Source organism: Bufo bufo, chromosome 2 (genome assembly GCF_905171765.1).
Source record: "Bufo bufo chromosome 2, aBufBuf1.1, whole genome shotgun sequence".
Classification (NCBI taxonomy): domain Eukaryota; kingdom Metazoa; phylum Chordata; class Amphibia; order Anura; family Bufonidae; genus Bufo; species Bufo bufo.
Window position 1 is genome coordinate 13,245,436 of NC_053390.1, and position 144,179 is coordinate 13,389,614.

The window sequence follows — 144,179 nt, forward strand, 5'->3', positions numbered from 1 at the left end:
GTATACAAACTTATAACTTTCACATTAGGCTGGGAGTTGATCCTGCAGGAAGACATACATTTTGAATCCAGTTCTGGCTTTTGCAAAAAAATAAAAAATGCACCAAAAAACTGCATGTGTGATTCCAGCCTTAGGCCTCTTTCACACGACCGTTTTTTTTTTTCCGTTTTGCGGGCCGTTTTTTGCGTTCCGTATACGGTCCGTATACGGAACCATTAATTTCAATGGTTCCGCAAAAAAACGGAATGTACTCCGTATGCATTCCGTTTCTGTATTTTCGTTTTTTCAGTTCCGTAGAAAGAGAGAACATGTCCTATATTTGACCGCAAATCACGTTCCGTGGCTCCATTAAAGTCTATGGGTCCGCAAAAAAAACGGAATGCATACGGAAATGCATCCGTATGTCTTCCGTATCCGTTCCGTTTTTTGCAGAACCATCTATTGAAAATGTTATGCCCAGCCCAATTTTTTCTATGATATTACTGTATACTGTATATGCCATACGGAAAAACGGAACGGAAAAACGGAACGGAAACAAAAAACGGAACAACGGATCCGTTTAAAACGGACCGCAAAACACTGAAAAAGACATACTGTCGTGTGAAAGAGGCCTTAGAAAGCTTTTTACAACTTCATAACAAAGTTCAACCTTCTGATTTACACCCAACCATGACTTTTATTACATACAGTAAATCACAACTTAACAAAACGTAAAAATTTGAAAAGCCTGACCATGTCTGGCAGCCGGCCCTGCATTCCACCAGCACAATGTGCCATTCAACACCAAATGGACATCATTTTAACTCAAAAGGAGCATCTTGGTTTGGGGTTGGTGGATGGAGCATTGTGGTTTGTAGCTGCACATGATGACTCTTACCTTGTGATATAAGAGGCTGGTGCTCCTCCATTACATGTCACTGCACATGACGGCTCTTACCTTGTGATATAAGAGGCTGGTGCTCCTCCATTACATGTCACTGCACACACGTGTATACACTGCACATGACGGCTCTTACCTTGTGATATAAGAGGCTGGTGGTCCTCCATTACATGTCACTGCACACACGTGTATACACTGCACATGACGGCTCTTACCTTGTGATATAAGAGGCTGGTGCTTCTCCATCATTGCCTCCTTGTACAGGTCCTTGTGTCCTTCTATATACTCCCACTCCTCCATGGAGAAATAGACAGTGACGTCCTGACACCTTATAGGAACCTGACAACACAATGACACCGTCATCACCCAGACCCCTCCAGTGCTGTTACTGGAGAATTTCCCAGCATTCCCAGCAGTGTCACCTCTCCAGTCAGCAGCTCCATCATCTTGTGGGTGAGCTCTAGGATCTTCTGCTCATGTATCAGGGGGTGAGGGGGAGGCTCTGTGATGAGGTGAGGGGTCCTGCTCCGCCCTCCTGACTCCTGGAGATGGATGATGGGAGTCACACAGTCCCCCGATGTCTTCTTCACTATTGTGTACTCCTGTGGATGGAGAGATACACTTAGGGAATAAACCCTTCAGGGGCCATGTGCTCTCCTCTGGCCCTCTCCTCCTGGTACAACGTGCCTACTTACCTTCTCATGTCTCCTACAACATGACTATTGGTCACTGGTCACATGACACATCACTCACCATATCGGGGGCTGATCTTCAGGTTCTCCATCACTTGGACGGTCTGGAGGCCGTTCTCCAGGACCCTGGACTCTTCCTATCACTTCCTATGATGGATTCTCCTTCCCGATGTCTGACTTGTTACAGAATACAATACAGAGGAGAGAAATCTAGAAAAGTTTACCTCTTCGCTCAGCAGGGAGATGATCTCCAAGGTGAGGTCTAATATTCTTCTGCTGATCTCCTTCCTGTCCATCCTTGGTGGTCGTTCAGGAGAAGAGGAGAGAACTGGAGGAGCTGGAGGCTTCTAGTACTGCAGGCGCCTTTATGAGAAGAGGAGAGGAAATCATCCAGGGGACAAGACCAGATGTCACCTCCAGAACGCTCTTCCTGAGCCTGGAGGGGCCCGCTTCTCAGAGCCCCCACCACATGGATTCCAGGGGCCCCAACATGAAGATCTCTGGTGGCTCACAGGAGATAAATGTCTGATAGATGCAAGGTCCCACCTCTGGGCTGTGCTCAGCTGTGTCCAGAACTCTAGAGAAAGAGACTGGAGAGAGCTGAGCTCAGGCCGGGCCCCTGCCTCATCATTCTCCTCCTGGAGGCAGGGGCCCCTCACCAGGACAGTCAGGGGCCAGCGAATGATGACAACCCCCACTATCCCCACTACTCCTCCCCCATCATACTAAGCTGAGGAGAGGAGGATTCCTTGTGTGTAATGGAGGAGAATCTCCAGAGGTGACATGTCTGAGCTCTCCACCACACTGTCTCCTCACAGCTCATCTTACCTGCAGGCTGGAGGAATGGCTGATACCAGAGAGAACAAGAGCCCTGACTACCGACCAGGACCTGCCCAGTATCTGCTGCACTGCCAGAGCTGAAGGACCTGGGGTGACGTCACCGTCATGTGATCAGTGCAGGGGGTGGAGCTTAGCAGTGGGAAGGACATGTGATTAGTGCAGTGGGTGGTTCCCAGCAATGCAGAGAAGAGGTGGTGAAGGACCTGTGATGATGTGAACATCATGTGATCACAGTAGGGCGGCAGTTTTGTAGTGCAAAGGAAAAAGCTAAAGGACCTGTGAATGTCATTATTGTGTGATCAGTGCAGGGGCGGGGCTCTGTAGTGACATGGATGAGAGGACTGTAATGATGATCATGTGACATCAGGGGGCGGAGCTTTGCATGGGGAATCGATGAGTCTAGTGGATTTTCTCTTAGAGCCAAAACAATGCTGGGAGTTGTAGTTCTCTCCTCTGATATCCTATATAACACCCTGGATATGCTGGAGTTGTAGTTCTCCTCCTCTGATATCTATAATAACACCCTGGATATGCTGGGACTTGTAGTTCTCTCCTCTTAATGCTGTAGCTGTGGTGAATTCAGCCGACTTCTGGGACGTGTAGTTCAGTTTCTGGAGGAGAATGTTGTCCTTCCTGGTGCTGACCTCAAACCCGAGACACAAGTCTTCTGCAGACATCTGAGTTCAGGGCGGCAGGATGGTTGGAAGCTTCCATCCCCTGATGACAGAGGTCGCCCGCTCCTCTTATGTAGACGACCTCGCACCCGAGATCAGACCTTGTGCCCTTCAGATGACAATGCTATGTGGGGTTTCTGGCCTTTTCAGTAGAAGACATTGAGGAGACCACGATGGTGTGTAACGTCAGGTCTCATCTAGTCTGCAGCGGCATCAGATGCCCCAAAGAGGCGCTGACTAGGAACGGGCGGAGATTCCCCCAGAAGACTAGGGTCAGTAACGGATAGTGGCGGGAGTTTGGTCCACGCCCCTCTCACACTCCGCCCATTTATAACAAAATAGTGGACAAGACCAAACAACGAGCTACTTGTGCAAATGAGAATTGACTTTACGGCTCCGGAATTCAGGCTCCGGGGCTTCATAAATCACCCAATTGTCTTTAACCCCATAAGGACCAGGCCGTTTTTTGCAACTCTGACCAGTGTCACTTTATGTGGTAATATCTTTAAAACGCTTTTACTTATCCAGGCCGTTCTGAGACCGTTTTCTTGTCACTTGTTGTACTTCATGACACTGGTAAAACTGAGTCAAAAATTTTAATTTATAAAAAAGAATACCAAATTTACCAAAAAAATTAGCAAATTTCAATTTCTCTACTTTTATAATACATAGTAATACCTCCAAATATAGTTATTACTTTACATTCACATTATGTCTACTTCATGTTTGGATCATTTTGTGAATGGGTATCAGATATAAGGCTTAGAAGTCCCCAAAATTCAGAAGATTTCCAAAACACACTTTTTAAGGACCAGTTCAGGTCTGAAGTCACTTTGTGAGGCTTACATAATAGAAACCACCCAAAAATGACCCCATTTAAGAAACTACACCCCTCGAGGTATTCAAAACTGATTTAACAAACTTTGTTAACCCTTTGGGTGTTCCACAAGAATTAATGGAAAATGAACAAAAAATTTCAGAATTTCACCTTTTTGGCAAATTTTACAATTTGCCAATCCATTTTTACAGTAACAAAGCAAGGGTTAACAGCCAAACAAAACTCAATATTTATTGCCCTAATTCTGTAGTTTACAGAAACACCCCATATGTGGGTGTATGGGCACACGGCAGGGCGCAGAAGGAAGGGAACGCCATATGGTTTTTGGAAGGCAGATTTTGCTGGACAGTTTTTTTGACACCATGTCCCATTTGAAGCCCCCTAATGCACCCCTAGAGTAGAAACTCCAAAAAAGTTACTTCATTTTGGAAACTACGGGATAGGGTGGCAGTTTTGTTGGTACTATTGTCAGTGGCGTCTCTAGCTTTCAAATTTTGGGGGGGCACACTGGGGGCCAGGACAAAAGTAGGGGGGGGAGCTATAACAACGATACATTTACACAAGTATGCTTAGAAATGCTGCAATACTTTACCCAATACCTAAAACCGCAACAGGGAAGAAAAGTCCAGCTGTCTGTGGATGACACTTTTATAGAGAGGGGGATCTGTGGATGCCACATACCGTATATAGCATCTTATGCTATATGTGTCATCCACAGATCTACCCCATGACAGTGTCATCCCCATTTCCCCCTCCATAACAGTGTCATCCACAGATCTCCCTCCATAACAGTGTCATCCACAGATCTCCCTCCATAACAGTGTCATCCACAGATCTCCCTCCCTATAACAGTGTCATCCACAGATGTCCCTCCCCGCCTCTCACAGGAGTGTACATATATAAAATAAACATATTTCACATGAACACTTACAGTTACTTGGCTTGGCCCTTGGGATCTCGGACGCCACTTCCACACTTTGGCCGGGGGCTCGGCGGAGCTGATGTTGTGTTTTATCCTAATGAGAAAGATTTCATAATAAGGATTTGGAGAAGGGGCAGAGGGATAGCAGAGCAGGGAGAGGCTGGTGCTGATACTAGGGGGTCATACCATGGGTGAGTAATAAAACCCTCCATAATGCCCCCCAGTAGTAATAATTCTCCTTATAATGTGCAAAACATACCCCCTTATGCCCCCAGTTGAGCTAATGTCCCCCATAATGTGCCAGTATAAAATACCCCTATATAGTGCCCCAGTAAATGCCTCCATAGTGCTCCTCTCCCCCCTTCCTGCTAGTGCCCCACATAATGTACCAGTATAAAATGCCCCATATATCGTGCCCCAGTAGATGCCCTCAGTGTCCCCCATAATTTGCAAGTATAAAATACCCCTTCTTAGTGCCCCCCGTAGATGACTCCATAGTACTCCTGTCTCCCCTTCTCCATAGTACCCACCATAATGTGTCCCAGTATAAAATGCTACTGTACTGAGCCCCCCATATAAAACACCCCTTCTTTGTGGCCTCAGTAGATGCCGCTATAGTGCCCACCAATAATGTGCCAGTAATAAGTGCCCTCAATAACGTGCCACTGCCAGTAACAAGAGCCCCCCAATGTGCCAGTAATAAGCCCCCATCATGTGCCAGTAACAAGAGCCCCCATCACGTGCCAGTAATAAGCCCCCCATCACGTGCCAGTAATAAGCCCCCCATCACGTGCCAGTAATAATCCCCCCATTACGTGCTAGTAATAAGCCCCCCCATTACGTGCCAGTAATAAGCCCCCCCATTACGTGCCAGTATTAAGCCCCCCCATGTTCCAGTATTAAGCCCCCCCATCATGTGCCAGTATTAAGCCCCCCATCGTGCCAGTATTAAGCCCCCCCATCATGTGCCAGTATTAAGCCCCCCATCATGTGCCAGTATTAAGTCCCCCCATCATGTGCCAGTATTAAGTCCCCCCCATCATCATGTGCCAGTATTAAGTCCCCCCCATCATCATGTGCCAGTTTTAAGTCCCCCCCCATCATCATGTGCCAGTATTAACCACCTCAGCCCCCAGTGCTTAAACACCCTGAAAGACCAGGCCACTTTTTACACTTCTGACCTACACTACTTTCACCGTTTATTGCTCGGTCATGCAACTTACCACCCAAATGAATTTTACCTCCTTTTCTTCTCACTAATAGAGCTTTCATTTGGTGGTATTTCATTGCTGCTGACATTTTTACTTTTTTTGTTATTAATCGAAATTTAACGATTTTTTTGCAAAAAAAAGACATTTTTCACTTTCAGTTGTAAAATTTTGCAAAAAAAACGAGATCCATATAGAAATTTAGCTCTAAATTTATAGTTCTACATGTCTTTGATAAAAAAAAAATGTTTGGGTAAAAAAAAAATGGTTTGGGTAAAAGTTATAGCGTTTACAAACTATGGTACAAAAATGTGAATTTCCGCTTTTTGAAGCACCTGTCATGTTTCCTGAGGTTCTACAATGCCCAGACAGTACAAACACCCCACAAATGACCCCATTTCGGAAAGTACACACCCTAAGGTATTCGCTGATGGCCATAGTGAGTTCATAGAACTTTTTATTTTTTGTCACAAGTTAGCGGAAAATGATGATTTTTTTTTTTATTTTTTTTTTTCTTACAAAGTCTCATATTCCACTAACTTGTGACAAAAAATAAAAACTTCTATGAACTCACTATGCCCATCACGAAATACCTTGGGGTCTCTTCTTTCCAAAATGGGGTCACTTGTGGGGTAGTTATACTGCCCTGGCATTCTAGGGGCCCAAATGTGTGGTAAGGAGTTTGAAATCAAATTCTGTAAAAAATGACGAGTGAAATCCGAAAGGTGCTCTTTGGAATATGGGCCCCTTTGCCCACCTAGGCTGCAAAAAAGTGTCACACATCTGGTATCTCCGTATTCAGTAGAAGTTGGGGAATGTGTTTTGGGGTGTCTTTTTACATATACCCATGCTGGGTGAGAGAAATATCTTGGTCAAATGCCAACTTTGTATAAAAAAATGGGAAAAGTTGTCTTTTGCCAAGATATTTCTCTCACCCAGCAGGGGTATATGTAAAATGACACCCCAAAACACATTCCCCACCTTCTCCTGAGTACGGAGATACCAGATGTGTGACACTTTTTTGCAGCCTAGGTGGGCAAAGGGGCCCATATTCCAAAGAGCACCTTTCGGATTTCACAGGTCATTTATTACAGAATTTGATTTCAAACTCCTTACCACACATTTGGGCCACTAGAATGCCAGGGCAGTATAACTACCCCACAAGTGACCCCATTTTGGAAAGAAGACACCCCAAGGTATTCGCTGATGGGCATAGTGAGTTCATGGAAGTTTTTATTTTTTGTCACAAGTTAGTGGAATATGAGACTTTGTATGAAAAAAAAAAAAAAAAAATCAGCATTTTCCACTAACTTGTGACAAAAAATAAAAAATTCTAGGAACTCGCCATGCCCCTCACGGAATACCTTGGGGTGTCTTCTTTCCAAAATGGGGTCACTTGTGGGGTAGTTATACTGCCCTGGCATTTTCCAGGGGCCCTAATGTGTGGTAAGTAGGTAAATGACCTGTGAAATCCTAAAGGTGCTCTTTGGAATATGGGCCCCTTTGCCCACCTAGGCTGCAAAAAAGTGTCACACATGTGGTATCGCCGTATTCAGGAGAAGTTGGGGAATGTGTTTTGGGGTGTCATTTTACATATACCCTTGCTGGGTGAGAGAAATATCTTGGCAAAGACAACTTTTCCCATTTTTTTATACAAAGTTTGGCATTTGACCAAGATATTTCTCTCACCCAGCATGGGTATATGTAAAATGACACCCCAAAACACATTCCCCAACTTCTCCTGAGTACGGCGATACCAGATGTGTGACACTTTTTTGCAGCCTAGATGCGCAAAGGTGCCCAATTCCTTTTAGGAGGGCATTTTAGACATTTGGATACCAGACTTCTTCTCACGCTTTGGGCCCCTAGAATGCCAGGGCAGTATAAATACCCCACATGTGACCCCATTTTGGAAAGAAGACACCCAAGTATTCAATGAGGGGCATGGCGAGTTCATAGAAAAAAAATTTTTTTGGCACAAGTTAGCGGAAATTGATATTTTTAATTTTTTTTCTCACAAAGTCTCCCGTTCCGCTAACTTGGGACAAAAATTTCAATCTTTCATGGACTCAATATGCCCCTCACGGAATACCTGGGGGTGTCTTCTTTCCGAAATGGGGTCACATGTGGGGTATTTATACTGCCCTGGCATTCTAGGGGCCCTAAAGCGTGAGAAGAAGTCTGGAATATAAATGTCTAAAAATTTATAACGCATTTGGATTCCGTGAGGGGTATGGTGAGTTCATGTGAGATTTTAATTTTTTGACACAAGTTAGTGGAATATGAGACTTTGTAAGAAAAAAAAAAAAATAATTCCGCTAACTTGGGCCAAAAAATGTCTGAATGGAGCCTTACAGAGGGTGATCAATGACAGGGGGGGTGATCATTGACAGGGGGGTGATCAATGACAGGGGGGTGATCAATGACAGGGGGGGTGATCAATGACAGGGGGGGGTGATCAATGACAGGGGGGGTGATCAATGACAGGGGGGGGTGATCAATGACAGGGGGGGATTCAATGACAGGGGGGGTGATCAATGACAGGGGGGTGATCAATGACAGGGGGGGTGATCAATGACAGGGGGGTGATCAATGACCGGGGGGGTGATCAATGACAGGGGGGGTGATCAGAGAGTCTATATGGGGTTGATAAACCACAGTCATTGATCACGCCCGTGTAAGGCTTCATTCAGACGTCCGTATGCGTTTTGCGGATCCGATCCATCTATCATTGCATCCGTAAAAATCATGCGGACATCTGAATGGAGCTTTACAGGGGGGTGATCAATGACAGGGGGGGTGATCAGGGAGTCTATATGGGGTGATCACCACAGTCATTGATCATGCCCCTGTAAGCTTCATTCAGAACGTCCGGATGCGTTTTGCGGATCCGATCCATCTATCAGTGCATCGTAAAAATCATGCGGACGTCTGAATGGAGCTTTACAGGGGGTGATCAATGACAGGGGTGTAATCATGACAGGGGGGTGATCAGGGAGTCTATATGGGTGATCACCACAGTCATTGATCATGCCCCTGTAAGGCTTTATTCAGACGTCCGATGCGTTTTGCGGATCCGATCCATCTATCAGTGGATCCGTAAAAATCATGCGGACATCTGAATGGAGCTTTACAGGGGGTTGATCAATGACAGGGGGGTAATCAATGACAGGGGGGGTGATCAGGGATGTCTATATGGGGTGATCAGGGGTGATCAGGGGCTAATAAGGGGTTAATAAGTGACGGGGGGGGGTGTAGTGTAGTGTAAGTGGTGCTTGGTGGGACTTTACTGAGCTACCTGTGTCCTCTGTGGTCGATCCAAACAAAGGGGACCACCAGAGGACCAGGTAGCAGGTATATTAGACGCTGTTACAAAACAGCGTCTAATATACCTGTTAGGGGTTAAAAAAAACACATCTCCAGCCTGCCAGCGAACGATCGCCGCTGCAGGCTGGAGATCCACTCTCTTACCTTCCGTTCCTGTGTGCGCGCGTTCACAGGAAGTCTCGGCTCGCGCGAGATGACGCATATATGCGTGACTCTGCGCAGGGCTGCCACCTCCGGAACGCGAATCTGCGTTAGGCGGTCCGGAGGTGGTTAAGTCCCCCCCCATTGTAATAACTCCCCATAATGTGCCAGTAACACTATTGAAAAAAAAACACTTATACTTACCTCAGTGTCAGCGATGCGATGCAGACTCTTTCTGTGTCCCGCGCTGTAAGGCTCAGGTGGCGCGATTACGTCATCGCGCCGGCCTCTGATAGGCTGCAGGCACTAGGCCGGCAGCCTATCAGAGGAAGGGGAAGGGACACGCCTCTCCCTCCCCCAGTGGCGTAGCGTGGGGTTGCCAGCACTCGGGGCAAGCCAAAAATTGCGCCCCCCCCCCCTACCCCAGGCACGCCCCTTTTAACAGATACTGTAGTAGATCACCTGCAGTCCTATGTAACACCACAGATAACACAGTGATAACTCTCTGAGTACAGATAATGTAGTAGATGTCACCTGCAGTCCTATGTAACACCACAGATAGCACAGTGATAACTCTCTGAGTACAGATAATGTAGTAGATCACCTGCAGTCCTATGTAACACCACAGATAACACAGTGATAACTCTGAGTACAGATAATGTAGTAGATGGGTGTAAGCCCCCAGAATTCAGAACACGCACAGTGTGACCTGAAGTCTGGGGCCGAATGCGGCAGGGTCGGCCATATTCTCAATCTGCTCCCCCAACCCTACTGTGAAACAGATATGTGGATGGACATTATTATTACAGTAGAATACCGCCCCATACCTGTTACATCCAGTGACGTCTCCTGTGATGTAGACTCTCCTCGACGTCTTCATTCCGAGATAAGACCGCCATGACACCTTCTTTCAGCCGCTTCTTGTCTCTGCAGAGTTTCACTGAATTTTTTTTAGGTTCCTCACTTTACTCTCATCCTCTCCTTCCTGGTGTCTCAACACTGTCATCCTGCTGCCCCCCAATACTGGGCTAGAGACAGATAGTCCCCCATTCCCCATAATATTATTTCCCCTGTATATTATAATGTCCCCCTCTTTGTTAATAATACAATAGCCCCCTCTTTGTTATTAAAGAGGGGGTCATTATATTAATAACAAAGAGGGGGCCATTATATTAATAATAAAGAGGGGGACATTACATTAATACTAATGTATTGGCCCCCTATTTATTATTAATATAATGACCCCCTCTTTGTTATTAATATAATGGCCGCCTCTCCCCTAATTACACAGGGTGGGACTCTGCACTCAGGGACTTTCACTCACTCTGGGTCGCTTGAATCACTCTCTGCCTGGAGTCTGGACTTCAGTTCTGCATCTTCTTTCTTGCTCCGGCTACTGGGCTGGCTCTGCACTCACTGCCTTTCCTGCCTGGAAGGCGGGCGGAGCCTATCGGGAACTGCCGTGCATGCCCCGCCCCCTCTCCCCTCCTCACTCTGCTCTGCAGCCGGACTCTGTGTGAAGACGCTGGCGGCTCACTTCACTTAGGGGGGGGGCATTTTAGTTGGGGGGGCACAGCATGATGTAGGGAGGCCGTGGCCCCCTCTAGCCCCCCCCCTGGCGACGCCACTGACTATTGTTACCAGTGGGGTTCCACAGGGATCTGTTCTGGGACCCATATTGTTTAATATCTTTATCAGCGAAATTGCAGAAGGCCTCAATGGTAAGGTGTGTCTTTTTGCTGATGACACAAAGATATGTAACAGGGTTGATGTTCCTGGAGGGATACACCGAATGGAAAAGGATTTAGGAAAACTAGAGGAATGGTCAAAAATCTGGCAACTAAAATTTAATGTTGATAAGTGCAAGATAATGCACCTGGGACGTAAAAACCCAAGGGCAGAATATACAATCAGTGATACAGTCCTGACCTCAGTATCTGAGGAAAGGGATTTAGGGGTCATTATTTCAGAAGACTTAAAGGTAGGCAGACAATGTCATAGAGCAGCAGGAAATGCCAGCAGAATGCTTGGATGCATAGGGAGAGGTATAAGCAGTAGAAAGAGTGAAGTGCTTATGCCGCTGTACAGAACACTGGTGAGACCTCACTTGGAGTATTGTGCGCAGTACTGGAGGCCATATCTCCAGAAGGATATAGATACTCTAGAGAGAGTTCAGAGAAGAGCTACTAAACTGGTCCATGGATTGCAGGATAAAACTTACCAGGAAAGATTAAAGGACCTTAACATGTATAGCTTGGAAGAAAGACGAGACAGAGGGGATATGATAGAAACTTTTAAATACATAAAGGGAATCAACAAGGTAAAAGAGGAGAGAATATTTAAAAGAAGAAAAACTACCACAAGAGGACACAGTTTTAAATTAGAGGGGCAAAGGTTCAAAAGTAATATAAGGAAGTATTACTTTACTGAGAGAGTAGTGGATGCATGGAATAGCCTTGCTGCAGAAGTGGTAGCTGCAAATACAGTGGAGGAGTTTAAGCATGCATGGGATAGGCATAAGGCTATCCTTCATATAAGATAGGGCCGGGGGCTATCCATAGTATTCAGTATATTGGGCAGACTAGATGGGCCAAATGGTTCTTATCTGCCGACACATTCTATGTTTCTATTTCAGGGCACATATGATTTTTGGTTGCTTTATATTACACTTTTTGTGAGGAAAGGTAACAAAAAAAAGCAAAGGAGATAAATGGTTGCTACAGTGGCGCTCAGTAGATGCTGTATGTATGAGCAGCGGTATCGCGGCAAAACCACAAAAATCTGCCGCACAGGGGAGACAATATGAAATATTATGATACTGCGCTTAGGACATATTATGCTATATTATGGTGTACAGGTATTTCAGATATAAATGGCTTGCACACAAAAGTAAATCAATATATAGGTACTAAGTTAGTTTTAAACAGTGTACCTGGACTTTTCCTGATCCTTAGCATGAAGAAAGACCAAGCACAGAAACAACAGTAAAGAAGAAAACCTTTCCACACCGAGTACGGGGACGCCGATAGGAGCACACAAATAGAAGTTTTCATTCCAGGTACACTGTTTTAAAACTAACTTAGTACCTATATATTTGATTTACTTTTGTGTGCAAGCCATTTATATCTGCAATACCTGTACACCATAATATAGCATAATATGTCCTAAGCGCAGTATCATAATATTTCAACAACAAAAAAGCAGTTTTAGCACTGTTTTATTTTTTGTTATTTACAGCTTTCATCTGACAGGTTAGATCATGTGGTATTTGTATAGAGCAGGTTGTTACGGACGTGGCAATACCAAATATGTATAGTTTTTATTTACTTAAGTTTTACACAATAATATCATTTTTGAAACAAAAAATAAGATGTTTTAGTGTCTCCCTATTCTGAGAGCCGAAGTTTTTTTTTATTTTTTGGGGTTGTTGTCCTATGTAGTGGCTCATTTTTTGTGGAATGAGTTGACGGTTAGATTGGTACTATTTCGCGGGGCATATGCCTTTTTGATCGCTCGGTGTTGCACTTTTAGTGATGGAAGGTGGCAAAAATATTTTTTTTTAGCACAGTTTTTATTTTATTTATTTGACAGTGTTCATCTGAGTAGTTAGATCATGTGATATTTTTATAGATCCGGTCGATACGGACGCGGTGATACCTAATGTCTACTTTTCTTTTTTTCCCAATTTTTCCCAATTGTTTTTTACTTTATTTTGGAAAAAGGAAGTTTTTTGTTTGTTTTTTTTACTTGAAACTTTAAAAAAAAAAATTAAAACTTTATTTCTTTAACTTTATTTGTCCTACTCTGGGACTTCAACTTTTGGGGGTCTGATCCCCTTTACAATGCATCACAATACTTCTATATTGTAAAGCATTGGCTCTAACTGTATTACACAGTGTAATGCAGGGGATCTCACAGGCCGTCACGGAAGACAGCTACGATGCCTAAGGAAAGATCGGGCTGCCATCAGATCCCCGTCACAGCACCGTGGGGACCCGATGGCTGCTTCCTCTATGCACGGACATCGCACGTGCCACGGTCAGCGCTGCCCATGGCACATCAAGGGTTAATGCGCCAGCATCTGTGATTGCTATCAGTGACTGCCGGACCCCTGCCGCTGATTGGGCGGGCTCATCTCCTGCACCTGCCCGATCACCGCACCGTACATATACAGCGCTGGTCCTTAAGCCACCGACATCTGCGCCGTACATGTCCGTAAGGGGTTATGGAAGTACTAATGCTGAGAGCTGGAGCACATACCCTACAGAAGAGACGTAAAAAAAACTGTCGATTATTGGCTGCAGCAGACGTCTTAAAGGATTCTCCTCTAAGAAAAGAAACCGCATAATGGTGGTCTCTCTGACAGGGTGGCGAGATATCCTACCCTCAATTTGATTTCGAAGGTTTGCCATAAGTGTCGGGAATTGCTGTCGGTTCGGGGCTTTACTCAGGTCAGTCCTCTATGGAGAAATCCTCAATTGCCTGAACTGTTTCGTCTGGAAGGATTCTCTCCATGGGAACGGAAGGGTGTGAGGTTTCTATACCAGCTGCAAAGAGAGGCTGTGTTTAAATCATTTGAGCAACTCAGGAATGGGTTTGCCCTCCCTCATACGGCCTTTTATCAATTTGTGCAATTAAGACAGGCATTCCAAGCTCAGACAAGGTCTGTGTCGCTTACCTATACAACAGTCCCACTGTTGCATCAAATTCTCACATTGTCTCCTCAAGCGGACTAATATCATCCATATATAGGAACCTGTTTGTGAAATCTGCGAAGCAAGATTCTCTGGGGGTCAAACAAAAATGGGAGGGGGAGGTTGGCTTTATTTCAGAAGATCAATGGAAAGCAGTACTTGCACTGACACCTCAGTTATCACTGTGTGAAGGCCAGTACCTATCATATAGGCAGACCACGCAGCTGCTATGGGGCCCGTGAGAAAGAGGGGCCCGAAGGGGAGGAGAGGCCCCGCCCCCTAATTGCTCCTGTTTATATTTCTAAAGCTAAAAGACCTTTGATGATGTCTTCACAGGTCCTGTAAGGGAACTGCACAGTGTAAAGTGTAGTTTCCAGGTTAGAACAGTGCATCTGCCAGGACCTGTGATGACATCATCTTCAACATCACAGGTCCTGCAGAATCTAGCAAAGGAACTGAACCAAAAATGGTGTAGTTCCTAGGTTTCAAAGGTATATCTGCCAGGACCTGTGATGACATCATCACAGGTCCTTCAACCCCTAACAGCAAGTATTAGAAGTTCACAAGCAGCTCTGCATTGATCCATACAGACTGGAATGGAGAGGTAAGAGGAGGTCCTCCACTTCTCATCATTTACCCCCCCCCCCCCTCCATGCCCTGTTTTTACTCATTGCTCACTCATGTATAATACTTCAGACAGTTACAGTGACCACTACCTCATGTACCTCACACACAGTGACCATAATGTATAACTGACCACATATTTCTGTAAACACTGCATCTACAGTATTATACCTTCTATGTCTCACATCAATACACTGCTATGTGTGTAAACTATATACACTGCTCAAAAAAATAAAGGGAACACAAAAATAACACATCCTAGATCTGAGTTAATTAAATATTCTTCTGAAATACTTTGTTCTTTACATAGTTGAATGTGCTGACAACAAAATCACACAAAAATTTAAAAATGGAAATCAAATTTTTCAACCCATGGAGGTCTGGATTTGGAGTCACACTCAAAATTAAAGTGGAAAAACACACTACAGGCTGATCCAACTTTGATGTAATGTCCTTAAAACAAGTCAAAATGAGGCTCAGTAGTGTGTGTGGCCTCCACGTGCCTGTATGACCTCCCTACAACGCCTGTGCATGCTCCTGATGAGGTGGCGGACGGTCTCCTGAGGGATCTCCTCCCAGACCTGGACTAAAGCATCTGCCAACTACTGGACAGTCTGTGGTGCAACGTAACGTTGGTGGATAGAGCGAGACATGATGTCCCAGATGTGCTCAATTTAGGGGTGCACCGAAATGAAAATTCTGGTCCGAAACCGAAAATTCAGGATGCCCTTGACCGAAAACCGAAACTGAAACTGCCTTTTTGCCCAAATACTTTTAAAATACTTTTTTTTTAATGAGGACTATGCCTCAGCTATAGATTAAAAAAAAAGGAAAGTGAATTAAAATATAAAGTTAAACAGATACATAGATATTATACACACAATGCCACCCAAAGTGGTTATTTTAAAAAAAATACTAAATTGATGGGGTAAAAGACCTTTAAAGGGACACTGACAGGCCTTCTGAGCATAATTAGCTCTTTATATGCCCCCCTAGGTCTTATAATAAGTTCCCAATTCATATAAGTATTATCCCTGTGCGCATTATGAAACGTTAAAAATAATCTTTATAATCACCTGTCCTTTCTGCCAAAGGGGCGTTCTTTGTGCCGCATTTGTGCTCAGCCGCGTCCCAACTGCCGGATCCTTAGACACGCCCATCTCATTAGTATTCACTTGGCGCAATGTGATCCCAGCGAGCAAGGGTGCCGGGCGCATGCGCAGGATCTCCGAATGTCGGGGACTGGAAAATACCGCCCAGCGAAGTGAATACTAATGAGATGGGCGTGTCTAAGGATCCGGCAGTTGGGACGCGGCTGGGCACAAATGCGGCACAAAGAACGCCCCTTGGGCAGAAAGGACAGGTGATTATAAAGATTATTTTTAACGTTTTATAATGCGCACAGGGATAATACTTATATGAATTGGGAACTTATTATAAGACCTAGGGGGGCATATAAAGAGCTAATTATGCTCAGAAGGCCTGTCAGTGTCCCTTTAAAATATGATAAATATAATTACTTACCGCAGGCGATCTTACAGCAGTGTAGCAGTGCCCCACTTCTCTCACGGCACTTCCGGTTTGAAGGCTGTGCGGCGGCAGTGTGCGGTCTTCTCACAGACCATATGCTGAGACCATATATACAGCGGTGTACTGATATGTGAGGTACGAGGTGTCAATACACTGCTGTATTTACTATATACCTGTACACACTGAATCTATTATACCTCTTTTGTGTGCCAGGGCTGTTTTGTAATCCCAATCCGGCCCTGATGGCATAAATTATAAAACGCAGCAGCAAGAATAGTTCATGGAACAAAAGGAGGGGCTATAAAAGGGGAATGGGGGCCCAATTTAGATTCCTGCTAGTATGATCACTGGGGCCCAGTGATTTTTATGTACGCTCCTGCCAGTGTATATCACAATTATTTCTTATCCATCGGGTATATCGGACGCCATCCTTTCTGTTCAGGATCGGGGTTAGGAGCGATGCCTCGTGCCCTAGATGTGGGGAGAGTCCTGCATCCCTAATGCACAAGTTGTGGGAGCGTGGGGAGCTTAGAACTTATTGGACCTGTATTAAAGAAGCATATCAAGTTTCTGTTCCACCTGGTCTGAGGGCATAAATATAATTACTTACCGCAGGCGATCTTACAGCAGTGTAGCAGTGCCCCACTTCTCTCACGGCACTTCCGGCACTTCCGGTTTGAAGGCTGTGCGGCGGCAGTGTGCGGTCTTCTCACAGCGCGGATGGTGAGCTACTTGGTGGGTGACAAATCCCACAAATCCCAAACCCCATATTTTCTGCCGATATATACCAATATCGGCCGAAATGGATTAGGCCCATTTTCGGCCGATATTTTCGGCCGCCGGAATTTCGGTGCACCCCTAGCTCAATTGGATTCAGGTCTGGGGAACGGGCGGGCCAGTCCATAGCATCAATGCCTTCGTCTTGCAGGAACTGCTGACACACTCCAGCCACATGAGGTCTAGCATTGTCCTGCATTAGGAGGAACCCAAGGCCAACCGCACCAGCATATGGTCTCACAAGGGGTCTGAGGATCTCATCTCGGTACCTAATGGCAGTCAGGCTACCTCTGGCGAGCACATGGAGGGCTGTGTGGCCCTCCAAAGAAATGCCACCGCACACCATTACTGACCCAATGCCAAACCGGTCATGCTGGAGGATGTTGCAGGTAGCAGAACGTTCTCCACGGCGTCTCCAGATTCTGTCATGTCTGTCACAAGTGCTCAGTGTGAACCTGCTTTCATCTGTGAAGAGCACAGGGCGCCAGTGGCGAATTTGCCAATCTTGGTGTTCTCTGGCAAATGCCAAACGTCCTGCACGGTGTTGGGCTGTAAGCACAACCCCCACCTGTGGACGTCGGGCCCTCATATCACCCTCATGGAGTCTGTTTCTGACCGTTTGAGCAGACACATGCACATTTGTGGCCTGCTGGAGGTCATTTTGCAGGGCTCTGGCAGTGTTCCTCCTTGGACAAAGGCGGAGGTAGCGGTCCTGCTGCTGGGTTGTTGCCCTCCTATGGCCTCCTCCACGTCTCCTGATGTACTGGCCTATCTCCTGATAGCGCCTCCATGCTCTGGACACTACGCTGACAGACACAGCAAACCTTCTTGCCACAGTTCGCATTGATGTGCCATCCTGGATAAGCTGCACTACCTGAGCCACTTGTGTGGGTTGTAGACTCCGTCTCATGCTACCACTAGAGTGAAAGCGCCGCCAGCATTCAAAAGTGACCAAAACATCAGCCAGAAAGCATAGGAACTGAGAAGTGGATGTGGTCACCACCTGCAGAACCACTCCTTTATTGGGGGTGTCTTGCTAATTGCCTATAATTTCCACCTGTTGTCTATCCCATTTGCACAACAGCATGTAAAATTGATTGTCACTCAGTGTTGCTTCCTAAGTGGACAATTTGATTTCACAGAAGTGTGATTGACTTGGAGTTACATTGTGTTGTTTAAGTGTTCCCTTTATTTTTTTGAGCAGTGTGTGTGTATATATATATACACACACACACACTGCATATATTAAACAGTATTATACATGCAATATGTACAGATATATAGTATATACCGCAGTGCACTGATATGTGAGGTACAAGGTATAATAGATGCAGTCTATACAGATATATAGTATATACAGCGGTGTACTGATATGTGAGGTACGAGGTGTCAATACACTGCTGTATTTACTATATACCTGTACACACTGAATCTATTATACCTCTTTTGTGTGCCAGGGCTGTTTTGTAATCCCAATCCGGCCCTGATGGCATAAATTATAAAACGCAGCAGCAAGAATAGTTCATGGAACAAAAGGAGGGGCTATAAAAGGGGAATGGGGGCCCAATTTAGATTCCTGCTAGTATGATCACTGGGGCCCAGTGATTTTTATGTACGCTCCTGCCAGTGTATATCACAATTATTTCTTATCCATCGGGTATATCGGACGCCATCCTTTCTGTTCAGGATCGGGGTTAGGAGCGATGCCTCGTGCCCTAGATGTGGGGAGAGTCCTGCATCCCTAATGCACAAGTTGTGGGAGCGTGGGGAGCTTAGAACTTATTGGACCTGTATTAAAGAAGCATATCAAGTTTCTGTTCCACCTGGTCTGAGGGCATGTGTGTTGGGAATATTGGACATTAAAAACCGTAATTCACGTCTCGGGGTGCAGCTGCTCTTCCAGGCCAGGCATTGAATTGCTATATGCTGGCTAAGACCTCAACCCCCATCTAGGGCAGAATTTTTTAACAGAATGGATGAGATTATTCACCTGAAGAAGGAGGTATATATTAAAAGGCAATGCTTAGCCAAGTTTTCCAGAATTTGGGACAAGTGGGTATCATATAGGACTACTGTAATGTGATATGGCATATGAGTATCTGGGCTGTGTTGGGAGGAGTGGTTTCAGTGATACATAGAGTTCTGGATCATGCATTTGCAGTACTGGAGATTTCATACTTACCTTCGTCCAGCGCGACGTTCACTTCCTGGATTCGGCTGGGCTTGATTGACGTCTTCTCCCGGCCGGGCCGCGCTTGCGCAGAAGACTGAAGTTTTTCTCCGGGCCGCACAATGTCCTGAACGCGCACGCCACCGCGCATGCGCCATAATGACTTGTTCCTGGCCTGTATAGTACAGTGCCGGCGTGCACAGATTTAACAGTGATCATTGTGATGGGAATACCCCTTTAATGGTAAGAGTTGGGAATGGGCTTGTGCTTAGGGTGTCGGCTGCATCTTCCTCGGTGCCATCATACATTGTACCTGTGTTGGCGGTAGCGTGCCCGTCCTGTCACTGGAAGGGGGGGGGGGTGGTCGAGGGAAGTTTATTCAATACTCTTTTGTACCACAATTGAATGGGTATATCTCTGTATAACATGCCTGTATTATTGAAAGCTGGTTGCCGTTTATGAAAATATCTGTCTGAATGATGAACCGGACTGAATCTACCCAAGTCTATATCTCATGAAGGATTTCTATTTTCTTTTTCATATTTGTAAATTGGAAAAAATGTTAATGAAAATTATCTGGTTTTTAAAAAAGCATACTCTCTGTCTGACTGTCACATATTTATCTTTTTTTTTCAAGGAAAGGAGTGGGAAGATGAGCGCTTGTCCATCCAATCACCTCTATGTGCCAAATTAGGCCGTTTATTGATGCCCTGACCGAGACATTTACCAGTATCTGGATCACAGCGTCAAATAAGTCACAGCAAACACTTGAGCCCCACACCCCCAAACATCAATAAAACTTTTTCATTTTTCACTGTCCCTCCAGTCAATGTCCTGTCTGTACCATACAATACGCAGACAGCTTCTCTAGTGATACCCGTTACACGCTACCGTAATAGTGATAACGATGATAACTAGAGAGGAATCTAATATATTTAACCACAGTGAATGCCGTAAAAGTAAATCAAACAAAATACAATAATGTAAAAATTGCATTTTTTTTTATCTTCCCCCTAAAAATAAAATACTAAAAGTTATTCCATACACTACAGGGAGTGCAGAATTATTAGGCAAGTTGTATTTTTGAGGATTAATTTTATTATTGAACAACAACCATGTTCTCAATGAACTCAAAAAACTCATTAATATCAAAGCTGAATATTTTTGGAAGTAGTTTTTAGTTTGTTTTTAGTTTTAGCTATTTTAGGGGGATATCTGTGTGTGCAGGTGACTATTACTGTGCATAATTATTAGGCAACTTAACAAAAAACAAATATATACCCATTTCAATTATTTATTTTTACCAGTGAAACCAATATAACATCTCAACATTCACAAATATACATTTCTGACATTCAAAAACAAAACAAAAACAAATCAGTGACCAATATAGCCACCTTTCTTTGCAAGGACACTCAAAAGCCTGCCATCCATGGATTCTGTCAGTGTTTTGATCTGTTCACCATCAACATTGCGTGCAGCAGCAACCACAGCCTCCCAGACACTGTTCAGAGAGGTGTACTGTTTTCCCTCCTTGTAAATCTCACATTTGATGATGGACCACAGGTTCTCAATGGGGTTCAGATCAGGTGAACAAGGAGGCCATGTCATTAGATTTTCTTCTTTTATACCCTTTCTTGCCAGCCACGCTGTGGAGTACTTGGACGCGTGTGATGGAGCATTGTCCTGCATGAAAATCATGTTTTTCTTGAAGGATGCAGACTTCTTCCTGTACCACTGCTTGAAGAAGGTGTCTTCCAGAAACTGACAGTAGGACTGGGAGTTGAGCTTGACTCCATCCTCAACCCGAAAAGGCCCCACAAGCTCATCTTTGATGATACAAGCCCAAACCAGTACTCCACCTTGCTGGCGTCTGAGTCGGACTGGAGCTCTCTGCCCTTTACCAATCCAGCCACAGGCCCATCCATCTGGCCCATCAAGACTCACTCTCATTTCATCAGTCCATAAAACCTTAGAAAAATCAGTCTTATAGAAACATAGAATGTGTCGGCAGATAAGAACCATTTGGCCCATCTAGTCTGCCCAATATACTGAATACTATGGATAGCCCCCGGCCCTATCTTATATGAAGGATGGCTTTATGCCTATCCCATGCATGCTTAAACCCCTTCACTGTATTTGCAGCTACCACTTCTGCAGGAAGGCTATTCCATGCATCCACTACTCTCTCAGTAAAGTAATACTTCCTTATATTACTTTTAAACCTTTGCCCCTCTAATTTAAAACTGTGTCCTCTTGTGGTAGTTTTTCTTCTTTTAAATATGCTCTCTTCCTTTACCGAGTTGATTCCCTTTATGTATTTAAAAGTTTCTATCATATCCCCTCTGTCTCTTCTTTCTTCCAAGCTATACATATTAAGGTCCTTTAACCTTTCCTGGTAAGTTTTATCCTGCAATCCATGTACTAGTTTAGTAGCTCTTCTCTGAACTCTCTCTAGAGTATCTATATCCTTCTGGAGATATGGCCTCCAGTACTGCAAAGCTTCTGAAGTGTGAGATATTTCTTGGCCCAGTCTTGACGTTTCAGCTTGTGTGCCTTGTTCAGTGGTGGTCGTCTTTCAGCCTTTCTTACCTTGGCCATGTCTCTGAGTATTGCACACCTTGTGCTTTTGGGTACTCCAGTGATGTTGCAGCTCTGAAATATGGCCAAACTGGTGGCAAGTGGCATCTTGGCAGCTGCACGCTTGACTTTTCTCAGTTCATGGGCAGTTATTTTGCGCCTTGGTTTTTCCACACGCTTCTTGCGACCCTGTTGACTATTTTGAATGAAACGCTTGATTGTTCGATGATCACGCTTCAGAAGCTTTGCAATTTTAAGAGTGCTGCATCCCTCTGCAAGATATCTCACTATTTTTGACTTTTTCTGAGCCTGTCAAGTCCTTCTTTTGACCCATTTTGCCAAAGGAAAGGAAGTTGCCTAATAATTATGCACACCTAATATAGGGTATTGATGTCATTAGACCACACCCCTTCTCATTACAGAGATGCACATCACCTAATATGCTTAATTGGTAGTAGGCTTTTGAGCCTATACAGCTTGGAGTAAGACAACATGCATAAAGAGGATGATGTGGTCAAAATACTCATTTGCCTAATAATTCTGCACGCAGTGTATATGTACCCCTAATGGTTCTTAAAAAAAAAAAAAAACACCACCACGCATCCTGCAAAATTGAAGGTCTCATATAGCTAAATTGAAGAAAACATAAAGTCATGACTGAAGGAACAAAGAGGGGAAAAATGTTACTGGTCCTTAAGGATAAAATTAGTCATGTCACTAAGGGGTTAAAATGCATTTCAGTCACCTGAGTATATTTACTTCAAAACTAATTGCAAAATTAGCAATTTAACCAGTGACATTTTAGGGAGGGTTTTTCCAGTTTTAATATGTTACATGAATATTCTCATCTCAGACATTTCTAGAATATCCTAACAAACGCTGCGGTTTTTGTTAGGCCGCCTCTAGGCAGGTTTGCCGTGCTGCGGCTGGATCTCTGGCCAGTCCCCATTATAATGAATGGGGGCGGACCTCTGGCAGCACACGCGTGAAAACATTAGTACAGATCAGACTGTTCCTCTGCTGGACAAGCCTAACGCGAGTGTGAAAAAAGCCTTAGCTGGAAGTTACAAACAAGTGGTCTCAAGAAAGTTACTATAGCAGACAGCACTTGAGGGAAGCTTTAATAAGCAGAAAATATATTTTTTTAACACTCCACACAAGAGGGTTAGTCTGTAGGAGCAATGAAGGTCACAGCGCTAGGAGAAAGTATATGATCCAAGAAGACAATGTCTGTCAGTGACAATGGTGACGCTGTCGTGGAGCAAATAGAAGAGTTTATTTTATCTGTAAAAACTGTTTGGATGAAGATGAAATATTAATCTGTCCACATACGTTATTAAACTATTACATGGAGCGTCGTTACTTCTCCCCGTGTCACTCTGGACTCTCCCGCAGTGTGGGTGGAGGTGTGAATACAGTGATAAGAAGCAAGGTTCATGGGGACAGTTCATTCTCACTGTTCTGGAGGTAATACTTTTCTTCCACGGATCACAGTTGACCTCACAGTTATATAAATTGGTTTTCTGGGAGGCGGGAAAATGTCATCAAAACCAAACCGTCCTATTGGCTATTTGAGATCCACTAATAACGACATATGCTAAATATGGGAAAATAGTTTCTCTCCTATGTGACTTTTCTCATGTCTAACAAGATTTGACTTCTCTGTAAAACATTTCCCACATTCTGAACATGAATAAGACTTCTCTCCTGTGTGAATTTTATGGTGTGTAACGAGAAGTGATTTTCGTGTAAAACATTTCCCACATTCTGAACATGAATACGGCTTCTCTCCTGTATGAGTTCTCTCATGTGTAACAAAATTTGATTTATATCTAAAACTCTTCTCACATTTTGAACATGAATACGGCTTCTCTCCTGTATGAGTTCTCTCATGTCTAACAAGATTTGACTTCTCTGTAAAACATTTCCCACATTCTGAACATGAATAAGACTTCTCTCCTGTGTGAATTTTATCGTGTGTAACGAGAAGTGATTTTCGTGTAAAACATTTCCCACATTCTGAACATGAATACGGCTTCTCTCCTGTATGAGTTCTCTCATGTGTAACAAAATTTGATTTATATCTAAAACTCTTCTCACATTTTGAACATGAATACGGCTTCTCTCCTGTATGAGTTCTCTCATGTGTAACAAAATTTGATTTATATGTAAAACTCTTCCCACATTCTGAACAAGAATATGGCTTCTCTCCTTTGTGAAATTTCTGATGTGCAACAAGATTTGATTTACTTGTAAAACATTTCCCACATTCTGAACATGAATACGGCTTTTCTCCTGTGTGAATTCTCTCATGTGTAACAAGATCAGACTTTTGTGTAAAACATTTCCCACATTCTGAACATGAATATGGCTGCTCTCCAGTGTGAATTTTCTCATGTGTAACAAGAATTGATTTCCGTGTAAAACATTTCCCACATTCTGAACAAGAATATGGCTTCTCTCCTTTGTGAAATTTCTGATGTGCAAGAAGATTTGATTTCCGTGTAAAACATTTCCCACATTCTGAACATGAATACGGCTTTTCTCCTGTGTGAATTCTCTCATGTGTAATAAGATCAGACTTTTGTGTAAAACATTTCCCACATTCTGAACATGAATATGGTTTCTCTCCTGTGTGACGTCTCTCATGTCTAACAAGACTCGATTTATCTATGAAGCACTTCCCACATTCTGAACATGAATATGGTTTCTCCCCTGTGTGACGTCTCTCATGTATAATAAGATGTGATTTTTCTGTGAAGCACTCCCCACATTCTGAGCAGAAGTATGGATTCTCTTGTGTGTGAATTATTCTGTGTGTAGAAAGACCCGAGATTTCTGTCAACTCTTTACCACAGTGAAATCTTTCACCCCCTTTCTGACTTGTACTTGTGGTAACAATCTGTGATTGATCAGGAGAAGGTTCCTCATAATTAGGAGGATTATATGACAGATCTGTACTGTGAAGTCCTGGATGTACATTAAGGATAATGAGGTTTTCCCCTGAAGAGCGCTGCAGGATATCTTCATTCTCTAGTGGTAACATGACATTTTCAGTATTTTTACTGTGATTTTCTGTTAAGGTAAAAATGTAAATTTGTGTTATTTTTGCAAAATAAAGAGTATACAAACTTATAACTTTCACATTAGGCTGGGAGTTGATCCTGCAGGAAGACATACATTTTGAATCCAGTTCTGGCTTTTGCAAAAAAATAAAAAATGCACCAAAAACTGCATGTGTGATTCCAGCCTTAGGCCTCTTTCACACGACCGTTTTTTTTTTTTCCGTTTTGCGGGCCGTTTTTTGCGTTCCGTATACGGTCCGTATACGGAACCATTAATTTCAATGGTTCCGCAAAAAAACGGAATGTACTCCGTATGCATTCCGTTTCTGTATTTTCGTTTTTCAGTTCCGTAGAAAGATAGAACATGTCCTATATTTGACCGCAAATCACGTTCCGTGGCTCCATTAAAGTCTATGGGTCCGCAAAAAAACGGAATGCATACGGAAATGCATCCTTATGTCTTCCGTATCCGTTCCTTGCAGAACCATCTATTGAAAATGTTATGCCCAGCCCAATTTTTTCTATGAAATTACTGTATACTGTATATGCCATACGGAAAAACGGAACGGAAAAACGGAACGGAAACAAAAAACGGAACAACGGATCCGTTTAAAACGGACCGCAAAACACTGAAAAAGACATACTGTCGTGTGAAAGAGGCCTTAGAAAGCTTTTTACAACTTCATAACAAAGTTCAACCTTCTGATTTACACCCAACCATGACTTTTATTACATACAGTAAATCACAACTTAACAAAACGTAAAAATTTGAAAAGCCTGACCATGTCTGGCAGCCGGCCCTGCATTCCACCAGCACAATGTGCCATTCAACACCAAATGGACATCATTTTAACTCAAAAGGAGCATCTTGGTTTGGGGTTGGTGGATGGAGCATTGTGGTTTGTAGCTGCACATGATGACTCTTACCTTGTGATATAAGAGGCTGGTGCTCCTCCATCATGGCCTCCATGTACAGGTCCTTGTGTCCTTCTATATACTCCCACTCCTCCATGGAGAAATAGACAGTGACATCCTGACACCTTATAGGAACCTGACAACACAATGACACCGTCATCACCCAGACCCCTCCAGTGCTGTTACTGGAGAATTTCCCAGCATTCCCAGCAGTGTCACCTCTCCAGTCAGCAGCTCCATCATCTTGTGGGTGAGCTCTAGGATCTTCTGCTCATGTATCAGGGGGTGAGGGGGAGGCTCTGTGATGGAATGAGAGGTCCTGCTCCGCCCTCCTGATTCCTTGAGATGGATGATGGGAGTCACACAGTCCCCCGATGTCTTCTTCACTATTGTGTACTCCTGTGGATGGAGAGAGACACTTAGGGAATAAACCCTTCAGGGGCCATGTGCTCTGCTCCGGCCCTCTCCTCCTGGTACAACGTGCCTACTTACCTCCTCATGGCTCCTACAACATGACTATTGGTCACTGGTCACATGACACATCACTCACCATACTGGGGGCTGATCTTCAGGTTCTCATCACTTGGAAGGTCTGGAGGCCGTTCTCCAGGACCCTGGACTCTTCCTATCACTTCCTATGATGGATTCTCCTTCCCGATTTCTGACTTGTTACAGAATACAATAAAGAGGAGAGAAATCTAGAAAAGTTTACCTCTCCGCTCAGCAGGGAGATGATCTCCAAGGTGAGGTCTAATATTCTTCTGCTGATCTCCTTCCTGTCCATCCTTGGTGGTCATTCAGGAGAAGGCTCGTATTGCTGGTTTTCTTCATGAAGAAATAAAGGAATAAAGGTTAAATAAATGGAGGAGATGATTTTTTAGATTTTTTTTCACAAGCAGAGAAGGGGGCATTGATATTACTGGGGAGCACTAATGGGGCATTATTAATAATGGGGAGCACTAATGGAGGCATTGATTGATATTATTGGGGGGCACTACTAGTGGGGGCATCATTAATACTGGGCCTCTAATGGGGCATTATTAATTTTGGGGGGCTCTAACTGAGTCATTACTAGTACTGGAGGGCACTAATGAGGGCATACTTAATTCTGGGGGGTACTAATGGGGGCATTAAAATTACCTGGGGCATTAATATTACTGGGGGCCATAATGGGGGCATTATTAATTCTGGGGGGTACTAATGGGGGCATTATTAATACTGGTGGGCACTAATGGGGGCATTAAAATTACCTGGGGCATTAATATTACTGGGGGCCATAATGGGGGCATTATTAATTCTGGAAGGCACTAATGGGGGCATTATTAATACTGGTGGGCACTAATGGAGGCAGTAATATTACTGGGGGAACTAATGGGGGCATTATTAATTCTGGAAGGCACCAATGGGGGCATTATTAATATTGGGGGGCACTAATGGAGGCATTAATATTACTGGGGGCAGTTATAGGGGCATTAATATTACTGGAGCACTAATGAGGACATCATTAATACTAGGGGGCAATAATGGAGTCATTAATATTACTGGGGGCACTAATAGGGGTATTATTATTAATAGGGAGCACTAATGGGGGCATCAGCCCCTTAAGGACCCGTGCCATCCATGTACGGCGCTGGTTTCTGTGACTTAAGGACCAGCGCCGTACATGTATGGAGCACTGATCAGGCGGGTATAGGAGCTGCGCCCACCCGATCAGCGGCAGGGGTCCGGCAGTCACTGATAGCCGGACCCCTGCTGTATGCGCCGTCACCTCATCCCGCAAAAAATGAGCCCCTACCTAAGACAATCACCCAAAAAAAAAAAAAACATGCCTCTCAGACTATGGAGACACTAAAACAGGATTTTTTTTGTTCAAAAATGCTATTATTGTGTAAAACTTAAATAAATAAAAAAAAGTATACATATTAGGTATCGCCGCGTCTGTAACAATCTGCTGTATAAAAATATCACAACATGACCTAACCCGTCAGGTGAACACTGTAAAAATAAATAATAATAATTTAAAAAAAGTGTCAAAAAAGCAATTTTTTGTCACCTTACATCACAAAAAGTGTAATAGCAAGCGATTAAAAAGTCATATGCACCCCAAAATAGTGCCAATAAAACCGTCAACTCATCCCACGACAATGGTACCTACCTAAGACAATCGCCCAGAAAAAAAAACAAAAAACTATGGCTCCCAGAATGTGGAGACACTAAAACATGAATTTTTGTTTGTTTCAAAAATGCTTTTATTGTGTAAAACTGAAATAAATAAAAAAAGTAGACATATTAGGTATCGCAGTGTCCATAAGAACCTTCTCCATAGAAATATCACATGAACTAACCCCTCAGTTAAACACCGTAAAAAAAAAATAGGATCGGACTGTTCGATTATGGGCCGGACGTTCCGTAAAATGCGGAATGCACGCGGCTTTTTCGGTGTTTTATTTTTTTTTGCGTGGTATAGAATGGTATCGAATCAAATGTTGGTCTCATGAGAACCCGAGTTCAGATAATAGTCCACAATAAGGGGGACGGATTCCCCTTGTTGTCAAATAACACCTTGTCTTAAGCCACGCCCCCACAGCCACACCCCCTGCTGCTACTACTACTCCACCATCCCCCCTCACACCGCCGCTGACTGCGTCTATGACTGTCATGTGACATCAGACATTTCCTGACTTAACCCTTTACATCACATTTCACATCGGCCACATAATAGGAATGATGAGGACGTGAGAATATAGATGATGGGAGTTATCCGCTGACAGCGTCCTCCAGGCTCCTCCCCCACTAATGAGCCCTGGGCGGGGCCGGTCTCCATGGTAACTATCGGGCCCGGCCTGTGAGGGGAGGAGGGTTCTGGAGGACACTGGACGTTTCTGTATAAAAGAAAGGATTTCCCCCGAAATCTGAGAATTAGCAGCTGAAAACCTCATTCACACGGAGCAGATTCTCTCATCTAGCAGCGAATGATGACAACCCCCACTATCCCCACTACTCCTCCCCCATCATACTAAGCTGAGGAGCGGAGAAGGATTCCTTGTGTGTAATGGAGGAGAATCTCCAGAGGTGACATGTCTGAGCTCTCCACCACACTGTCTCCTCACAGCTCATCTTACCTGCAGGCTGGAGGAATGGCTGATACCAGAGAGAACAAGAGCCCTGACTACCGACCAGGACCTGCCCAGTATCTGCTGCACTGCCAGAGCTGAAGGACCTGCGGTGACGTCACCGTCATGTGATCAGGGGGCGGGGCTCAGCAGTGGAGAGGAGAAGAGGTGGTGAAGGACCTGGGGTGCGTCACTGTCATGTGATCAGTGCAGGAGGCGGGGCTCAGCAGTGGGGAGGAGAAGAGGTGGAGAAGGACCTGGGGTGCGTCACTGTCATGTGATCAGTGCAGGGGGCGGGGCTCTGTATTGACATGGATGAGAGGACTGTAATGATAATCATGTGACATTAGGGGGCGGAGCTTTACATGGAGAAGCGATGAGTCTAAAGGCTTTTCTCTTTCTATAGAGCCAAAACAATGCTGGGAGTTGTAGTTCTCTCCTCTGATATGCTATAATAACACCCTGGATATGCTAGGACTTGTAGTTCTCTCCTCTAATGCTGTAGCTGTGGTGAATTCAGCTGACTTCTGGGACATGTAGTTCAGTTTCGGGAGGAGAATGTTGTCCTTCCTGGTGCTGACCTCAAACCCGAGACAAAAGTCTTCTGCAGACATCTGAGTTCAGGGCGGCAGGATGGTTGGAAGCTTCCATCCCCTGATGACAGAGGTCGCCCGTCCCTCCTATGTAGACGACCTCCCACCCCGAGATCAGACCTTGTGCCCTCAGATGACAATGCTATGTGGGGGTTTCTGGCCTTTTCAGTAGAAGACATTGAGGAGACCACGATGGTGTGTAACGTCAGGTCTCATCTAGTCTGCAGCGGCATCAGATGCCCCAAAGAGGCGCTCACTAGGAACAGGCGGAGATTCCCCAAGAAGACTAGGGTAAGTAACGGGAATAGTGGCGGGATGTTTGGTCCACGCCCCTCTCACACTCCGCCCATTTATAACAAAATGGTGGACAAGACCAAACAACTCGTTAATTTCTAATGATAATTTGTTTTCCCTTAGTCCTAACAATGGCACAGATGGGGTATTCTGCCCCTGTGGACTGGTTAGGATAGGTGGAAGTTTTAATGAAATTATAAAAAAAACTGACATATACACGCCCTCCCTGCCCCCAATAAAGAGGGGCGTGACCCTCAGGACATTGTGTAATTACAAGTAGACAAAAATAACCACAATTACAAAAAAAAGGGGGGGAAATCTGTGTGCCACTGTTAGAAATGTGCCACTGTTAGAAATTAACGATTCCCTTACGTCCTAACCAGTGGCACAGATGGGGATTTAGCAACTAGAAACCCCCATGGGAGGGTCCTCATGCCTGGCGGAAGATAACACTGTCCGGCCAAATGAGGAATAACTATGTATTCTAGTATCCACTCTATAGTGTGAGATAAAAGTGGAGTGAGAACTCCAAGAAGCTGACTTACAAATCACGTCCAATGGGATCGAGCTTCTCTCTGCAAAAGAAGTGGCCACTGCTCGAGTAAAGTGGGCCCTTACAAATTCAGGGGGCTCCGAGCCCTGAGACATATAAGACTCCCGAATTGCCTCTTTAATCCAACGACTGATGGAGGGCTTAGAGGCTTTCCTCCCCTTATGGGCACCGGAAAAAAGGATAAGGAGGTTTTCATTCTTCCTAAATACCTTGGAGCGTTCCAGGTAAATCCTAAGACATCTCGAAATGTCGAGGGTATGGAGCCCTCTTTCCTCAGAGGAGGGGGGTGGAGCCAACGTTGGCAGGAAGATCACCTGGTTGATATTGTTAAAGGAAGGAACCTTTGGAATGAAAGTAGGCAAAAATTTGAGAAGTACCCGATCCTGCAGGAACTTTGTATAAGGCTCAAAGGCAGAAAAAGCCTGGAGTTCCCCAACTCGCTTTGCAGAGGTAACAGCCAACAAGAAGGTGATCTTCCAGGTCAGGAACTTGAAACCCGCCTCCTCAAGGGGCTCAAAAGGGGGAGATGATAACCCCCTGAGCACGACCGATAGATCTCAAACAGGGATAGGTCTGATTACTGTAGGCTTTAATCTTGAGGCTCCCTTCAGGAATCTCTTGATAAGGGGGTCTTGAGAAACAGCTCTGTTGAGACAAGCAGAGATTGCTGAGATCTACACTTTAAGGGTAGCGGGTGATAGCCCCTTGTCCAGACCGTCTTGTAGAAATTGGAGAATTATCGGCATTGAAGCTTCAGAGGATGTTTGCTGATGCCTAGTACACCAGGATGAAAAAATCTTCCAGATTCTGGAGTAGGCCTAACTGGTAGCTTCTGATCTGGAGTGCTCTAAGGTTCTCAAGACAGACCCTTATAGCCCTTCTATCCTTGGAAGGGACTGATCAACCTAAAGGCCGTCAGGTTGAACACTTAAAGATTTGAGGAGATCTGGGTGTCCCCCGACACCAGTACTCTCTCTGGGGGAAGCCTCAGAAATTGACCCCGACTCATCTGTAAGAGTTGGGTAAACCAAGCTCTTTTCGGCCAGTATGGGATAATGGCGACGACTGATGCTTGGTCCTGCCTGATTTTCATCAAGACCCTTGGTATCAAGGAAATTGGAGGGAAGATGTAGGCCAGCCTGAACCTCCATGGGATTGACAGAGCATCTATAGCCACCGGGTTGTCCTCCCTGTAAAGGGAGCAATATCTCTCCACCTTGGTGTTGAACCTCGTTGCCATGAGATCGATCTCTGGCATGCCCCACCTGAGCGTTATCTCCTTGAAGACCTCTGGATGAAGTGACCATTCTCCGGTTGGAAGACCTCGGCTCTGGCGGTCCGCGATCACATTGTGAACTCCGTGAATGTGAACGGCTGACAAGTGGGTGAGGTTTATTTCTGCCCAATCCAGTATCACCCCTATCTCTCTCAGGAGACTTTGTGACCTCGTGCCTCCCTGCTTGTTGATATATAGTACAGCGGTCATGCTGTCTGATTGTATCTTCACGGCCTTCCCTCGAATGGAGGGAGCAAAAGGAAAAAGAGCTAGTCTGATCGCTCTGATCTCCAGGAGATTCGATGACAATAACCTCTCCTGAGGTGTCCAAGTTCCCTGGACTGTCTTGTCCTGAAGATGCGCACCCCAGCCTACTAGGGATGCGTCTGAAGTAAGTATGATCCAAGAGGGCTGGATCAGGGACTTGCCGTCCTTGAGTTGGGACTACCACCTTAGAGAGGATCGGACTTTGTAAGGCAGGGAGAGCACGGAATTGAGTCCCACTGGACTGTGATTCCACTTGGCTAGTACTTCCGACTGGAGCGGACGTAGATGCCATAATGCCCAAGTTACCGCTTCTGCGGTTGAAGACATTAGTCCCAACATCTTCATCCATGTTCGAATCGTTACCTGTTTTGGTACAGAGAGAGAACGGGCTGTTTGTTGCACGGATTGCCTTCTTTCGGGAGTGAGATGAATCGTCATCCTGACTGAATCCACCATGAACCCCAGGAACCTTACCGAGGTGGCTGGTTGAAGTTGGGATTTGTCCCAATTGATTATCCATCCCAACTGATGCAGGAATGTAACAGCCTGTTGGATGTGTTGGGACAGGATCGCTTGGGAAGGAGCTCTGAGGAGCCAGTCGTCCAGGTATGGAACTATGCTCAGGCCCTGAAGCCTTAGAGCAGCCACCACAGAGACCACCACCTTGGTGAAAGTGTGTGGGGCTGAAGAAATCCCAAACGGGAGGGCCACAAACTGAAAATGTCTTAGGACCCCCCCATGTTTACCGCGATCCTTAAGAATCTTCTGGACCCAGGATGGATGGGAATATGGAGATAAGCATCCTTGAGGTCTAAGGTTGCCAAGCAATCTCCCGGCAAAAGAAGATTGGTCACCGACTGGATAGTTTCTATACGGAACTTCTTTTATTTTATGAAACGGTTGAAGAACCTCAAATCTATAATCATCCTCCAACCTCTGGTATTCTTGGGTACCAGGAAAACTGGGGAGTAGATACCTGTTCCCCTCTCTTGGAGAGGAACCTCTTTTAAGGCCCCCTTCTGAAAGTATTCTAGCACGTAATTCTCTAGAATCTCTTGCTTGTTGCTGGGAAGCAGCCTTGTTTGGACGAACTTGTCCGGGGGCGGACTGCTCAAGTCCACAAGGTAGCCCTGAGAAATTATGCGCAGGACCCAACTGTCCTGGATATGATCCTGCCAACAAGGTAGAAAATGCTGTAGGCGACCGCCTACGGGAATGTGGGGAGAAGGGAGCCTGGGATTTCCAGTCAGACCGGCTAAATACCAAGAGCCTCGAGGAGGCTCGCAATCAGAGCGCTGAGGGCTTCTTGGGGGGTCTAGAGCCCAGAGAGGATTTTCCTCCTCTACGGGAGCCCCAATCCCTTTGGGCTCTGGGTTGAGGTTCCGACCTGGAACCAAACCTCTTGCCCCGACCACGAAAGGACTGCTGGGGAAGGGACTTGCCCTTCTTGTCCGACAGCCCCTCCATTATTTGGTCAAGCTCTGCACCAAAAAGTTTGCCGGGTTCGTATGCCATGGCACAAAGATTGTGCTTTGAAGTCGTATCGGCCTTCCATGGTTTCAACCAAAGCGGACGCCTGCCCGCGGTTGAGAGGGCCATGGATTTAGATGCCAGCTTCAACTGTTGTGGAGCTGCGTCACACAGGAAGTCTATGGCAAGGCTGGCCGTTTTACATGAGGCCAGAATGTCGTCCCTAGAGACCCCCTGGTCTAGGTCAGATTGAATCTGGGTGAATCTTGTTTTTAGGAAATTCGCCACTTCAGAAGAAGAAATCGCGACTGAGGCAGAGGCCGAAGCTGAGGAATAAGCGCCTAAGGGCGCAATCCGCCTTCCGATCCATTGGATCCTGCAAACTTGACCCGTCGTCTGATGGGTTTAGGGTCCTTCTTGAAAGCTTCGCAATCGCCATGTCCACCTTTGGGACAGGCCCCCAAGAAGATACCTGATCCTCTTTGACCGGAAATACTGCCCTAAATCTTTTGGTCAACACTGGACCTTTCTCCGGCTTTCTCCACTCCGTCTTCATCAGAGACAGTAGAGAGCTATCTGTTTTAAAGGCCCTAGGCCCCTTAGAGGCAGAGGATGAGGCTTCCCCCGGATCAACGTCCTGGTCCCCCGACCGGATGGATCTCAGTAGCCGCTGGGCTTTTTCCAGTGGAAAAAAATATGAAAAACCGTCCTCCTCAGAGGAGGAAGAGGCTGAACCGTCTCTTGTATCCTGAATCCCCGAAACCTCCATCGCCCGATGGGGAGAGGGGGGACGACGGCGTTTAGCACCCAGGGCATCTTTCAACTCTTCTATGGAAGTGTTCACTCGGTTTATATTGGTCTCCATATAGCCCTTTACCCAATCGACAACGTTGTGGACCGTCGGCTCCAGCTGGGGGAGTGTCTTGGCCCTACAGGGTGGGCACCGGGAAAAATCGTAGGAGTCCTCCAGCACGATCTGGCAGTCATGGCACTGCAGGTGATGTCTCTTGCCAGCGGACTTCCTGCTGGGCTCTCGATCACCGTCCCCGGTAGAAGACATGGCTAAAAATAGAAGAGATATGAATTAACCATAAATTCAAGAAAAAAAGACCTTTAACAGCAAGCTTCAGGATCTTTACCCAGAAGATCCTAGCAAGGTCAAAGAAAAAAGGCTTATCAGCAATATCAGAGGATTGCAAGTAAACAGTACTAGCAAACCACACACACGGACAATCTCAAGGTTGACAGAAATCTGCGCTCCAGGAGACTGAACCTGGAGCCTCACCACGCTTAAATAGCGTGTTTGGGTGCCAAAACTGAAGCTCCGCCCACTAAAGGGGCGGGGTAAAACTTTAAAGCCTACTCCTTAAATTTATATAAAAACAACCTCTGGACCCCAGAGAGGGACCCTAAATCTGATAAGGGCTCAAAAGAACCCTAAACATAGAAATTATTCCCCGGCCGAAGCAGCTGCAATCGGCCGGAGAAAAAATGGAAGTGACGTCACTTCCGCAAGATGGCGGTGCCCAGCAGAACATTGCGGGACGCCGTTACTGCCGCTTCAGACCTCGGAACGAGGTAAGGCCGAACGCTCAGCATAGATCTCAGGCGGCAAAGAAGGAGCGAAAAAGCGCTCCCAAGAAATATGAAAACACTCTCTCCACCGCTAGGGATGGAGGAGTAGCCACCCGTCCTGTCTTGTCCGCAGGACAGAAAAAAACACGATGTCCTGAGGGTCACGCCCCTCTTTATTGGGGGCAGGGAGGGCGTGTATATGTCAGTTTTTTTATTATTTCATTAAAACTTCCACCTGTCCTAACCAGTCCACAGGGTCAGAATACCCCATCTGTGCCACTGGTTAGGACGTAAGGGAAGAGCTACTTGTGCAAATGAAAAGTGACTTTACGGCTCCGGAATTCAGGCTCCGGGGCTTCATAAATCACCCAATTGTCTTTAACCCCATAAGGACCAGGCCGTTTTTTGCAAATCTGACCAGTGTCACTTTATGTGGTAATATCTTTAAAACGCTTTTACTTATCCATTCTGAGACTGTTTTCTTGTCACATGTTGTACTTCATGACACTGGTAAAATTGAGTCAAAATTTTTAATTTATAAAAAAGAATACTAAATTTACCAAAAAAAATTGTAAATTTCAATTTCTCTACTTTTATAATAGCTAGTAATACCTCCAAATATAGTTATTACTTTACATTACCCATATGTCTACTTCATGTTTGGATCATTTTGTGAATGCCATTTTTTTTTGGGGGGGGGGGGACGTTAGAAGGCTTAGAAGTCCCCAAAATTCAGAAAATTTCCAAAACACACTTTTTAAGGACCAGTTCAGGTCTGAAGTCACTTTGTGAGGCTTACATAATAGAAACCACCCAAAAGTGACCCCATTCTATAAACTACACCGCTCAAGGTATTCAAAACTGAGTTAACAAACTTTGTTAACCCTTTAGGTGTTCCACAAGAATTAATGGAAAATGAAGAAGAAATTTCAGAATTTCACCTTTTTGGCAAAGTTTACAATTTAATCCATTTTTACAGTAACAAAGCAAGGGTTAACAGCCAAACAAAACTCAATATTTATTGCCCTAATTCTGTAGTTTACAGAAACACCCCATATGTGGTTGTAAACCGCTGTACGCGCACACGGCAGAGCGCAGAAGGAAAGGAATGCCATATGGTTTTTTGGAAGGCAGATTTTGCTGGACTGTTTTTTTGACACCATGTCCCATTTGAAGCCCCCCTGATGTCCCCCTAGAGTAGAAACTCCAAAAAAGTGACCCCATTTTGGAAACTACGGGATAGGGTGGAAGTTTTGTTGGTACTATTTCAGGGCACATATGATTTTTGGTTGCTTTATATTACACTTTTTGTGAGGCAAGGTAACACAAAAAAGCTGTTTTGGCACCTTTTTATTTTTTGTTATTTACAGCTTTTATCTGACAGGTTAGATCATGTGGTATTTGTATAGAGCAGGTTGTTACAGACGTGATTATACCAAATATGACTATAGTGTCTCCATATTCTGAGAGCCATAGTTTTTTTTAATGTTTTGAGCGATTGTCTTAGGTAGGGTATGATTTTTGCGGGATTAGATGACAGTTTGATTGGTACTATTTTGGAGTGCATATTGCTTTTTGATCGCTTGCTATTACACTTTTGTGATGTAAGGTGACAAAAAATGGCTTTTGACACCGTTTTTATATTTTATTTTATATTTTAATTTTTTACTGTGTTCACCTGAGGGGTTAGGTCATGTGATATATTTATAGAGCAGGTCGTTATGGACGTGGCAATACCAAATATGTATACTTTTTGTTTACTTAAGTTTTACACAATAATATTTTTGAAACAAAAAAAAAGATGTTTTAGTGTCTCCCTATTCTGAGAGCCCCATTTTTTTTTTTTTTTTTGGGTTGTTGTCTTATGTAGGGGCTCATTTTTTGTGGAATGAGTTGACGGTTAGATTGGTACTATTTTGCAGGGCATATGCCTTTTTGATCGCTCGGTGTTGCACTTTGAGTGATGGGAGGTGACAAAAAACTGTTTTTTTAGCACAGTTTTTATTTAACTTTTTTGACAGTGTTCATCTGAGGGGTTAGGTCATGTGATATTTTTATAGATCCGGTCGATACGGACGCGGTGATACCTAATATGTCTACTTTTCTTTTTTTCCCAATTTTTTACAATTGTTTTTTACTTTATTTTGGAAAAAGGAAGTTTTTTTGTTTGTTTTTTTACTTGAAACTTTAAAAAAAGATTGTAAAACTTTATTTCTTTAACTTTTTTTTTCCACTTAATTTTTTTATCCCACTCTGGGACTTCAACTTTTGGTGGTCTGATCCCCTTTACAATGCATCACAATACTTCTATATTGTAAAGCATTGGCTCTAACTGTATTACACAGTGTAATGCAGGGGGCTGGATCTCACAGGCCGTCACGGAAGGCAGCTACGATGCCTAAGGAAAGATCGGGCTGCCTTCCCTGCCATCGGATCCCCGTCACAGCAGCATGAGGACCCGATGGCTGCTTCCTCTATGCACGGACATCGCACGTGCCACGGCACATCAAGGGTTAATACGCCAGCATCGGTGATTTCACCGATGTCGGTGCATGCAGCAGGGATCCGGCTATCAGTGACTGCCGGACCCCTGCCGCTGATTGGGCGGGCGCATCTCCTGCACCTGCCCGATCACCGCACCGTACATATACAGCGCTGGTCCTTAAGTCACCGACATCTGCGCCGTACATGTACGGCGCAGGTCCGTAAGGGGTTATGGAAGTACTAATGCTGAGAGCTGGAGCACATACCATGCAGAAGGGATGTAAAAAAAAACTGTCGATTATTGGCTGCAGCAGACGTCTTAAAGGATTCTCTCTAAGAAAAGAAACCGCATAATGGTGGTCTCTCTGACAGGGTGGCGAGATATCTTACCCTCAATTTGATTTCGGAGGTTTGCCATAAGTGTCGGGAATTGCTGTCGATTCGGGGCTTTACTCAGGTCAGTCCTGTATGGAGAAATCCTCAATTGCCTGAACTGTTTCGTCTGGAAGGATTCTCTCCATGGGAACGGAAGGGTGTGAGGTTTCTATACCAGCTGCAAAGAGAGGCTGTGTTTAAATCATTTGAGCAACTCAGGAATGGGTTTGCCCTCCCTCATACGGCCTTTTATCAATTTGTGCAATTAAGACAGGCATTCCAAGCTCAGACAAGGTCTGTGTCGCTTACCTACACAACAGTCCCACTGTTGCATCAAATTCTCACATTGTCTCCTCAAGCGGACTAATATCATCCATATATAGGAACCTGTTTGTGAAATCTGCGAAGCAAGATTCTCTGGGGGTCAAACAAAAATGGGAGGGGGAGGTTGGCTTTATTTCAGAAGATCAATGGAAAGCAGTACTTGCACTGACACCTCAGTTATCACTGTGTGAAGGCCAGTGTATATCACAATTATTTCTTATCCATCGGGTATATCGGACGCCATCCTTTCTGTTCAGGATCGGGGTTAGGAGCGATGCCTTGTGCGCTAGATGTGGGGAGAGTCCAGCATCCCTAATGCACAAGTTGTGGGAGCGTGGGGAGCTTAGAACTTATTGGACCTGTATTAAAGAAGCATATCAAGTTTCTGTTCTGCCTGGTCTGACGGCATGCGTGTTGGGAATATTGGACATTAAAAACCGTTATTCACGTCTCGGGGTGCAGCGTCTGCTCTTCCAGGCCAGGCAACGAATTGCTATATACTGGCTTAGACCTCAACCCCCATTAACAGAATGGATGAGATTATTCACCTGAAGAAGGAGGTATATATTAAAAGGCAATGCTTAGCCATGTTTTCCAGAATTTGGGACAAGTGGGTATCATATAGGACTACTGTAATGTGATATGGCATATGAGTATCTGGGCTGTGTTGGGAGGAGTGGTTTCAGTGATACATAGAGTTCTGGATCATGCATATATGAGTCTAGATTGGGAAGGGAAATTATGGTGGAAGACCTGGAGTGGAGAAGTCCCGAAAATAGCTTTTAAAGGGGTATTCCCATCATCAGTTTTCATACTTACCTTCGTCCAGCGCGACGTTCATTTCCTGGATTCGGCTGGGCTTGATTAACGTCTTCTCCCAGCAGGGCCGCGCTTGCGCAGAAGACTGAAGTTTTTCTCTGGGCCGCACAATGTCCCGAACGCGCAGATTTAACAGTGATCATTGTGATGGGAATACCCCTTTAATGGTAAGAGTTGGGAATGGGCTTGTGCTTAGGGTGTCGGCTGCATCTTCCTCGGTGCCATCATACATTGTACCTGTGTTGGCGGTAGCGTGCCCGTCCTGTCACTGGAAGGGGGGGTGGGTGGTCGAGGGAAGTTTATTCAATACTCTTTTGTACCACAATTGAATGGGTATATCTCTGTATAACATGCCTGTATTATTGATAGCTGGTTGCCGTTTATGAAAATATCTGTCTGAATGATGAACCGGACTGAATCTACCTAAGTCTATATCTCATGAAGGATTTCTATTTTCTTTTTCATATTTGTAAATTGGAAAAAATGTTAATGAAAATTATCTGGTTTTAAAAAAAAAAGAAAGCATACTCTCTGTCTGACGGTCACATATTTATCTTTTTTTTTCAAGGAAAGGAGTGGGAAGATGAGCGCTTGTCCATCCAATCACCTCTATGTGCCAAATTAGGCCATTTATTGATGCCCTGACCGAGACATTTACCAGTATCTGGATCACAGCGTCAAATAAGTCACAGAAAACACTTGAGCCCCACACCCCCAAACATCAATAAAGCTTTTCCATTTTTCTCTGTCCCTCCAGTCAATGTCCTATCTGCACCATACAATACGCAGACAGCTTCTCTAGTGATACCCGTTACACGCTACCGTAATAGTGATAACGATGATAACTAGAGAGGAATCTAATATATTTAACCACAGTAAATGCCGTAAAAGTAAATCAAACAAAATACAATAATGTAAAAATTGCATTTTTTTTATCTTCCCCCTAAAAATAAAATACTAAAAGTTATTCCATACACTATATGTACCCCTAATGGTTCTTAAAAAAAAAAAAAAAAAAAAAAACACGACCACGCGTCCTGCAAAATTGAAGGTCTCATATAGCTAAATTGAAGAAAACATAAAGTCATGACTGAAGGAACAAAGAGGGGAAAAATGTTACTGGTCCTTAAGGATAAAATTAGTCATGTCACTAAGGGGTTAAAATGCATTTCAGTCACCTGAGTATATTTACTTCAAAACTAATTGCAAAATTTGCAATTTAACCAGTGACATTTTAGAGAGGGTTTTTCCAGTTTTAATGTGATTGTTGGTGTGTGTGTGTGTGTGTGTTACATGAATATTGTCATCTCAGACATTTCGAGAATATCCTAACAAACGCTGCAGTTTTTGTTAGGCCGTCTCTCGGCAGGTTTGCCGTGCTGCGGCTGGATCTCTGGCCAGTCCCCATTATAGTGAATGGGGGCGGACCTGGGGCAGACCTCTGGCAGCACACGCGTGAAAACATTAGTACAGATCAGACTGTTCCTCTGCTGGACAAGCCTAACGCAAGTGTGAAAAAAGCCTTAGCTGGAAGTTACAAACAAGTGGTCTCAAGAAAGTTACTATAGCAGACAGCACTTGAGGGAAGCTTTAATAAGCAGAAAATATATTTTTTTAACACGCCACACAAGAGGGTTAGTCTGTAAGAGCAATGAAGGTCACAGCGCTAGGAGAAAGTATAATATGAGCCAAGAAGACAATGTCTGTCAGTGACAATGGTGACGCTGTCGTGGAGCAAATAGAAGAGTTTATTTTATCTGTAAAAACTGTTTGGATGAAGATGTTTGGATGATGTCCACATACGTTATAAAACAATTCCATGGAGCGTCGTTACTTCTCCCCATGTCACTCTGGACTCTCCCGCAGTGTGGGTGGAGGTGTGAATACAGTGATAAGAAGCAAGGTTCATGGGGACAGTTCATCCTCACTGTTCTGGAAGTAATACTTTTCTTCCACGGATCACAGTTGACCTCACAGTTATATAATTTTGTTTTCTGGGAGGCGGGAAAATGTCATCAAAACCAAACCGTCCTATTGGCTATTTGAGATCCACTAATAACGACATATGCTAAATATGGGAAAATAGTTTCTCTCCTGTGTGACTTTTCTCATGTCTAACAAGATTTGACTTCTCTGTAAAACATTTCCCACATTCTGAACATGAATAAGACTTCTCTCCTGTGTGAATTTTATCGTGTGTAACGAGAAGTGATTTTCGTGTAAAACATTTCCCACATTCTGAACATGAATATGGCTTCTCTCCTTTGTGAAATTTCTGATGTGCAACAAGATTTGATTTCCGTGTAAAACATTTCCCACATTCTGAACATGAATACGGCTTTTCTCCTGTGTGAATTCTCTCATGTGTAACAAGATCAGACTTTTGTGTAAAACATTTCCCACATTCTGAACATGAATAAGACTTCTCTCCTGTATGAGTTCTCTCATGTGTAACAAAATTTGATTTATATCTAAAACTCTTCCCACATTCTGAACATGAATACGGCTTCTCTCCTGTATGAGTTCTCTCATGTGTAACAAAATTTGATTTATATGTAAAACTCTTCCCACATTCTGAACAAGAATATGGCTTCTCTCCTTTGTGAAATTTTTGATGTGCAACAAGATTTGATTTCCGTGTAAAACATTTCCCACATTCTGAACATGAATACGGCTTTTCTCCTGTGTGAATTCTCTCATGTGTAACAAGATCAGACTTTTGTGTAAAACATTTCCCACATTCTGAACATGAATACGGCTTTTCTCCTGTGTGAATTCTCTCATGTCTAACAAGACTCGATTTATCTATGAAGCACTTCCCACATTCTGAACATGAATATGGTTTCTTCCCTGTGTGACGTCTCTCATGTATAATAAGATGTGATTTTTCTATGAAGCACTTCCCACATTCTGAGCAGGAGTATGGATTCTCTTGTGTGTGAATTATTCTGTGTGTAGAAAGACCCGAGATTTCTGTCAACTCTTTACCACAGTGAAATCTTTCACCCCCTTTCTGACTTGTACTTGTGGTAACAATCTGTGATTGGTCAGGAGAAGGTTCCTCATAATTAGGAGGATTATATGACAGATCTGTACTGTGAAGTCCTGGATGTACATTAAGGATAATGAGGTTTTCCCCTGAAGAGCGCTGCATGATATCTTCCTTCTCTAGTGGTAACATGACATTTTCAGTATTTTTACTGTGATTTTCTGTTAAGGTAAAAATGTAAATTTGTGTTATTTTTGCCAAACTAAAGAGTATACAAACTTATAACTTTCACATTAGGCTGGGAGTTGATCCTGCAGGAAGACATACATTTTGAATCCAGTTCTGGCTTTTGCAAAAAAAAAAAAATGCACCAAAAACTGCATGTGTGATTCCAGCCTTAGAAAGCTTTTTACAACTTCATAACAAAGTTCAACCTTCTGATTTACACCCAACCATGACTTTTATTACATACAGTAAATCACAACTTAACAAAACGTAAAAATTTGAAAAGCCCGACCATGTCTGGCAGCCGGCCCTGCATTCCACCAGCACAATGTGCCATTCAACACCAACTGGACATCATTTTAACTCAAAAGGAGCATCTTGGATTGGGGTTGGTGGATGGAGCATTGTGGTTTGTAGCTGCACATGATGACTCTTACCTTGTGATATAAGAGGCTGGTGCTCCTCCATCATGGCCTCCATGTACAGATCCTTGTGTCCTTCTATATACTCCCACTCCTCCATGGAGAAATAGACAGTGACATCCTGACACCTTATAGGAACCTGACAACACAATGACACCATCATCACCCAGACCCCTCCAGTGCTGTTACTGGAGAATTTCCCAGCAGTGTCACCTCTCCAGTCAGCAGCTCCATCATCTTGTGGGTCAGTTGTAGGATCTTCTGCTCATGTATCAGGGGATGAGGCTCTGTGATGAGGTGATGGGACCTGCTCCGCCCTCCTGATTCCTGGAGATGGATGATGGGAGTCACACAGTCCCCCGATGTCTTCTTCACTATTGTGTACTCCTGTGGATGGAGAGAGACACTTAGGGAATAAACCCTTCAGGGGCCATGTGCTCTCCTCCGGCCCTTCTGGGTACAACATGCCTACTTACGTACCTTCTCATGGCTCCTACAACATGACTATTGGTCACTGGTCACATGATACATTACTCACCATACTGGGGGCTGATCTTCAGGTTCTCCATCACTTGGAAGGTCTGGAGGCCGTTCTCCAGGACCCTGGACTCTTCCTATCACTTCCTATGATGGATTCTTCTTCCCGATGTCTGACTTGTTACAGAATACAATAAAGAGGAGAGAAATCTAGAAAAGTTTACCTCTCCGCTCAGCAGGGAGATGATCTCCAAGGTGAGGTCTAATATTCTTCTGCTGATCTCCTTCCTGTCCATCCTTGGTGGTCGTTCAGGAGAAGGCTCGTATTGCTGGTTTTCTTCATGAAGAAATAAAGGAATAAAGGTTAAATAAATGGAGGAGATGATTTTTTTGATTTTTTTTCACAAGCAGAGAAGGTGGCATTGATATTACTGGGGAGCACTAATGGGGCATTATTAATTCAGGGGAGCACTAATGGAGGCATTGATTGATATTATTAGGGGCACTACTAGTGGGGGCATTATTAATTCTGGGGGTACTAATGGGGGCATTAAAATTACTTGGGGCATTAATATTACTGGGGGCCATAATGGGGGCATTATTAATACTGGTGGGCACTAATGGAGGCATTAATATTACTGGGGGCAGTTATAGGGGCATTAATATTACTGGAGCACTAATGAGGACATCATTAATACTGGGGGCACTAATGGAGGAATTAAAGGAAATCTGTCACATGAATTATTATCACTATTAAAGTAAAACTACTGCCATGTAGAAGATGACACCTCCTTCTCTGAAGTACCTTTCATTTGGAGTTTCTTGTTTCTATCTTGCGAAAATCATCTTTGTATGATATGCAAATAAGGCAGTAAGGTGCCCAGAGGGGCGTTATTTTCTTTTAACGGTGCCCAGGAACGCCCCCATCCAGTGCCCAGGCCCGCCCTCCAGCAGAGCCCAAGCACACCTGGGCTGAAACTCCCCGCCTCCATCAGCGCAGCTGCTACCGCCCCCCCCCCCCCTCGCTACGTCACTGACGCGAGACAGCGCCGCTTATACTTGCCTTCAGCTACGCAGAGAAATCTTGCGCAGGCGCACGCCCAGTGACACATTTGAGGCTGATGCCCTCAGTTAAACATGAAGTGCGTAGGCGCAGGCAGTCTTTGGTACTTCGCCAACACGAGTTTTCTCTGCAATAGTTTTACTTTAATAGTGATAATCCATGTGACAGGCATTAATATTACTGGGAGACAGTAATGGAGGCATTAATATTACTGGGGGGCACTAATGGGGGCATTAATATTACTGGGAGCATTAATATCACTGGGGGCATTATTATTACTGGGGGCACTAATGCGGGCATTATTAATAACAGGGAGCACTAATGGAGGCACTAATTACTAGGAGCATTAATATCACTGGGGGCATTATTATTACTGGGGGGCACTAATGCGGGCATTAATATTACTGGGGGGCACTAATAGGGGTATTATTAATAATAAGGAGCACTAATGGGGGCATCAGCCCCTTAAGGACCCGTGCCATCCATGTACGGCGCTGGTTTCCGTGACTTAAGGACCAGCGCCGTACATGTATGGAGCGCTGATCAGGCGGGTGCAGGAGCTGCGCCCACCCGATCAGCGGCAGGGGTCCGGCAGTCACTGATAGCCGGACCCCTGCTGTATGCGCCATCACCTCATCCCGCAAAAAATGAGCCCCTACCTAAGACAATCACCCCCAAAAAAAACAAAACATGGCTCTCAGACTATGGAGACACTAAGGCTGCGTTCACACGGGCGAGATTTCCGCGTGGGTGCGATGCGGTAGGTGAACGTATTGCACCCGCACTGAATCCCGACCCATTCATTTCAATGGGGCTGTTCAGATGAGCGGTGGTTTCACGCATCACTTGTGCGTTGCGTGAAAATCGCAGCATGCTCTATATTCTGCGTTTTTCACGCAACGCAGGCCCCATAGAAGTGAATGGGGTTGCGTGAAAATCGCAAGCATCCGCAAGCAAGTGCGGATGCGGTGCGATTTTCACACATGGTTGCTAGGTGACAGTCTATTCACTGTATTATTTTCCCTTATAACATGGTTATAAGGGAAAATAATAGCATTCTGAAAACAGAATGTTTAGTAGGTGATCAATTGAGGGTTAAAAAAAATTAAAATAATTAACTCACCTTCTCCTCTTGATCGCGTGGTTACCAGTCTCTTCTTTACTTCTTTAATGATGAGCTGTGGGCTAAAGGACCTGTGGTGACGTCAGATCACATGCTCCAATCACATGGTACATCACCGTGGTGATGGACCATGTGATTGGAGCATGTGATCTGACGTCACCACAGGTCCTTTAGCCACAGCTCATCATAATAACATCTACACAAATAATACAATCTACACAACACCTAACCCAAAACCTGAACTTCTGTGAAGAAGTTCGGGTCTGGGTACCACAGTCGGTTTTTTATCACGCGCGTGCAAAACACATTTGCCGCAATACACCGGGACGCATCCGGACCTAATCCGGACACGCTCGTGTGAACCCAGCCTAAAACAGGATTTTTTTGGGTTCAAAAATGCTGTTATTGTGTAAAACTGAAATAAATAAAAAAGTAGACATATTAGGTATCGCCGCGTCCATAAGAACCTTCTCCATAGAAATATCACATGAACTAACCCCTCAGTTAAACACCGTAAAAAAAAAAATTAAACGGTGTAAAAAAAAAAAATAGGATCGGACTGTTCGATTATGGGCCGGACGTTCCGTAAAATGCGGAATGCACGCGGCTTTTTCGGTGTTTTTTTTTTTTTTTTGCGTGGTATAGAATGGTATCGAATCAAAATGTTGGTCTCATGAGAACCCGAGTTCAGATAATAGTCCACAATAAGGGGGACGGATTCCCCTTGGTGTCAAATAACACCTGGTGTTAAGCCACGCCCCCACAGCCACACCCCCTGCTACTACTACTACTCCACCATCCCCCCTCACACCGCCGCTGACTGCGTCTATGACGGTCATGTGACATCAGACATTCCCTGACTTAACCCTTTACATCACATTTCACATCGGCCACATAATAGGAATGATGAGGACGTGAGAATAGATGATGGGAGTTATCCGCTGACAGCGTCCTCCAGGCTCCTCCCCACTAATGAGCCCTGGGCGGGGCCGGTCTCCATGGTAACTATCGGGCCCGGCCTGTGAGGGGAAGAGGATTCTGGAGGACACTGGACGTTTCTGTATAAAAGAAAGGATTTCCCCCGAAATCTGAGAATTAGCAGCTGAAAACCTCATTCACACGGAGCAGATTCTCTCACCCAGCAGCGAATGATGACAACCCCCACTATCCCCACTACTCCTCCCCCATCATACTAAGCTGAGGAGCGGAGAAGGATTCCTTGTGTGTAATGGAGGAGAATCTCCAGAGGTGACATGTCTGAGCTCTCCACCACACTGTCTCCTCACAGCTCATCTTACCTGCAGGCTGGAGGAATGGCTGATACCAGAGAGAACAAGAGCCCTGACTACCGACCAGGACCTGCCCAGTATCTGCTGCACTGCCAGAGCTGAAGGACCTGGGGTGACGTCACCGTCATGTGATCAGTGCAGGGGGCGGGGCTCAACAGTGGAGAGAAGAGGTGGAGAAGGACCTGGGGTGACGTCACCGTCATGTGATCAGTGCTGGGGGCGGGGCTCAACAGTGGAGAGGAAAAGAGGTGGGGAAGGACCTGGGGTGACGTCACTGTCATGTGATCAGTGCAGGGGGCGGGGCTCAGCAGTAGAAAGGATAAGAGGTGGGGAAGGACCTGCGGTTACATCACTATCATGTGATTAATGCTGGGGGCGGGGCTCAACAGTAGAGCGGTGAAGAGGTGGGAAAGAACCTGGGATGATGTCACCATCATGTGATTAGTCCAGGGGGCGGGGCTCTGTATTGACATGGATGAGAGGACTGTAATGATGATCATGTGACATGAGGGGGCGGAGCTTTGCATGGAGAAGCGATGAGTCTAGTGCAGGGGTAGGCAACCTCCGGCTCCCAGCTGTTGTGAAACTACAATTCCCAGCATGCTCCATTCATTTCTATGAGAGTTCTTAGAAGAGCAGAGCAAGTATGCATACTGGGAGTTGTAGTTTCACAACAGCTGGGAGCCGGAGGTTGCCTACCCCTGGTCTAGTGCATGGGTGTCAAACATGCGGCCCGCTCACCGCAGTATTTATAAACATGAATCCTCATCCTGTAACTAACACTGCCCTCTCCCATGTTCCCCTGTATCCCCACAGCACTTACTTAAGCTTCCATAGCAGGCAGAGCGGACGGCAGCAGTAACGTCACTCACTGACATCGAGCGCCTGCTCCTCCCACTTTATGAATGAAGCAGGCGGAGCAGGCGCTCGACGTCAGTGAGTGACGTTACTGCTGCCGTCCGCTCTGCCTGCTATGGAAGTGTGTTCGTAAGTGCTGTGGGGATACAGGGGGATACAGGGGAACATGGGAGAGCGCAGCGTTAGTTAGACTTAATAACAGGATAAGGATTCACGTTTATAAATACTGCGGTGAGCAGAGGGCCGGTGTATTGGGGGACACTGTTATGAGGGGGATCTGTGGATGACATATAGCAGTGTCATCCACAGATCCCCCCATAACAGTTCCATCCACAGATCCCCCCACCTCATAACAATGCCATCCACAGATATCCCACCCCATAGCAGTACCATCCACAGATATCCCACCCCATAACAGTTCCATCCACAGATCCCCCACCTCATAACAATGCCATCCACAGATCCCCCATAACAGCACCATCCACAGATCCCCCACCCCATAACAATGCCATCCACAGATCCCCCCCATAACAGTTCCATCCACAGATCCCCCCATAACAGTGCCATCCACAGATATCCCACCCCATAGCAGTACCATCCACAGATCCCCATAACAGTGCCATCCACAGATCCCCCATAACAGTGCCATCCACAGATCCCCCATAACAGTGTCATCCACAGATCCCCCATAACAGTGTGTCATCCACAGATCCCCCATAACAGTGCCATCCACAGATCCCCATAACAGTGCCATCCACAGATCCCCATAACAGTGCCATCCACAGATCCCCCATAACAGCACCATCCACAGATCCCCCATAACAGCACCATCCACAGATCCCCCACCCCATAACAATGCCATCCACAGATCCCCCCACCCCATAACAATGCCATCCACAGATATCCCACCCCATAGCAGTACCATCTACAGATCCCCATAACAGTGCCATCCACAGATCCCCCATAACAGTGCCATCCACAGATCCCCCATAACAGTGCCATCCACAGATCCCCCATAACAGTGTCATCCCCAGATCCCCATAACAGTGCCATCCACAGATCCCCCATAACAGTGCCATCCACAGATCCCCATAACAGTGCCATCCACAGATCCCCCATAACAGCGCCATCCACAGATCCCCATAACAGTGCCATCCACAGATCCCCCCATAACAGTTCCATCCACAGATCCCCCACCTCATAACAATGCCATCCACAGATCTCCCATAACAGCACCATCCACAGATCCCCCACCCCATAACAATGCCATCCACAGATCCCCCCACCCCATAACAATGCCATCCACAGATATCCCACCCCATAGCAGTATCATCCACAGATCCCCATAACAGTGCCATCCACAGATCCCCCATAACAGTGTCATCCACAGATCCCCATAACAGTGCCATCCACAGATCCCCCATAACAGTGTCATCCACAGATCCCCATAACAATGCCATCCACAGATCCCCCATAACAGTGCCATCCACAGATCCCCATAACAGTGCCATCCACAGATCCCCATAACAGTGCCATCCACAGATCCCCCATAACAGCACCATCCACAGATCCCCCACCCCATAACAATGCCATCCACAGATCCCCCCACCCCATAACAATGCCATCCACAGATATCCCACCCCATAGCAGTACCATCCACAGATCCCCATAACAGTGCCATCCACAGATCCCCCATAACAGTGCCATCCACAGATCCCCCATAACAGTGCCATCCACAGATCCCCATAACAGTGTCATCCACAGATCCCCATAACAGTGCCATCCACAGATCCCCCATAACAGTGCCATCCACAGATCCCCATAACAGTGCCATCCACAGATCCCCCATAACAGCGCCATCCACAGATCCCCATAACAGTGCCATCCACAGATCCCCCCATAACAGTTCCATCCACAGATCCCCCACCTCATAACAATGCCATCCACAGATCCCCCATAACAGCACCATCCACAGATCCCCCACCCCATAACAATGCCATCCACAGATCCCCCCACCCCATAACAATGCCATCCACAGATATCCCACCCCATAGCAGTATCATCCACAGATCCCCATAACAGTGCCATCCACAGATCCCCCATAACAGTTTCATCCACAGATCCCCATAACAGTGCCATCCACAGATCCCCCATAACAGTGTCATCCACAGATCCCCATAACAATGCCATCCACAGATCCCCCATAACAGTGCCATCCACAGATCCCCATAACAGTGCCATCCACAGATCCCCATAACAGTGCCATCCACAGATCCCCCATAACAGCGCCATCCACAGATCCCCCATAACAGTGCCATCCACAGATCCCCCCATAACAATGCCATCCACAGATATCCCACCCCATAGCAGTACCATCCACAGATCCCCCCCATAACAGTTCCATCCACAGATCCCCCCACCTCATAACAATGCCATCCACAGATATCCCACCCCATAGCAGTACCATCCACAGATATCCCACCCCATAACAGTTCCATCCACAGATCCCCCACCTCATAACAATGCCATCCACAGATCCCCCATAACAGCACCATCCACAGATCCCCCACCCCATAACAATGCCATCCACAGATCCCCCCACCCCATAACAATGCCATCCACAGATATCCCACCCCATAGCAGTACCATCCACAGATCCCCATAACAGTGCCATCCACAGATCCCCCATAACAGTGCCATCCACAGATCCCCCATAACAGTGCCATCCACAGATCCCCATAACAGTGCCATCCACAGATCCCCCATAACAGCGCCATCCACAGATCCCCCATAACAGTGCCATCCACAGATCCCCCATAACAATGCCATCCACAGATATCCCACCCCATAGCAGTACCATCCACAGATATCCCACCCCATAACAGTTCCATCCACAGATCCCCCACCTCATAACAATGCCATCCACAGATCCCCCCACCCCATAACAATGCCATCCACAGATATCCCACCCCATAGCAGTACCATCCACAGATCCCCATAACAGTGCCATCCACAGATCCCCCATAACAGTGCCATCCACAGATCCCCCATAACAGTGCCATCCACAGATCCCCATAACAGTGCCATCCACAGATCCCCCATAACAGCGCCATCCACAGATCCCCCATAACAGTGCCATCCACAGATCCCCCATAACAATGCCATCCACAGATATCCCACCCCATAGCAGTACCATCCACAGATATCCCACCCCATAACAGTTCCATCCACAGATCCCCCACCTCATAACAATGCCATCCACAGATATCCCACCCCATAACAGTTCCATCCACAGATCCCCCACGCCATAACAATGCCATCCACAGATCCCCCATAACAGCACCATCCACAGATCCCCCCACCCCATAACAATGCCATCCACAGATATCCCACCCCATAGCAGTACCATCCACAGATCCCCATAACAGTTCCATCCACAGATCCCCCACCTCATAACAATGCCATCCACAGATCCCCCATAATAGCACCATCCACAGATCCCCCATAACAGTGCCATCCACAGATCCCCCATAACAGTGCCATCCACAGATCCCCCATAACAGTGCCATCCACAGATCCCCCATAACAGTGTCATCCCCAGATCCCCATAACAGTGCCATCCACAGATCCCCCATAACAGTGCCATCCACAGATCCCCATAACAGTGCCATCCACAGATCCCCCATAACAGCGCCATCCACAGATCCCCATAACAGTGCCATCCACAGATCCCCCCATAACAGTTCCATCCACAGATCCCCCACCTCATAACAATGCCATCCACAGATCTCCCATAACAGCACCATCCACAGATCCCCCACCCCATAACAATGCCATCCACAGATCCCCCCACCCCATAACAATGCCATCCACAGATATCCCACCCCATAGCAGTATCATCCACAGATCCCCATAACAGTGCCATCCACAGATCCCCCATAACAGTGTCATCCACAGATCCCCATAACAGTGCCATCCACAGATCCCCCATAACAGTGTCATCCACAGATCCCCATAACAATGCCATCCACAGATCCCCCATAACAGTGCCATCCACAGATCCCCATAACAGTGCCATCCACAGATCCCCATAACAGTGCCATCCACAGATCCCCCATAACAGCACCATCCACAGATCCCCCACCCCATAACAATGCCATCCACAGATCCCCCCACCCCATAACAATGCCATCCACAGATATCCCACCCCATAGCAGTACCATCCACAGATCCCCATAACAGTGCCATCCACAGATCCCCCATAACAGTGCCATCCACAGATCCCCCATAACAGTGCCATCCACAGATCCCCCATAACAGTGCCATCCACAGATCCCCCATAACAGTGTCATCCACAGATCCCCATAACAGTGCCATCCACAGATCCCCCATAACAGTGCCATCCACAGATCCCCATAACAGTGCCATCCACAGATCCCCCATAACAGCGCCATCCACAGATCCCCATAACAGTGCCATCCACAGATCCCCCCATAACAGTTCCATCCACAGATCCCCCACCTCATAACAATGCCATCCACAGATCCCCCATAACAGCACCATCCACAGATCCCCCACCCCATAACAATGCCATCCACAGATCCCCCCACCCCATAACAATGCCATCCACAGATATCCCACCCCATAGCAGTATCATCCACAGATCCCCATAACAGTGCCATCTACAGATCCCCCATAACAGTTTCATCCACAGATCCCCATAACAGTGCCATCCACAGATCCCCCATAACAGTGTCATCCACAGATCCCCATAACAATGCCATCCACAGATCCCCCATAACAGTGCCATCCACAGATCCCCATAACAGTGCCATCCACAGATCCCCATAACAGTGCCATCCACAGATCCCCCATAACAGCGCCATCCACAGATCCCCCATAACAGTGCCATCCACAGATCCCCCCATAACAATGCCATCCACAGATATCCCACCCCATAGCAGTACCATCCACAGATCCCCCCCATAACAGTTCCATCCACAGATCCCCCCACCTCATAACAATGCCATCCACAGATATCCCACCCCATAGCAGTACCATCCACAGATATCCCACCCCATAACAGTTCCATCCACAGATCCCCCACCTCATAACAATGCCATCCACAGATCCCCCATAACAGCACCATCCACAGATCCCCCACCCCATAACAATGCCATCCACAGATCCCCCCACCCCATAACAATGCCATCCACAGATATCCCACCCCATAGCAGTACCATCCACAGATCCCCATAACAGTGCCATCCACAGATCCCCCATAACAGTGCCATCCACAGATCCCCCATAACAGTGCCATCCACAGATCCCCATAACAGTGCCATCCACAGATCCCCCATAACAGCGCCATCCACAGATCCCCCATAACAGTGCCATCCACAGATCCCCCATAACAGTGCCATCCACAGATCCCCCATAACAGTGCCATCCACAGATCCCCATAACAGTGCCATCCACAGATCCCCCATAACAGTGCCATCCACAGATCCCCCATAACAATGCCATCCACAGATATCCCACCCCATAGCAGTACCATCCACAGATATCCCACCCCATAACAGTTCCATCCACAGATCCCCCACCTCATAACAATGCCATCCACAGATCCCCCCACCCCATAACAATGCCATCCACAGATATCCCACCCCATAGCAGTACCATCCACAGATCCCCATAACAGTGCCATCCACAGATCCCCCATAACAGTGCCATCCACAGATCCCCCATAACAGTGCCATCCACAGATCCCCATAACAGTGCCATCCACAGATCCCCCATAACAGCGCCATCCACAGATCCCCCATAACAGTGCCATCCACAGATCCCCCATAACAATGCCATCCACAGATATCCCACCCCATAGCAGTACCATCCACAGATATCCCACCCCATAACAGTTCCATCCACAGATCCCCCACCTCATAACAATGCCATCCACAGATATCCCACCCCATAACAGTTCCATCCACAGATCCCCCACGCCATAACAATGCCATCCACAGATCCCCCATAACAGCACCATCCACAGATCCCCCCACCCCATAACAATGCCATCCACAGATATCCCACCCCATAGCAGTACCATCCACAGATCCCCATAACAGTTCCATCCACAGATCCCCCACCTCATAACAATGCCATCCACAGATCCCCCATAACAGCACCATCCACAGATCCCCCACCCCATAACAATGCCATCCACAGATCCCCCATAACAGCACCATCCACAGATCCCCCACCCCATAACAATGCCATCCACAGATCCCCCCACCCCATAACAATGCCATCCACAGATATCCCACCCCATAGCAGTACCATCCACAGATCCCCATAACAGTGCCATCCACAGATCCCCCATAACAGCACCATCCACAGATCCCCCATAACAGTGCCATCCACAGATCCCCAATAACAGTGCCATCCACAGGTCCCCCATAACAGTGCCATCCACAGATCCCCATAACAGTGCCATCCACAGATCCCCCACATGACAGTGCGTCATCCACAGATCCCCCATAATAGTGTCATGCACAGACCACCATTAATTCAAAGCCCACCAAAAGCACAACTTTTGGTTAAAAATATTTTTTTCTTATTTTCCTCCTCAAAAACCTAGGTGCGTCTTATAGTGAAGTTTAATATTTGTATATATATATATATAGGTCTCACTTGTGTTATTGGGCAACGGGATGTTGGGGGTCAGCAGTCATGAAACAACAATGTTGTTCTATGAAAATGTACGATTTTTTTTATTTTTTTTTGATGCGGCCCACATAAACTAAAATTTTGTTTTTTTGGCCCATGTTAGCCTTTGAGTTTGACATGCTTGGTCTAGTGGCTTTTCTCTTAGAGCTAAAACAATGCTGGGAGTTGTAGTTCTCTCCTCTGACATCCTATAATAACACCCTGGATATGCTGGGACTTGTAGTTCTCTCCTCTAATGCTGTAGCTGTGGTGAATTCAGCCGACTTCTGGGACATGTAGTTCAGTTTCGGGAGGAGAATGTTGTCCTTCCTGGTGCTGACCTCAAACCCGAGACAAAAGTCTTCTGCAGACATCTGAGTTCAGGGCGGCAGGATGGTTGGAAGCTTCCATCCCCTGATGACAGAGGTCGCCCGCTCCTCTTATGTAGACGACCTCCCACCCCGAGATCAGACCTTGTGCCCTCAGATGACAATGCTATGTGGGGGTTTCTGGCCTTTTCAGTAGAAGACATTGAGGAGACCACGATGGTGTGTAACGTCAGGTCTCATCTAGTCTGCAGCGGCATCAGATGCCCCAAAGAGGCGCTGACTAGGACCGGGTGGAGATTCCCCCAGAAGACTAGGGTAAGTAACGGGGATAGTGGCGGGATGTTTGGTCCACGCCCTTCTCACACTCCGCCCATTTATAACAAAATGGTGGACAAGACCAAACAACGAGCTACTTGTGCAAATGAGAAGTGACTTTACGGCTCCAGAATTAAGCCTCCGGGGCTTCATAAATCACCCAATTGTCTTTAACCCCATAAGGACCAGGCCGTTTTTTGCAAATCTGACCAGTGTCACTTTATGTGGTAATATCTTTAAAACGCTTTTACTTATCCAGGCAGTTCTGAGACCGTTTTCTTGTCACATGTTGTACTTCATGACACTGGTAAAATTTTAATTTATAAAAAAAATACCAAATTTACCAAAAAATTAGCAAATTTTCAAATTACTATTTCTCTACTTTTATAATAGCTAGTAATACCTCCAAATATAGTTTTTACTTTACATTCCCCATATGTCTACTTCATGTTTGGATCATTTTGTGAATGCCATTTTTTTGGGGGGGGGGGACGTTAGAAGGCTTAGAAGTCCCCAAAATTCAGAAGATTTCCAAAACACACTTTTTAAGGACCAGTTCAGGTCTGAAGTCACTTTGTGAGGCTTACATAATAGAAACCACCCAAAAATGACCCCATTCTATAAACTACACCCCTCAAGGTATTCAAAACTGATTTAACAAACTTTGTTAACCCTTTAGGTGTTCCACAAGAATTAATGGAAAATGAAGAAGAAATTTCAGAATTTCACCTTTTTGGCAAATTTTACAATTTAATCCATTTTTACATAACAAAGCAAGGGTTAACAGCCAAACAAAACTTAATATTTATTGCCCTAATTCTGTAGTTTACAGAAACACCCCATATGTGGTTGTAAACCGCTGTACGCGCACACGGCAGAGCGCAGAAGGAAAGGAACGCCATATGGTTTTTTGGAAGGCAGATTTTGGTGGACTGTTTTTTTGACACCATGTCCCATTTGAAGCCCCCCTGATGCCCCCCTAGAGTAGAGACTCCAAAAAAGTTACTCCATTTTGGAAACTACGGGATAGGGTGGCAGTTTTGTTGGTACTATTTCAGGGCACATATGATTTTTGCTTGCTTTATATTACACTTTTTGTGAGGAAAGGTAACAAAAAAAAGCAGTTTTAGCACTGTTTTATTTTTTGTTATTTACAGCTTTCATCTGACAGGTTAGATCATGTGGTATTTGTATAGAGCAGGTTGTTACGGACATGACTATACCAAATATGTATACTTTTTATTTACTTAAGTTTTACACAATATCATTTTTGAAACAAAAAAAAGATGTTTTAGTGTCTCCCTATTCTGAGAGCCGAAGTTTTTTTTATTTTTTGGGTTGTTGTCTTATGTAGTAGCTCATTTTTTGTGGAATGAGGTTGACGGTTAGATTGGTACTATTTTGCGGGGCATATGCCTTTTTGATCGCTTCGTGTTGCACTTTTAGTGATGGAAGGTGACAAAAAAAAATTTTTACCACAGTTTTTAGTTAATTTATTTGACAGTGTTCATCTGAGGGGTTAGGTCATGTGATATTTTTATAGATCCGGTCGATGCGGACGCGGTGATACCTAATGTCTACTTTTCTTTTTTCCCAATTTTTTACAATTGTTTTTTACTTTATTTTGGAAAAAGGACGTTTTTTTTGTTTTTGTTTTTTTTTTACTTGAAACTTTAAAAAAAAAATTGTAAAACTTTATTTCTTTAACTTTATTTGTCCTACTCTGGGACTTCAACTTTTGGGGGTCTGATCCCCTTTACAATGCATCACAATAGAAACATAGAAACATAGAATGTGTCGGCAGATAAGAACCATTTGGCCCATCCAGTCTGCCCAATATACTGAGTGCTATGGATAGCCCCCGGCCCTATCTTATATGAAGGATGGCCTTATGCCTATCCCATGCATGCTTAAACCCCTTCACTGTATTTGCAGCTACCACTTCTGCAGGAAGGCTATTCCATGCATCCACTACTCTCTCAGTAAAGTAATACTTCCTTATATTACTTTTAAACCTTTGCCCCTCTAATTTAAAACTGTGTCCTCTTGTGGTAGTTTTTCTTCTTTTAAATATGCTCTCTTCCTTTACCGAGTTGATTCCCTTTATGTATTTAAAAGTTTCTCTCATCTCCCCTCTGTCTCTTCTTTCTTCCAAGCTCTACATATTAAGGTCCTTTAACCTTTCCTGGTAAGTTTTATCCTGCAATCCATGTACTAGTTTAGTAGCTCTTCTCTGAACTCTCTCTAGAGTATCTATATCCTTCTGGAGATATGGCCTCCAGTACTGCGCACAATACTCCAAGTGAGGTCTCACCAGTGTTCTGTACAGCGGCATAAGCACTTCACTCTTTCTACTGCTTATACCTCTCCCTATACATCCAAGCATTCTGCTGGCATTTCCTGCTGCTCTATTACATTGTCTTCCCACCTTTAAGTCTTCTGAAATAATTACTCCTAAATCCCTTTCCTCAGATACTGAGGTCAGGACTGTGTCAAATATTCTATATTCTGCCCTTGGGTTTTTACGCCCCAGGTGCATTATCTTGCACTTATCCACATTAAATTTCAGTTTCCAGAGTTCTGACCATTCTTCTAGTTTTCCTAAATCCTTTTCCATTTGGCGTTTCCCTCCAGGAACATCAACCCTGTTACATATCTTTGTGTCATCAGCAAAAAGACAAACCTTACCATCGAGGCCTTTTGCAATATCACTTATGAAGATATTAAACAAAATTGGTCCCAGTACAGATCCCTGTGGAACCCCACTGGTAACATTACCTTGTTTTGAATGTTCTCCATTGACTACAACCCTCTGCTGTCTGTCACTCAGCCACTGCCTAATCCACTCAACAATATGGGAGTCCATGCTCAATGACTGCAGTTTATTGATAAGTCTTCTATGTGGGACAGTGTCAAAAGCCTCACTAAAATCTAGATATGCGATGTCTACTGCACCTCCACCGTCTATTATTTTAGTCACCCAGTCAAAAAAATCTATAAGATTTGTTTGACATGATCTCCCTGAAGTAAACCCATGTTGTTTTTCATCTTGCAATCCATGGGATTTTAGATGTTCCACAATCCTATCCTTTAATAGGGTTTCCATTAACCCCTTAAGGACTTAGGACGTATCGGTACGGCATGGGTCCCGAGTCCTTAAAGGGTTTCTGTCACCCCGCAAAACTCATTTTTTTTTTTTGGATAGTTAGATTCCTTAACCGCAGGTCTGAATTGACCAAATGACCCCCCCCTGCATTGTTACGGGATGCCGGCTGAATGATTTCAGCCGAAATCCCCTTCCGATTAACCCCTGGGGCGCCGGAATACAGATTTTAAGTTATGACGTACCGGTACGTCATGGGTCCTTAAAGGGTTTCTGTCACCCCGCAAAACTCATTTTTTTTTTTTGGATAGTTAGATTCCTCATAGTGCGATATAGCAGAATATAATGCTCTTACTTACTTTCATGCGGCCGATTCTTTATAAAACGAACTTTTATAATATGTAAATGAGGGCTCTACCAGCAAGTAGGGCGTCTACTTGCTGGTAGCCGCAGCAGCAATCCGCCCCCTCGCCGTGTTGATTGACAGGGCCAGCCGTGATCTCCTCCTCCGGCCGGCCCTGTCAGTAATTCAAAAATCGCGCGCCTCGCGTCATTCGGCGCAGGCGCTCTGAGATGAGGAGGCTCGTATCCTCAGCACTCCCTCAGTGCGCCTGCGCCGATGACATCACCGAAAGAGAAGACGGATTTCAAGAGCAGCTACCAGCAAGTAGACGCCCTACTTGCTGGTAGAGCCCTCATTTACATATTATAAAAGTTCGTTTTATAAAGAATCGGCCGCATGAAAGTAAGTAAGAGCATTATATTCTGCTATATCGCACTATGAGGAATCTAACTATCCAAAAAAAAAAAATGAGTTTTGCGGGGTGACAGAAACCCTTTAAGGACCCATGACGTACCGGTACGTCATAACTTAAAATCTGTATTCCGGCGCCCCAGGGGTTAATCGGAAGGGGATTTCGGCTGAAATCATTCAGCCGGCATCCCGTAACAATGCAGGGGGGGGTCATTTGGTCAATTCAGACCTGCGGTTTGCTGCGCTTTGTGCAGTTTCTGATCCCCGCGGGCCCTGACCGCGGGGATCAGAAGCTTTAGTGTCCCTAAAATAAATATTTTACACCCCCGCATGATTTTTTGCCGGCGGGTGGTGCAGGGGGGGAGTTGTGGGCGGTGAGGGCGGTGCGGGAGGCGGGCGGTGCGGCAGGCGGGATCGCGATCCCCCGCCCGCCTCCCCTTGTATAATCGTTGGTCTCTAGTGGGTATACCAGGGTGCCAGCACATTGCTGGCACCCTGGTATAAACGGCTGACATCGATGATGCGATGTCAGCCGTTTAACCCTTTCCATACAGCGGTCCGTACGTAACAGTAAGAGGGAGCTCCCTCCCTCTCCCATCGGGGGGCTGCTGTGCCTTTGCAGCCCCCCGATGGAGAGGGAGAGAGCCCCCAGACAGCCCCCCTCAGCCCTGTGCTTACCCTTCCCCGTCTGCGAAGTTCTGACAACTACTGAGCAGACGGGGAAGGTTCCCATGGCAACAGGACGCCTCTCAGGCATCCTGCTGTCCATGGTGCTGAACAGATCTGTGCTAAAGGCAGAGATCTGTTCAGACAAAGTGTAAGTAAAATACAGTACTGTACAATATATATTGTTCTGTACTGTATTATACAGTTATCAGACCCACTGGATCTTCAAGAACCAAGTGGGTCTGGGTCAAAAAAAAAGTGAAAAAAAGTGAAAAAAAAGTAAAAATCCAAAAACACATTTATCACTGATTAAAAATGAATAAAATAAAATTCCCTACACATGTTTGGTATCGCCGCGTCCGTAACGACCTGATCTATAAAACGGTCATGTTACTTTCCCCGCACGGTGAACGCCATAAAAATAAAAAAATAAAAACTATTAGGAAATTGAAATTTTGCCCACCTTACTTCCCAAAAAAGGTAATAAAAGTGATCAAAAAAGTCGCATGTATGCCAAAATAGTACCAATCAAACCGTCATCTCATCCCGCAAAAATCATACCCTGCCCAAGATAATCGCCCAAAAACTGAAAAAACTATGGCTCTTAGACTATGGAAACACTAAAACATGATTCTTTTGGTTTCAAAAATGAAATCATTGTGTAAAACTTAAATAAATTAATAAAAAGTATACATATTAGGTATTGCCGCGTCCGTATCGACCGGCTCTATAAAAATATCACATGACCTAACCCCTCAGGTGACCACCGTAAAAAAATTAAAATAAAAACGGTGTAAAAAAAGCAATTTTTTGTCATCTTACGTCACAAAAAGTGTAATAGCAAGTGATCAAAAAGTCATATGCACCCCAAAATAGTGCCACTCAAACCGTCATCTCATCCCGCAAAAAATGAGACCCTACTTAAGATAATCTCCCAAAAACTGAAAAAACTATGGCTCTTAGACTATGGAGACACTAAAACTTAAAAATGTTTTAAAAATGAAATCATTGTGTAAAACTTACATAAATAAAAAAAATTGTATACATATTAGGTATCGCCGCGTCCGTGACAACCTGCTCTATAAAATTACCACATGATCTAACCTGTCAGATGAATGTTGTAAATAACAAAAAAAAAAACGTGCCAAAAAATCTATTTCTTGTTACCTTGCCGCACAAAAAAGTGTAATATAGAGCAACCAAAAATCATATGTACCCTAAACTAGTACCAACAAAACTGCCACCCTATCCCGTAGTTTCTAAAATGGGGTCACTTTTTTGGAGTTTCTACTCTAGGGGTGCATCAGGGGGGCTTCAAATGGGACATGGTGTCAAAAAACCAGTCCAGCAAACTCTGCCTTCCGAAAACCGTATGGCATTCCTTTCCTTCTGCGCCCTGCCGTGTGCTCATACAGCAGTTTACGACCACATATGGGGTGTTTCTGTAAACTACAGAATCAGGGCCATAAATAATGAGTTTTGTTTGGCTGTTAACCCTTGCTTTGTAACTGGAAAAAAAATATTAAAATGGAAAATCTGCCAAAAAAGTGAAATTTTGAAATTGTATCTCTATTTTCCATTAAATCTTGTGCAACACCTAAAGGGTTAACAAAGTTTGTAAAATCTGTTTTGAATACCTTGAGGGGTGTAGTTTCTTAGATGGGGTCACTTTTATGGAGTTTCTACTCTAGGGGTGCATCAGGGGGGCTTCAAATGGGACATGGTGTCAAAAAACCAGTCCAGCAAAATCTGGCTTCCAAAAACCAAACGGCGCACCTTTCACTCTACGCCCCGCTGTGTGGCCGTACAGTAGTTTACGGTCACATATGGGGTGTTTCTGTAAACGGCAGAGTCAGGGCAATAAAGATACAGTCTTGTTTGGCTGTTAACCCTTGCTTTGTTAGTGGAAAAAATGGGTTAAAATGGAAAATTAGGCAAAAAAAAGAAATTCGCAAATTTCATCCCCATTTGCCAATAACTCTTGTGCAACACCTAAAGTGATAACGAAGTTTGTAAAATCAGTTTTGAATACCTTGAGGGGTGTAGTTTATAGAATGGGGTCATTTTTGGGCGGTTTCTATTATGTAAGCCTCGCAAAGTGACTTCAGACCTGTAGTGGTCCCTAAAAATTGGGTTTTTGTAAATTTCTGAAAAATTTCAAGATTTGCTTCTAAACTTCTAAGCCTTGTAACATCCCCAAAAAATAAAATATCATTCCCAAAATGCTACAAACATGAAGTAGACATATGGGGAATGTAAAGTAATCACAATTTTTGGGGGTATTACTATGTATTACTGAAGTAGAGAAACTGAAAGTTTGAAATTTGCTAATTTTTCGAAATTTTTGGTAATATGGTATTTTTTTATGCAAAAAAATTAACTTTTTGGACCCAATTTTAGCAGTGTCATGAAGTACAATATGTGACGAAAAAACAATCTCAGAACGGCCTGGATAAGTCAATGCGTTTTAAAGTTATGAGCACTTAAAGTGACACTGGTCAGATTTGCAAAAAATGGCCAAGTCCTTAAGGTGAAATAGGGCTGAGTCCTTAAGGGGTTAATTTGCCTACTATTGATGTCAGACTCACTGGTCTATAGTTGCTCGATTCCTCCCTACTACCTTTCTTGTGAATGGGCACGACATTTGCCAATTTCCAATCTTCCGGGACGACTCCTGTTACTAATGATTGGTTAAATAAATCTGTTAACGGTTTTGCCAGCTCACCACTAAGCTCTTTTAATAATTTTGGGTGAATCTCATCAGGCCCCTGTGACTTATTTGTCTTCACTTTAGACAGCAAACTTAGAACATCTTCCTCTGTAAAGACACATGCATCAAACGATTTATTACTTCTATATTGTAAAGCATAGGCTCTAACTGTATTACACAGTGTAATGCAGGGGGCTGGATCTCACAGGCTGTCATGGAAGACAGCCACGATGCCTAAGGAAAGATCGGGCTGCCTTCCCTGCCATCAGATCCCTGTCACAGCAGCGCGGGGACCCGATGGCTGCTTCCTCTATGCACGGACATCGCACGTGCCACGGTCAGCGCTGACCATGGCACATCAAGGGTTAATACACCAGCATCGGTGATTGCTATCAGTGACTGCCGGACCCCTGCCACTGATTGGGCGGTCGCATCTCCTGCACCTGCCCGATCACCGCACCGTACATATACAGCGCTGGTCCTTAAGCCACCGACATCTGCGCCGTACATGTCCGTAAGGGGTTTTGGAAGTACTAATGCTGAGAACGGGAGCACATACCCTACAGAAGGGACGTAAAAAAACGGTCGATTATTGGCTGCAGCAGACGTCTTAAAGGATTCTCCTCTAAGAAAAGAAACCGCATAATGGTGGTCTCTCTGACAGGGTGGCGAGATATCCTACCCTCAATTTGATTTCGAAGGTTTGCCATAAGTGTCGGGAATTGCTGTCGATTCGGGGCTTTACTCAGGTCAGTCCTGTATGGAGAAATGCTCAATTGCCTGAACTGTTTTGTCTGGAAGGATTCTCTCCATGGGAACGGAAGGGTGTGAGGTTTCTATACCAGCTGCAAAGAGAGGCTGTGTTTAAATCATTTGAGCAACTCAGGAATGGGTTTGCCCTCCCTCATACGGCCTTTTATCAATTTGTGCAATTAAGACAGGCATTCCAAGCTCAGACAAGGTCTGTGTCGCTTACCTATACAACAGTCCCACTGTTGCATCAAATTCTCACATTGTCTCCTCAAGCGGACTAATATCATCCATATATAGGAACCCACTGAGGAAGGGGTCTTTCTTGTAAATCCCCGAAACGCGTCTGGTATCCCCCCCCCCACTAAGAGGAGAGGGACTGCAAGTCCGAGGAAGTCTGGAGATTATCTTATCGTCAGCGAATTGCCGGAGTATACAAACGCTACTACACGTGAGACAAACCTAACCACGTGTAGCAAAAAACTCTACTGGCGCCAAATTCGAATCTGAACATCACCCCTTGAGACCGGAGTCAGGAGCAACACGCCGAGTCGAGGGGCTATCATCCAGCACAAAGGATCCTCGGGTAAGACCTTGCATATCCCACCTAAAGCGATCGCCTCCTACTAATACAGCGGGACGCCGCTGTGCGTATAAGCAGCTGATTTATTTTCCAAACAAACTTCCAAAGCTGCATACGCCTGGGACTTTAACTATTATATCAAATACCTGTTATAAGGACTGGTGCCGGAGTGAGCACCGTGTATGGAACTATACATCAGAATATGATTAGTGAACACTACTGAACATTAACCTATCCTCAGAAAATCCATATATTTATTGGGATCTTATTTATATTGAAACTGTTGAATTTAATATATTTTTATCTGTTTAGTCCATTATTTATACCATTTTTATACTATTGTTAATACCAACATTTTTATCTGCTCTTTTACCGCTGATATTATACTGTGATTGTTTTACTAGTTTATTGCGATATGTGTAATTAAAGATCCCTATACTTTGAGAGAGTGCCCCACTTCCATTCTTTTATATATATAGGAACCTGTTTGTGAGATCTGTGAAGCAAGATTCTCTGGGGGTCAAACAAAAATGGGAGGGGGAGGTTGGCTTTATTTCAGAAGATAAATGGAAAGCAGTACTTGCACTGACACCTCAGTTATCACTGTGTGAAGGCCAGTGTATATCACAATTATTTCTTATCCATCGGGTATATCGGACGCCATCCTTTCTGTTCAGGATCGGGGTTAGGAGCGATGCCTCGTGCCCTAGATGTGGGGAGAGTCCAGCATCCCTAATGCACAAGTTGTGGGAGCGTGGGGAGCTTAGAACTTATTGGACCTGCATTAAAGAAGCATATCAAGTTTCTGTTCCGCCTGGTCTGAGGGCATGTGTGTTGGGAATATTGGACATTAAAAACCGTAATTCACGTCTCGGGGTGCAGCGTCTGCTCTTCCAGGCCAGGCAACGAATTGCTATATACCGGCTTAGACCTCAACCCCCATCTAGGGCAGAATTTTTGAACTGAAGAAGGGAGTATATATTAAAAGGCAATGCTTAGCCAAGTTTTCCAAAATTTGGGACAAGTGGGTATCATATAGGACTACTGTAATGTGTTATGGCATATGAGTATCTGGGCTGTGTTGGGAGCAGTGGTTTCAGTGATACATAGAGTTCTGGATCATGCATATATGAGACTAGATTGGGAAGGGAAATTATGGTGGAGGACCTGGAGTGGAGAAGTCCCAAAAATAGCTTTTAAAGGGGTATTCCCATCATCAGTTTTCATACTTAGCTTCGTCCAGCGCGACGTTCACTTCCTGGATTCGGCTGGGCTTGATTGAGGTCTTCTCCCGGCCGGGCCGCGCTTGCGCAGACGACTGAAGTTTTTCTCCCGGCCGGGCCGCACAATGTCCTGAACGCGCGCGCCGCCGCGCATGCGCCATGCTGACTTGTTCCTGGCCTGTATAGTACAAAGCCGGCGTGCGCGTTCGCAGATTTAACAGTGATCATTGTGATGGGAATACCCCTTTAATGGTAAGAGTTGGGAATGGGCTTGTGCTTAGGGTGTCGGCTGCATCTTCCTCGGTGCCATCATACATTGTACCTGTGTTGGCGGTAGAGTGCCCGTCTTGTCACTGGAAGGGGGGGTGGGTGGTCGAGGGGAGGTTTATTCAATACTCTTTTGTACCACAATTGAATGGGTATATCTCTGTATAACATGCCTGTATTATTGAAAGCTGGTTGCCGTTTATGAAAATATCTTAATATCTGTCTGAATGATGAACCGGACTGAATCTACCCAAGTCTATATCTCATGAAGGATTTCTATTTTCTATTTCATATTTGTAAATTGGAAAAAATGTTAATGAAAATGAAAGCATACTCTCTGTCTGACTGTCACATATTTATCTTTTTTTTTTCAAGGAAAGGAGTGGGAAGATGAGCGCTTGTCCATCCAATCACCTCTATGTGCCAAATTAGGCCGTTTATTGATGCCCTGACCGAGACATTTACCAGTATCTGGATCACAGCGTCAAATAAGTCACAGCAAACACTTGAGCCCCACACCCCCAATCAATAAAGCTTTTTCATTTTTCTCTGTCCCTCCAGTCCATGTCCTATCTGCACCATACAATACGCAGACAGCTTCTCTAGTGATACCCGTTACACGCTACCGTAATAGTGATAACGATGATAACTAGAGAGGAATCTAATATATTTAACCACAGTGAATGCCGTAAAAGTAAATCAAACAAAATACAATAAGGTAAAAATTGCATTTTTTTTTATCTTCCCCCTAAAAATAAAATAATAAAAGTTATTCCATACACTATATGCACCCCTAATGGTTCTTAAAAAAAAAAAAAAAAACACTACCACGCGTCCTGCAAAATTGAAGGTCTCATATAGCTAAATTGAAGAAAACATAAAGTCATGACTGAAGGAACAAAGAGGGGAAAAATGTTACTGGTCCTTAAGGATAAAATTAGTCATGTCACTAAGGGGTTAAAATGCATTTCAGTCACCTGAGTATATTTACTTCAAAACTAATAGCAAAATTTGCAATTTAACCAGTGACATTTTAGGGAGGGTTTTTCCAGTTTTAATGTGATTGTTGGTGTGTGTGTGTTACATGAATATTCTCATCTCTAGAATATCCTAACAAACGCTGCAGTTTTTGTCAGGCCGCCTCTCAGCAGGTTTGCCGTGCTGCGGCTGGATCTCTGGCCAGTCCCCATTATAGTGAATGGGGCGGACCTCTGGCAGCACACGCGTGAAAACATTAGTACAGATCAGACTGTTCCTCTGCTGGACAAGCCTAACGCGAGTGTGAAAAAAGCCTTAGCTGGAAGTTACAAACAAGTGGTCTCAAGAAAGTTACTATAGCAGACAGCACTTGAGGGAAGCTTTAATAAGCAGAAAATACTTCAATTCCCTTACGTCCTACCAGCAGCACAGATGGGGTTAACTGCCCCCTGTGGACTGGTAGGACCGGCGGAATTTTTAATGAGCCCAAGAACCAATAACAAGAGTTCCTACTCCCTCAAAAGGAGGGAACTACCCCCCAACCACCGTGTTTTTTTCTGTCCTTTGGACAGGTGGACTGGCGTGCAGCTCCCCCCTCCTTTTTTTCCTTGGGGGGAGCATAGGAGGGGATATGACATTTGTCTTCCCCTTATATTTTCCAGTATCTTTAGGGCTATTTGCCTTTCTCTTTCTTATGTCCCTTCCTCCCCCTCTAACCTTGATCTTTCCTCAGGTTTTTCTGTCCTCCTCATGCTGTTCGGGGCTGTGTGCTGACGGCGCCGCTTCTGAGACTCGCGCCGCGGTCTCCCTGGATGACGTCACCAGTGACGTCACCGCTCTGCGGCTCCCTCGCCGGCAGCTGTCGCTGCAGCGCTCGCATTCCTACAGGAGGGGGGAGGGAGGAAGGCAATGACCCGTTTGAGGGTACATTCTGTTTGTTTTTTTCTTTTTCCTGCAGGGAATGATTAATTCCCTGATCTCTGGGGGGAATATCTTCCCCAAGTAAAAAAAAAAAAAGGGAAGAGTAACAGAAAGTAGGAGGGTAGTTGGCGGCAACATCAAGTTTGATTAATTGGCTGCAATGGCTCTGCCTTTGGGCGGTCCCTCACACCTCCTTATAAGCCCTCAGTTACCCTCACTCAGTCTCTGGTTGTGCAGCTTTGTTAGCAAGCCTCCAGAGTCCTATTGTGCTGAGAGAGATTTTCTCTATCATTTCTGGTGATATTGAGACTGAAACTTTGTTTCTGTTGGTGGGCTTATTCTCAAAATTTTTCTTTTTTGTCTTCCTATTGCTTAATAGGGGTTTAATCCTCCTCTTCCTTTTTTCGCAGTCATGTCTTCTCCACGAGACGCTGACCAGCGGAAGGCCACCGCCAAACGCAAGCATTTGGCCTGCTCCAACTGTGATACCCCCTTAGATGACGACTGCCAATACTCAAGATGTGACAGCTGCCGTTTCCGTACCACTGCGGAACCCACGATGCAGGAGATGTATCAGTGGGCCAGATGCTATGTGGATGATTCTATTAAGGGGGTGGTCAAGCTTTTAAATGAGAGGTTGCCGGGACCCTCCCAGACTCCTATGGAGGTCACCGCACCAAGCGAGAGACCCGCTGTTGTTTCAGTGGGCTCATCTTCCTCGGACGAGGAAGAGTTAACCTCATGTTTTTTTCCGCCAGAAAAAACTCAAAAGCTTCTAAAGTCCATCCGGTCGGGGGACCAGGATGTTGACGTTGGGGAGTCCTCCGATCCCGCTGGTCGGGCACAGCGTGTCTTCAAAGCGGATGAGACCCTCCGTTCAGTCATGCGTACTGAATGGAAGAAACCGGAGAAAGGACCAGTCCTGACTCGCAAATTTAAAATGATGTTTCCGATGGCGAAACCCTTAATGGAATCGTGGGGTTCCATTCCCAGGGTTGACATGGCCATAGGCAAGTTGTCTAGACGCACTCTGGTGCCCGCAGATGATGGGTCGAGTCTGCAAGACCCTCTTGATAGGAGGGCGGAGTGCACTTTAAGAAGAGGCTATTCAGCCGCTTCAGCTTCCACTGCTATAGCAGCATCTGAGGTGTCGTCCTTCCTGAGGAGTAAGTTAAACCAAATCCAGACCGACGTGGACCAGAGTGTGTCCCGTGATGGTATCCTGGCCGCCTTCAAAACTGTGAATCTGGCCATGGACTTTTTATGCGATACTTCGCAGGTGCAGCTAAAGCTAGCGGCCAAGACCATGGGCCTAGTCTCTGCGGCCCGTAGACCCTTATGGCTAAAACCATGGAAGGCAGATAATGCCTCAAAATAAAATTTATGTGGGCTTCCATTCGAGCCCGATCAGCTTTTTGGGTCCGAGCTGGATAAGATCATGGAGGGCCTCTCTGACAAGAAGGGCAAGAGTCTTCCTCAGCAGCCCTTTCGAGGACGCCCCAGTCAGCATCGAGGCAGCAGACAGGGCCAACAGGCTACTTCCCGTAGAAACTGGGGGGGGGGGCAGCGAAGACTTTCGAGGCGCCCCCGCAGACCAACTAAGGAGGCCAATCCCTCCTGACTGCGGGCCTCTCAGAGGCTCTTGGTTTCCCCCTGCTGTCCCCGCCGTTACGCCTCTGGGTTTCCCCGTACCCGCTCCCCAGATCCCCGTGGGAGGACGCCTTGCCCATTTCAAAGAGATTTGGTCCCAGGAGATTGCAGACCCCTGGGTTCTAAGCATCATCTCTTCCGGGTACCTGATAGATCTCGCCTCTCTCCCCCAAGAAAGATTCCTCATCAATCGGGGCTTTCAGCCTGCCAAACAAAGGATTTTAGAATCCTACATCCAGGACTATATTTCAAAGGGGGCTCTAGAGGAGGTCGCGGCAGGGGAGCAGGGCCTAGGGATCTATTCACCAGTATTTCTGGTTCCCAAAAAGACAGGCGATCTCCGGATGATAATCGATTTAAGACATCTCAATCGATTCATAAAGAGACCAAGGTTTCGTATGGAAACCATAAGGTCAGTCAGCCACATTCTCAAACTCGGAGATGTGATGGCCACACTGGATCTCAAGGATGCTTATCTCCATATTCAGATCCATCCCGCGTCTCGGAAATATCTCAGGATCGCGGTCCAGATTTCCAGGGTTCTCAGGCATTTCCAGTTTGCCGCTCTCCCCTTTGGAATCTCATGCGCCCCCCTTATCTTCACCAAGGTGGCAGTAGCGGTGGTGGCAGCTCTGAGACTTCAAGGACTGACCATTGTCCCTTACCTGGACGACTGGCTCCTTTTGGCGGCCACCGTTCCAGTTCTCACCCACCATCTTCATTTGGCAATTTCCTTTCTGCTCCGCCTAGGGTGGATTATCAACTGGCAGAAATCGAATGTAAGCCCTTCGACTTCAATACAATATCTAGGTTTCATAATCGACTCTGTGGAGATGTCTCTTCAGTTGACATCGGAAAGGAAGTCCCGGGTACAGGACCTGGCAAGGTTCTTATCGGTACCACGACGAGTATCCATTCGGACTCTCATGAAGATGTTGGGGCTCATGTCAGCGGCTGCAGATGGGCATTATGGCACCTTCGCCCTCTTCAAACAGAAGTTTTGAACAAGTGGGACGGCAGCCCTACGGGGCTAGATTCCCTATACTCTTTATCCTCCCAAACTCGAAATTCCCTGAGATGGTGGTTCCATCTCCCTGCAGGGAAGTCTATGACCCAACCAGTTTGGCTCATATTGACTACAGACGCATCCCTAGTAGGCTGGGCGCTCATCTAGACGGTTCCACAGTTCGGGGAACTTGGTCTCTTATGGATCAGCGTCTCTCCTCCAATCTCCGAGAGATGCGAGCTATCAGGCTAGCCCTCCTTCACTTCGCCCCTCAAATCCGGGGCAAAGCGGTGAAAGTACAGTCAGACAATATGACTGCTGTTCTTTACATAAACAAACAGGGAGGCACGAGATCCCTACCCCTTCTTGCAGAGATCGGGGTAATTCTACGGTGGGCAGAGTTGAACCTATCCCATCTATCTGCCACCCACATTCGGGGGTCCCTCAACATGATTGCAGATTGTTTAAGCCGCGGATTACCGACCATGGAGTGGTCTCTGCGTCCGGAGATCTTCAAGCAGATAGTCCTGAGATGGGGATTACCGGAGGTGGATCTCATGGCAACCAGGTTTAACGCCAAGGTACAAAGGTTCTGCTCTCTATACAGGGAGGACAACCCCCTGGCGATAGATGCTCTGTCGATACCGTGGAGGTTCAGGCTGGCTTACATCTTCCCTCCCTTTTCCATGATACCGAGGGTATTGATGAAGATTCGTCAGGATCAGGCCTCGGTAATAGCCATCATTCCATTCTGGCCCAAGAGATCCTGGTTTACCCAGCTCATTCAGATGAGTCGGGGACAATACTGGGGACTCCCCCCGAAGCAGACCCTGGTGTTGTGGGACACACATCTCTGCCCAGATCTGCACAGATTCAACCTGACAGCCTGGAGGTTGATCAGTCCCTTCCCAGAGTAGAAGGGCTCTCTGAAGCGGTCCTGAGAACGTTATCACATTCAAGAGCGGAATCCACTAAGGCCTACTCCAGAGTGATGAGAATCTTCACCTTATGGTGTGATTCTAACTAGGTGGCGTCTGCAGATCCGCACCTTTCTGCCATATTACAGTTCCTTCAGGATGGACTAGACAAGGGCCTTGCTCCGGCCACTTTGAAGGTACGTTTGAAGGTAAGTTTTTGCCATTTCGGCCTGTTTAAACAGGCCATATTCTCGGGACCCGCTCATCAAACGCTTCCTTAAAGGAGCTGAGAGATTGAGGCCTACAATACTGAGACCCATTTCTCAGTCGGATCTTTCAGTAGTGCTCAATGGGTTAGCATCTCCCCCCTTTGAGCCATTGGAGGAGGTCGGGTTCAAGTTTGTCACCTTAAAGACAGTCTTTTTGCTAGCTGTGACTTCAGCTAAGAGGGTTTCGGAGTTACAAGCCTTTTCGGCTCTGCATCCACACATAACCTTTTTGCAGGACCGGGTTCTCCTAAAATTCTTACCCTACTTCAGACCTAAGGTGTTATCCTTTCAGAATATCAATCGGGTAATTTCTTTACCAGTCTTATTTTCTTCCCCCTCTTCCGATGTTCCTGTCAGACATCCTCTGGACATTTCGAGATGCCTCCAGACCTATGTGGATAGGTCCAGGGAGTTCAGGATTGATGAGAATCTCTTCATCCTGTTTGCCGGTAAATCTAAAGGCCGTAAAGCGTCTAAGGTTTCCTATAGTCACTGGATCAAGGAAGCCATTAGGGAGTCTTTTCTGTCTCAAACTCTGGACCCTCCAGAGTTCGTTAAGGCCCATTCTACTAGGGCCGTTTCAACCTCAGTGGCAGAAAGAAACCAACTTCCCTTAGAGCTAATCTGCAAGTCGGCTTCCTGGAGCTCCAAATCAACCTTTATCTCGCACTACAGAGTTGGTGCGAAGTTTGCAGAGTTTTCGGCCTTTGGGCAGACCATTCTTGATTCTGCCAGGCAGGAAGGCCCTCCCTAGGGGTTCTTCTTGTTATCTCCCCATCTGTGCTGCTGGTAGGACGTAAGGGAATCGTTAATTTCTAACGATAATTTGTTTTCCCTTAGTCCTAACAGCAGCACACAAATTTCCCACCCTAAGTACGTATGCTTGCTGAAAACACGGTGGTTGGGGGGTAGTTCCCTCCTTTTGAAGGAGTGGGAACTCTTGGTATTGGTTCTTGGGCTCATTAAAAATTCTGCCGATCCTACCAGTCCACAGGGGGCAGTTAACCCCCATCTGTGCTGCTGTTAGGACTAAGGGAAAACAAATTATCGTTAGAAATTAACGATTACTCTTACTGGTAATATGTTTTCCATGAGCCCATGACAGCACCTGTGAGAGATCCTCCCCCTTCCGGACAGGAAACAGGAACTTCCCAGATCTTTAAATTGGTCCCATGCCTTCCACCGCTCAGTATTTGACAAGATTCCTGGGACCAGCAATGCACCTATATATAGTGAAAACTAAAAACATAGGCGAGAAAACATACCAGAAAAAAACTCTGCGCCAAATATATGCCCGGCATATCTCCTCTTTTGCACCATACTAAAGAATAGATTTCTCTTTTTTCATAATTTTTTATATATATATATAAATATTTATTATTATTTTTTTATTTATTTATTTACCGGTAAGAGTAATTGAAGTATTTCCATTACGCCCCATGACAGCACCTGTGAGAGACTAGACTAGATAACTATTAGGGAGGGACTACAGCCTGCAGCACCTTTCTCCCAAAAGACATATCCTGCACAGATGAAAGGTCCAACCTGTAGTGCTTGTAAAACGTAGAGGGGGAACTCCACGTTGCAGCCCTACAGATTTGTTCGATGGTAGCGCACCCTTTTTCTGCCCAGGAAGAGGCTACTGCCCTGGTGCCCTGAAAAATCTGAAGGGACATGACAATCTGATAGTGAATATGCCAAACCTATCGCTCTCTTGATCCATCTGGCTAAGGTACGAGTTGTAACTTTTGAGCCCCTGTTCTGACCCTGAAACTGAACAAAGAGCTGCAGGGTTTTTCTAAAGCCCTTCGTAGACTCTAAATATGCACAGACACACCTTCTAACATCTAAAGCATGAAAGGATCTTTCTCCTTCATTCTTTGGGTCCTGACAAAAGGAAGGGAGAACTATTTCCTGAGACTTATGGAATACCGACACTAGTTTGGGCAGGAATGCAGGATCCGGTTTGAAAACAATCCTATCCCCCAGAATCTGAGTATATGGTGGGGAAGAGGACAAAGCAGACAGCTCTCCTACTCGTCTGGCAGATGTAATGGCCACTAAAAATACGGTCTTATAGGACAACATCTTTAAGGGGATGTCCCCCAGAGGCTCAAACGGAGCCTTGGTTAGAGCAGAAAGAACCAGGTTAAGGTCCCATGGGGCTGACTTAGATTTAACTATAGGACATAGTCTAGAGGATCCCTTAATGAACCTTTTGACCCAAGGATGAGTAGCCAATCGAAAGTCAAACAGGACACTCAGTGCCGAGACCTGTACCTTGAGAGTGCTGGGTTTAAGCTTTTTGTTAAGGCCTTCCTGTAAAAAGTTGAAAATTAACGGGATGTTGGGTGAATTCAAGTCTAAGCCTGGACCTGCAAACCGAAGGAAGGTTTTCCATACCCTCAGATAGATTTCGGAGGTGACTTTTTTCCTACTAGCTAGGAGAGTCCCGATGACTTGTTCTGATAGGCCTCTAGACCTGAAGAATGTCCTCTCAAAATCCAAGCTGTCAGGTGGAGGTTCTTGACTTCCAGATGATGTAGAGGGCCCTGATATAATAGGTCCTGTCTTTCTGGAAGCACCCAGGGATCAGCTATTGATAGTCTCCTCAACCAAGCAAACCAGACTCTTCTTGGCCAGAATGGTGCTATTAGTATCACTGTCGCCTGTTCCCCCCTGATATTCTGGATCACTCTGGGAAATAGACTGATGGGAGGGAAAGCATAGACTAGGCCCTTCCCCCATGTCTGTGAGAGCGCATCCGTGCCTATCGACTGATCCTCCCTGCTGAGAGAAAATAACTTTTCGCACTTTTTGTTTTCCACCGAGGCGAATAGATCTATCGTAGGGGATCCCCATAGGGCCTGTATTTGGTGAAACACTTCCTGATTCAGACAACAATTCGTCTGACTGAATCTGTCCACTGAGAAAGTCCGCCTGGTGATTCTCTGAGAGAGAAAGAGCTTTCCCCTGTATTAACAAGAAATTCCTGGATGCCAGCTCCATTAGTTGATAGGATCTTGTCCCCCCTTGTTTGTTTATATAAGCTACCACCGAGGCGTTGTCTGATAGGATCCTGACATGTTTTTGAGACAAAAAAGGGAGACTTTCCTCTAGTGCGCACAGGACTGCTCTTAACTCCCTGGCATTTTGGGACTGAGCACTCTGGTTTCTTGACCAAGGACCTTGGAAAAACCCCAAAACTGAATGGGCCCCCCATCCCCAAGGGCTTGCGTCGGTGGTTATTATCAAGGGGTCGTGTCTCACCCACTCTACCCCCTGACCGAGGTTTGAAGCTTTTAGCCACCAAGCTAGGGACAGGGTTACTGACCCCAGGACCACAATCTTGTGATCCAGGGATAGCGACCTCCCGTCCCATTTGGACAAAATGAGCCACTGCAGTATTCTGGACCTGAATTGGGCCCACCTCACAGCCGGAATACAAGCCGTCATCAGACCCAGAATAGACATGACTAAGAACACGACAGTTCGAAACGCGTAGATCTTGGGAACCGGTGGGCACCAGTGTCTTTTGATTGCTGTATTTACCTGGATTTTTGGTGACAATAAAGACCGGGATTATCACATTATCCATCGTGGTGCTGGAGCATTTTTTCTATTTCTTCTATCTTCAATCGGGACTGGCTTGAGTCCGCTCCGTGCACCGCTGTGCAGGACGTCGAGGTGAGCTGGCTGTAACTCTTTCTATACTACATAGCTTTCCTTAAGGAGACTACCTTGGTTTTGCTGAAAGACCTGATCTTCTGCTGAATACCCTCCTTCTTGTCTGCCGGAAGATAAGATTTCTGAGTCTGAGAGTCTAATAGGATGCCTAGAAAAACGCATTTGGATGTTGGAATCAGGGATGATTTGTCCCAATTTATTAACCAGCCCAGGCTCATCAGGATCCCCAGGACCTTCTGTATCTGAGATTTCAACTGCTCTGGGGACTGCCCTACCAAGAGAAGGTCGTCCAGGTATGAGACTATAATGATGTCCGACCTTCTTACTTCTGCCATTACCTCCGCCATCAGCTTTGTGAAGAGCCTCGGCGCCTATGATATCCCAAAAGGAAGTGCTCTGAACTGCAAATGGACGATTGATTCCCCCATCCTCACTGCTACCCTCAGGTATCTTTGGGACAAAGAATGAATGGGCACGTGATAGTAGGAATCTTTTATGTCTATTGAGGCCATCACGCAGTTGGGGAACAGATGGAGGACCGTGGAGGAGATGGATTCCATCCTGAATTTCTGGTAGGACAGATACTGGTTGAGACCCTTCAGATTTATAATCAGCCTGAACGTACCGTTGGGCTTGGGGACCAGAAATAGGGTTGAATAAAAACCCTCTCCTTGTTCGTCTTTTGGGACTGGAACAAGGACTGCCTTTTCCAGGAGGTTGTTTATTTCCTCCGAAAGTGCCACCTGTTTTGGAGAATTTTGTTTAATGAAGTAATTTTGAATGTCCTGGGTGGTAGTCTCTTGAAGTCTAGGCGATAGCCTTCCTTTATAATATTCTTTACCCAGGCGCTTGAGGTAATATTTCGCCAGGCTGGAAAAAATAAAGAAAGACGACCGCCCACTTGGGGTCTGGCGTCATTGTTGAGTGGAACTTGATGTTTGAGGTCTGGATTTAAACAGCACACTTTTTGATTTATCAGATCTCCACTCCCTCCTTTTCTTTTGATCCCCAAAAGCTTTCCATCTTTCATTACTCCGAAATGGCATCCCCTGTTTAGGAAAGGACGGTGCTGGAAAAACCTTTTTTCTTATCAGATGCCTTATCTAAAATATCATCTAAGGCTGATCCAAACAAAAAATCTCCTTGGCAAGGGAGGGCACAAAGCTTAGATTTTGAAGTTACATCGCCCTTCCACCCCTTCAACCATAACGACCTTCTGGCTGAATTGGACAGTGCAGCCGCCCTAGCGTAAAGCCTCAATGCGTCAGAGATAAAGTCCACTGCACTGGACATAGTTGGTATAGCCTCCAGCAGCTGATCCCTAGGAGTCTTGTTCTCTATATTAGACTCTAACTCCTCCAACCAGAGCTTTAATGACCTTGCCACCGAGGTAGTCACTATATTTGGTTTAAAGGCAGAAGTGAAAGCTTCCCAATTCTTCCTTAAGTATGCATCAGCCCTTTTGTCCATGGGATTTTTAAGGGACCCTAAATCCTCAAACGGGAGAGCTGACTTCTTATTTATCTTAGCTACGGGAGCGTCTACCCTCAGTACCTCCTGCCAAGCTGATACTTCTTGATCGTCAAAGGGGTACTTTCTCTTGACCACTCTAGGGATAAAGAATTTTTTATTGGGCTTCTCCCATTCACGTTTAATCAGGTCCTTGATACAGTCCTGAATGGGGAAATCCCTAGACTTTTTAGGCTTTAGGCTCTCAAACATTAGCTCTGGTCTAGACCTGGACTCCTTTTCCTCCTCAAGCTCCATCGTGGATCTAACCGCCTTCAATAATAGGTCCGTATCTTCCGCTCTAAACAACGGCTTCCCTGTCAAATCCTCAGAAGAGGAATCTGAGTTTGCAATAGCGCCCTCCTCAGACCCAGAGTCCATAGTATCCTCCACTATCGCCTGGGCCCTCTTATGTCTGGATGAGCTAGGCAGGCATTATTTAAGCTCCTCTACAGAGGAACGGACTTCATTTTTTTACTAAATCTTGGATACTTTGCAATAAAGATGGCGACTCCTCTGCCACTAACTTATCCAGACATGGTTGACAACATGTTTTGGAGTAAGACGGATCCAACTTCCGCTTGCAAATTCCACACTCCTTAGCTCTTTTGTGGGAAGCTTTTCTTGGGGCTTCTTTAACCTGCATTTAATAAAACAGCCTAATCAGTCTAACCTGACCATAATAATAACTCCCCAAAGGGAGATGGTGGGGGTTAACCCCTCTTACCCCCAGGAATACCATGCTGGATTCCGAAAGCTGCTCCTGTCTGTTGGTGCGCTGTTGTACTTCCCCTTCTTCTTGCATCTTAATGCTGCTTAAAGGGACACTGACAGGCCAAATCAGCATATATAGTTAGATATATGACATTACAGGTCTTATAGAGTCTTTTAAAAGCATATAAGTATCCCCCCTGTCCACCTTATAAAGAGCGAAATATAAAGTTTTATAACCTGCTTGTCCGGTCAGCAATCTGCCCAAGGGGCGGCGTTTCATGTGAAAATGCGCCCAGCCAGCCTTACCAACTGCCGTTCTTAAGCCCCTCCCAGCTCATCATTATTCACTTCGCTGGGCGGCGGCTAGAACTCTCCACAGTCCCGATCCTGCGCATGGGCAATTCAATCCTCTGGGCATCGTTCATGCCCAATCTTCTGCGCCTGCGCCCCGCCGTGGTTAGATCGCGCATGCGTACACACACAGCCTGCCTGCGTCTTGGAGGCAGCTGCAGCCTCAGCCATGCACTGTTCAGAGCAGCGCTTCAGAGCGCTGCTCACTCACATCGTCAAAGGGGTTAATAGTGCGTCCCAGAGGATTGAATTGCCCATGCGCAGGATCGGGACTGGGGAGAGTTCTAGCCGCCGCCCAGCGAAGTGAATAATGATGAGCTGGGCGGGGCTTAAGAACGGCAGTTGGGAGCGGCTAGCTGGGCGCATTTTCACATGAAACACCGCCCCTTGGGCAGATTGCTGACAGGACAAGCAGGTTATAAAACTTTATATTTCGCTCTTTATAAGATGGACAGGGGGGATACTTATATGCTTTTAAAAGACTCTATAAGACCTGTAATGTCATATATCTAACTATATATGCTGATTTGGCCTGTCAGTGTCCCTTTAAAGGGTTGCCAATGGAGGGCTGTAGGTGCCGCTTGGCGTCCGGTCAATGTCTGCCTGCTGTTACTCCCTCCACGCTGGCTGGCCGGCGTTCCCTTTTTCAAATGGGCCGCGCAGTGCCCGCCATGTTAAGCTCCTCCCCCATCCGGCCGGTGGAACGCACGCGTCACTTCCGGTGCAACGCGCACGTCCAGCCTCAATGAGAGGAGAAGACACACCTCCCCCCTCATGCCGCGACTTCGCCGGCAGGCAGGGACACAAGGCAGCCTCAGGCATCCCCCCATGGCTCCCGAAGAAGGGAAAAAAATAGCAGACGCCGGGCTTCTCAGCGGCTCCTAGTGGAGACTTACGCCGACAGGTACCTCCACTAGGTTTCTCTTTAACCCTAGAGGTCCTGCAGCCGAAAAAAAGACCTGGAAAGAAATCCTCCTGTCCCTGGACAGGAAACAGGAAAGAACTGAACGGTGGAAGGCATGGGACCAATTTAAAGATCTGGGAAGTTCCTGTTTCCTGTCCGGAAGGGGGAGGATCTCTCACAGGTGCTGTCATGGGGCGTAATGGAAATATATTTTTTTAACACGCCACACAAGAGGGTTAGTCTGTAGGAGCAATGAAGGTCACAGCGCTAGGAGAAAGTATAATATGAGCCAAGAAGACAATGTCTGTCAGTGACGATGTCGTGGAGCAAATAGAAGAGTTTATTTTATCTGTAAAAACTGTTTGGATAAAGATGAAATATTAATTTGTCCACATACGTTATAAAACAATTCCATGGAGCGTCGTTACTTCTCCCCATGTCACTCTGGACACACACAGTGTGGGTGGAGGTGTGAATACAGTGATAAGAAGCAAGCTTCATAGGGACAGTTCATCCTCACTGTTCTGGAAGTAATACTTTTCTTCCACGGATCACAGTTGACCTCACAGTTATATAATTTGGTTTTCTGGGAGGCGGGAAAATGTCATCAAAACCAAACCGTCCTATTGGCTATTTGAGATCCACTAATAACGACATATGCTAAATATGGGAAAATAGTTTCTCTCCTGTGTGACTTTTCTCATGTCTAACAAGATTTGACTTCTCTGTAAAACATTTCCCACATTCTGAACATGAATAAGACTTCTCTCCTGTGTGAATTTTATCGTGTGTAACGAGAAGTGATTTTCGTGTAAAACATTTCCCACATTCTGAACATGAATACGGCTTCTCTCCTGTATGAGTTCTCTCATGTGTAACAAAATTTGATTTATATCTAAAACTCTTCCCACATTCTGAACATGAATACGGCTTCTCTCCTGTATGAGTTCTCGCATGTGTAACAAAATTTGATTTATATGTAAAACTCTTCCCACATTCTGAACAAGAATATGGCTTCTCTCCTTTGTGAAATTTCTGATGTGCAACAAGATCTGATTTCCGTGTAAAACATTTCCCACATTCTGAACATGAATACGGCTTTTCTCCTGTGTGAATTCTCTCATGTGTAACAAGATCAGACTTTTGTGTAAAACATTTCCCACATTCTGAACATGAATATGGCTGCTCTACTGTGTGAATTTTCTGATGTGCAACAAGATTTGATTTCCGTGTAAAACATTTCCCACATTCTGAACAAGAATATGGCTTCTCTCCTTTGTGAAATGTCTGATGTGCAACAAGATTTGATTTCCGTGTAAAACATTTCCCACATTCTGAACATGAATACGGCTTTTCTCCTGTGTGAATTCTCTCATGTTTAACAAGATCAGACTTTTGTGTAAAACATTTCCCACATTCTGAACATGAATATGGCTGCTCTCCTGTGTGAATTTTCTGATGTGTAAGAAGATTTGATTTCCGTGTAAAACATTTCCCACATTCTGAACATGAATACGGCTTTTCTCCTGTGTGAATTCTCTCATGTTTAACAAGATCAGACTTTTGTGTAAAACATTTCCCACATTCTGAACATGAATATGGCTGCTCTCCTGTGTGAATTTTCTGATGTGTAAGAAGATTTGATTTCCGTGTAAAACATTTCCCACATTCTGAACATGAATACGGCTTTTCTCCTGTGTGAATTCTCTCATGTGTAACAAGATCAGACTTTTGTGTAAAACATTTCCCACATTCTGAACATGAATATGGTTTCTCTCCTGTGTGACGTCTCTCATGTCTAACAAGACTTGATTTATCTATGATGCACTTCCCACATTCTGAACATGAATATGGTTTCTCCCCTGTGTGATGTTTCTCATGTATAATAAGATGTGATTTTTCCCCACATTCTGAACAGGAGTATGGATTCTCTTGTGTGTGAATTATTCTGTGGGTAGAAAGACCCGAGATTTCTATCAACTCTTTACCACAGTGAAATCTTTCACCCCCTTTCTGACTTGTACTTGTGGTAACAATCTGTGATTGATCAGGAGAAGGTTCCTCATAATTAGGAGGATTATATGACAGATTTGTACTGTGAAGTCCTGGATGTACATTAAGGATAATGAGGTTTTCCCCTGAAGAGCGCTGCATGATATCTTCATTCTCTAGTGGTAACATGACATTTTCAGTATTTTTACTGTGATTTTCTGTTAAGGCAAAAATGTAAATTTGTGTTATTTTTGCCAAACTAAAGAGTATACAAACTTATAACTTTCACATTAGGCTGGGAGTTGATCCTGCAGGAAGACATACATTTTGAATCCAGTTCTGGCTTTTGCAAAAAAATAAAAAATGCACCAAAAACTGCATGTGTGATTCCATCCTTAGAAAGCTTTTTACAACTTCATAACAAAGTTCAACCTTCTGATTTACACCCAACCATGACTTTTATTACATACAGTAAATCACAACTTAACAAAACGTAAAAATTTGAAAAGCCTGACCATGTCTGGCAGCCGGCCCTGCACTCCACCAGCACAATGTGCCATTCAACACCAAATGGACATCATTTTAACTCAAAAGGAGCATCTTGGTTTGGGGTTGGTGGATGGAGCATTGTGGTTTGTAGCTGCACATGATGACTCTTACCTTGTGATACAAAAGGCTGGTGCTCCTCCATCATGGCCTCCATGTACAGATCCTTGTGTCCTTCTATATACTCCCACTCCTCCATGGAGAAATAGACAGTGACATCCTGACACCTTATAGGAACCTGACAACACAATGACACCGTCATCACCCAGACCACTCCAGTGCTGTTACTAGAGAATTTCCCAGCAGTGTCACCTCTCCAGTCAGCAGCTCCATCATCTTGTGGGTGAGCTCTAGGATCTTCTGCTCATGTATCAGGGCGTGAGGGGGAGGCTCTGTGATGAGGTGATGGGTCCTGCTCCGCCCTCCTGACTCCTGGAGATGGATGATGGGAGGCACACAGTCCCCCGATGTCTTCTTCACTATTATGTACTCCTGTGGATGGAGAGAGACACTTAGGGAATAAACCCTTCAGGGGCCATGTGCTCTCCTCCGGCCCTTCTGGGTACAACGTGCCTACTTACCTTCTCATGGCTCCTACAACATGACTATTGGTCACTGGTCACATGATACATTACTCACCATACTGGGGGCTGATCTTCAGGTCCTCCATCACTTAGAAGGTCTGGAGGCCGTTCTCCAGGACCCTGGACTCTTCCTATCACTTCCTATGATGGATTCTCCTTCCCGATTTCTGACTTGTTACAGAATACAATACAGAGGAGAGAAATCTAGAAAAGTTTACCTCTCCGCTCAGCAGGGAGATGATCTCCAAGGTGAGGTCTAATATTCTTCTGCTGATCTCCTTCCTGTCCATCCTTGGTGGTCATTCAGGAGAAGGCTCGTATTGCTGGTTTTCTTCATGAAGAAATAAAGGAATAAAGGTTAAATAAATGGAGGAGATGATTTTTCAGATTTTTTTTCACAAGCAGAGAAGGTGGCATTGATATTACTGGGGAGCACTAATGGGGCATTATTAATTCAGGGGAGCACTAATGGAGGCATTGATTGATATTATTGGGGGCACTACTAGTGGGGGCATCATTAATACTGGGGCCTCTAATGGGGCATTATTAATTCTGGGGGGCTCTAACTGAGTCATTACTAGTACTGGAGGGCACTAATGAGGGCATACTTAATTCTGGGGGGTACTAATGGGGGCATTAAAATTACTTGGGGCATTATTAATTCTGGAAGGCACTAATGGGGGCATTATTAATACTGGTGGGCACTAATGGAGGCAGTCATATTACTGGGGGAACTAATGGGGGCATTATTAATTCTGGAAGGCACCAATGGGGGCATTATTAATACTGGGGGGCACTAATGGAGGCATTAATATTACTGGGGGCAGTTATAGGGGCATTAATATTACTGGAGCACTAATGAGGACATCATTAATACTGGGGGCACTAATGGAGGAATTAAAGGAAATCTGTCACATGGATTATTATCACTATTAAAGTAAAACTACTGCCATGTAGAAGATGACACCTCCTTCCCTGAAGTACCTTTCATTTGGAGTTTCTTGTTTCTATCTTGCGAAAATCATCTTTGTAGTATATGCAAATAAGGCAGTAAGGTGCCCAGAGGGGCGTTATTTTCTTTTAACGATGCCCAGGAACGCCCCCATCCAGTGCCCAGGCCGCCCTCCAGCAGAGCCCAAGCACACCTGGGCTGAAACTCCACGCCTCCATCAGCGCAGTTGCTACCGCCCCCCCCCCCTTCCTCGCTACGTCACTGATGCGAGATAGCGCCGCCCATACTCGCCTTCAGCTACGCGGAGAAATCTTGCGCAGGCGAACGCCCAGTGACACATTTGAGGCTGATGCCCTCAGTTAAACATGAAGTGCGTAGGCGCAGGCAGTCTTTGGTACTTCGCCAACACGAGATTTCTCTGCAATAGTTTTACTTTAATAGTGATAATCCATGTGACAGGCATTAATATTACTGGGGGCACTAATGGGGGCATTAATATTACTGGGGGGCACTAATGCGGGCATTATTAATAACGGGGAGCATTAATATCACTGGGGGCATTATTATTACTGGGGGGCACTAATGCGGGCATTAATATTACTGGGGGCACTAATGGGGGCATTAATATTACTATGGGCACTAATGGAGGCATTAATATTACTGGGGGGCACTAATAGGGGTATTATTAATAATAGGGAGTACTAATGGGGGCATCAGCCCCTTAAGGACCCGTGCCATCCATGTACGGCGCTGGTTTCCGTGACTTAAGGACCTACGGAGCTGCGCCCGCCCGATCAGCGGCAGAGGTCCGGCAGTCACCGATAGCCGGACCCCTGCTGTATGCGCCGTCACCTCATCCCGTAAAAAATGAGCCCCTACCTAAGACAATCACCCAAAAAAAAACAAAAAAAAACATGGCTCTCAGAATGTGGAGACACTAAAACAGGATTTTTTTTGGTTCAAAAATGCTGTTATTGTGTAAAACTTAAATAAATAAAAACGTATACATATTAGGTATCGCCGCGTCCGTAAGAACCTTCTCCATAAAAATATCACATGAACTAACCCCTCAGTTAAACACCGTAAAAAAAAAATTTAAACGGTGTAAAAAAAAATAGGATCGGACTGTTCGATTATGGGCCGGACGTTCCGTAAAATGCGGAATGCACGCGGCTTTTTCGGTGTTTTATTTTTTTTGCGTGGTATAGAATGGTATCGAATCAAAATGTTGGTCTCATGAGAACCCGAGTTCAGATAATAGTCCACAATAAGGGGGACGGATTCCCCTTGGTGTCAAATAACACCTTGTCTTAAGCCACGCCCCCAAAGCCACACCCCCTGCTGCTACTACTACTCCACCATCCCCTCTCACACCGCCGCTGACTGCGTCTATGACTGTCATGTGACATCAGACATTTCCTGACTTAACCCTTTACATCACATTTCACATCGGCCACATAATAGGAATGATGAGGACGTGAGAATATAGATGATGGGAGTTATCCGCTGACAGCGTCCTCCAGGCTCCTCCCCCACTAATGAGCACTGGGCGGGGCCGGTCTCCATGGTAACTATCGGGCCCGGCCTGTGAGGGGAGGAGGGTTCTGGAGGACACTGGACGTTTCTGTATAAAAGAAAGGATTTCCCCCGAAATCTGAGAATTAGCAGCTGAAAACCTCATTCACACGGAGCAGATTCTCTCATCCAGCAGCGAATGATGACAACCCCCACTATCCCCACTACTCCTCCCCCATCATACTAAGCTGAGGAGCGGAGAAGGATTCCTTGTGTGTAATGGAGGAGAATCTCCAGAGGTGACATGTCTGAGCTCTCCACCACACTGTCTCCTCACAGCTCATCTTACCTGCAGGCTGGAGGAATGGCTGATACCAGAGAGAACAAGAGCCCTGACTACCGACCAGGACCTGCCCAGTATCTGCTGCACTGCCAGAGCTGAAGGACCTGCGGTGACGTCACCGGCATGTGATCAGTACAGGGGGCGGGGCTCAGAAGTGGGGAGGAGAAGAGGTGGTGAAGGACCTGGGTTGACGTCACCGTCATGTGATCAGTGCAGGGGGCGGGGCTCAGCAGTGGAGAAGAGGTGGTGAAGGACCTGGGGTGACCTCACCGTCATGTGATCAGTACAGGGGGCGGGGCTCAGCAGTGGAAAGGATAAGAGGGGGTGAAGGACCGGGGTGATATCATCATGTGATCAGTGCAGGGGGTGGAGCTTAGCAGTGGAGAGTATAAATAGTGGGAAGGACATTTGATTAGTGTAGTGGGTGGTTCCCAGCAATGCAGAGAAGAGGTGGTGAAGGACCTGTGATGATGTGAACATCATGTGATCAGAGTAGGGGCGGAGTTTTGTAGTGCAAAGGAAAAAAGCTGAAGGACCTGTGAATGTCATTATTGTGTGATCAGTGCAGGAGGCGGGGCTCTGTGTTGACTGGATGAGAGGACTGTAATGATGATCATGTGGCATCAGTTGGCGGAGCTTTGCATGGAGAATCGATGAGTCTAGTGGCTTTTCTCTTAGAGCCAAAACAATGCTGGGAGTTGTAGTTCTCTCCTCTGATATCCTATAATAACACCCTGGATATGCTGGGACTTGTAGTTCTCTCTAATGCTGTAGCTGTGGTGAATTCAGCCGACTTCTGGGACATGTAGTTCAGTTTCGGGAGGAGAATGTTCTCCTTCCTGGTGCTGACCTCAAACCCGAGACACAAGTCTTCTGCAGACATCTGAGTTCAGGGCGGCAGGATGGTTGGAAGCTTCCATCCCCTGATGACAGAGGTCGCCCGCTCCTCTTATGTAGACGACCTCCCACCCCGAGATCAGACCTTGTGCCCTCAGATGACAATGCTATGTGGGGGTTTCTGGTCTTTTCAGTAGAAGACATTGAGGAGATCACGATGGTGTGTAACGTCAGTTCTCATCTAGTCTGCAGCGGCATCAGATGCCCCAAAGAGGCGCTGACTAGGAACGGGCGGAGATTCCCCCAGAAGACTAGGGTCAGTAACGGGGATAGTGGCGGGATGTTTGGTCCACGCCGCTCTCACACTCCGCCCATTTATAACAAAATGGTGGACAAGACCAAACAACGAGCTACTTGTACAAATGAGAAGTGACTTTACGGCTCCGGAATTCAGGCTCCGGGGCTTCATAAATCACCCAATTGTCTTTAACCCCATAAGGACCAGGCTGTTTTTTGCAAATCTGACCAGTGTCACTTTATGTGGTAATATCTTTAAAACGCTTTTACTTATCCAGGCAGTTCTGAGACTGTTTTCTTGTCACATGTTGTACTTCATGACACTGGTAAAACTGAGTCAAAAACTTTAATTTTAATTTATAAAAAAAATACCTAATTTACCCAAAAATTAGCAAATTTCAATTTCTCTACTTCTATAATACATAGTAATACCTCCAAATATAGTTATTACTTTACATTCCCCATATGTCTACTTCATGTTTGGATCATTTTGTGAATGACATTTTATTTTTTGGGGACGTTAGAAGGCTTAGAAGTCCCTAAAATAACACACTTTCTAAGGACCAGTTCAGGTCTGAAGTCACTTTGTGAGGCTTACATAATAGAAACCACCCAAAAGTGACCCCATTCTATAAACTACACCCCTCAATGTATTCAAAACTGATTTAACAAATTTTGTTAACCCTTTAGGTGTTCCACAAGAATTAATGGAAAATGAAGAAGAAATTTCAGAATTTCACCTTTTTGGCAAATTTTACAATTTAATCAATTTTTACAGTAACAAAGCAAGGGTTAACAGCCAAACAAAACTCAATATTTATTGCCCTAATTCTGTAGTTTACAGAAACACCCCATATGTGGTCGTAAACCGCTGTACGCGCACACGGCAGGGCGCAGAAGGAAAGGAACGCCATACGGTTTTTTGGAAGGCAGATTTTGCTGGACTGTTTTTTTGACACCATGTCCCATTTGAAGCCCCCCTGATGCACCCCTAGAGTAGAAACTCCAAAAAAGTGACCCCATTTGGAAACTATGGGATAGGGTGGCAGTTTTGTTGGTACTATTTCAGGGCATGATTTTTTGGTTTCTTTATATTACACTTTTTGTGAGGCAAGGTAACACAAAAAAGCTGTTTTGGCACCTTTTTATTTTTTGTTATTTACAGCTTTCATCTGACAGGTTAGATCATGTGGTATTTTGTGTTCACCTGAGGGGTTAGGTCATGTGATATATTTATAGAGCAGGTCGTTACGGACGTGGAAATACCAAATATGTATACTTTTTATTTACTTAAGTTTTGCACAATAATATTTTTGAAACAAAAAAAAAGATGTTTTAGTGTCTCCCTATTCTGAGAGCCATATATATATATTTTTTTTTGGGGTTGTTGTCCTATGTAGGGGCTCATTTTTTGTGGAATGAGTTGACGGTTAGATTGGTACTATTTTGCGGGGCATATGCCTTTCCCTTTTGTCCTAACCAGCAGCACAAGTGGGGTATTTGCCCCTGTGAAGCTGGTCAGGACAGGCGGAATTTTTGTTGAATAAAATTCTGCATCATCAATAATTAATTAGTTAATTAATTCCCCCCCTTATATAGACTGTCCTCCACAGGACTTGTTGCTTTTTTTCTGTCCTGTGGGTTTGGTCAGACAGGCATGACTCAGAGTCTCTCCCCCTGTGGTTTCGGGGAGAAATTACTAACTTTTTCTGCATCAGTTCTTAATTCTGTAATTATTCTTTTTACAGGTTCAGGCAGGGGACTGGCTGTCTCCTGCCTGTCATCCGGGCAACGTGAGAATGAGGAGCGTCCTGGCTATGTCGTAGCCTGTAAGTCAGAACAGGGGTGCGCACGTGACCAAGATGCGTGCGGAGCTCCCTTCCCCTTGGATCCTTCTCCGCTGCTGTCCCGTCCCCTCCCTCTGTACCTTCGCCTCCGTCCCGCTGCTGGATTGCGTATCCAGCTCCGGTGAGTCGGACGCACGACCGGAAGTGCGTCACTGAAGGCACTTCCGGTCCGCGATGTCAGTTACCTGCCGCGGCAGGTCACATTCTCCCTACAGCATTACTATTCTTGCGGGGGAAGTAAGGGAGTGGGGGGAAGGCAGAGGAGCCCCCGATCCTTAAGCTTTGAACTTTCTATATTTTATAGTTGGGGAGCCTGGGGGTTGTTGGAGGAGGAGCGGTTACTTCCCTCCTCCCCCTCCCTCCCCTTCCTGCTATTTAAGGCCAAGCTGCTTGCTGGGTCAGTGTTGCACTCAGTTTCTGTGTGCAGCTGACCTTGACTGTTGGCTGATCCGGTTTTTGTCTACTCTGATCAGAAGGTGCTCAAGTTCTTAAACATGACGTCCCCTTCTCACGGTAAGATTGACATCTGGTATAGACCCTTTGGGTTGGAGCTATTTTAATAGTGCTTATTTCTTTTCTTAGGAAATGCCGCTCACAAGCAAAAACACCTGACTTGTTCCGGATGTGGCACCCCGTTGCCGGATTCCTATGAGTTCCATCGGTGTCCAGGCTGTCGCCCTAGGCCGGCCAATCCTGAGCCTACGGTCGTAGAAATGTTCTCCTAGATGAAGGAGTTCATGGACACCTCCATCGCGGAGATCAAGGGGGCAGTCTCTAATAAGAGACCTAGGCAGGTCTCTCCTTGGCCTGTTCCGATGTCTGAGGACGTGGTCTCGCTCGGCGAGGATTCCTCTTCTGAGGAAGAAGAGTCGGTTTTTTCTTTTCCAGCCGAAAAAAAACAGAGATTACTGCGCTCCAACAGGTCAAGGGACCAGGATGTTGAGCATGGGGAAGCTCCACACTCCACCGCTAGGGGGCTAAGGGCCTTTAAAGTGGATGAGTCGCTTAAAAAATTTATGGCGACAGAATGGAAACATCCGGAGAAAGGTCCGGTCTTAACCAAAAGGTTTAAACTTATGTTTCCCCTACAGGACGGGGACTCCCTGGATTGGGTCCCACCACCTAAGGTGGATATGGCAATAGCCAAGCTTTCCAGGAGAACCTTGGTGCCTTCCGATGACGGGAGTAATCTAAAGGATCCCCTTGACAGACGCGCAGAATGTTCGCTTAGGCTCAATTATTCTGCGGCGTCCGCCTCTGCCTCTGTGGCCATAGCCTGTACCGAAGTGTCTGACTTCGATCGTGCCCGCATGCTCAAGATCCAGTCAGATATAGATTCTGGAGTCGCCAGAGATGACATCCTGGACCAGTTTAAGACTCTACTGTTGGGCATAGATTTCATGGCGGATGCGTCTCAGCAGCAACTAAAGCTAGCTGCTAAATCAATGGCTTTGTCTGCTGCTAGCAGACGTCCTCTATGGCTGAAGCCCTGGGTAGCGGACAATATCTCCAAATTTAATCTGTGCACTCTCCCTTACGAGCCTGGCAGGTTGTTTGGCTCCGAACTAGACTGCTTGATGGAAAATCTAGCGGACAAGAAGGGAAAATCACTCCCACAGCAATCCTTTCGAGGACGTGGAAGAGGCAGAGGTGGAAGATTCCAGGGAAGAGAGAGGAACCAGAGACGTTCCGAAGGTTACAAGAGGGGTAGAGGTCGCGGGAACCGCAGAGCTGATCAATGACTCACGCCTCCCTTCTAGGCTGGGGAGCCCATCTGGGACACAATACAGTTCAGAATACCTGGAATCCTCAGGAGAGACTCCTCTCGTCCAATCTGAGGGCGGTGAGATTAGCCCTCAATCACTTCTCTCCTCTCATCCAAAATCAAGCCGTGAGAGTACGGACCGACAACACAACTGTGGTTGCTTATCTAAACAGACAGGGAGGAACGAGATCCCGGACCCTCCTGAGGGAGGTGGGATTAATTCTATCTTGGGCAGAGAGCAATCTATCTCATCTAGTGGCAGCTCACATCAGAGGGGATCTCAACATAGTAGCAGATCGTCTAAGTCGGGGCCTTCCGGTACCGGGGGAGTGGTCCCTGAACGACAACATCTTCTCCAGGATAGTCCAACGCTGGGGGACTCCCGAGATCGATTTGATGGCAACTCGTTTGAACGCCAAAGTAAGCAAATTCTGCTCCTTGTACAAGGAGGACAATCCGGTAGCGATAGATGCGCTGTCCATAACATGGAGGTTCAGGCTGGCCTATGTATTCCCTCCAATTTCCATGATACCAAGGGTATTGATGAAGATCAAGCAAGACCAGACCTCAGTGATAGCCATCATTCCATTCTGGCCAAAGAGGTCTTGGTTCACCCAGCTCATGCAGATGAGTCAGGGCAATTATTGGAGACTTCCCCTAATACAGAACCTAGTGTACCAGAACACAGGTCCCTGTCTAGATCTGAGGAGGCTCAGTCTGACAGCCTGGAGACTGACCGGTCCCTTCTAGAAGCTAGAGGGCTTTCGGTGGAGGTCCTGAGAACAATCTCTCACTCCAGGGCGGATTCTACGAACCAGAAATATTCCCGCATATTCAAGATATTTATGCGATGGTGCACGAATAGAGAGGTAGTTTCCTCAGATCCTCCTCTCTCTGATATCCTTCAATTCCTGCAGGATAGTCTAGACAAGGGTCTAAGTCCATCTACACTGAAAACTCATGTCGCTGCCCTGTCAGCATGCCTTGGTAAACCAATTTCTCAGGACCCCCTAATCAAGAGGTTCCTTAAAGGTGCTCAGAGGCTTAGGCCCAGCATCCAGAGACCAATTCCTGAGTGGGAGCTGCCAGTGGTCTTAAGAGGGTTGTGCTCTCCCCCCTTCGAGCCTTTGGAACAGGTAGACTTAAAATACCTTTCCCTTGGCCATAACCTCAGCCAAGAGGGTTGGGGAGCTCCAGGCTCTGGGGGCAGCGGAACCATATTTAAGTTTTCTGCAGGACAAGGTCCTGTTAAGATTTCTACCTACCTTTCTACCAAAGGTTCCTTCGTTTGTAAATACCAATCAGACGATAACACTACCTGTGTTTTCTCCTACTTCTAACACTCCTGAGGAGGAGAGATTACTTACCTTGGACATCCCAAGGGTCCTCAGAATATATTTAAACAGAACTGAAGAGTTCAGGAGATCGGAAAATCTGCTGATTGCTTATTCGGGGAATAACAGAGGGCTCAAGGTTTCCAAGCCAACCTTGAGCAGATGGATTAAAGAGGCTATTAAACTGGCTTTTATGTCCCAAGACTTACCACCGCCATCCTTCTTATCTGCCCATTCTACAAGGGCAGTTTCTACGTCATATGCAGAAAGGAAACTAATCCCTTTAGAGCAAATTTGTGCTGCTGCCTCGTGGAGTACGCAAAATACCTTTATTTCCCATTACCGCCTAGAGAGTAGGCGTTCAGAGGGAACAGCCTTTGGACGGTCCGTGTTAAATGCTGCTCTTCCATAGGTCAGCTCTCTAACTCCTGTGGGATAGTTCAACTACTTAGCAGGAAGTCCTTTAGCCCTCCCATAATTTGTGTGAGGTTCCTTGCTACTTCCCCACTTGTGCTGCTGGTTAGGACGAAAGGGAAGCGTCAATTTTGACGTAAATTTGTTTTCCCTTAGTCCTAACAGCAGCACACAAATATCCCTCCCGTTATGCTGTTATGATTACTTGTTAAAAAAGCAACTAGTCCTGTGGAGGACGGTCTATATAAGGGGGGGGGGAATTAATTAACTAATTAATTATTGATGATGCAGAATTTTATTCAACAAAAATTCTGCCTGTCCTGACCAGCTTCACAGGGGCAAATACCCCACTTGTGCTGCTGTTAGGACTAAGGGAAAACAAATTTACGTCAAAATTGACACTTTTGATCGCTCGGTGTTGCACTTTGAGTGATGGGAGGTGACAAAAAACATTTTTTTTAGCACAGTTTTTATTTAACTTTTTTGACAGTGTTCATCTGAGGGGTTAGGTCATATGATATTTTTATAGATCCGGTCGATACGGACGCGGTGATACCTAATATGTCTACTTTTCTTTTTTTCCCAATTTGTTACAATTGTTTTTGACTTTATTTTGGAAAAAGGAAGTTTTTTTTGTTTTTGTTTTTACTTGAAACTTTAAAAAAAAATTGTAAAACTTTATTTCTTTAACTTTTTTTTTCCACTTTATTTTTTTGTCCCACTCTGGGATTTCAACTTTTGGTGGTCTGATCCCCTTTACAATGCATCACAATACTTCTATATTGTAAAGCATTGGCTGCAAGTGTATTACACAGTGTAATGCAGGGGGCTGGATCTCACAGGCTGTCACAGAAGGCAGCCACGAAGCCTAAGGAAAGATTGGGCTGCCTTCCCTGCCTTCGGATCCCCGTCACAGCAGCGTGGGGACCCGATGGCTGCTTCCTCAATGCACGGACATCGCACGTGCCACGGTCAGCGCTGACCACGGCACATCAAGGGTTAATACGGCAGCATCGGTGATTTCACCGATGCCGGTGCATGCAGCAGGGATCCGGCTATCAGTGACTTCCGGACCCCTGCCGCTGATTGGGCGGGCGCATTTCCTGCATCTGTCCGATCACCACACCGTACATATACAGCGCTGGTCCTTAAGTCACCGACATCTGCGCCGTACATGTACGGCGCAGGTCCGTAAGGGGTTAAGGAAGTACTAATGCTGAGAGCTGGAGCACATACCATGCAGAAGGGATGTAAAAAAAACTGTCGATTATTGGCTGCAGCAGACGTCTTAAAGGATTCTCTCTAAGAAAAGAAACCGCATAGGGGTGCACCGAAATGAAAATTCTGGTCCGAAACCGAAAATTCAGGATGCCCTTGACCGAAACCCGAAACTGCCTTTTTGCCCAAATACTTTTAAAATACTTTTTTTTAAATGATTTTATTAATAATTCTTTTTCATGAATTTAATAAAACATATTATATATGGAGAGGGGGATCTGTGGGTGGCGCTGTTATGGAGAGGGGGATCTGTGGGTGGCGCTGTTATGGAGGGGGGATCTGTGGGTGGCGCTGTTATGGAGAGGGGGATCTGTGGGTGGCGCTGTTATGGAGGGGGGATCTGTGGGTGGCTCTGTTATGGAGAGGGGGATCTGTGGGTGGCGCTGTTATGGAGAGGGGGATCTGTGGGTGGCGCTGTTATGGAGAGGGGGATCTGTGGGTGGCGCTGTTATGGAGGGGGGGATCTGTGGGTGGCGCTGTTATGGAGAGGGGGATCTGTGGGTGGCGCTGTTATGGAGAGGGGGATCAGTGGGTGGCGCTGTTATGGAGGGGGGGATCTGTGGGTGGCGCTGTTATGGAGGGGGGGATATGTGCACTGTTATGGGCATAACAGTGCACAGATCCCCCCTCCCCATAGCAGTGCCATAGACCGATCCCCCTACCCATAACAGCGCCGGCCCTGCTGCTCACAGCAGACTAATCACTCACTGCATCTTTATTTTACCTTACAATCGTGACGCTCCAGTAACAACTCTGCAGGCAGAGCGGAGGGCGGCGTAACGTCACTTACTCATGTGACGCACCTGCTCCGCCCACTTTATGAATGAAGGAGGCGGAGCAGGCGCGTCACGTGAGTAAGTGACGTTACGCCGCCCTCCGCTCCAGAGTTGTTACTGGAGCGTCACGATTGTAAGGTAAAATAAAGATGCAGTGACTTAAAGTAAACCGCCCGCCCGCAGATGGTGAGCTACTTGGTGGGTGACAAATCCCACACCCCATATTTTCGGCCGATATGTAACAATATCGGCCGAAATGGATTAGGTACATTTTCGGCCAATATTTTCGGCTGCCGGAATTTCGGTGCACCCCTACGCATAATGGTGGTCTCTCTGACAGGGTGGCGAGATATTCTACCCTCAATTTGATTTCGAAGGTTTGTCATAAGTGTTGGGAATTGCTGTCGGTTCGGGGCTTTACTCAGGTCAGTCCTGTATGGAGAAATCCTCAATTGCCTGAACTGTTTCGTCTGGAAGGATTCTCTCAATGGGAACGGAAGGGTGTGAGGTTTCTATACCAGCTGCAAAGAGAGGCTGTGTTTAAATCATTTGAGCAACTCAGGAATGGGTTTGCCCTCCCTCATACGGCCTTTTATCAATTTGTGCAATTAAGACAGGCATTCCAAGCTCAGACAAGGTCTGTGTCGCTTACCTATACAACAGTCCCACTGTTGCAACAAATTCTCACATTGTCTCCTCAAGCGGACTAATATCATCCATATATAGGAACCTGTTTGTGAAATCTGTGAAGCAAGATTCTCTGGGGGTCAAACAAAAATGGGAGGGGGAGGATCAATGGAAAGCAGTACTTGCACTGACACCTCAGTTATCACTGTGTGAAGGCCAGTGTATATCACAATTATTTCTTATCCATCGGGTATATTAGACGCCATCCTTTCTGTTCAGGATCGGGGTTAGGAGCGATGCCTCGTGCCCTAGATGTGGGGAGAGTCCAGCATCCCTAATGCACAAGTTGTGGGAGCTTAGAACTTATTGGACCTGTATTAAAGAAGCATATCAAGTTTCTGTTTCGCCTGGTCTGAGGGCATGTGTGTTGGGAATATTGGACATTAAAAACCGTTATTCACGTCTCAGGGTGCAGCGTCTGCTCTTCCAGACCAGGAAACGAATTGCTATATACCGGCTAAGACCTCAACCCCCATCTAGGGCAGAATTTTTTAACAGAATGGATGAGATTATTCACCTGAAGAAGGGGGTATACACTCACCTAAAGAATTATTAGGAACACCTGTTCTATTTCTTATTAATGCAATTATCTAGTCAACCAATCACATGGCAGTTGCTTCAATGCATTTAGGGGTGTGGTCCTGGTCAAGACAATCTCCTGAACTCCAAACTGAATGTCAGAATGGGAAAGAAAGGTGATTTAAGCAATTTTGAGCGTGGCATGGTTGTTAGTGCCAGACGGGCCGGTCTGAGTATTTCACAATCTGCTCAGTTACTGGGATTTTCACGCACAACCATTTCTAGGGTTTACAAAGAATGGTGTGAAAAGGGAAAAACATCCAGTATGCGGCAGTCCTGTGGGCAAAAATGCCTTGTGGATGCTAGAGGTCAGAGGAGAATGGGCCGACTGATTCAAGCTGATAGAAGAGCAACGTTGACTGAAATAACCACTCGTTACAACCGAGGTATGCAGCAAAGCATTTGTGAAGCCACAACACGCACAACCTTGAGGCGGATGGGCTACAACAGCAGAAGACCCCACCGGGTACCACTCATCTCCACTACAAATAGGAAAAAGAGGCTACAATTTGCACGAGCTCACCAAAATTGGACTGTTGAAGACTGGAAAAATGTTGCCTGGTCTGATGAGTCTCGATTTCTGTTGAGACATTCAAATCGTAGAGTCCGAATTTGGCGTAAACAGAATGAGAACATGTATCCATCCTCTGATGGCTACTTCCAGCAGGATAATGCACCATGTCACAAAGCTCGACTCATTTCAAATTGGTTTCTTGAACATGACAATGAGTTCACTGTACTAAAATGGCCCCCACAGTCACCAGATCTCAACCCAATAGAGCATCTTTGGGATGTGGTGGAACGGGAGCTTCGTGCCCTGGATGTGCATCCCTCAAATCTCCATCAACTGCAAGATGCTATCCTATCAATATGGACCAACATTTCTAAAGAATGCTATCAGCACCTTGTTGAATCAATGCCACGTAGAATTAAGGCAGTTCTACTGTAATATGATATGGCATATGAGTATCTGGGCTGTGTTGGGAGGAGTGGTTTCAGTGATAAATAGAGTTCTGGATCATGCTTATATGAGTCTAGATTGGGAAGGGAAATTTTTCACTTCCTGGATTCGGCTGGGCTTGATTGACGTCTTCTCCCGACAGGGCCGCGCTTGCGCAGAAGACTGAAGTTTTTCTCCGGGCCGCACAATGTCCTGAGAACGCAACACGCCGCCACGCATGCGCCATGGTGACTTGTTCCTGGCCTGTATAGTACAGTGCCGGCGTGCGCAGATTTAACAGTGATCATTGTGATGGGAATACCCCTTTAATGGTAAGAGTTGGGAATGGGCTTGTGCTTAGGGTGTCGGCTGCATCTTCCTCGGTGCCATCATACATTGTACCTGTGTTGGCGGTAGCGTGCCCGTCCTGTCACTGGAAGGGGGAGTGGGTGGTCGAGGGAAGTTTTATTCAATACTCTTTTGTACCACAATTGAATGGGTATATCTCTGTATAACATGCCTGTATTATTGAAAGCTGGTTGCCGTTTATGAAAATATCTTAATATCTGTCTGAATGATGAACCGGACTGAATCTACCCAAGTCTATATCTCATGAAGGATTTCTATTTTCTTTTTCATATTTGTAAATTGGAAAAAATGTTAATGAAAATGATCTGTTTATTTAAAAAAAGAAAGCATACTCTCTGTCTGACTGTCACATATTTATCTTTTTTTTTCAAGGAAAGGAGTGGGAAGATGAGCGCTTGTCCATCCAATCACCTCTATGTGCCAAATTAGGCTGTTTATTGATGCCCTGACCGAGACATTTACCAGTATCTGTATCACAGCGTCAAATAAGTCACAGCAAACACTTGAGCCCCACACCCCCAATCAATAAAGCTTTTTCATTTTTCACTGTCCCTCCAGTCCATGTCCTATCTGCACCATACAATACGCAGACAGCTTCTCTAGTGATACCCGTTACACGCTACCGTAATAGTGATAACGATGATAACTAGAGAGGAATATAATATATTTAACCACAGTGAATGCCGTAAAAGTAAATCAAACAAAATACAATAATGTAAAAATTGAATTTTTTTTTTATCTTCCCCCTAAAAATAAAATACTAAAAGTTATTCCATACACTATATGTACCCCTAATGGTTCTTAAAAAAAAAAAAACACCACCACGCGTCCTGCAAAATTGAAGGTCTCATATAGCTAAATTGAAGAAAACATAAAGTCATGACTGAAGGAACAAAAAGGGGAAAAATGTTACTGGTCCTTAAGGATAAAATTAGTCATGTCACTAAGGGGTTAAAATGCATTTCAGTCACCTGAGTATATTTACTTCAAAACTAATAGCAAAATTTGCAATTTAACCAGTGACATTTTAGGGAGGTTTTTTCCAGTTTTAATGTGATTGTTGGTGTGTGTGTGTGTGTGTGTTACATGAATATTGTCATCTCAGACATTTCTAGAATATCCTAACAAACGCTGCGGTTTTTGTTAGGCCGTCTCTCGGCAGGTTTGCCGTGCTGCGGCTGGATCTCTGGCCGGTCCCCATTATAGTGAATGGGGCCGGGGCGGACCTCTGGCAGCACACGCGTGAAAACATTAGTATAGATCAGACTGTTCCTCTGCTGGACAAGCCTAACGCGAGTGTGAAAAAAGCCTTAGCTGGAAGTTACAAACAAGTGGTCTCAAGAAAGTTACTATAGCAGACAGCACTTGAGGGAAGCTTTAATAAGCAGAAAATATATTTTTTTGAACACGCCACACAAGAGGGTTAGTCTGTAAGAGCAATGAAGGTCACAGCGCTAGGAGAAAGTATAATATGAGCCAAGAAGACAATGTCTGTCAGTGACAATGGTGACGCTGTCGTGGAGCAAATAGAAGACGTTATTTTAAGTGTAAATACTGTTTGGATAAAGATGAAATATTAATCTGTCCACATACGTTATAAAACTATTACATGGAGCGTCGTTACTTCTCCCCATGTCACTCTGGGCTCTCCCGCAGTGTGGGTGGAGGTGTGAATACAGTGATAAGAAGCAAGATTCATGGGGACAGTTCATCCTCACTGTTCTGGAAGTAATACTTTTCTTCCATGGATCACAGTTGACCTCACAGTTATATAATTTGGTTTTCTGGGAGGCGGGAAAAATGTCATCAAAACCAAACCGTCCTATTGGCTATTTGAGATCCACTAATAACGACATATGCTAAATAGGGGGAAATAGTTTCTCTCCTGTGTGACTTTTCTCATGTCTAACAAGATTTGACTTCTCTGTAAAACATTTCCCACATTCTGAACATGAATAAGACTTCTCTCCTGTATGAGTTCTCTCATGTGTAACAAAATTTGATTTATATCTAAAACTCTTCCCACATTCTGAACATGAATACGGCTTCTCTCCTGTGTGAATTTTATCGTGTATAACGAGAAGTGATTTTCGTGTAAAACATTTCCCACATTCTGAACATGAATACGGCTTCTCTCCTGTATGAGTTTTCTCATGAGTAACAAAATTTGATTTACATCTAAAACTCTTCCCACATTCTGAACATGAATACGGCTTCTCTCCTGTATGAGTTCTCTCATGTGTAACAAAATTTGATTTATATCTAAAACTCTTCCCACATTCAGAACATGAATACGGCTTCTCTCCTGTGTGAATTTTATCGTGTATAACGAGAAGTGATTTTCGTGTAAAACATTTCCCACATTCTGAACATGAATACGGCTTCTCTCCTGTATGAGTTCTCTCATGTGTAACAAAATCTGATTTATATCTAAAACTCTTCCCACATTCTGAACATGAATACGGCTTCTCTCCTGTATGAGTTCTCTCATGTGTAACAAAATTTGATTTATATGTAAAACTCTTCCCACATTCTGAACAAGAATATGGCTTCTCTCCTTTGTGAAATTTCTGATGTGCAACAAGATTTGATTTCCGTGTAAAACATTTCCCACATTCTGAACATGAATACGGCTTTTCTCCTGTGTGAATTCTCTCATGTTTAACAAGATCAGACTTTTGTGTAAAACATTTCCCACATTCTGAACATGAATACGGCTTCTCTCCTGTGTGAATTCTCTCATGTTTAACAAGAATTGATTTCAGTGTAAAACATTTCCCACATTCTGAACAAGAATATGGCTTCTCTCCTTTGTGAAATTTCTGATGTGCAACAAGATTTGATTTCCGTGTAAAACATTTCCCACATTCTGAACATGAATATGGTTTCTCTCCTGTGTGACGTCTCTCATGTCTAACAAGACTCAATTTATCTATGAAGCACTTCCCACATTCTGAACATGAATATGGTTTCTCCCCTGTGTGACGTCTCTCATGTATAATAAGATGTGATTTTTCTGTGTAGCACTTCCCACATTCTGAGCAGGAGTATGGATTCTCTTGTGTGTGAATTATTCTGTGTGTAGAAAGACCCGAGATTTCTGTCAACTCTTTACCACAGTGAAATCTTTCACCCCCTTTCTGAATTGTACTTGTGGTAACAATCTGTGATTGGTCAGGAGAAGGTTCCTCATAATTAGGAGGATTATATGACAGATCTGTACTGTGAAGTCCTGGATGTACATTAAGGATAATGAGGTTTTCCCCTGAAGAGCGCTGCATGATATCTTCCTTCTCTAGTGGTAACATGACATTTTCAGTATTTTTACTGTGATTTTCTGTTAAGGTAAAAATGTAAATTTGTGTTATTTTTGCCAAACTAAAGAGTATACAAACTTATAACTTTCACATTAGGCTGGGAGTTGATCCTGCAGGAAGACATACATTTTGAATCCAGTTCTGGCTTTTGCAAAAAAAATAAAAAATGCACCAAAAACTGCATGTGTGATTCCAGCCTTAGAAAGCTTTTTACAACTTCATAACAAAGTTCAACCTTCTGATTTACACCCAACCATGACTTTTATTACATACAGTAAATCACAACTTAAAAAAACTTAAAAATTTGAAAAGCCTGACCATGTCTGGCAGCCGGCCCTGCACTCCACCAGCACAATGTGCCATTCAACACCAAATGGACATCATTTTAACTCAAAAGGAGAATCTTGGTTTGGGGTTGGTGGATGGAGCATTGTGGTTTGTAGCTGCACATGATGACTCTTACCTTGTGATATAAGAGGCTGGTGCTCCTCCATCATGGCCTCCATGTACAGATCCTTGTGTCCTTCTATATACTCCCACTCCTCCATGGAGAAATAGACAGTGACATCCTGACACCTTATAGGAACCTGACAACACAATGACACCGTCATCACCCAGACCCCTCCAGTGCTGTTACTGGAGAATTTCCCAGCATTCCCAGCAGTGTCACCTCTCCAGTCAGCAGCTCCATCATCTTGTGGGTGAGTTGTAGGATCTTCTGCTCATGTATCAGGGGATGAGGCTCTGTGATGAGGTGATGGGTCCTGCTCCGCCCTCCTGATTCCTGGAGATGGATGATGGGAGTCACACAGTCCCCCGATGTCTTCTTCACTATTGTGTACTCCTGTGGATGGAGAGAGACACTTAGGGAATAAACCCTTCAGGGGCCATGTGCTCTCCTCCGGCCCTCTCCTCCTGGTACAACGTGCCTACTTACCTCCTCATGGCTCCTACAACATGACTATTGGTCACATGACACATCACTCACCATACTGGGGGCTGATCTTCAGGTTCTCCATCACTTGGAAGGTCTGGGGGCCGTTCTCCAGGACCCTGGACTCTTCCTATCACTTCCTATGATGGATTCTCCTTCACGATGTCTGACTTGTTACAGAATACAATAAAGAGGAGAGAAATCTAGAAAAGTTTACCTCTCCGCTCAGCAGGGAGATGATCTCCAAGGTGAGGTCTAATATTCTTCTGCTGATCTCCTTCCTGTCCATCCTTGGTGGTCATTCAGGAGAAGGCTTGTATTGCTGGTGTTCTTCATGAAGAAATAAAGGAATAAAGGTTAAATAAATGAAGGAGATGATTTTTTATTTATTTTTTTCACAACCAGAGAAAGGGGCATTGATATTACTGGGGAGCACTAATGGGGCATTATTAATTCAGGGGAGCACTAATGGAGGCATTGATTGATATTATTGGGGGGCACTACTAGTGGGGGCATCATTAATACTAGGGTCTCTAATGGGGCATTATTAATTCTGGGGGGCTCTAACTGAGGCATTACTAGTACTGGAGGGCACTAATGAGGGCATACTTAATTCTGGGGGGTACTAATGGGGGCATTAAAATTACTTGGGGCATTAATATTACTAGGGGCATTATTAATTCTGGAAGGCACTAATGGGGGCATTATTAATACTGGTGGGCACTAATGGAGGCATTAATATTACTGGGGGAACTAATGGGGGCATTATTAATTCTGGAAGGCACCAATGGGGGCATTATTAATACTGGGGGGCTCTAATGGAGGCATTAATATTACTGGGGGAACTAATGGGGGCATTATTAATTCTGGAAGGCACCAATGGGGGCATTATTAATACTGGGGGGCTCTAATGGAGGCATTAATATTACTGGGGGCAGTTATAGGGGCATTAATATTACTGGAGCACTAATGAGGACATCATTAATACTGGGGGGCAATAATGGAGTCATTAATATTACTCGGGGCACTAATGGAGGAATTAAAGGAAATCTGACACATGGATTATTATCACTATTAAAGTAAAACTACTGTCATGTAGAAGATGACACCTCCTTCTCTGAAGTACCTTTCATTTGGAGTTTCTTGTTTCTATCTTGCGAAAATCATCTTTGTAGTATATGCAAATAAGGCAGTAAGGTGCCCAGAGGGGCGTTATTTTCTTTTAACGGTGCCCAGGAACGCCCCCATCCAGTGCCCAGGCCCGCCCTCCAGCAGAGCCCAAGCACACCTGGGCTGAAACTCCACGCCTCCATCAGCGCAGTTGCTACCGCCCCCCCCTCGCTACGTCACTGATGCGAGACAGCGCCGCTTATACTTGCCTTCAGCTACGCGGAGAAATCTTGCGCAGGCGCATGCCCAGTGACGCATTTGAGGCTGATGCCCTCAGTTAAACATGAAGTGCGCAGGCGCAGGAAGTCTTTGGTACTTCGCCAACACAAGATTTCTCTGCAATAGTTTTACTTTAATAGTGATAATCCATGTGACAGGCATTAATATTACTGGGGGGCACTAATGGGGGCATTAATATTACTGGGGGGCACTAATGGGGGCATTAATATTACTGGGGGGCACTAATGGGGGCATTAATATTACTGGGGGGCACTAATGGGGGCATTAATATTACTGGGGGGCACTAATGGGGGCATTAATATTACTGGGGGGCACTAATGGGGGCATTAATATTACTGGGGGCACTAATGGAGGCATTAATATTACTGGAGGGCACTAATGCGGGCATTAATATTACTGGGGGGCACTAATGGGGGCATTAATATTACTGGGGGCACTAATGGAGGCATTAATATTACTGGGGGGCACTAATGGGGGCATTAATATTACTGGGGGCACTAATGGGGGCATTAATATTACTGGGGGCACTAATGGGGGCATTATTACTGGGGGCACTAATGGAGGCATTAATATTACTGGGGGCACTAATGGGGGCATTAATATTACTGGGGGGCTCTAATGCGGGCATTATTATTGGGGGGCACTAATGGAGGCATTAATATTACTGGGGGCACTAATGGGGGCATTAATATTACTGAGGGGCACTAATGGGGGCATTAATATTACTAAGGGCACTAATAGGGGCATTATTACTGGGGGGCACTAATGGAGGCATTAATATTACTGGGGGCACTAATGGGGGCACTAATGCGGGCATTAATATTACTGGGGGCACTAATGGGGGCATTAATATTACTGGGGGCACTAATGGAGGGATTAATATTACTGGGGGGCACTAATGGAGGCATTAATATTACTGGAGGGCACTAATGCGGGCATTAATATTACTGGGGGCACTAATGGGGGCATTAATATTACTGGGGGCACTAATGGGGGCATTAATATTACTGGGGGCACTAATGGGGGCATTATTACTGGGGGGCACTAATGGAGGCATTAATATTACTGGGGCACTAATGGGGGCATTAATATTACTGGGGGGCTCTAATGCGGGCATTAATATTACTGGGGGGCATTAATATTACTGGGGGGCACTAATGCGGGCATTAATATTACTGGGGGGCACTAATGCGGGCATTAATATTACTCGGGGCACTAATGGGGGCATTATTACTGGGGGGCACTAATGGGAGCATTAATATTACTGGGGGGCACTAATGGAGGCATTAATATTACTGGGGAGCACTAATGGGGGCATTAATATTACTGGGGAGCACTAATGGGGGCATTAATATTACTGGGGAGCACTAATGGGGGCATTAATATTACTGGGGAGCACTAATAGGGGTATTATTAATAATAGGGAGCACTAATGGGGGCATTAATATTACTGGGGGGCACTAATGGGGGCATTAATAATAATAGGGAGCACTAATGGGGGCATCAGCCCCTTAAGGACCCGTGCCATCCATGTACGGCGCTGGTTTCCGTGACTTAAGGACCAGCGCCGTACATGTATGGAGCACTGATCAGGCGGGTACAGGAGCTGCGCCCACCCGATCAGCGGCAGGGGTCCGGCAGTCACTGATAGCCGGACCCCTGCTGTATGCGCCGTCACCTCATCCCGCAAAAAATGAGCCCCTACTTAAAACAATCACCCAAAAAAAAAAACATGGCTCTCAGACTATGGAGACACTAAAACAGGATTTTTTTTGTTTAAAAAATGCTATTATTGTGTAAAAGTTAAATAAATAAAAAAAGTAGACATATTAGGTATCGCAGTGTCCATAAGAACCTTCTCCATAGAAATATCACATGAACTAACCCCTCAGTTAAACACCGTAAAAAAAAAATAGGATCGGACTGTTCGATTATGGGCCGGACGTTCCGTAAAATGCGGAATGCACGCGGCTTTTTCGGTGTTTTATTTTTTTTTGCGTGGTATAGAATGGTATCGAATCAAAATGTTGGTCTCATGAGAACCCGAGTTCAGATAATAGTCCACAATAAGGGGGACGGATTCCCCTTGGTGTCAAATAACACCTGGTGTTAAGCCACGCCCCCACAGCCACACCCCCTGCTGCTACTACTACTCCACCATCCCCCCTCACACCGCCGCTGACTGCGTCTATGACGGTCATGTGACATCAGACATTCCCTGACTTAACCCTTTACATCACATTTCACATCGGCCACATAATAGGAATGATGAGGACGTGAGAATATAGATGATGGGAGTTATCCGCTGACAGCGTCCTCCAGGCTCCTCCCCCACTAATGAGCCCTGGGCGGGGCCGGTCTCCATGGTAACTATCGGGCCCGGCCTGTGAGGGGAGGAGGGTTCTGGAGGACACTGGACGTTTCTGTATAAAAGAAAGGATTTCCCCCGAAATCTGAGAATTATCAGCTGAAAACCTCATTCACACGGAGCAGATTCTCTCATCCAGCAGCGAATGATGACAACCCCCACTATCCCCACTACTCCTCCCCCATCATACTAAGCTGAGGAGAAGGATTCCTTGTGTGTAATGGAGGAGAATCTCCAGAGGTGACATGTCTGAGCTCTCCACCACACTGTCTCCTCACAGCTCATCTTACCTGCAGGCTGGAGGAATGGCTGATACCAGAGAGAACAAGAGCCCTGACTACCGACCAGGACCTGCCCAGTATCTGCTGCACTGCCAGAGCTGAAGGACCTGCGGTGACGTCACCGTCATGTGATCAGTGCAGGGGGCGGGGCTCAGAAGTGGGGAGGAGAAGAGGTGGTGAAGGACCTGGGGTGACCTCACCGTCATGTGCTCAGTGCAGGGGGCGGGGCTCAGGAGAGGAGAAGAGGTTGTGAAGGACCTGGGGTGACCTCACCGTCATGTGATCAGGGGGCGGGGCTCAGCAGTGGAAAGGATAAGAGGGGGTGAAGGACCTGGGGTGATATCATCATGTGATCAGTGCAGGGGGTGGAGCTTAGCAGTGGAGAGTATAAATAGTGGGAAGGACATGTGATTAGTGTAGTGGGTGGTTCCCAGCAATGCAGAGAAGAGGTGGTGAAGGACCTGTGATGATGTGAACATCATGTGATCAGAGTAGGGGCGGAGTTTTGTAGTGCAAAGGAAAAAAGCTGAAGGACCTGTGAATGTCATTATTGTGTGATCAGTGCAGGGGGCGGGGCTCTGTGTTGACTGGATGAGAGGACTGTAATGATGACCATGTGACATCAGGGGGCGGAGCTTTGCATGGAGAAGCGATGAGTCTAGTGGCTTTTCTCTTAGAGCTAAAACAATGCTGGGAGTTGTAGTTCTCTCCTCTGACATCCTATAATAACACCCTGGATATGCTGGGACTTGTGGTTCTCTCTAATGCTGTAGCTGTGGTGAATTCAGCCGACTTCTGGGACGTGTAGTTCAGTTTCGGGAGGAGAATGTTGTCCTTCCTGGTGCTGACCTCAAACCCGAGACACAAGTCTTCTGCAGACATCTGAGTTCAGGGCGGCAGGATGGTTGGAAGCTTCCATCCCCTGATGACAGAGGTCGCCCGCTCCTCTTATGTAGACGACCTCCCACCCCGAGATCAGACCTTGTGCCCTCAGATGACAATGCTATGTGGGGGTTTCTGGCCTTTTCAGTAGAAGACATTGAGGAGACCACGATGGTGTGTAACGTCAGGTCTCATCTAGTCTGCAGCGGCATCAGATGCCCCAAAGAGGCGCTGACTAGGAACGGGCGGAGATTCCCCCAGAAGACTAGGGTAAGTAACGGGGATAGTGGCGGGATGTTTGGTCCACGCCCCTCTCACACTCCGCCCATTTATAACAAAATGGTGGACAAGACCAAACAACGAGCTACTTGTACAAATGAGAAGTGACTTTACGGCTCCGGAATTCAGGCTCCGGGGCTTCATAAATCACCCAATTGTCTTTAACCCCATAAGGACCAGGCCGTTTTTTGCAAATCTGACCAGTGTCACTTTATGTGGTAATATCTTTAAAACGCTTTTACTTATCCATTCTGAGACCGTTTTTTTTTTGTCACATGTTGTACTTCATGACACTGGTAAAATTTAGTCTAAATTTTTAATTTATAAAAAAGAATACCAAATTTATCAAAAAAATTAGCAAATTTCAATTTCTCTACTTTTATAATAGCTAGTAATACCTCCAAATATAGTTATTACTTTACATTCACCTTATGTCTACTTCATGTTTGGATCATTTTGTGAATGGGTATCAGATATAAGGCTTAGAAGTCCCCAAAATTCAGAAGATTTCCAAAACACACTTTTTAAGGACCAGTTCAGGTCTGAAGTCACTTTGTGAGGCTTACATAATAGAAACCACCCAAAAGTGACCCCATTCTATAAACTACACCGCTCAAGGTATTCAAAACTGATTTAACAAATTTTGTTAACCCTTTAGGTGTTCCACAAGAATTAATGGAAAATGAAGAAGAAATTTCAGAATTTCACCTTTTTGGCAAATTTTACAATTTAATCAATTTTTACAGTAACAAAGCAAGGGTTAACAGCCAAACAAAACTCAATATTTATTGCCCTAATTCTGTAGTTTACAGAAACACCCCATATGTGGTCGTAAACCGCTGTACGGGCACACGGCAGGGCGCAGAAGGAAAGGAACGCCATACGGTTTTTTGGAAGGCAGATTTTGCTGGACTGTTTTTTTGACACCATGTCCCATTTGAAGCCCCCCTGATGCACCCCTAGAGTAGAAACTCCAAAAAAGTGACCCCATTTGGAAACTACGGGATAGGGTGGCAGTTTTGTTGGTACTATTTCAGGGCACATATGATTTTTTGGTTTCTTTATATTACACTTTTTGTGAGGCAAGGTAACACAAAAAAGCTGTTTTGGCACCTTTTTATTTTTTGTTATTTACAGCTTTCATCTGACAGGTTAGATCATGTGGTATTTGTATAGAGCTGGTTGTTACGGACGTGATTATACCAAATATGACTATAGTGTCTCCATATTCTGAGAGCCATAGTTTTTTTTTTATGTTTTGAGCGATTGTCTTAGGTAGGGTATGATTTTTGCGGGATTAGAGGACAGTTTGATTGGTACTATTTTGGAGTGCATATGGCTTTTTGATCGCTTGCTATTACACTTTTGTGATGTAAGGTGACAAAAAATGGCTTTTGACACCGTTTTTATATTTATTTTTTTACGGTGTTCACCTGAAGGGTTAGGTCATGTGATATATTTATAGAGCAGGTCGTTACGGACGTGGCAATACCAAATATGTATACTTTTTATTTACTTAAGTTTTACACAATAATATTTTTTAAACAAAAAAAAAGATGTTTTAGTGTCTCCCTATTCTGAGAGCCATATTTATTTATTTATTTTGGGTTGTTATCCTATGTAGGGGCTCATTTTTTGTGGAATGAGTTGACGGTTAGATTGGTACTATTTTGCAGGGCATATGCCTTTTTGATCGCTCGGTGTTGCACTTTGAGTGATGGGAGGTGACAAAAAACTGTTTTTTTAGCACAGTTTTTAATTAACTTTTTTGACAGTGTTCATCTGAGGGGTTAGGTCATGTGATATTTTTATAGATCCGGTCGATACGGACGCGGTGATACCTAATATGTCTACTTTTCTTTTTTCCCAATTTTTTACAATTGTTTTTGACTTTATTTTGGAAAAAGGAAGTTTTATGTTTGTTTGTTTTTTACTTGAAACTTTAAAAAAAAATTGTAAAACTTTATTTCTTTAACTTTTTTTTTCCACTTCATTTTTTTGTCCCACTCTGGGACTTCAACTTTTGGGGGTCTGATCCCCTTTACAATGCATCACAATACTTCTACACTCACCTAAATAATTATTAGGAACACCTGTTCTATTTCTCATTAATGCAATTATCTAGTCAACCAATCACATGGCAGTTGCTCCGATGCATTTAGGGGGGTGGTCCTGGTCAAGACAATCTCCTGAACTCCAAACTGAATGTCAGAATGGGAAAGAAAGGTGATTTAAGCAATTTTGAGCGTGGCATGGTTGTTGGTGCCAGACGGGCCGGTCTGAGTATTTCACAATCTGCTCAGTTACTGGGATTTTCACGCACAACCATTTCTAGGGTTTACAAAGAATGGTGTGAAAAGGGAAAAACATCCAGAATGCGGCAGTCCTGTGGGCAAAAATGCCTTGTGGATGCTAGAGGTCAGAGAATGGGCCGACTGATTCAAGCTGATAGAAGAGCAACGTTGACTGAAATAACCACTCGTTACAACCGAGGTCTGCAGCAAAGCATTTGTGAAGCCACAACACGCACAACCTTGAGGCGGATGGGCTACAACAGCAGAAGACCCCACCGGGTACCACTTATCTCCACTACAAATAGGGAAAAGAGGCTACAATTTGCACGAGCTCACCAAAATTGGACTGTTGAAGACTGGAAAAATGTTGCCTGGTCTGATGAGTCTGGATTTCTGTTGAGACATTTAAATGGTAGAGTCCGAATTTGGCGTAAACAGAATGAGAACATGTATCCATCCTCTGATGGCTACTTCCAGCAGGATAATGCACCATGTCACAAAGCTCGAATCATTTCAAATTGGTTTCTTGAACATGACAATGAGTTCACTGTACTAAAATGGCCCCCACAGTCACCAGATCTCAACCCAATAGAGCATCTTTGGGATGTGGTGGAATGGGAGCTTCGTGCCCTGGATGTGCATCCCTCAAATCTCCATCAACTGCAAGATGCTATCCTATCAATATGGGCCAACATTTCTAAAGAATGCTATCAGCACCTTGTTGAATCAATGCCACGTAGAATTAAGGCAGTTCTGAAGGCAAAAGGGGGTCCAACACCGTATTAGTATGGTGTTCCTAATAATTCTTTAGGTGAGTGTATATTGTAAAGCATTGGCTGCAAGTGTATTACACAGTGTAATGCAGGGGGCTGGATCTCACAGGCTGTCACGGAAGGCAGCCACGATGCCTAAGGAAAGATCGGGCTGCCTTCCCTGCCATTGGATCCCCGTCACAGCAGCGTGGGGACCAGATGGCTGCTTCCTCTATGCACGGACATCGCACGTGCCACGGCACATCAAGGGTTAATACGCCAGCATCGGTGATTTCACCGATGTCGGTGCATGCAGCAGGGATCCGGCTATCAGTGACTGCTGGACCCCTGCCGCTGATTGGGCGGGCGCATTTCCTGCACCTGCCAGATCACTGCACCGTACATATACAGCGCTGGTCCTTAAGTCACCGACATCTGCACCGTACATGTACTGTCGATTATTGGCTGCAGCAGACGTCTTAAAGGATTCTTTCTAAGAAAAGAAACCGCATAATGGTGGTCTCTCTGACAGGGTGGCGAGATATCCTACCCTCAATTTGATTTCGAAGGTTTGCCATAAGTGTCGGGAATTGCTGTCGATTCGGGGCTTTACTCAGGTCAGTCCTCTATGGAGAAATCCTCAATTGCCTGAACTGTTTCGTCTGGAAGGATTCTCTCCATGGGAACGGAAGGGTGTGAGGTTTCTATACCAGCTGCAAAGAGAGGCTGTGTTTAAATCATTTGAGCAACTCAGGAATGGGTTTGCCCTCCCTCATACGGCCTTTTATCAATTTGTGCAATTAAGACAGGCATTCCAAGCTCAGACAAGGTCTGTGTCGCTTACCTATACAACAGTCCCACTGTTGCAACAAATTCTCACATTGTCTCCTCAAGCGGACTAATATCATCCATATATAGGAACCTGTTTGTGAAATCTGCGAAGCAAGATTCTCTGGGGGTCAAACAAAAATGGGAGGGGGAGGTTGGCTTTATTTCAGAAGATCAATGGAAAGCCAGTGTATATCACAATTATTTCTTATCCATCGGGTCTATCGGACGGCATCCTTTCTGTTCAGGATCGGGGTTAGGAGCGATGCCTTGTGCGCTAGATGTGGGGAGAGTCCTGCATCCCTAATGCACAAGTTGTGGGAGCGTGGGGAGCTTAGAACTTATTGGACCTGTATTAAAGAAGCATATCAAGTTTCTGTTCCGCCTGGTCTGAGGGCATGTGTGTTGGGAATATTGGACATTAAAAACCATAATTCACGTCTCGGGGTGCAGCGTCTGCTCTTCCAGGCCAGGCAACGAATTGCTATATACCGGCTTAGACCTCAACCCCCATCTAGGGCAGAATTTTTGAACTGAAGAATGGGGTATATATTAAAAGGCAATGCTTAGCCAAGTTTTCCAAAATTTGGGACAAGTGGGTATCATATAGGACTACTGTAATGTGATATGGCATATGAGTATCTGGGCTGTGTTGGGAGGAGTGGTTTCAGTGATACATAGAGTTCTGGATCATGCATATATGAGACTAGATTGGGAAGGGAAATTATGGTGGAGGACCTGGAGTGGAGAAGTCCCGAAAATAGCTTTTAAAGGGGTATTCCCATCATCAGTTTTCATACTTACCTTCGTCCAGCGCGACGTGGGTGGTGGGTGGTCGAGGGGAGGTTTATTCAATACTCTTTTGTACCACAATTGAATGGGTATATCTCTGTATAACATGCCTGTATTATTGAAAGCTGGTTGCAGTTTATGAAAATATCTTAATATCTGTCTGAATGATGAACCGGACTGAATCTACCCAAGTCTATATCTCATGAAGGATTTCTATTTTCTTTTTCATATTTGTAAATTGGAAAAAATGTTAATGAAAATGAAAGCATACTCTCTGTCTGACTGTTACATTTCTTTTTTTTTTCAAGGAAAGGAGTGGGAAGATGAGCGCTTGTCCATCCAATCACCTCTATGTGCCAAATTAGGCTGTTTATTGATGCCCTGAACGAGACATTTACCAGTATCTGTATCACAGCGTCAAATAAGTCACAGCAAACACTGGAGCCCCACACCCCCAAACAACATAAAGCTTTTCCATTTTTCACTGTCCCTCCAGTCCATGTCCTATCTGTACCATACAATATGCAGACAGCTTCTCTAGTGATACCCGTTACACGCTACCGTAATAGTGATAACGATGATAACTAGAGAGGAATATAATATATTTAACCACAGCGAATGCCGTAAAAGTAAATCAAACAAAATACAATAATGTAAAAATTTCAGGTTTTTTTTTATCTTCCCCCTAAAAATAAAATAATAAAAGTTATTCCATACACTATATGTACCCCTAAGGGTTCTTAAAAAAAACCAAAACACTACCATGCGTCCTGCAAAATTGAAGGTCTCATATAGCTAAATTGAAGAAAACATAAAGTCATGACTGAAGGAACAAAGAGGGGAAAAATGTTACTGGTCCTTAAGGATAAAATTAGTCATGTCACTAAGGGGTTAAAATGCATTTTAGTCACCTGAGTATATTTACTTCAAAACTAATTGCAAAATTTGCAATTTAACCAGTGACATTTTAGGGAGGGTTTTTCCAGTTTTAATGTGTTTGTTACATGAATATTCTCATCTCAGACATTTCTAGAATATCCTAACAAACGCTGCGGTTTTTGTCAGGCCGCCTCTAGGCAGGTTTGCCGTGCTGCGGCTGGATCTCTGGCCGGTCCCCATTATAGTGAATGGGGCCGGGGCGGACCACTGGCAGCACACGCGTGAAAACATTAGTACAGATCAGACTGTTCCTCTTCTGGACAAGCCTAACGCGAGTGTGAAAAAAGCCTTAGATTGAAGTTACAAACAAGTGGTCTCAAGAAAGTTACAGTCAGGTCCATAAATATTAGGACATCGACACAATTCTAACATTTTTGGCTCTATACACCACCACAATGGATTTGAAATGAAACAAACAAGATGTGCTTTAACTGCAGACTATCAGCTTTAATTTGAGGGTATTGACATCCAAATCAGGTGAACGGTGTAGGAATTACAACAGTTTGCATATGTGCCTCCCACTTGTTAAGGGACCAAAAGTAATGGGGCAATTGGCTTCTCAGCTGTTCCATGGCCAGGTGTGTGTTATTCCCTCATTATCCCAATTACAATCAGCAGATGTCCAGAGGTCATTTCTAGTGTGCTATTTGCATTTGGAATCTGTTGCTGTCAACTCTCAAGATGAGATCCAAAGAGCTGTCACTATCAGTGAAGCAAGCCATCATTAGGCTGAAAAAACAAACCCATCAGAGAGATAGCAAAAACATTAGGCGTGGCCAAAACAACTGTTTGGAACATTCTTAAAAAGAAGGAACGCATCGGTAAGCTCAGCAACACCAAAAGACCCGAAAGACCACAAAAAACAACTGTGGTGGATGAGCGAAGAATTCTTTCCCTGGTGAAGAAAACCCCCTTAACAGTTGGCCAGATCAAGAACACTCTCCAGGAGGTAGGTGTATGTGTGTCAAAGTCAACAATCAAGAGACTTCACCAGAGTGAATACAGAGGGTTCACCAGAAAATGTAAACAATTGGTGAGCCTCAAAAACAGGAAGGCCAGATTAGAGTTTGCCAAACGACATCTAAAAAAGCCTTCACAGTTCTGGAATAACATCCGATGGACAGATGAGACCAAGATCAACTTGTACCAGAGTGATGGGAAGAGAAGAGTATGGAGAAGGAAAGGAACTGCTCATGATCCTAAGCATACCACCTCATCAGTGAAGCATGGTGATGGTAGTGTCATGGCGTGGCCATGTATGGCTGCCAAATGAACTGGTTCTCTTGTATTTATTGATGATGTGACTGCTGACAAAAGCAGCAGGATGAATTCTGAAGTGCTTCAGGCAATATTATCTGCTCATATTCAGCCAAATGCTTTGGAACTCATTGGACGGCGCTTCACAGCGCAGATGGACAATGACCCAAAGCATACTGCAAAAGCAATCAAAGAGTTTATTAAGGGAAAGAAGTGGAATGTTATGAAATGGCCAAGTCAATCACCTAACCTGAATCCGATTAAGCATGCATTTCACTTGCTGAACACAAAACTGAAGGGAAAATGCCCCAAGAACAAGCAGGAACTGAAGACAGTTGCAGTAGAGGCCTGGCAGAGTATCACCAGGGATGAAACCCAGCGTCTGGTGATGTCTATGCGTTCCAGACTTCAGGCTGTAATTGACTGCAAAGGATTTGCAACCAAGTATTAAAAAGTGAAAGTTTGATTTATGATTATTATTCTGTCCCATTACTTTTGGTCCCTTAACAAGTGAGAGGCACATATGCAAACTGTTGTAATTCCTACACCGTTCACCTGATATGGATGTAAATACCCTCAAATTAAAGCTGACAGTCTGCAGTTAAAGCACATCTTGTTAGTTACATTTCAAATCCATTGTGGTGGTGTATAGAGCCAAAAATGTAAGAATTGTGTTGATGTCCCAATATTTATGGACCTGACTGTACTATAGCAGACAGCACTTGAGGGAAGCTTTAATAAGCAGAAAATATTTATTTTTTTAACACGCCACACAGGAGAGTTAGTCTGTAGGAGCAATGAAGGTCACAGCGCTAGGAGAAAGTATAATGTAAGCCAAAAAGACAATGTCTGTCGGTGACAATAGTGACGCTGTCGTGGAGCAAATTAAAGACGTTATTTTAACTGTAAATACTGTTTGGATGATGTCCACATACGTTATAAAACTATTACATGGAGCGTCGTTACTTCTCCCCATGTCACTCTGGACTCTCCCGCAGTGTGGGTGGAGGTGTGAATACAGTGATAAGAAGCAAGGTTCATGGGGACAGTTCATCCTCATTGTTCTCGAAGTAATACTTTTCTTCCACGGATCACAGTTGACCTCACAGTTATATAATTTGGTTTTCTGGGAGGCGGGAATTTGAGATCCACTAATAACGACATATGCTAAATATGGGAAAATAGTTTCTCTCCTGTGTGACTTTTCTCATGTCTAACAAGATTTGACTTCTCTGTAAAACATTTCCCACATTCTGAACATGAATAAGACTTCTCTCCTGTGTGAATTTTATCGTGTGTAACAAGAAGTGATTTTCGTGTAAAACATTTCCCACATTCTGAACATGAATACGGCTTCTCTCCTGTATGAGTTCTCTCATGTGTAACAAAATTAGATTTATATGTAAAACTCTTTCCACATTCTGAACAAGAATATGGCTTCTCTCCTTTGTGAAATTTCTGATGTGCAACAAGATTAGATTTCCGTGTAAAACATTTCCCACATTCTGAACATGAATACGGCTTTTCTCCTGTGTGAATTCTCTCATGTGTAACAAGATCAGACTTTTGTGTAAAACATTTCCCACATTCTGAACATGAATATGGCTGCTCTCCAGTGTGAATTCTCTCATGTGTAACAAAACTTGATTTATGAGTAAAACACTTCCCACATATTGAACATAAATATGGTTTCACACCTGTATGACGTTTCTCGTGTGTAACAAGATCTGATTTATGTGTAAAATATTTCCCACATACTGAACATGAATATGGTTTCTCTCCTGTGTGACTTCTCTCATGTCTAACAAAATGTGATTTATCTGTAAACCCTTTTCCACATTCTGAACAGGAATATGGTTTCTCTCCCGTGTGGATTCTTTCGTGTGTAACAAGGTATGATTTTCGTGTAAAACTTTTCCCACATTCTGAACATGAATATGGTTTTTCTCCTCTGTGACTTCTCTCGTGTGCAACAAGAATTGATTTCAGTGTAAAACATTTTCCACATTCTGAACATGAATACAGCTTCTCCCCTGTGTGACATCTCTGATGTGCAACAAGACTTGATTTCCGTGTAAAACATTTCCCACATTCTGAACATGAATATGGTTTCTCTCCTGTGTGACGTCTCTCATGTCTAACAAGACTCGATTTATCTATGAAGCACTTCCCACATTCTGAACATGAATATGGCTTCTCCCCTGTGTGACGTGTCTTATGTATAATAAGATGTGATTTTTCTGTGAAGCACTTCCCACATTCTGAGCAGAAGTATGGATTCTCTTGTGTGTGAATTATTCTGTGTGTAGAAAGACCCGAGATTTCTGTCAACTCTTTACCACAGTGAAATCTTTCACCCTCTTTCTGACTCGTACTTGTGGTAACAATCTGTGATTGGTCAGGAGAAGGTTCCTTATGATTAGGAGGATTATATGACAGATCTGTACTGTGAAGTCCTGGATGTACATTAAGGATAATGAGGTCTTCCCCTGAAGAGCGCTGCAGGATATCTTCATTCTCTAGTGGTAACATTACATTTTCAGTATTTTTACTGTGATTTTCTGTTAAGGTAAAAATTTTAATTTGTGTTATTTTTCCCAAACTAAAGAGTATACAAACTTATAACTTTCACATTAGGCTGGGAGTTGATCCTGCACTAAGGCATACATTTTGAATCCAGTTCTGGCTTTTGCCCAAAAAAACTGCACCAAAAACTGCATGTGTGATTCCAGCCTTAGAAAGCTTTTTACAACTTCATAACAAAGTTCAACCTTCTGATTTACACCTAACCATGACTTTTATTACATACAGTAAATCACAACTTAACAAAACGTAAAAATTTGAAAAGCCCGACCATGTCTGGCAGCCGGCCCTGCACTCCACCAGCACAGTGTGCCATTCAACACCAACTGGACATCATTTTAACTCAAAAGGAGGATCTTAGTTTGGGGTTGGTGAATGGAGCATTGTGGTTTGGAGCTGCACATGATGGCTATTACCTTGTGATATAAGAGGTTGGTGCTCCTCCATTACATGTCACTGGACACACGTGTATACACTGCACATGGCGGCTCTTACCTTGTGATATAAGAGGCTGGTGCTCCTCCATCATGGCCTCCTCGTACAGATCCTTGTGTCCTTCTATATACTCCCACTCCTCCATGGAGAAATAGACAGTGACATCCTGACACCTTATAGGAACCTGACAACACAATGACACCGTCATCACCCAGGCCCCTCCAGTGCTGTTACTGGAGAATTTCCCAGCATACCCAGAAGTGTCACCTCTCCAGTCAGCAGCTCCATCATTTTGTGGGTGAGTTCTAGGATCTTCTGCTCATGTATCAGGGGGTGAGGCTTTGTGATGGGATGAGGGGTCCTGCTCCGCCCTCCTGACTCCTGGAGATGGATGATGGGAGTCACACAGTCCCCCGATGTCTTCTTCACTATTGTGTACTCCTGTGGATGAAGAGAGACACTTAGGGAATAAACCCTTCAGGAGCCATGTGCTCTCCTCTGGCCCTTTCCTCCTGGGTACAACGTGCCTACTTACCTTCTCATGGCTCCTACAACATGACTATTGGTCACTGGTCACATGATACATCACTCACCATATTGGGGGCTGATCTCCAGGTTCTCCATCACTTGAAATGTCTGGAGGCCGTTCTCCAGGACCCTGGACTCTTCCTATCACTTCCTATGATGGATTTTCCTTCCCGATGTCTGACTTGTTACAGAATACAATAAAGAGGAGAGAAATCTAGAAAAGTTTACCTCTCCGCTCAGCAGGGAGATGATCTCCAAGGTGAGGTCTAATATTCTTCTGCTGATCTCCTTCCTGTCCATCCTTGGTGGTCATTCAGGAGAAGGCTCGTATTGCTGGTTTTCTTCATGAAGGAATAAAGGTTAATTAAATGGTTGAGATGAGTTTTATATTTTTTTTCACAAGCAGAGAAGGGGACATTATTAATTAAGGGGAGCACTAATAGAGGCATTGATATTATTGGGGGCATCATTAATACTGGGGATTCTAATGGGGGCATTATTAATTCTGGGGGCACTAAAGGAGGTATAAATATTACTGGGGGCACTAATGGGGCATTATTAATTCTGGGGGGCTCTAACTGAGGCATTACTAGTACTGGAGGGCACTAATGAGGGCATACTTAATTCTGGGGGGTACTAATGGGGGCATTAAAATTACTTGGGGCATTAATATTCCTGGGGGCATTATTAATTCTGGAAGGCACTAATGGGGGCATTATTAATACTGGTGGGCACTAATTGAGGCATTAATATTACTGGGGGAACTAATGGGGGCATTATTAATTCTGGAAGGCACCAATGGGGGCATTATTAATACTGGGGGGCACTAATGGAGGCATTAATATTACTGGGGGCAGTTATAGGGGCATTAATATTACTGGAGCACTAATGAGGACATCATTAATACTGGGGGGCAATAATGGAGTCATTAATATTACTCGGGGCACTAATGGAGGAATTAAAGGAAATCTGTCACATGAATTATTATCACTATTAAAGTAAAACTACTGCCATGTAGAAGATGACACCTCCTTCCCTGAAGTACCTTTCATTTGGAGTTTCTTGTTTCTATCTTGCGAAAATCATCTTTGTATGATATGCAAATAAGGCAGTAAGGTGCCCAGAGGGGCGTTATTTTCTTTCAACGGTGCCCAGGAACGCCCCCATCCAGTGATGCGAGATAGCGCCGCCCATACTTGCCTTCAGCTACGCGGAGAAATCTTGCGCAGGCGCACGCCCAGTGACACATTTGAGGCTGATGCCCTCAGTTAAACATGAAGTGCGCAGGCAGTCTTTGGTACTTCGCCAACACAAGATTTCTCTGCAATAGTTTTACTTTAATAGTGATAATCCATGTGACAGGCATTAATATTACTGGGAGACACTAATGGGGGTATTATTAATAACGGAGCACTAATGCGGGCACTAATATTACTGGGGGGCACTAATGGGGGTATTATTAATAACGGGGAGCACTAATATTACTGGGGGCACTAATGGGGGCATTAATATTACTGGGGGGCACTAATGGGGGCATTAATATTACTGGGGGCACTAATGGAGGCATTAATATTACTGGGGGGCATTAATATTACTGGGGGCACTAATGGAGGCATTAATATTACTGGGGGGCATTAATATTACTGGGGGCACTAATGGAGGCATTAATATTACTGGGGGGCACTAATGGAGGCATTAATATTACTGGGGGGCAATAATATTACTGGGGGCACTAATGGAGGCATTAATATTACTGGGGGGCACTAATGGGGGCATTAATATTACTCGGGGCACTAATTGGGGTATTAATATTACTGGGGGGCACTAATGGGGGCATAAATATTACTCGGGGCACGAATGGGAGTATTAGTCCCTTAAGGACGGGATGTACATGTACGGCGCTGGTGTCCGTGACTTTCTCCCAGGCTGTGAGCTGTGCGCTGAGATTGGCCAGCGATGCAGCCTAGGAGAAGGAGACGCCCACAGGACAAGGGAAGACCCGTCTACTATAACTTAAGGAGCAAAGGTACCGGAGCCTATAACGGGAGAACGGAGCGGCGCCCAGGGATAATAGTAAGTGCAGTGAGATCCCCGGGCGCCGCTCTATATGGCAGCATACTCAGTTCACATAGTTTATACAAGTGAAAGGTCCTCTTTAAGGGGTTAATATTACTGGGGAGCACTAATGGGGGCATTATTAATAATGGGGAGCACTAATGGGGGCATTATTAATAATGGGGAGCACTAATGGGGGCATTATTAATAACGGGGAGCACTAATGGGGGCATTATTAATAATGGGGAGCACTAATGGGGGCATTATTAATATTTATAATGATCTCTTTATTTGCAGGACTCATGTATTACTTCAGATTAGGGTTGTTTCGGGTATCGAATTATCGACACCCAATCGATACTTTTGTGGGATTTGACATTTACCGATACTAGGCTGCACTACTGCGCAGCCTAGTATCAGAGAACATGGGGCGCGCTGCTCTTAGCGTGCTCCATGTTCTCCTCAGCAGCACAGGGGAGAAGCAGTCTCTCCCTCCCTCCTCCCTGTGCCGCTGCTGCCACCAATGAGAGGAGAGAGGGGAGGGGCTGTGGCCACTGCGCCACCAATGATGATAATTCACCCATTAATACAAATATAGTCGGCGGGTGCCAGCGGCAGAATCACATAGCCGGCACCCGCCCTCTACGACAGGGCGCTGCGATCCGTGGCAGTTAACCCCTCAGGTGCGGCACGTGTGAGGTTAACTGCCGCGGATCGAAGCGCCCTATCATGGAGGTCGGGTGCCAGCTATGTGATTGTGCCGCTGGCACCCGTCTCCTGTATCTGTATTAAAAGGTTACTTATCTTAATTGGTGGCGCCAGGGTTTCTCAATGGGCGCCTCCTTCTCCCTGGCGGTGCCGCGATCCAATCACAGCGGAGAGCATCACAGCCAGGGAGAAGCAGACGCCCACTGAGAAACCCTGGCGTCTCCTCCTCCCTGTACTACGGGGGAAGGGGGGGGGGGGCACAGCGGGTGCAGGAGCAATATAAAAAAAAAACAGGGAGGGTGGCAGCATTAGTGGGGGGTACCCCGCAAGTAAAAGGTATTTATCTAGAATAAGTAAAAACCATAAAAGGTCCTCTGTAAATAAAAAGTAAAAAAAAGACAAACAAAAAAAACAATATTAAGTATAAATCACCCCTTTCCCAATTTTACATATAAAATATATAAACAATAAATAAATAAACACGTTACATATCGCCACGTCCGAAAAAGTGAGAACTATTAAAAAAATTTAATAGAAAATTAAACAGAAAAAAATTTAATAAGAAACCGCGCGATTCACCATTTTTTAGTCACCTTGTCACCCAAAAAATAGGATCGGACTGTTCGCTTATGGGCCGGACGTTCCGTAAAATGCGGAATGCACGCGGCTTTTTCGGTGTTTTTTTTGCGTGGTATAGAATGGTATCGAATCAAAATGTTGGTATCATGAGAACCCGAGTTCAGATAATAGTCCACAATAAGGGGACGGATTCCCCTTGGTGTCAAATAACACCTGGTGTTAAGCCACGCCCCCACAGCCACACCCCCTGCTGCTACTACTACTCCACCATCCCCCCTCACACCGCCGCTGACTGCGTCTATGACTGTCATGTGACATCAGACATTTCCTGACTTAACCCTTTACATCACATTTCACATCGGCCAGAGAATAGATGATGGGAGTTATCCACTGACAGCGTCCTCCAGGCTCCTCCCCCACTAATGAGCCCTGGGCCACATACTCTCTGGGCGGGGCCGGTCTCCATGGTAACTATCGGGCCCGGCCTGTGAGGGGAGGGGGGTTCTGGAGGACACTGGACGTTTCTGTATAAAAGAAAGGATTTCCCCCGAAATCTGAGAATTAGCAGCTGAAAACCTCATTCACACGGAGCAGATTCTCTCATCCAGCAGCGAATGATGACAACCCCCACTATCCCCACTACTCCTCCCCCATCATACTAAGCTGAGGAGCGGAGAAGGATTCCTTGTGTGTAATGGAGGAGAATCTCCAGAGGTGACATGTCTGAGCTCTCCACCACACTGTCTCCTCACAGCTCATCTTACCTGCAGGCTGGAGGAATGGCTGATACCAGAGAGAACAAGAGCCCTGACTACCGACCAGGACCTGCCCAGTATCTGCTGCACTGCCAGAGCTGAAGGACCTGGGGTGACGTCACCGTCATGTGATCAGAGGGGCGGGGCTCAGCAGGGTGAAGGACCTGGGGTGACGTCACCGACATGTGATCAGTGCAGGGGGCGGGGCTCAGCAGTGGATAGGATAAGAGGTGGTGAAGGACCTGCGGTGACGTCACCGACATGTGATCAGTGCAGGGGGCGGGGCTCAGCAGTGGAGGTGGTGAAGGACCTAGGGTGATGTCATCGTCATGTGATCAGTGCAGGGGGCGGGGCTCACCAGTGGAGAGGAGAAGAGGTGGGGAAGGACCTGAGGTGACGTCACTGTCATGTGATCAATGGAGGGCGGGGCTCAGCAGTGGAGAGCATAAGAGGTGGTGAAGGACCTGTGATGATGTCACCATCATGTGATCAGTGCAGGGGGCGGATCTGAGCAGTGGAAAGGAGATGATAGAGAAGGACCTGTGATGATGTCACCATCATGTGATCAGTGCAGGGGGCGGGGCTTAGCAGTGGAAAGGAGAAGAGGTGGTGAAGAATCTGTGATGAGTGCAGGGGGTGGGACTTAACCGTTGAGGCACTTACCAAATGACGCTGACATAATCACAGGTCCTTCGCCACCTCCTATCCTCTCTTAATGAAGATAAGGTAACATAATGCAGGTAAGATGAGATGTGAGTAGACAGTGTGGTTGAGAGCTGAGCACAGCCCAGAGGTGGGACCTGCATCTACCAGACATTTATCTCCTGTGGAGCCACCAGAGATCTCCATGTTGGGGCCCCTGGAATCCATGTGGTGGGGGCTCTGAGAAGCGGGGCCCCTCCAGGCTCAGGAAATGCGGTTCTGGAGGTGACATCTGGTCTTGTCCCCTGGATGATTTCCTCTCCTCTTCTCATAAAGGCGCCTGCAGTACTAGAAGCCTCCAGCTCCTCCAGTTCTCTCCTCTTCTCCTGAACGACCACCAAGGATGGACAGGAAGGAGATCAGCAGAAGAATATTAGACCTCACCTTGGAGATCATCTCCCTGCTGAGCGGAGAGGTAAACTTTTCTAGATTTCTCTCTTCTTTATTGCATTCTGTAACAAGTCAGACATCGGGAAGGAGAATCCATGATAGGAAGTGATAGGAAGAGTCCAGGGTCCTGGAGAACGGCCTCCAGACCTTCCAAGTGATGGAGAACCTGAAGATCAGCCCCCAGTATGGTGAGTGATGTGTCATGTGACCAGGGACCAATAGTCATGTTGTAGGAGCCATGAGGAGGTAAGTAGGCACGTTGTACCAGGAGGAGAGGGCCGGAGGAGAGCACATGGCCCCTGAAGGGTTTATTCCCTAAGTGTCTCTCTCCATCCACAGGAGTACACAATAGTGAAGAAGACATCGGGGGACTGTGTGACTCCCATCATCCATCTCCAGGAGTCAGGAGGGCGGAGCAGGACCCCTCACCCCATCACAGAGCCTCCCCCTCACCCCCTGATACATGAGCAGAAGATCCTAGAACTCACCCACAAGATGATGGAGCTGCTGACTGGAGAGGTGACACTGCTGGGAATGCTGGGAAATTCTCCAGTAACAGCACTGGAGGGGTCTGGGTGATGACGGTGTCATTGTGTTGTCAGGTTCCTATAAGGTGTCAGGACGTCACTGTCTATTTCTCCATGGAGGAGTGGGAGTATATAGAAGGACACAAGGACCTGTACAAGGAGGCCATGATGGAGGAGCACCAGCCTCTTATATCACAAGGTAAGACCCGTCATGTGCAGTGTATACACGTGTGTGCAGTGACATGTAATGGAGGAGCACCAGCCTCTTATATCACAGGGTAAGAGCCGTCATGTGCAGTGTATACACGTGTGTGCAGTGACATGTAATAGAGGAGCACCAGCCTCTTATATCACATGGTAAGAGCCGTCATGTGCAGTGTATACACGTGTGTGCAGTGACATGTAATGGAGGAGCACCAGCCTCTTATATCACAAGGTAAGAGAAACATAGAAACATAGAAACATAGAATGTGTCGGCAGATAAGAACCATTTGGCCCATCTAGTCTGCCCAATATACTGAATACTATGGATAGCCCCCGGCCCTATCTTATATGAAGGATGGCCTTATGCCTATCCCATGCATGCTTAAACCCCTTCACTGTATTTGCAGCTACCACTTCTGCAGGAAGGCTATTCCATGCATCCACTACTCTCTCAGTAAAGTAATACTTCCTTATATTACTTTTAAACCTTTGCCCCTCTAATTTAAAACTGTGTCCTCTTGTGGTAGTTTTTCTTCTTTTAAATATGCTCTCCTCCTTTACCGAGTTGATTCCCTTTATGTATTTAAAAGTTTCTATCATATCCCCTCTGTCTCTTCTTTCTTCCAATCTATACATATTAAGGTCCTTTAACCTTTCCTGGTAAGTTTTATCCTGCAATCCATGTACTAGTTTAGTAGCTCTTCTCTGAACTCTCTCTAGAGTATCTATATCCTTCTGGAGATATGGCCTCCAGTACTGCGCACAATACTCCAAGTGAGGTCTCACCAGTGTTCTGTACAGCGGCATAAGCACTTCACTCTTTCTACTGCTTATACCTCTCCCTATACATCCAAGCATTCTGCTGGCATTTCGTGCTGCTCTATTACATTGTCTTCCCACCTTTAAGTCTTCTGAAATAATTACTCCTAAATCCCTTTCCTCAGATACTGAGGTCAGGACTGTGTCAAATATTCTATATTCTGCCCTTGGGTTTTTACGCCCCAGGTGCATTATCTTGCACTTATCTACATTAAATTTCAGTTTCCAGAGTTCTGACCATTCTTCTAGTTTTCCTAAATCCTTTTCCATTTGGCGTTTCCCTCCAGGAACATCAACCCTGTTACATATCTTTGTGTCATCAGCAAAAAGACAAACCTTACCATCGAGGCCTTTTGCAATATCACTTATGAAGATATTAAACAAAATCGGTCCCAGTACAGATCCCTGTGGAACCCAACTGGTAACATGACCTTGTTTTGAATGTTCTCCATTGACTACAACCCTCTGTTGTCTGTCACTCAGCCACTGCCTAATCCACTCAACAATATGGGAGTCCATGCTCAATGACTGCAGTTTATTGATAAGTCTTCTATGTGAGACAGTGTCAAAAGCCTTACTAAAATCTAGATATGCGATGTCTACTGCACCTCCACCGTCTATTATTTTATTCACCCAGTCAAAAAAATCTATAAGATTTGTTTGACATGATCTCCCTGAAGTAAACCCATGTTGTTTTTCATCTTGCAATCCATGGGATTTTAGATGTTCCACAATCCTATCCTTTAATAGGGTTTCCATTAATTTGCCTACTATTGATGTCAGACTCACTGGTCTATAGTTGCTCGATTCCTCCCTACTACCTTTCTTGTGAATGGGCACGACATTTGCCAATTTCCAATCTTCCGGGACGACTCCTGTTACTAATGATTGGTTAAATAAATCTGTTAACGGTTTTGCCAGCTCACCACTAAGCTCTTTTAATAATTTTGGGTGTATCTCATCAGGCCCCTGTGACTTATTTGTCTTCACCTTAGACAGCAAACTTAGAACATCTTCCTCTGTAAAGATACATGCATCAAACGATTTATTAGTCATCCTTTCTAGTGGAGGTCCTTCTCCTTTTTCTTTTGTAAAAACTGAACAGAAGTATTCATTAAGGCAGTCGGCTAGCCCTTTATTCTCTTCTACATACCTTCCGTCCTTTGTTTTTAATTTAGTTATTCCTTGTTTTAATTTCCTTTTTTCATTTATATATCTGAAGAATGTCTTATCCCCTTTTTTCATAGACTTTGCTAGTTTTTCTTCTGCCTGCGCTTTAGAAGTTCTTATAACTTGCTTGGCCTCTCTCTGCCTAATCTTGTAGATTTCCTTATCTTCATTGCTCTGGGTTTTTTTATAATTACAAAATGCTAGCTTTTTATTTTTAATGATTTGGGCCACTTCTGCTGAGTACCACAGTGGTCTCCTCCTTTTTTTGCTTTTACTGACAAGTCTAATGCAATTTTCTGTTGCCTTCAATAATGCACCTTTTAAGTAGTCCCATTTCTCCTGGACTCCATGTAATCCGTTCCAGTCTGAAGAGCCGTCATGTGCAGTGTATACACGTGTGTGCAGTGACATGTAATGGAGGAGCACCAGCCTCTTATATCACAGGGTAAGAGCCGTCATGTGCAGTGTATACACGTGTGTGCAGTGACATGTAATGGAGGAGCACCAGCCTCTTATATCACAAGGTAAGAGCCGTCATGTGCAGTGTATACACGTGTGTGCAGTGACATGTAATGGAGGAGCACCAGCCTCTTATATCACAAGGTAAGACCCGTCATGTGCAGTGTATACACGTGTGTGCAGTGACATGTAATGGAGGAGCACCAGCCTCTTATATCACAGGGTAAGAGCCGTCATGTGCAGTGTGTACACGTGTGTGCAGTGACATGTAATGGAGGAGCACCAGCCTCTTATATCACAAGGTAAGAGCCGTCATGTGCAGTGTATACACGTGTGTGCAGTGACATGTAATGGAGGAGCACCAGCCTCTTATATCACAGGGTAAGAGCCGTCATGTGCAGTGTATACACATGTGTGCAGTGACATGTAATGGAGGAGCACCAGCCTCTTATATCACAAGGTAAGAGCCGTCATGTGCAGTGTGTACACGTGTGTGCAGTGACATGTAATGGAGGAGCACCAGCCTCTTATATCACAAGGTAAGAGCCGTCATGTGCAGTGTATACACGTGTGTGCAGTGACATGTAATGGAGGAGCACCAGCCTCTTATATCACAAGGTAAGAGCCGTCATGTGCAGTGTATACATTGTAGATGATACATGGAGCTTCAGGGCAATGTCCGCCCCTGTGTGACTGTGTAGAGCCTGACGTCGGAGCTTCTGTCAGAGGGAGATATCAGGAAACCCTCCAGTGTTATCTCCTCCGATCACTAAACCTAGAAGTGAAGGAGCTGAGAGAAGAGTCTGATCTATAGACAGATCTACAGGAGGCCATGTATTCAGTCACTGTGTGCTTGTGTCTCCACAGATGGATCCAGGAGGAGAAATCCACCAGAGAGATGTCCCCGTCCTCTGTATTCCCAGGACTGTCCAGAGGAGAAGGTCCCAGAGAACCCTCAGGTAGATGGAGCTGAGCCCTATACACATCTATACAGGGGGGTCCTGCAGTCATAGAGGGGTCATAGATTGTGGGGGTCTCTTCTGTGGATCTGTTAGATTTCCCACCTGTCTGCTGTATTGTACTGAATTGTTACAGATGACAAATCAGGGGGAAGATCTGACTGATATTAAAGTGGAGGATGAAGAAGAGCGGATGATGGGCGATCCCCCGTGTAAGAGTGAGGTGGAGGAGGACATTCCAGGAGATGTCACCACAGGTATGGAATCATTAATGGAGAAAGTGACTTCAGGTTCTGTCCTTGGTGTCTTCAGGGCAGGAGGAGAATCTGATCACCGGCTGCTGCTCTCTGATTGGAGATGTCTCCATCACATCATGAAGTGTTCTCCTTATCTAGCTGACGGAGATCTCTGATCAGATTCTTCTCTTATCCCGGCTGTTCCTGCAGGACATGACGGTCAGTGATAAGCCACATGTACGACACTATTCTGGAATTACATGCTGCCAGTTATGTACACGTGCCACATTGTGCAGGAAAGGGTTAAAGTGTAACTGTCATATTTTTTTATTTGCCGATCTATTAGAGCTCGGCATGTAGACCTGAGTCAGTCTGTCAATCATTGTAAAAAGATCTGCAATTACCTTATAATAACAGCTTTCATTAATGTCCCCTGTCCCTTTCCACTGCTCCCTTAAAAGACCGTTGCTAGGGCTTGTCTGTCTCCGGCTAGGAAGACGGAGGGGCGGTCCTTCACACTGCACGCCTGCATGAGGCCTCAGAGTGAGGAGGCGTGTCTCTCAGCAATCCAATCTGATTGGCTGGCAGGAAGCTGCTGGCTACAGCAAGTGTGTATTGGAAGTGAGGGAAAGCAGTTTTGGCCTCAGAGAACTGGCAGAGGAGCCATCTTGAGAAGATCCTCATATTGTGGAGGTTAAAACAGCCGTAACTATGGGAAAAACTCAATGAAAACAGCGGTATGTGAAGAAACTAAAGATTGCTTTATGCATAATGCAACAGCAGCAGTAACATGTGCTAAAATAGATATTTTTGATGAAAACATGACATTTACACTTTAAGCATCATTTTGGACTTGTCATCAGATAAATCCAGACATTTTGGTGATTTCCTCTGTAATGATTTAAAGGGGTTTTTCTAATAAGAAAAAAAACAACAGCTTTAAAACTGTCCTCATAAGACAAGTGACTTACTAAATAGTCTCCCCTGTCACTTTGGGCGGTGACTGCCCTTTCTGAGGATTCTGGCCGTCTATGCTGCGCGAGGCTTCTTTTCCGCTGATCATGTGACTTCCCCTCTCTCTTGCCCCGCCCCCTTAGACAAAATGTGCCAGTTATTTCATTAAACTCCCTCCAAGGCAGCACCCCATAGATCAGGCACTCAGACGGGTACATCAGTGGAAAAAGAAAAATGACCAGGGGGCCAGTGAGTATTTTGACCCCACAATTGGGGCATGAAAATCAAAAATTTACATGTTAACAATAAAATGTAGTTTTAGCTAAAACATTTTAATTTTTAAAAGGGTTAACAGCGAAAAAACACCCCAAACATTTGTATTCAGTTTCTCCCGAGTATAACAAGAGGGAAGGAGCGGCATCTGGATTTTCTAACATGGAATTTGCTAAAATGGAGCCTGTTAAAGGGGACCTTAATTAGTGATATTTATGCAAATCTCAATAATTAATATTCAGAAATAGGAGCGAGTCGTCTAGCGATGACTGGGGGTGCACACCGGGAATGCAGGAGTTAAGGATATGGGCAGAGGCAGACAGGGCTGAGGTTAATGCTGCAGGAGGTCAGCAGCCGGGGTTAGGGGATGGTTGGTGGAGCAGGGATTAATGCAGGGGTTATCGGTGGTATAAGGAAAAAGGGGTTAAATGCAGGGGTTAGGGTTAACCCAATGCAGGCCAGGGGTGAATAGGGGTAAATCAGGGCAGGGGTATTAGGGGTCTGGAGGGAAAGGGTTACTCAGCCATCTCCAGGGGCATGTGGGACTCTGCCTCTCTTTCTTCAGGGAGCTGTTCCCATGTGTCTCTCCTTGTAGTCCAGTTCCAAGAGACCTCGTGTTCCTGGCTTGGGGCTCATATATCAGCCTCAGAAACAGCCCACCTCCCCCCTCCTCAGGGATGTGACATCATAGTGTCACTGTGACGTATGCCTGCACTCAGGACAGCCAGTTGGCCCCCTGAGGCTAGCAGCACCACACGCCCAGCCATGTCACAAACACAAGGTGGGGCAGAGCATAGTAACTAGGCTGATAAACTCAACAAAAGGCCTCAGATCTATTGATCCCTTAGCCTTTGAAGTCACCAGCCACCTGGAGGCATATCCACCCCACTGCAGGAACTGGCTGAACGCTGTCCCTATGGGGGGCATTTAAGTATATATATATATATGTATATAGATACTTGGGGTGCATCTATATACACATATATACTCAGTATAAACCTGGGGCATACATGGGCAGTTATAGGCCCATATATATATATATATATTATATATACCTGGGGGAGAGCCATGGCAGATACACATATATAGATGTATGCACTGCATACACACATCTCCATATATACATCTACATAAGAGGGAATATATACACGGCCATCCAGGGAATATATATCCCTATTGGCCATATAAGGGGGCCCATATATATACATGCACATATCAATGAAGGGGCAGATACATATACAGTACAGACCAAAAGTTTGGACACACCTTCTCATTCAAAGAGTTTTCTTTATTTTAATGACTATGAAAATTGTAGATTCACACTGAAGGCATCAAAACTATGAATTAACACATGTGGAATTATATACATAACAAACAAGTGTGAAACAACTGAAAATATGTCATATTCTAGATTCTTCAAAGTAGCCACCTTTTGCTTTGATTACGGCTTTGCACACTCTTGGCATTCTCTTGATGAGCTTCAAGAGGTAGTCCCCTGAAATGGTTTTCACTTCACAGGTGTGCCCTGTCAGGTTTAATAAGTGGGATTTCTTGCCTTATAAATGGGGTTGGGACCATCAGTTGCGTTGAGGAGAAGTCAGGTGGATACACAGCTGATAGTCCTACTGAATAGACTGTTAGAATTTGTATTATGGCAAGAAAAAAGCAGCTAAGTAAAGAAAAACGAGTGGCCATCATTACTTTAAGAAATGAAGGTCAGTCAGTCAGCCGAAAAATTGGGAAAACTTTGAAAGTAAGGGCTATTTGACCATGAAGGAGAGTGATGGGGTGCTGTGCCAGATGACCTGGCCTCCACAGTCACCGGCCCTGAACCCAATCGAGATAGTTTGGGGTGAGCTGGACCGCAGAGTGAAGGCAAAAGGGCCAACAACTGCTAAGCATCTCTGGGAACTCCTTCAAGACTGTTGGAAGACCATTTCAGGGGACTACCTCTTGAAGCTCATCAAGAGAATGCCAAGAGTGTGCAAAGCAGTAATCAAAGCAAAAGGTGGCTACTTTGAAGAACCTAGAATATGACATATTTTCAGTTGTTTCACACTTGTTTGTTATGTATATAATTCCACATGTGTTAATTCATAGTTTTGATGCCTTCATAGTCATGAAAATAAAGAAAACTCTTTGAATGAGAAGGTGTGTCCAAACTTTTGGTCTGTACTGTGTATATATATATATATATATACATACACCCACCTGACTTCCCTCTACAGAGCCATAACTTTTTTCATTTTTTTGTTGACTGAACTGTGTAAGGGCTCCTTTATTGTGAAAAGCTGTAATTTTTTGGTACCATTTTGGAGTACATTTGGCTTTTTGATCACTTTTTTATTTCGTTTTGTTGGGAGGGGAGGTGGGCAAAAATGTCATTTGTCAGTGTTTTTATATTTTTATTTACTGTTCACTGTGCAGTATATATGATAACGCTATTCTGCAGGTTGACATGATTATAGTAATACCAGATTTATAGTTCTTTTTTTTTTTTACTACTTTTGCATCCTAAAATCACTTTATTAAAAATCAGTTTTACTTTGCATCGCCATATACCCTGAACATTTTTCTTTTTCTGGCAATATAGCTGTCCTAGGGCATGTTTTTTTTTTTTTTTTTTTTTTTTTTTTTGTGGAATGGGTTTTAGTTTTATCAGTTCTATTATGGATGCATATGACTTTTTAATCACTTTTTATGTATTTTTGGAGAGGTAAGGTATTCAAGCTGCAATTCTGTCAGTGTTATTACATTTTTTATGGGGTTCACCGTGAGTTATATATGATATGATAACTTTATACACCTATAGCTTGAGAAGCTCCTTTCAATGTGCCTCAACCCCCACTGATATAGTAAAATAAAGTAGCTGGTCAAATAAGGCTTGGTTCACACGGGGGTCACGTTTTGGCTCAGGATGCGTCCCGGGTGCATTGCGGCAAACCCGCGCGATTAGGTGCGCAATTTCAGTCAGTTTTGACTGCGATTGCGTTCCTTTGTTCAGTTTTTATGGCACGGGTGCAATGTGTTTTGTACACGCGTGAGAAAAAACTGAATGTGGTACCCAGACCCGAACTTCTTCAATGAAGTTTGGGTTTGGGTTAGTTGTAGTCTAGATTTTCCCTTATAACATGGTTATAAGGAAAAATAATAGCATTCTTTATACAGAATGCTTAGTAGAAGTTCAATTGAGGGTTAAAAAATAAAATAAAAATTAACTCACCTCCTCCAATTGATCGCGTAGCTGCCGGTCTCCTGTTCTTTCCTCAGGACCTGTCAAAGGACCTGTGGTGACGTCACTGAGCTCATCACATGGTCCAATCACATGGTCCATCACCACGGTGATGGACCATGTGATGTGACGTCACCACAGGTCCTTTAGCCGGCAGCTCATGATTAAAGAAGTAAGAAGAGACCGGCAGCTACGCGATCAAGAGGAGGAGGTGAGTTCATTATTATTATTTTTTTTTTTAACCCTCAATTGACCACCTACTAAGCATTCTGTATTAAACAATGCTATTATTTTCCCTTATAACCATGTTGTTATAAGGGAAAATAATACAGTGAATAGACTTTCATCTTAGCAACCATGCGTGAAAATCGCACTGCATCCACACTTGCTTGCAGATGCTTGCGATTTTCGCGCAGCCCCATTCACTTCTATGGGGCCTGCATTGCGTGAAAAACGCACAATATAGAGCATGCTGCGATTTTCACGCAACGCACAAGTGATGCGTGAAAATCACCGCTTATGTGCACAGCCCTATAGAAATGAATGGGTCCGGATTCAGTGCGGGTGCAATGCGTTCACCTCCCGCATTGCCCCCTTGCGGAAATCTCGCCCGTGTAAACCCAGCTTAAGACGCTTTAATTCGACACTCCAGCTGCTGCTGGGAGAAGACGGATCTTTCACTGCAGTGCCAGGGAGACTGGAGCTTGTACTGAGCAGTGCAAGATTTCAGCAGGGGAGGAGGAACACTAAAAACGCCTGTTAGTAAAGCTGTAGGTGGGCATTATGGCATGTATTTTTGTAGTGAATCCACCAGCTTCATCAGGTGTAAGAGATCTGCTTAATAATGAATGCAGTTTGTGTTGAGGAATGTGTGTTAAATTAATTTGTTGCATTAGAGTACATTCACTCAACCATATGTGTTTTACGGTCCGCAAATTGCGCATCCACAAAGCACGGATACCAGCCGCGTGTGTTCTGAGAGCCCTATGATAGAAATTTCTATTCTTGTCCAGAATAGGACCTGCTCTATCTTTTTTGGGGGGCTGCGCAACAGAAATACAGATGAATTGGTTGGCATCCTTTCTGCAAAAATTTTGCAGAACAGATGGGCACCCATAAATACAGTCGTGTGAACGTACCCTTAATGTGATGCCCACTTAGCATTGAAGGGCCAAATATGTTGCGAGAAGGCAGGTTTGATTGCCAAACGTGGTCAGGGATTTCACATTTTTTAGCTATGTTTGTGTAATAAAAGTGGTGACCTATGTAGACCAGAATCCTGGACTTCAGAGTGTTATACAAAGCTTTATTAGGCTGGAATCCATTTTTGGTCCAGTTGTTTGAACCAAAGTCAGGAGTGGATTTAAAATAAATGACTTGTACCTCTAGTTCCTGCTGAATCCACTACCAGTTTAATAAGAATGTTATAGATTTGTCTACTCTGTAGTTTAAAACAAATCACTAACTCCAATTTTTATCTTCACAGAAAATCCCAGTAAACACTGTAATGGAAATGTTGTATTATCACTAAATTATAAAGTAGAAGATGAAGATATCATGCAGTGTTCTTCAGGAGAAAATCTCATTATCCATAGTATACATCCAGGACATCACAGTACAAACCTACCTTATAATCGCTCTAATCATGATGAACCTTCCACTGACCAGTCACAGATTGTTACAGCAAGTACCGGTCAGAAAGGGGATAAAAGGTTTCACTGTGGTAAAGAATTTATAAAAACACCAAAAATTTCTACACACAGAAGAAATCCTTCAGGAGAGAAGCCATACTCATGTTCAGAATGTGGAAAGTACTTCACAAAGAAATCACATTTTGTTATGCATGAGAGAGTTCACACAGGAGAGAAACCATATTCATGTTTAGAATGTGGGAAATGTTTTACACAGAAATCAAGCCTTGTTATACATCAGAGAAATCACACAGGAGAGAAACCATATTCATGTTCAGAATGTGGGAAATGCTTTACCCAGAAAGTAAGTCTTGTTACACATAAGAGATGTCACACAGGAGAGAAGCCATATTCGTGTTCAGAATGTGGGAAATGTTTTACGGATAAATCAGGCCTTGTTAAACATGAGAGAAGTCACACAGGAGAGAGGCCATATTCCTGTTTAGAATGTGGGAAATGTTTTTCCCAGAAATCATGTCTTGTTATACATGAGAGAAGTCACACAAGAGAGAAGAAATTTTTGTGCTCAGAGTGTGAGAAATGTTTTACTACTAAAGCCAAATTTAAGAAGCATCAAAGAAGTCACACAGGATAGAAGCCATTTTAATGTTTTATATGTTGAAAATGTTTTGAAAGGAAATCAAATTCTAAAACTCATTTTTTGGACTATAGAAAATACCATAAGTTAAAAAAATGTTACACCCATGTTATTCAGAGATAGGTAAATACCTGGCTACATGGCAACATGTATAGCATGCCAGCAAATCTTAGAAGTCTTGCTGTTGTGTAGCTATTTTACAGCTGAGATTTTACTGTAACAAGAAATCGGCCAAGTTGGCACATGACTTGCATTGTGTTCTATGATGACAAAGACGCATATGACCTGCAACCATATTTCCAAATGTTGGCTTTTATGTGACTGTTATGGCATAACACAGAGGTGTGGTTAGACTTTCCTGCACCCGTTATGCTCACCGTTCTGCCCATTAGCAGTAATTTTGGACACCTTTGTGCCCCCTCACAGTAGTTGTGTCCTCCTTGTGGCCCCTCTTTGTAGTTATGTCCTCCCTGTGCCCCCCTTTAGCCACTAGTGCCCTCTCCAGCTCCATGAAAAAAAACACAAATACTTACCTGCTTCTCTGATGATTGGCACATCCATCCGATGGAGATTAGTTGAGTGGTGAAGCAGGGAGCAAATGGCTCCCTGCTTCACTATGTAAAGGAACTGTCCAGAGGCTGCACATGTACATTCCTGCGGTTTAATGGTAAACCTATTCTAGATACTGGAGTTGAATAATATGTCAGTGGTTGGAATCGCTGGTGATGTCACATCTGTTAATTAAAGGGGTTGTCCAAATTATTTTTATTGATTACCTATTCTCAGGGATCGCAGTAACTTCAAAATAATTATTGCTTGTCGTTCGATTGCTCACTGCTGTTACACTACTTGATAATTGATCACTTCATTGATTTTACGTTTTTTTTAATGACTCGTGTAAATGGCCTTAAGTAATTCCAATTTTAAAATCAGATGAGTAGGTTTATTGGCGAAAACTGTGCAATAGAAAGGAGGCTTTATTACCTGTCTCTAGCCTGAATACAAGATGAGATACAGCCTCTAGTCTGGATACAAGATGAGATACGCCCTCTAGCCTGGATACAAGATGAGATACGGCCTCTAGCCTGGATACAAGATGAGATACGGCCTCTAGCCTGGATACAAGATGAGATACGGCCTCTAGCCTGGATACAAGATGAGATACGGCCTCTAGCCTGGATACAAGATGAGATACGGCCTCTAGCCTGGATACAAGATGAGATACGGCCTCTAGCCTGGATACAAGATGAGATACAGCCTATAGTCTGGATACAACATGAGATACGGCCTTTAGCTTGGATACACAATTAGATACAGCCTCTACCCTGGATAAAAGATGAGATACGGCCTCTAGCCTGAATACAAGATGGGATACAGCATTTATCATGGATACAAAATAAGTTACGACCTCTAGGCTGGATACAAAATGAGATACGACCTCTGGCCTGGATACAAGATGAGATACGACCTCTGGCCTAGATACAAGATGAGATCCGGCCTCTAGCCTGGATACAAGATGAGATACGACCTCTGGCCTGGATACAAGATGAGATACTGTCTCTAGCCTGGATACCAGATGAGATACTGTCTCTAGCCTGGATACCAGATGCAATATGGCCTCTAGCCAAGATACAAGATGAGACACAGCCTCTAACCTGGGTACAAGATGAAATACGGCCTCTAGCCTGGATACAAGATGAAATTCAGCCTCTACCCTGCATACAAGATGAGACGCACTTGGGCATGGAGGCATACAGGTTCTGTATGGTATCCTGTGGCACATTTGCCCTCAGGTGATGCATCTGGGCCTGTAGATCCTGCACATTCTTAGGTTGCCAATTCATCTCAGCTAGTCCCATAAATGTAGTGTTGAGCAAAGCAAAGCGGAATTCAATCTGAAGTTTAGGGTAACTTTGATTCTAAATTAATCCAAATTTCCTCACGCTTCGTGGTAACGAACCTGTTAGAAAGTGAAAGTAAGTGTAGAGACAAGCCAGAGAACGCAAGATCACCCATAATTCTATGCAACCAGCCAAGTTTTAGGTAGCCATCCCCCTGTGATGTCACAGCTAGGCAGAGCCCTATAAAGCCTTGATCCTGCTTGGTCGCCGCCATTTTACTGTGAGCTGAGCATAGGGAGAGACGTGACAAGACGCTCATGCAGGCTTGCATGACAGTGTTGCTGCAAACTATTAACAGAGAGTGTAGGACAATATTTGAGAGAGTACTAGACTGCTGAACTAGAGACTTTGCTACAATTTATCACCGTGCACATAATTATGCAATGCACCAGGAGTCATAGCTAATCCATTCTGTTATCTGTAGAGGTACTGTGCTGTGAGTATTACAGGCAGGTCTAATTTATCGCCCATAAGTCTGTAGTTCACCAATATTCATAGCTAATCCATTCTGTTAGCTTTAGAATTACTGTGCGTCAGTATTGCTGGTCCCTGTTACCAGCAGTTCTAATTTACCGCTGTGTACATAAGTGTGCAGTGCACCAAGGTTCATAGTTAATACGTTGTGTTACTGTGCATCAGTATTACAGGCCACTGTTCCTTATGGGCACATTGGCCTGGGTACACCTGATTTATAGAGATTTACGATGAATGAATTCGTAACTAATTGAGTTTCTTGTCGAAGTTCGGCGAAGCTGCCATATCGAATTTTTTAAAACTTTGCTCATCTCTATAGACAGGCAATTAATGTGGCGACTGGGCAGGCCAAGGAAGTGTTGCAATCTGGCAGAGACATTCCTGGAAAGCCCTTGATGTGTGTTGGTGAGCATTTCCTGCTGAATGACAGTCGCTAGCCCTGCAATGAGAAGCAACACATGTGGCGGCAGGATGTCCAGCACATATCGTTGAGCTGTTAGTGTCCCTCGTATCACTTTTAAGGGTGACCAACTGTCATAGGGATGCCTCCCAGATCATCACACCAGCAGCTGGAGCATTGTGTCGCTCAACAACAATGGCAGGATTGAAGTGCCCACTGTGAGGCTTGCATACTCAAACCCAACCATCATTGGATCCCAAACATAACCTGGATTCATCACTAAAGATGATACAGTTCCAGTCAATATTAGTCAAGGTTTCTCGTTCATGACACTACTTCAAACAAAGCAGATGGTGGCAGATTGTCAATGGCAGGACATGTAATTGGCCCCATAACACCAAATTTCCATCTGCTAACAGTAGAAATGGTGCAAGCAACGACAAGGTGTAATGAAGGTACCAACTGTTTCTGGATGGTGGACAATGAAACTGTGGGAGCTGCTCATGCTAGTCGGTGGATGAAACAATCCTCTCTACCAGTGCTTTGTGTGGGCCATTTGGAGCCTGTTTCCCATGTGTTCATGCCCTTATGTAACCACTGCGCCTAACATCTAGGTCAGAATGGTCTAGATCAGGGGTGCACAACCTTTTTTGGTCTGAGGGACGCATTGTCACATCGCTATCACAGTCATTCCTCCTTCATTTAGCTACATTGACTATTAGTAGCACATCCCTGATCACACAGAGAGATGTGCGGCACGATTATACCGCCAGTTATCATGAGTGAGTGTCCCTATGAAGACGTGTTTCCAGTAATTGACCTGAATATCTCGCTGCTGGCCCTGGGAAAATACTAACAGTGGACCTGTTTTGTAGTCGGGTACAAATTGATGGAAGTCCGGGCCAGCAATACCATATTGTGGCACATTATACCGCCCCACAGTTCATCACACAATACTGCCCCTATGAGCACAAAATAAATCCCCAAAAACTCTCACTAGCTGGCCGTGAGGAGGGCCCAGGCGGCCCCCTGGAAAATTTCCCTGTGAGATCTATGGCTTATCCGCCCCTGGCTTAAAGGGATTTCCCAGTAAAAATGAATTTTTAACAAGTTCTTGCATCATGGCCCCTGAAACCGAAGAGTTAAACTTACCTGCTCCCGGCTCTGATTACACCTGTCAGTGCATGGCCATGGTCACATGTACCTCTGCAGCCAATCACTGGCTTCAGCGGTGATGTGGCCACAAGCAGCGTGTCACTGCTGCAGCTAGTCATTGACTGGAGCGGTGTGTGTGGTCATGCACAGACAGGTGTAAAAGTGCAGGAACCGGAAGATGGAGGAAGCGGGGGCAGGGCGGCATGGAGCAGGGAGGCAGCGGGGGCATGAGGCAGGTAAGTATGCATCTTCTGTTCAGGGTCCACGCTGCAGGAACTTGTTCATAAATCAGTGATTTCCCTCACTGCAGAGGCCGTGCTCCCTGGTTATTACCGCCTCCTGGAAGTTACAGGCACCCTGCAATAACCAGTAAGCCCCTTCTCTTACTAGTACTGAAACCCTTATTGGGCCTGAAAATACACTTTTTTTGTGTTTTTGTGCACCTGGTGGTTCAAACGGTTGTAACTTTTTTATGTGTTGGGACTACCAAAATAATTTTTGCAACAATTTTTCACTTGACAGATAGAGCCTTATAATTAATTTTTTTTGTTTTATTTGGGGAAAACTGCACAAAACATTCAAACTATAGCTCTTTATTCTTTAAATATGCAAACTGACACCAAAATAAATTATTATAATTAGTTCCCTATTTTGTATCGGTCGTTTTGTTATATTTTATATGTATAGTTAGTTTCACATGAATGGGGCATTAATGGCAATGGTTTGGTTTGAGGTTTTTTTCTTTTATGTATTTTATCATTTTTTTAATCTTTTTTAACTTAATTTTTAATATATTTCTGCTACGAATAATATCCCCCAAGAGGTCATAAAAATACCTTTGGAGGGCACTGACACTTTTTGTGAATTTTTCACTCTTTCACTCTTTCCTTTTTATTTATTACTTTTATATGTATTTTAATAATATTTTATTGTATTCTTTTTTATGATTGGTTTATTACTTATTATTTTTATATATTTTTGCCACATAATATCTCCCCCAAGAGGTCATAAAAAGACTGTTGGGGGACAATGAACACTCTACTTCTTTGCACTTTTTATTTTTTTAATTTTATTTGTATTTTATTATTTATTTATTTTTTAATTTTATATATATATATATATATATATATATATATAATATAATTTTTTTTTTTTTCTTTTTTTCTTTTGCCACATAATGACAAGGGGGCAGTGAACACTCTTTTACTTAGCAATTTTTCCTTTTATTTTTTCCTTTTATTTGTATTTTTTATTTTTTTATTTACTTTTTTCTATTATTTGTGATTTATTATATTTTTTAAAATAATTTTTCCACATAATTTGTCCCCAAGAGGTGACTGAAAGACCTTTGGGGACACAAACATTTTTTTTGCACTATTTCCACTGTAACTTGGGCATCCAAAGGAACCCCAGTTACAGGGGAAACCAGCCTGCGTGGGGGCATTGTACACAGGCAGAGCTGATCAGGTCTCTTAACCCTGCAGCTCTGTGCTCCTCTGCCCCCAAGCCGGGTCCACCCTGCACAGCACTCAACTGTGTGAGGAGAAGGCAGAAGCGCTGATAACTGCTTCTGCCTTCTCCTCGGCTCCCCCGCTGTCACTGACAGCCGAAGACCCGTCCTGCTCCTGCTACAGTGCAGGGGCAGGAGCTGTAATAATCCATCGCGCGGCGCTGTGGGCGAAACACCGCTGATTTTACGATCAGCTGTGTTTCTGTCCAGGAGGACGGGGCCCGCAAATCTTGGCTCTGGGGGCCGCATGTTGTGCACCCCTGGTCTAGATGTTGGGCAGTTTGCCAAAATAATCATCCCCTTTCAGTCTAATGATTCACAGCTTCTCAAATCTGTCAAATGCGCAAAATATCTTCAAGTGTGTTGTAGAAGCATGTCTAGCATTCAACAATCTCCCATCAAGAAGTTCACTACCCAAAAGTAGCCTCTGAGAGCCCTTTTATAAGGCAGCAGGGAAGCACTTTTACAGCCCTTATTGCAACACCTAGTGTCTAATCAGACCACGACTGTAATCCTGTACATATCTGCCTGAGACATAACTGCAAGATCCAACATTTCTATCTGGCTTTTTTTACTTTTTTTTTTTTTTTTAACAAGTACTGGCTTGTTAAATATTTCAACATGTTGAGGGGGCCCTCACTAATAATCTTTTAGTCCTCCTCCTAGGTGGGCTCCGAGTTCAGACCTTGTAGCAACCTGTTCCCCTGGTTCCTCTATAGCTACACCTCTTCACATGACAATTCGACAAGACGACACTCACATAAAACCAGTGAAAATGTAAAATCATGGCATAATTATAACACATACAGTAGTAATTTTAACTCATACAGTAGTGTTCAAAAAATACCAGCAAGTTTAAAAAAGCTGATAAGTTACAAAATCATTTTCATTAATGCAAATACTCTGGAAATGCTACATATTTAATTCCAAATCAAACCCATAACAATGTCTTCACTTTATGTTAATCTACGGTGGATGTCGGATCTTTAAAGATGGCGTCCGCTTCGAAGCGAGCACCATAGCTACTGGCTGCCCGCTGTTTCACACAGCAGAAACCTGGGCTAATGTCTGCGATTGGCAGTAGTGCTGATGGCGGACATTTTACCCCTCATATGCCATGGTCACATTTGAAATTTGTGTGCTTGCCGGGCAGGAATGCCTCCTTAGGCTGAGATCGGGGAAGGTGTTCTATTGCAGTAATAAGCCAGAGCTTGTACTAGGGTTTTAGATTTATTACTGATATATTACAATTCAGGCCTGCAGGTGGTAGCACTGTATTAGAATAAATCTTTGTATATTCTAACGGATAAAATTCCATTACTTTATACAAATTGCAATCTAATGATGCCACTTGGGGGTCTAAAAAAAAAAAAAAGTAAAAATAAAAGGGGTCATTTATTAAGACTGTAATTTTAGACTGCATTTCGTAGTGTATTGTGGCTTGAATTCGTCTGACACAGAGAGAAAGTCTAAAATTTCCTCTGAAAGCGTACATAACCTTTAAGTGCCTTAAAGGTTATGTACACTTTCAGAGGAAATTTTTGTTTATGATTGCACTTCAATAATTTTGGGCTACAAATCATCATTTTAATTGGCCTTTATTGAGCCATTCTTCACAAAAGGTTAACTGATTTTCTAACTGTGTGACTGGTACTTTAACTTTGTGTCAGACCTCTAATAAACCCTATCTCTAAAACCCTAAGAGGTGTAAAACACTTCTTTAAGCCACATTTTTATCAGTAAGATAAGAACTGAGCTATAAGAAGTGTTTAGTATGTCAGAGAGCAGAGATAAGGAGCCTGTCAGATCCCCAAATGATGGAAAATAATGAAAATCTACGGGCTGCTACTACAGCATCTCAGCTCTGTACACAAAAAAGGATTACATATTTTGAAACAAAAAAATAAAACAAAATTGTCCCCAAAGTTGTACTTTGCTTTTAAATCTCCACAATACACTGGATCAGTCAACGCACATTTATACGGTGATGTCTTCTATAGCTGCCTCCTTAAGAACACAGAGAATTTCTGTGGTTCTGTAACAACCCGAAGTGGTGTTGCTATTCTTTTACTCCGCTACTGTCTTTTATTGCTAACACCAATGTCATTCTTGTATTAATTTCCAGCTCCTTTACAAGTTTGCATAGATATTATTATTATTACAAATGTTAATGTAATATACCTGGTTTACCAGCAGGTGGCAGCGTATATGGCAGAGCTATCCTTAGACGGAATGGAACTCACCATTCCATTCTCCCCCCTTTGGGCAGAAGGGGACCAGTCCTGCTTCTTACCAGAAAGGAGGGGTTGCAGTTTTAGATGGTTCCAGTTTTGGACTCTATATTGGAGCTGAGAAGACTTGAAAGATCTAGCAGTCAGAGGAAAGTGTTCTTTGGCTGGAGCAAGAGCCACTGTTAGCCCAGCCGTCCGTGCCAGCGCTGCTGCTACCCGTGGGCATGGGCACTGGGCTTCCTCTTTCCCTCCTGCTGCCATGTGAGTCAGCACGTACATGCCCTCTGTCTTACCAGCCTATGGCTGGATTGTCGGAAGCAGTGCTTGAAGTGGGCCGGAACGCGGCGGTACTCAGTACCGCCACTTCCAAAAATTGCCCTGGAGAGTACCAGCACCTCTCCGTGCGCCCAGTACGTGGGTTTCCGGTACCGGAGCGCAGCGGAGAGCTGGCAGTATCTCCTCCCTAATGTCGTTGGCTGGGCAGCTAGTGGAGGGGGGCGGGTCGTTGCAGAGTACGGCTCAGGCTGGCGCAGGCAGGGAGTTGACCTCACGTTAGGTGACGTCAACTCCTTCCCGCGCGCCTGTGACTGAGGAGCGATCAGTGCGGCGACCAGTGACTGGTCCTCCTTGGAGTCAGGAGTCGGACGGTGCAGCAAAGAACATCGACTTTGCTTTGGAATCCAACTTCTGAAGAGTACTGGTGAGTGACAGGCACCCCCCCTCCCCCCACACACATTAGTTCCTCTCTGTACCAGTACCCCCCCCCCCCCCTGGCAGGGGGGGTACTGGTACAGAGAGGAATTAATGTGTGTGATGAGGGGGGGGGGGGGGGGGGGGTCTGATGTGCAGGGGGGTACTGGTACAGAGAGGAACGAATGTGCGGTGGGGGGGGGGGGGGGGGGTACTGGTACATAGAGGAACTAATATATATGTGTCTGATGGGTGGGTCTGATGTGTAGGGGGCCCCTGCACATCAGACCCCCCCATCACACACATATATATTAGTTCCTCTATGTACCAGGACCCCCCCCCCCCCCCCCCACCACCGCACATTCGTTCCTCTCTGTACCAGTACCCCCCTGCACATCAGACCCCCCCCCCTCATCACACACATTAGTTCCTCTCTTTACCAGTACCCCCCCCCCCACCACCACCACACATTAGTGCCTCTCTGTACCAGTACCCCTCTGCACATCAGACCCCCCATCACACACATATATATTAGTTCCTCTATGTACCAGTACCCCCCCCCCCCCACCACCGCACATTCGTTCCTCTCTGAACCAGTACCCCCCTGCACATCAGACCCCCCCCTCATCACACACACACACACATTAATTCCTCTCTGTACCAGTACCCCCCTGGCAGGGGGGTACTGGTACAGAGAGGAATTAATGTGTGTGTGTGTGATGAGTGGGGGGGGGGGGTCTGATGTGCAGGGGGGTACTGGTACAGAGAGGAACGAATGTGCGGTGGTGGGGGGGGGGTACTGTACTGGTACATAGAGGAACTAATATATATGTGTGTGATGGGGGGGTCTGATGTGCAGGGGGGGGGAGCACCGGCGCCTAATAGAGTACCGGCACCTCTTTTGGCCCACTTAAAGCACTGGTCGGAAGTATTTAAAGGCGCTTCCTACCCCAGGTAGATGCCTGAGCAACTCATGGTCACTAGCTTGTCTAGTTCCTGGTATGAAGGTGTTTTTGAAGTTCTGCTTTGCTGTATACTGGACCCTGCTTTGGAATTATCGAATTTTGCTTGTTTGCCACCTTCCCCTGACCTTGGACGTCATTTACGGACCTTGCTTGATCGCTGCCTGCCCTGACTTCGGACTTCCTGACCACGTCCTTCCCCACGGTGCTTGCACCGGTATGTCTGACCCCCTGGTCAACTGCCACTGACTCGGGGACTGCTCTGGAGTGGCACCTGGCAACTACCCTTACAGCCCAAGCCTATCCTCACCATCAGAGGCTCTAGTGAAGACCAGGTAGTTATTTAATCACTCCCCTCCACAGTATAGCCAGTCCGTGTTGCAGTGTGTCGACACCCGCTTGCATAACAGTCACCAAAAGGAAGTAGGTTGTAGAGCACCTAGACTCCATGCTAATTTACTTTACTGAGTGTCAGGAAAGGGATAACAGTCAAAGACACCCCAATCCAAGGATACCAGAACCGACCAAAAGGCCGTAACCAGACCCAAGCAGAGTTTAGCACAGCAGAGAAAGAGAGAAAGCAGAGTTATCGAGTTTGCTTGCCAGTTTATGCCAAAGCCATATGGAAAGAGAAAGCCTGAATATTGTCTGTAATCAAGTTTATGCAAGTAAATCTGCTGTTAAAGTTTATCATGGTCTGGACTCGATATGTATTCTCCATCTCCCACCATTAGTTATCCTCTTTATTTGCTTCAGAGCCTAAGCCTGGGGTCCTGCTGTATCCAGGTAGGAGCACCGTGAAACATATAGGCTGCACCACACCACTCGGCATTCCACTAAACTTGTTACGCGATAGGGCCCTGGGGGGGGGCGGCCCGTTGCAAAATTGGCGTCACGAACAGGATTCAAATACTTCTGTGCCATTAAGGCTCCCCCTATCTGTACAAACCCTCTACAAGTGACTTTTTGCATTTACTTACTGCTGCAGAGTGTGAATCTGCATCAGTTGCAGCACTGTGGCAAAACAGGGGTTAATTGTCCATCTTGGATTGTGTATTGAGAGGAAAACATCCACCTAGCAGAGGGGAGGGAACCAAACAACCTGCCTCCACAGAGGAACCATTCTTGCAGCAGAAGTAACTAAAGTGCTGAGTACAAGTTCCCAGGAGGACAAAGAAACCAACTGTACCCCTACAGGAAGTGGAAATGTAGTGCCCTAGAGCAGGGAATACTTTGACATTTGGACATTTGCCTTTTTCCCCTATACAAAGTGAAAACTTCTTACTTTATTTCTCTTGAAAGGGTTATACTTATACTGTTTATTACTGTGTTACTGCATTATATATATATATATATTTGTGTCCGTAGCTACGGTCCATAACACGAAGGGAAGGCACCCTAACAATGACTGATGTGTGCCCGGAGCCACGTCACGTGGGCAGGCCTAAAAGAGGGCCCACCCTAGGTAGAGTGAAAAAGGACAAAGAAAAGGGGGGGTGGGGGGTAGAAACGGCGTACGTGCCGTGGAATGACAGGAGCAGGGTTTAAAAGGGTGACCTCGGTGACCTGTGTTTGGAGGCTGCAGATGCCGCTCCGACGCGGAAAGAATGTCCAGTTATCGTTTTGGGGTCCACACCCAACCCCGCGACCAGGGATCTGATGTGAGTCACGAACTGCAGCGTGGATAGGGGTTTCCCTTGGAACGGAAGTAAAGGTGATTCAGGGTCTGGAGTTAGTATAGTGTTCAAGAGCTGTCTGAGCACATGAACCGGACACCAAGCGTTCTTGGTTTCAAAAAAGCAAATCTGTGTTGGGGGTCCGGTCTGAGACGTCTTTGTGGAAGGTAGGCTTAATACAAGGTGATCCTGGTTCCAGGACAGTTGTTTTCTCTTCAGGAATGTAGCCCTTGGGGAATTAACAGAGAATTCTCCCGGGCGCAGGAAGCCGTAGAAACTCAAATACATCGCGGCTTTGATGACCAGACTGAAGGAAGGGCCAAAAGGATTTCCATCTAGGATTGCTGACAGTTGTCTGAAAAGTTCGCCGGAGACCGGCCGTCGGGAAAGGGTCGTGTCCCTACTGCTCTTCTCAATGCCCCTGAGCGTGGCTTTAACGGCTTGAGACGTAAACGCAGAGCGATGTTCCGGATTCTGCAATACTAAGAAATGCTGCGCCCCGGCAAGGTACAAGCGGATGGTGTTGGGTGCCAGTTTAAGATTGACATGACAATGGGCCATGAAAGCCACGATATAGGACGTGAATGCTGTATCCCCCTGGGGATGATCCATGGCGAATTTTGAAAAAAGATTCCAACCGGTGCGATAATTGCGGGCCGTGTTGACAGAGAGGGATCGGTGCATGAGGTCCTTGGCTGTTGCCAGCAGTGACCTTAATTCAACATTAGGTCGCTGAATCTGGGAATCCGTGCCCCGGTCTGGTCGGCTTCTGGATATACCTGAAAAAATGTGTGAAAATTGAAGCGAGACAATGCATCGGCCGCAGTGTTACTAGCACCCGAAATGTGTGAACATGAAAAGTGAAAGTTGTTTATCATGGACAGCCAGACCAGCTTGCGCAGAAGGGACAGGATTTTTGAAGACTTGGCTCGACCCTTATTAATGATGTCCACCAAGTCTTGACTGTCCGATATGAACATGACACTGGAATTGGCCCATAGGTGACCCCAGGTCGCGGCCGCTGCCACGATAGGATAAAATTCCAGAAACTGAGAAGAATTGAGGGTCTGTACTGATCTGAGGCGGCCAAGGTCCAGCTAACCAGTGGCTCCCGAAGATTGCCGCGAATCCCCGGGAAGCCGCGGCATCTGAAAACACTGTGGCTGAAGACTGGGTCCAGGATGGGACGAACAGGCTTACCCCGTTCCATGCTGAAAGGAAGTCGTTCCACGTGCGTAAATCTGCCATGGCTGCCCTGTCTAAGTGAACAATGCTATCTGGCTCTGGGGCTGCTGGGAGGAGCGAGAGCAGACGCGAAATGAAGGCCCTACCCTGGAGCATCACCCTCAATGCGAAATTTAATCTACCCAGCAGGGACTGTAGCTCTACTTTGGTCAACTGGGAAGATGCTAATGCCCCAGAAACGACTTCACAAATTTGTGCCAACTTATCTTCCGGTAGCCTCGCTTCCATCCTGCCGGAATCCAGGATTATGCCCAGGAAGGTGATGGAGGTGGCAGGACCTGTCGTCTTGCCCTGCGATATGGGAATGTGTAAGGAGGAAAAAAGTTCCAGGAGGGAGTGAAGACCTGACGGATGGCATTGTGGTTGTTCTATGAGGAGAAAGTCGTCCAGGTAGTGGGTGACCGATGGAGTACTGCCGTATTGGATCAGAATCCAATGTAATGCCTGAGCCAGTTGGTCAAACAACCATGGGCTGCTTTTTGAGCCGAACGTCAGACGATTGGCAAAATAATACCTGCCCTCCCACTGTATGCCATAGTATTCCCATAAATGTGGTGCGATTGGCAGTAGCTTAAACGCGTCTGCGATGTCTGTTTTAGATAACCAGGCGCCTCTCCCAGCCCTGAGAATAAGAGCAATGGCCTCATCAATGGACGCATACCTCATGGAAAATTCTTCAGATGGAATTAATGAATTGATACTAGGGATGACGGAATCATGAGGGGCAGAGAGGTCCTATGGGGCTGATCCACCAACGAGAAAATGGAATCTGATTGAATGGGCCCAGAAGGAACCCTTTCGTAACCTCCGAGTTCAGGAGCTCCTGAACAGCGGCGGGTTCAGACCTGGCCGACTGAAGATTGTCGCACTCCCAATCAGAGTGGGGGAGCGCCACCATCCCAGTGTCAAAGCC

General features: G+C 45.1%; 2 protein-coding genes and 3 long non-coding RNA genes across 7 annotated transcripts; 1 reads left to right on the plus strand and 4 right to left on the minus strand.

Annotated features, from left to right (window-relative positions):
* Positions 1–23,494: 23,494 nt before the first annotated feature.
* LOC120992023 (zinc finger protein OZF-like) lies at positions 23,495–113,708 on the minus strand. Of its 3 annotated transcripts, XM_040420785.1 has the most exons (6): positions 112,545–113,708; positions 96,710–97,911; positions 78,456–79,703; positions 41,150–41,946; positions 39,371–39,374; positions 23,495–24,661 (listed from the first exon to the last, which is right to left on the minus strand). In XM_040420785.1, exons 1-6 carry the CDS (start codon positions 113,695–113,697, stop codon positions 23,495–23,497), a joined length of 5,571 nt encoding a protein of 1,856 aa, XP_040276719.1. In that variant the 5' UTR covers positions 113,698–113,708. The 3 variants fall into 3 exon arrangements, 2 of the variants coding, with proteins under 2 accessions (XP_040276719.1, XP_040276720.1); XM_040420786.1 differs by lacking the exons at positions 39,371–39,374; positions 41,150–41,946; positions 78,456–79,703; positions 96,710–97,911; positions 112,545–113,708 and adding an exon at positions 25,890–25,945 and having other exon boundaries at positions 23,495–24,972; XR_005776900.1 differs by lacking the exons at positions 23,495–24,661; positions 39,371–39,374; positions 41,150–41,946; positions 78,456–79,703; positions 96,710–97,911 and adding an exon at positions 95,975–96,458 and having other exon boundaries at positions 112,132–113,708.
* Positions 26,240–29,058, minus strand: LOC120992061. Its single transcript, XR_005776904.1, has 3 exons — positions 29,000–29,058; positions 26,590–26,702; positions 26,240–26,276 (listed from the first exon to the last, which is right to left on the minus strand). It is a non-coding gene; the product is annotated as an uncharacterized LOC120992061 (long non-coding RNA).
* LOC120992066 lies at positions 80,771–83,774 on the minus strand. The gene is made up of 3 exons (XR_005776910.1): positions 83,716–83,774; positions 81,118–81,230; positions 80,771–80,807 (listed from the first exon to the last, which is right to left on the minus strand). It is a non-coding gene; the product is annotated as an uncharacterized LOC120992066 (long non-coding RNA).
* Positions 113,709–114,587: 879 nt separating the features above from the next.
* LOC120992062 lies at positions 114,588–118,876 on the minus strand. The gene is made up of 3 exons (XR_005776905.1): positions 118,818–118,876; positions 114,940–115,052; positions 114,588–114,624 (listed from the first exon to the last, which is right to left on the minus strand). It is a non-coding gene; the product is annotated as an uncharacterized LOC120992062 (long non-coding RNA).
* A 5,322-nt stretch (positions 118,877–124,198) lies between these two features.
* On the plus strand, positions 124,199–132,090 carry LOC120992051 (gastrula zinc finger protein XlCGF17.1-like). The gene is made up of 2 exons (XM_040420813.1): positions 124,199–124,295; positions 130,220–132,090. The coding sequence occupies exons 1-2, from the start codon at positions 124,232–124,234 to the stop codon at positions 131,017–131,019; spliced, it is 864 nt and encodes a 287-aa protein (XP_040276747.1). The 5' UTR covers positions 124,199–124,231; the 3' UTR covers positions 131,020–132,090.
* The last annotated feature ends 12,089 nt before the right edge of the window (positions 132,091–144,179 follow it).

What these genes read in the sequence shown, in the direction of transcription:
- LOC120992023 (XM_040420785.1), bottom strand. Translation starts at nt 113,697, where the DNA reads ATGTTACCACTAGAGAATGAAGATATCCTGCAGCGCTCTTCAGGGGAA. An exon ending in AAAGTCACACAGGAGAGAAA is followed by an intron (nt 79,704 to 96,709) that starts CTATTTCCCCCT and finishes ACACAAGAGAAT; the next exon opens with CCATACTCCTGTTCAGAATG. An exon ending in AAAGTCACACAGGAGAGAAA is followed by an intron (nt 41,947 to 78,455) that starts CTATTTTCCCAT and finishes ACACAAGAGAAT; the next exon opens with CCATACTCCTGCTCAGAATG.
- LOC120992051 (XM_040420813.1), top strand. Translation starts at nt 124,232, where the DNA reads ATGATGGGCGATCCCCCGTGTAAGAGTGAGGTGGAGGAGGACATTCCA. An exon ending in TCCAGGAGATGTCACCACAG is followed by an intron (nt 124,296 to 130,219) that starts GTATGGAATCAT and finishes TTATCTTCACAG; the next exon opens with AAAATCCCAGTAAACACTGT.